The sequence below is a fragment of the Erpetoichthys calabaricus genome, chromosome 12, assembly GCF_900747795.2.
Source record: "Erpetoichthys calabaricus chromosome 12, fErpCal1.3, whole genome shotgun sequence".
Classification (NCBI taxonomy): Eukaryota; Metazoa; Chordata; class Cladistia; order Polypteriformes; family Polypteridae; genus Erpetoichthys; species Erpetoichthys calabaricus.
In genome coordinates, this window is record NC_041405.2 from 24,060,528 (window position 1) to 24,163,607 (window position 103,080).

The 103,080-nt window shown below is 40.5% G+C and overlaps 1 protein-coding gene across 1 annotated transcript; it reads left to right on the forward strand.

Moving 5' to 3' along the window:
* Positions 1-11,791: 11,791 nt before the first annotated feature.
* Positions 11,792-75,216, forward strand: fam83fa (family with sequence similarity 83 member Fa). Its single transcript, XM_028815236.2, has 5 exons — positions 11,792-12,304; positions 52,476-52,643; positions 64,795-64,916; positions 69,609-70,372; positions 73,340-75,216. The coding sequence occupies exons 1-5, from the start codon at positions 11,837-11,839 to the stop codon at positions 73,408-73,410; spliced, it is 1,593 nt and encodes a 530-aa protein (XP_028671069.1). The 5' UTR covers positions 11,792-11,836; the 3' UTR covers positions 73,411-75,216.
* Positions 75,217-103,080: the final 27,864 nt, after the last annotated feature.

Sequence of the window (103,080 nt, forward strand, 5' to 3'; positions counted from 1 at the left end):
AGCAAGAATTGTGAGACTCATCCTCGGGTAATGGTTTGTTCATAATCAAATGAAAAAGACTTGTGAGACTCATCCTCGGGTAATGGCTTGTTCATGAATCAAATGAACAAGAACTGTGAGACTCATTCTCAGGTAATGGTTCATTCTTCAATCAAATGAATGAGAATCATGGGACATATTCAGTTTGAACTTAAAAAAAAATCAGTGAATGACACATTCTAGTGCAGTCAATGACCTGCAAAAAATGTGTGTTAAAGTGAAGTTGAGAGCAAATAAATGTTTGAAATTTAAATTATATTTTTGTGAGGTTTCTTTTTTTCTGATTGATTTATAAAAAGGGACAAAAATGTATCATTTCAACTTAATAATGGCTTCTTATTTGGCTGACACCTCCCCTTTATTCATGGTGAGTTACAACATTCGAGATACAGTTGGTTCCATTTCTTTTGCGTTTCCAGCTGGAGCACAGTCAGTTGAAGTGACGTGTTCATGGCCACACAGTATCAATAGAAGGATTTCAAACCACAACGTCAGAGTTTGAGGTCCAAAGCCTTAACCACTACACCACACTGCCTTCTGTTTAGGAGAATTCCAATAACCAAATGTACAAAGAAACAGCTGATACATTCTAACGTGTTGTTGCTATGTTGTACTTGTATGATGAATGACAGATTCATCACTGAGAGTTTTCATTTGCTGGTGATGATTAAGAATCATAAGTGTAGTGAACAAGAGTCATAAATCAGACGGGCAGCACTTGCACACACATTTTAATCATCTGCGGTACCTGCGAAACAAAAGATGCCGATGACATGAGGAGCTTCGCTGAGTTGATTTGTTTTGAGGTCGCAAATCAAATCGTGTGACTCTCTGAAAGAGTTGTTCAAAAACAATGAGGTCATACAGAATGATTCTCTGTTTGTTTAAAGTGTAGATGACATACAAGAAAGAGTTGCTTGGGGTAGGATGGATTTAATTATTGTGCTCATTGATTGTTTCTGGAAAGTTGTGTAAATATGTTAATAATCTTTTGAGGTTGTGGCCTGTAGGGTGTTTGGCAGAACCCCAAAAAAAATTTCACCAACTCAGTCCCAGGTTCAGATATGCACTTCTTTATATGCACTTCCTGATTCTGAGGAGGACAGCAGCATTCACTTCCAGGAAGCACTTATGGGTCAAGTGGAACCTCCCTAAAATAAGAGATTATTCTCCTTGCAAGTCCCACTGGCAGCTCCAATGAAACCCAGCAGGGCCATCCAGTGTGACTACATCTCCCATGTTGCCCTGCAGGTGTGTACATGGGAGGGCCACCAGTGAGATACTGCCGCCCATCTGGATGGAGGTGTAAATGACTCCGAGAAGCAGTTGTCTTCCATTCATTTGTTAGTACAGTGTAATATTGTAATGTGTATATGTTATATGAATGTTGTTACAATATTGAGATTAATTGTCACTTTATCTGTTTAAACTGTATAAATTCATTTCTTTTCTGTAAGCATGCAGAGCTGAGCCAGATTTAGCACAGAGTGTCAGTATTCAGAATTGCTGGGCCAAGCATTAGGATAAGACAAACAGGGACAGCTGGAGGACTGTCGTCAGCCTGAAGGAGAACTGTGTGTTATAAAAACTTACTGTCTGATGTCAGCTAAAAGTTTGTACCCTTGTTTGGAAATGGGCTCTGTGCCATCTGGGGGCTTGCATGTGGAGAAATACTATAAAGCATCTAGGAGGATTGCCAGCCATTGGGAGACTTGACGCCCGGACTACAGGAGACTATGTCGATTCGGTCCGAGAAATCCTTCCAAACGCTGTGACGATGACTGCAAACTCCATACGCAAGGTCCCCAACCTTGGACTGAGTACTGCGGTGTGTCTTCCCCGTTAATTATGCAGCGTAAGCCATTATTAAAGAGCTAGAATTATCCTAACTTGTTGTGTAAGCTTGTAACCGCCATTGCATGCTGAGTGGGGTAATACCATTTTAATTTATAATAATTTATAATTCAGGTTAATTAAAACGCCGCAATATAAAAGAACACATTTCCAGAGAGCTAATACCTCTCTTCAGGAAACAGTATATTGTAAGAATGATTGTGCAGTAGTAACTGCTTTACCACTGTGAGAAAAGCATCCCAAGTTCAAAATGTGAGCCTGCTTGTAGTCTGTGTGGAATGTGTGCATTCTCCCCACGTCCGCTTGGATTTATTAATTTAGTTTTTTTGGCCTTTTCTCCCAATTCCTCAAAGAATCTATTGATTTGACTGATTGATAAAATGTTGGCCCTGCAATGAATTCTCAGCCCATCAACTGCTGGGATCAGATTCTGCTCTCCTCACAACCTCGAATTATTTGAATCAGGTTTGAGGACGTTGTTATCATTTTACATGCTGATTGTATTTTAAAAGGTCCGTCCATACAGTGTACACTTTTAATCCCATCACTTTTTGTATTCAGCACTGTGTGATTTTTGTGTTTCATTTTAGTAGTGTACAGGATGGTGACATGTATTTAAAAAAATTAATTGAATGGAACAAAAAATGCAAAACATCCTCCCACCCACACACTCACTTATCAGGAAACAGAAGTTGAATGCAAACCCATTTGCATGGTCGTCCAAACAATCAGATGAATTTTCTCAATGAAACATTGTGTGCAGATTTCTGAAAAGGTTTTCATATTTAATTAAACAAAAAAAAAAGAAAACTACAGCATCCATTTTCTTTATCCTGCTTTATAATGGTCAGGGTCTTGAGGGTATAAAGGCTGTCTCAGCAACATTCAACACAAAACAGTACCTGACCATGGAGGAATCTGCTTGCAAGTGACAAGGCTGACTCACACAAGCAGTCACAATGCACCAAACAGTCCAATTGAACTATGGGATCTCCTGAGGGGGCTTCCCACAAACACAGGTAGAACATGCAGACATCAGAAATCGAGAGTACACCTTATGAGAAGGATTGAGGAGTCATAGTGGACTCTAAGCTATCAACTTCCCGACAGCGTTCAGAAGCCATTAAGAAGGCTAACAGAATGTCAGGTTATATAGCGCCTTGATGTGTGGAGTACAAGTCACAGGAAGTTCTGCTGAAGATTTATAATGCATGGGTGAGGCCTCATCTGGAGTCCTGTGTGCAGTTTTGGTCTCCAGGCTACAAAAAGAACATAGCAGCACAAGAAAAAGTCCAGAGAAGAGCAACTAGGCTGATTCCAGGGCTGCAGGGGATGAATTATGAGGAAAGATTAAAAGAGCTGAGCCTTTACAGTTTAAGCAAAAGAAGATTAAGAGGTGACATGACTGAAGTGTTTACAATTATGAAGTGAATCGATCCAGTGGATTGAGACTGTCACAGTATTTTAAAATGAGTTCATCAAGAACACGGGGACACATTTGGAAACTTGTTAAGGGTAAATTTCGCACAAACATTATTCTTTACAAAAAGAATGATAGGCAGTTTGAATAAGCTACCAAGTAGTGTGGTAGACAGTAAAACTTTAGGGACTTTCAAAATTCGACTTGAAGTTTTTTTGGAAGAAATAAGTGGCTAGGTCTGGCGAGCTTTGTTGGGCTTGAATGGCCTGTTCTCATCCAGACTGTTCTAATGTTCAATGTGTCCTCCCGACAGAAACCTCCAGCTACAGCGTGCAGTGGGCATCCTAGAGCACAAGTTCCCCAAGAATCCCCTCCCAGTGCACCACAAGAACAATATGAGCAAAAAGTACAATTAACACAAGTGGAAATGCAAGCACATTTTTGCTCCACATACAACAGAAATGAAAAAAGAATCATGCAGGGCAGTTACAGCAGTTTGGTAAGCCATAGGAGGACTGGTGGTCAGCCATGACTGTGATAAGGAGAGGCCTTAGTTGTGCACATTTTTATAAAACAGTGAATTTATGTTCGGGGTGTGGTGTAGTCGAGGGCAGTGTGGCGGAGGGGCTGCAAGATGCAGGTGATGTATTGGCTAAGCATTCACAGCCAATTGCCTCATTAGTGCCCCCTGGCATTCATGATTGTGCCACCTGTGCCCACAAATTTAGCTTCAGACACTTTGAAAGGGAAACCTAATGAGGCAAGATCGGGAGAGCAAGTGTGTAGGGAAGTGAGGAGGCAGTGTGGTTAGGTGCGTGTATGAGAGCGATCTAAGGGCATTCTGAAGGGTGTCCCCACCAATTAGTGACGTTGGACCAGAGATTTATAAATGAGGCATGAACTATCAAGGGATGATGGAGGTCTGGCTCCGTCCTTGTGGGCTGATGCCTGAAAAGGCAGACAGGATGGGAGTCGGGAGAAAGGGTCCATAGCTGTTGGTGACTCCACCGGCTCAGAAGATCCACGTGGTAAGCTGGAGAGACACAGACGCTCTGACCTGATAGGTGAATGCCTCCGGAGACCTGGCTTCCGATTTGGATTGTAAATTATTTATGGATGTGAGCTCTATGTTTTTTCAGGGGGGGGGGGTATTTATTGACTTTGGGATTATTGGGATTATTCATTGCAATTTTTTCATTGTTTGAAATAAAAGTTTTTTTCACAAGTTTGTACCATCACTCTTGTTCAAGTGTCATCATTATAGTGGCTTATCGACAGTTCCTGGTTCAGTAGCTGCCAGGAATCATGGAGCTAATCTGGGCCATCATAACAACACACCTGTGCAGCTTTAAAAAGTGAGCAGGACAGCCATAGCGGCGTTAGTAAAGTCGACCTACCATATCCTTCATGATTATTTCAGGGCAGGGTGGTGCGTCAACTTCTTTTCACTTTTTCTTGTGGTTCAAGACAGCAGTCCTGTCGTATAGCAGCTTAATATTTTAGTGGCCCATTTTTAAATAAATAAATAAGTTACTAGCCGTCTTAATCTCCAGGGGTGTGTGTGCTCGCACAGCTACGGGAGGTTGGTGAGGTAATTAAGATGAGAAGCACCTGCATGTGAGGGTATGTCTCGATTTCTTCTCCTGCTTTCCACTGTGCGATTGAGGCTTTGCGCCCATTGGGGCATATAAGGGGTAGCCGGAAGGAAAAAAGTGGAGAAACGAAAGGAGAAAAATGAAAGAAAAAAGTAAAAGAACCAAAGGGTGAATAGAAAAGAAGTTTGTTGGCCAGCACACTGGAGTGACGACAAGTGATCAGGGTCCCATGGAGGAACATGTGATTGGTGGTAGAGGGGTGGATTGGTTCTCTACTGAACAGAAAATGGGTAGCAGGGAATGTTAGAGAGAAGACCCCCTAGAGATTCGGTAGGCGCCATGTTTCAGTGTCGAGGAAGACGGGAGAAGTTGGCTTGTAGCGGCATGGCAGGCACTCTGACAAATGGTAGATGACGTCTCCACCAGCTCTGAGACCTGATAGGGGTGAGTCACTGGGACAATGCGGGAATTTGTGCTGGACTGAAGGAGAGAGTTAATAGAAGGAGACGGAGGTAAAACAGAGTGAGAAAGGCAGGACGGCGATAAGCAGGAGAATGGATGCTGCGGTAGATGAGAGAGAATCAGCACAGATGCCTTGCATCTGGGGGAATTTACAAAAAAATCCTAACTTTGTTTTACCTTTAACTTATTCATTAAATTTTATCTTTCATCATGGACACCTGTTTGGTTTTATTTATTGGATTATTTATTTATTTATATGAAGATGCACTGTTTTGAACACTTTGATTTGGACTGTTTCATAAACGCACCAAGGCACTTTTGCACCTATCCCTTGCTATGTTTGTGTGTTGTGTCCTCTGGTTCATCCTTTAGGTACGTTATTGGCGGTAGCGGGTTCAAAGGGCTCCCCGGAAGGGACCCAGTAGCGTAGGGCCAACCTGCACTGTCATAGGTCCATTTCCATTGTGACTATAGGCCAGCAGCCCTGGGGCATTGTGCTGAATCGAGTAACACAAGGGAGTCACTGAGGAAACTGACAGCCATTGCTCTTTGTATGGACCGTAATATATTTTGGAAACTGATGAAGTGGCACACTTTAAAAGGGTAAGTTGGGCATGCCTGCCTGATTTGCTATGTTGCTTGATTATTAGTTATTTTAATATTTTGCTGCATGTTGTGGTTCCTGGAAGTTTACTGTTTTCACAGTCTGCAGCTTTACCAAAAATCTGAAACTGAAATGTTATTCATAGAAATGCTCAGAACTTTTACTCTATGTTTCCTTTAATTGTTCTCAAATTGTTGGCATAGACTCCAGCTCTCCCAAGACCCTGCTCAGCATAAGCAGGTATGGAAATGGATTGATGGATGCATCTAAAACTGGAAAGGAGCCCACCTGTGGCAAACAGAATTGATTGGACATCATTTAGAAAGGCACAGACCTGTGTATTGAAGGTCCCACAATTCACACTGCATGTCAAGACAAAAAACCAAGCCATAAAGATCCAAGGAACTTGTAGTAGACCACCACAATACAACCGTGGTGATTGACGTGTAGATCAGGGCAAAGGGATAAAACCATTTCAGAGGCTTTGAGTGTTCCCAGGAGCACAGTGGGCTCAAAACTTGGGAAATGGAAGACGTTTGGAACCACCGGGATTCTTCCTAGTGTTGACCAAACTGTGTAACCGGATAAGAAGAACCTTGGTTAGGGGGGTGACTGAGAACCCAGTGGTTACTCTGACAAAGCTTAAGAAGACCTCTGCTGAGATAGGAGAACCTGTTGGAAGGGCAACCATCTCAGCAGCATCCAAAAATTAGACATTTATGCTAGTCGAAGTAGACGGAAGCTAATCTCGAGTAAAAGGCAAATGACATCCCACTTAGGCTCTGAGAGCTTGAATAAAAAAGATTTGGTGTTGTGATGAGACAAAAATTAAAATCTTTGGGCATAACTCCAAGCACCATGCCTGGAGATGACCAGACACTGCTCTTTGCCCGTCTGATACCATCCCTACAATGAAGCATGGTGGAATCAGCATGATGCTAGGAGGTGCTACTCAATGGCAGGGGTTTAGAGACTGGTCAGAACTGAGGGAGGGATGAATGCAGCCAAATACAGAAAGCCTCTTGAAAAAAATGAGACTTCAGCTTGGGGCGATGGTTCAATGAACTGAAGAATACTGCAAAGACAACACTGGAGGGACTTCAGGACGAGCCCCTGACCATCTTCAAATGGTCAAGGCAAAGGCCAGAATTAAACCCCTTAGAACATCTGTGGAGAGACGTAAAGATGGCAGTTTACAGACGCTTCCCATCCAGTCTAAATGAGCTTGAAAGTATCTGCCAGGAAGAATGAGATAAACTGCCCAAATCCTGGCGTGCAGAGCTTGTAGAGACTAACCCAGGAAGACTCAAAACTGGAATTCCTACCAAGTGGGCTGCTACAAAGTACTGAATAAAGGGTCTGAATACTGATATGAATGAGAGATTACACTTTTTGTTTTTTATTAAATCTGTAAACCTTTGTTAAAGCATGCTTTCACTTTGTCATTGGGAGTTATTAAATGTAATTTGATGTGCAAACCTGACAAATATATCAATTTAATATTAAATCTACAACACAATGAAATGTGCAGAAAGTGAAGGGATCTGAGTGCTTGCTGAATACACTGCCAAATTTCAATCTGCTTTATTTTTAGTTAAATATTTCACATGAAGTAGTTTATATAATGTTTTTTCAATTTAAGGAACATACAGTATTTAATAGTGATAAAGGTACCCGGCAAAAAGCACTGAAAAATGTGAATGTGGGTAGAAAGTTATTTTGAAGAATTCTTTCTTTCGTTGTTGTAACTTAATAAAGTGAGGTTTATTCAACATAAAATCACACTGGTTTATTTACTTTGAACAAAAAAGAAATTTCCAAGTTAACATTCCCCTTCATCATAAATATTTTATTAATGTCATTGCCAGGTGTGGCTCTCTAGAGACATTGTAAATCCCCACCATTTTATTACAAAAATCCAGAAGAAAGCATAGCACTACAAAAAAACATGATATTATATATAATATCTTTGTGTGTAGAAATTGTTAATAAATGAATTATTAGGACAAATGGACCTCTTTGTACCACTGTGTTATTGTAGTTTTTTGTCTCATTTTGTTATAAGTTGGCAAGTTGTAAAATATAGATACATTTTGGTCGTGCTGAACAAGCTTTCATAAACTAATATGGATATGAAAACAATGTGTGCTTGTGACTGCTTTTTTTATATCAACGTAATTTTGTACTTTTCAAATACAGCAGTTGAATGTTAACACTTGAAATGCAGCAGTTGGGAAAATCTAGTTAAGAACTTCAGAATGGATATGCTTAGAATGTTTGGGTGGCAGTTAAGCGGAAATAGATCAACTGTTGCATCATAATGGCAATTTAATTTGAATTTAAAAATAAATTAGATTAGAGCAAACTTAAACAATCCTTTTGTAAACCTTTACATTTCTTGGTATTTCAGCTCTGTTCTATTAACTTTAATGAAATATTTTCTTTGACTTGAATAAACCCAGTTAGATTACTTGTTACCACATGAAGTATATTTGTTGGGTTAGTCTGACTAAACATTTACTTCAATGGAGTAGCATGGTAGACAGCATGATGGAGAATACACTGTGCCCTCTCTGATACGATTCTTGAAATGATTCTTTTGTTATCCAGTCTCTCTGTTTTACCACTTGCTATTTTATGCAATATTCCATGTTCGTTTGCTACGAAATCCATACTATAAACGCCTAAAGAAGATACTGATGAATAAAAATGTGACACTCAAAAAATAAAAATAAACCAACAGGGTGGTTCACTTTAAGTAACTGATTTAAGTTAGTGTAATTTAAAATAGTCATGTTTGTTGATATTCCATAGCTTTCTCTAGTTATGTCAACATAATTATCTTAGATGTGATAATAACACAATAAAATCATGTTGAAACAAATCCTTTTAATTATTTTCTTTTAGCAGAAGTATAACAGCTTGGGAATTATTGTCTTTACTTTTAGTAAACTGGTTCATTCTGAATGCTGTAGATTTTGTGTGACTGAGGAAGCTGATTTATATATACAGGTATACATATACTATATATAAATATATATATATATATATATGGCTGAAATAGTTTACTGTCAAATAATGCAAAGAGTACACGACACGTGTTTCGCCCTAATTCTGGGCTCATCAGGCGTACACACTCACTGCACCCCCTCCCGGGAATCATACCTCGGACATCAGCGTCAGAGGCGAAGCCTCTCACGTTGCGCCACGTCGATTCACTTGAACATTCAAGTTGATTTTGTGACTTCTCTCATTGTGCTAAGTATCATAGTTCGCTTGCAGTTCCGATTTATTTGAGCGAATCTGAAAGAGACACAGCAGGCCTTGGCGGTGGGGCCCTACTCACTCACATGCCAGCCTCGGGGCGTACCTTGCATCTGCTTAGCTAGCGGATAATTCATGCATTTATCTCTAGTAGGATTGACTACTGCAATGTGGTGTTCACTGGATGTTCAAACTGTTCTTTATACAGCCTCCAGTTAATCCAAAATGGGCTGCAAGAATTATTACCAGAACAAGAAAATATGAACACATAACTCTGGTTCTTAAATCCTTACACTGGCTCCCGGTTAATTTTAGGGCAGATTTCAAAATCCTCCTTTTAATATATAAAGCATTAAATGGCCAAGGTCCGGCTTACTTGTTGGAACTTATCATGACTTACAAACCAGAGCGCACATTAAGATCTCAAGATACCGGTCTGCTTATGATTCCAAGGATTAATAAAATAACAGTGGGAGGTCGAGCTTTTAGTTACAGGGCCCCTAAACTGTGGAATGGTCTGCCTGCTACTATAAGAGATGCCCCTTCGGTCTCAGCTCCCGGCTGAAGACTCACTACTTCAGTTTAGCATATCCTGACTAGAGCTGCTGATTAACTGTACAGACTGCATCTCTGTTGTTAGTCATTAGCACTAAAACATAAGTAACATGTTAGTTAAATGTGTTACTAACCCTCACCTATTCTATTTCTCTTCTCTGTACTCAAATGTGGCACTTGGTGCCATGGCCCATCTGTTAAGTTGTTTTGCCTGCCTAAGGAAAAGTCATCCCAGATGGAGTATTGCAGGGATCATGGGAAGGAGGGGTCCTTTCATCGGATTGGCTGGCCCAGCGCTGTTTCAGCTGTGGAATGGCCAAATGAGGGAGGCAGCTTGATGGATGAGGTCTCCAGGACTCTAAAAATATCCAAATCTTCTTATGTGATATCATCTACTGTTAAATTCTGCTCTGTACTTCTAAAATTTTTATTTTTATACTGTATTGAGGATTTGTTCTGTTCTGTGTATTGTACTGTATTGTATTGACCCCCTTCTTTTTGACACCCACTGCACACCCAACCTACCTGGAAAGGGGTCTCTCTTTGAACTGCCTTTCCCAAGGTTTCTCCCATTTTTCCCTAAATGTTTTTTTTGGGAGTTTTTCCTTATCTTCTTAGAGAGTCAAGGCTTGGGGGGCTGTCATGAGGCAGAGCCTGTTAAAGCCCATTGTGGTACTTCTTGTATGATTTTGGGCTATACAAAAATAAATTGTATTGTATTGTATTGTATTGTATTGTATAGCAGCTGGTCTGGGTATATATGTATATTCAGTGCCAGTGCTTGCTTATTTTGTGTCCTAGGCAAAACTTATTAATGGGCCACCCATTTGGTAGTAGCTGGGTCCCATTCCCCCCACCCCCTTATAATATGTGCCTTAGGCGAATGCCTAGTTTGCCTTAATAGATAGATAGATAGATAGATAGATAGATAGATAGATAGATAGATAGATAGATAGATAGATAGATAGATAGATAGATAGATAGATAGATAGATAGATAGATAGATAGATAGACTTTTTACAGAAGGTCTTTAAAAATAAATGAATAAATATATGTGTATATTGGTTTTCCAGGTTATGAAGATAGACAGCAGGAAGGGGCGGGTCTAGCAGGACACCAGAGATGACATCAGTGATGGAAGGGCTGTCAATCACTCAGTCTGTGGAGGGAGGAAGAGAGAAAGGGTCAAAAAACAGCAGTAACCCATGGCCCAGCAGGTAACTACATTCACCATTTGCTAGAGCCCATATATATATATATATATATATATATATATATATATATATATATATATATTCACAAAAGCATCTTTTTCTTTGCCTCGTATACAGCAGAACAAGTAATGATAAGATTGCTATTTGTGTTGATGAAATATAAACAACCATTGAAATATATCTCTGGATATCTTTAATAAATCCCTATGAATTGTTTTGAAAGTAAATCTTTTCTAAGGAAATAAAATGAGTGGAAATGTGGTTGAATAAACAATCGTACTTTATGTTGACTTAAGCCTTCTGTATATGTTAAATCAACATTATTTGTTGAATGGAAATGTGTGGCATAATTCATAAAAGTTCATTCAATGATTTATTTTTTTTTTTGGCGTGATAACTCTCCAGACCTTACATTACATTTTACTGATTTTTTTTTAGTCTTGTTTTTCCAGAAAGTGAGAAGACGGGTGCTCTTTTGGTCTTTAGAGACTGTTTAACAATGTTTTAGATGTCAGCGTATAATATGAACACACATTTTGTGTTTAATTAATAAATGGCGTAAATGTGAAAGCGACTACGCAGTTTTAAAAACTGAAAGGACTTTGGATTTCTTTTGGTTTCAAGCTGAGTGATCGCGTGTATTCATTGCAGCTTTCACATAAAAACTTCAGTCTCGCTGGAGAATTCTGTCCCGCTCTGCTATTGGTGAACGAGAGCCTGGCCCCGCCCACACGCCCTGCACTCGTACGTCTCACCTGCAGTGACGTCACACAGGTAAGTAAGTTTCCTTACAGGGCACTTTATTTCCTTAAAGCTGCAGGGTTTTGTAATGGCTCAGTCTCAAGTGGTGTGTTTGGAGGACAATCATGTCAACGAGAAAATTCCCGAGACAAAACCCGAGTTTTACTACAGTGAGGAGCAACGGATAGCCCTCGAGCAGCTGCTGCAACATGGAGAAACGGGTTACCTGAACAGCACGAAACAAGACAAGATCCGGCACTTTGTTTCAGCCAAGGAGAGAGAGAAACTTCTTCAAACTTTCCAAAAATATGATCTGGACAAGGAGGAAAGTCCGATCCAAACGAAAGGCTCGAAGAAAGCCAAAAGTGACTCGGAGGCGCACTCAACTTACTGGCCGGCGCAGTCCGACACAAAAATACCTGAACTGGATATCGGCTGGCCAGAGGCGCTTTATTACAAGGGGGCGACACGGGTGACAGTTCATACCCACCCACCTAAGGACGACGGGCCGCACATCAAGCAAGTGGTCCGACAGATGATTCAAGGGGCACAGAAGGTAGGATAAAGTTAAAAGTGATCAAAGCTAGAGACTGCAATGAATCTGTCAATTGTTGCACGCCCTAGCACCAATATGATATTTTTTAATAATTACTAAAAATTTTCTTAAATACATTCATCAGTTACTAGGCGCTTTCAAATTAAACGTTAAGGTTAATAAATGTATATTATTATTATTATTATTATTATTATTATTATTATTATTATTATTATTATTATTATTCATTTTTATTATTATTATTTCAAATCTTTTAAAGCAATGCTAACGATATATTCACATGCTTGGTGTAACTAGAAACTTAACCTCGTTCTTACTTATGCTCCACCTTTCATGCCCCGAAGCAAATGCAGTATCTGTGTGCGTCTGTTTAACCATATAGCGTGCTTCGATTCCACTCTAACAGTCAGGAAAACAACAGAGAATTATGATTGTCATGTGTCCTTAAAAAAAATAAGTACAGTAGTCTGACTGAAGTTCGGAAGACTAATGTCGTAATGTCGTGACATAATTAAAGTTTACATGTAATTTCGACAGTTCCAAATCAATACTAAAGCCCTGATAAAAAAAAACACCGGTACAGGGAGTTCAAAATGTCAGTATAAAACAAGCATTTGTGCAGACAGTGATGATGTGACACACACCTCTAAGCCACACAGTCATCGATTAATTTTCCGAAGCTGCGTTTTGAAGTTAAGATTCGTATGGCGGCGGAAAACAATCCCAGTACGGCACCGCGGATGGATAAGTCACATTGGGTGGACCTGCCAGTCCATCCACAAAAGTTCACACTTATACCTTCGGAGACGCTGATCAATGTGAAAAACTAGAATTCTGGAGCTCAGAGCGTCGCCTCCTAAAAGGTTGTGTGACAGGTTAGGGTTCGAAACGTGACGAACGTACTCCGTGTTTCTGTCAATAAATCGAATCGATTTTGAAGGAGTTTTTTTTTTTTAACTGTTCTTACTGATAATTATTTCACTTGGAGCTTGTAGAAGAAATTGATCCATTTATCTTGATTTCCGGCTCGAATTATTTTGTCATTCATCAGGATTCGGGGATATTATATTCGATCGCCTCCTAACACCCAATAATGTTAAACATAGCGTGGAGTCTACAATAATGATCATTTCGGATTTGGGAGCATGATAATAAGATATGCTTAATACTCACCAAATGCAATTCTTTACAGTGCAGGTTTCTCATTTAAAACCTTCAGCCTGTTTCTAGTGAGCCGGTCTGTTGCTGCCAGCCATTGAATGAGCTTTATCAGCTGCGATCAGCCCCTTGCGAGTAAAGCAGAAAGTGCCTGCTGTGTACAGAAGGTTCATTAACTGGCGATTTCATGTTTGACAACAGGGAGAAGTTTGCGGAAATACAGAAACTGCACTCGCATTTGGATCATTGCTTGTAAATTTCCAGCTGTAATAAACAGCTGTGACTACAGAATTACCCCAATCTCCACCCTGGCCATGACTGCTCTTAAAAAGGCATTCTTATATTTGTGCATTTTACAGACAGAAAATGATTTGTTATGTGAACTTAATTCAGTCATGTGGATTCCACACAATGTTTCGAGTATAGTTGTAAAACGAACATTCTCTTTAAGGTGATGCATTCATTTTGTGTTCAGTAAACATAACCCAGTTTAGGTAAATTAACTGAATGTCTTTGTGTAGAATGAATGTAACTGAAATCCCTTTCATCAAACTTAAACTGCATATGTTCACTAAACAAATTAATCATTTTCACTTCATATGAATGAAAATCTGTGGTGGGTTGGCACCCTGCCCGGGATTGGTTCCTGCCTTGTGCCCTGTGTTGGCTGGGATTGGCTCCAGCAGACCCCCCGTGACCCTGTGTTCGGATTGGAAAATGGATGGATGGATGGATGGATGAATGAAAATTGTGAATAGTAATTTAATAAATGCATAGAACACTAAAAGTTGGATAAGCGTATAGTGGTTCACTTTTTATTTTTAATGTCTAAACACTATATTGTTTGACCATTTTCACTTGCATTTAATTTTAGTGTGGAGCGTTTTGCATTTTGGCCACACAAGTCTGCTCTGACAGAAGATTTTTTCTTTTAATATAATTTTAAGTGCCTTGAGAAGTCAAGCAAAATGACACCTTTTGTTAGCTAACTAAAATGATTGCATCTTTTGCCCGAAGAAGGGGCCTGAGTTGCCTCAAAAGCTTGTGTATTGTAATCTTTTTAGTTAGCCGGTAAAAGGTGTCATTTTGCTTGACTTCTCACTACATTCATACAACACCCTAGTACTTTTAAGTGCCTTGAAAATGAAATAAGTTTATCCTGCTTATATGGTGGTGTTTATAGTCAACTGTACATTTATCTATTTGCATTTCTGTTAGCATCCACTCATCTCTTTATCTATTATATGACCCTCTTTTTCTTCCTCCTTTCTCTGATTGCACATTCCAAAATTCACACTTCTTCACATTTCTGCAGAAGTCTCTCAATGGTTATTCACTTATTATGTATTACTAGTAACGGCGTATTGCACGATGACATGCAGTGAATACGCTTGACTTGAGCATTCATAGTTTCATCCTCTTTCTCTGTACGTTTAGCATTCATTTGCTCAGAGGTTGATATGCTTGCTGCTTCCTGAGCAGCTCTTCTTTTCTCCATCCTAGTGATCCACTGCTTCTCTTCTTTCGTCGGCATCTTTTCACGTTAAAACTGATTAAGTTAGTTTTTGTGTTGCAATGACTTAATTTTTCACTTAAGCTGGCACTTAAGTCTTCAATCTGCCTCAAGAATGATCAGCGAAGGTGGTAGGGAATGAGAATGGCGCCCGTACGCATGCGCCGCATGGCCACCCTGCTGCGCACTGCCGAGAGTTGATTCTACAATAAAATAAAAATAAAAAGAGTAATAAAATCATCACCCCGAAAGCCGATAGTATAGACGTCATGTAGTATATGTGTACCAAATTTCAAGTCAATAGGTAAAACGGTTTGCGAGCTACAGGTGATTTAAAATCCTGGACAGACAAACGAACAGCCACGATAGAGTATTATAGAAGAAGACAGTTCATTCCTCTCTCACCACAAATTTTTTTGTATTACGAGTGGGAGTCAAGCTAAAGTTAGAAAATGGGATTTATCAGAAAATGAAACAAACCTTGGGCAGCATGGTGGCGCAGTGGGTAGCACTGCTGCCTCGCAGTTGGGAGACCTGGGGACCCGGGTTCACTTCCCGGGTCCTCCCTGCGTGGAGTTTGCATGTTCTCAACGTGTCTGCGTGGGTTTCCTCCGGGCGCTCCGGTTTCCTCCCACAGTCCAAAGACATGCTGGTTAGGTGGATTGGTGATTCTAAATTGGCCCTAGTGTGTGTTTGGTGTGTGGGTGTGTTTGTGTGGTGGGTTGGCACCCCGCCTGGGATTGGTTCTTGCCTTGTGCCCTGTGTTGGCTGGGATTGGCTCCAGCAGACCCTGTGTTTGGATTCAGCGGGTTGGAAAATGGATGGATGGATGGAACAAACCTTAACATACTGTAACTGATCATGTAATTTCTCATTGTAGTCTCCACCCTTCTCAATGCACTTGTGCCACCCTGCCTAGAAGTGCCAGCAGAATAAAAGGTTTGGTCTTGTCCTCGCCACCATTCGTGCACCCGAGTTATTGTCAAACACTACAAGCCGAGGGGTACTACAGTCACTAGTGCAAGTTACTGTGACTTGCTGGAGACCAATGTGAAGCCTGCTATTCAATCCAAGTGGTGGGGACTGCTGTCTCAAGGGGTCCTTTTGCGGCAAGACAATGACACACACTGCTAAGAACACCAAGGATTGTCTGGAGAAACTGAAGTTTGAGGTATTGCCACCTCCTCCTTATTCGCCAGATTTGGCACCATGAGATTTCCACCTTTTCGGACCGCTATAAAACATCTGGGTGGTCGTTGATTTAAGACAGATGACGACAATGTGAAGAAAGCGGTGCACGAGTGGTTACGAGTACAAGACAAAACCTTTTATTCTGCTGGAATCTCGGCACTTCCATGCAGGTGGCGCAAGTGCATTGAGAAGGGTGGAGACCCCATTGAGAAATGACATGATTAGTTTTGTTAAGGTGCATTCCATTTCCTAATAAATCTAATTTTCTAACTTTAGCATCACCCCCTCCACGTACATTCAAGTTGTTGCTTGATTTTACCGTATAATTTCCGGTATTTTATAATGTCGATCGTATAAGTCGAATGTGGAAAACTCACGCTATTGGTCGAAGAGATTATGATATGCTAATGTCCACCTGAGAGAGTAACCACGGAGAACACTGCCTTTTTATCCTATGTATTGTGCCTACATGACCACATGGTAATAACTATTCCAAAGCGACGTTTGTACTGTTTTGTGTTTTTTTGTATGTCACACCCTCATACACCTTTATCGTAAGAGCATCCCTTATCTACGATGGAGCGTTCGATCAGAAGAAAATATGAAGCTAGTTTTAGATTAAAATTCGTTGAAGCGGCGAAAGAAATTGGTAACTGCGCTGCTGCAACAAAATTCAATGTGTCTCAGAAACTGATGCGAGATTGGAGGAGGCAAGAAGATGTAAAAAAACAAAAAATTAAGTGTCGCATTTTTGAACGGCCATATAAGTCGGGGTCTGATTTTATGATCGATTTTTCGGATTTCAAGACCCGACTTATACACAAGTATATACGGCACTTTCTATACTTAAAAGTTATTACTTCTCTATGGTAAACTTACATAGGCTTCACTTTAGTATGTCAGTACGCTCAGTATGTTCAATACGGTGTGGTGGACGGCCAGAGCCCTTACCCGGCCACGACGCCCTGAGTATGGAAGGACCAGGGGAGAGAGTATTTTCCAGACTGTTTTTCACCAGGACCAACAGAGGGAAGCCCCCTTGGTTTACCGCGGGGCCACGGGTTATGAGCATGGAAACTCAACCCTGCTGGGGCCCGTTGCTGCTGCCAGGGGGCGCCTAGTCATTTACAGGGCCCTATTTGGCCACTCCTGGAAGTGCTGCCAGAAAAAACTCATTGGGCACCTGGACTCCTTCTGGGTGTCCTATAAAAGCAACCAGTCATCACTCTTGAGGAGGAGTGGAGACGGAAGGACTGGACGCAAAAGGGACTGTGATATGGGCTTGTGCTGTTTAAACAAATAAACCATATGCTGTATGGAAAAGTTGTGTCTTGCCAGTCTGTGTCGGGGTTAGGGTGGCTGTACGTGCCCTGGGCGTCACTACGGTTTAAAACGCTTTGCCCTCAATGACTTACGAAATGCAAGGAAGATCATAAACTGAACTAGTCTGTAGTCAGAATGACAAGAAACAGAATATTAAATTTACAATTTAGCTTGTAGGGGTTGTAACAGAACTTTCCATTGACTATGCACTAATATACAGGCAAACATTTTAGCATAACCAAGAAAATACTTCTATCAACTTACCATAACCGAACTAACTAACTAACGAATGGCTCTTACGACACACTTCTTTTAGACATTACTGCCTGAGTTGGCGGCACTTCATGTACCGTGAGCCACCCGATATCCTTCTGTTTATCTCTCAAGTCTTTGTCTGCCTTCTGCTTCCACACATTCCTTAATTGTTCCTCTGGAGTTAATCTTGACTACCTTGATATTCTGATATGGAAAGAACCCTTCCTAGAACAAAATGTTTTTTTGTCAAGAAACAGAACCACACAACCACTACTGTTAAGAGCATAGATCCGCAGGAGTCGAGCATATCTGTCATTTTTAAGCTGAATAGAAAAAGAAGCACATTTCTACGTTTTTCATAATTGAATTGTTTTGCAAAAATAAGGAATGCACACTAGGTAGAAACGAGCAAAATATATCAATAAATAAACAGAAAATTTCAGAATTGATCGAAAGATGGGTTTAGCCATGCTCACTTGCCTGATTTTTAGTGCGGTGCAGGTGTGTCCAATTCTGATCCTGGAGGGCCGTAATAGCCGCAGTTTTTAATTCTAGCCGTTTTCTCAATTAGTGACCAGTGTTTTGCTGTTATTTAACTTCTTTCTGCTATTTTGCTGTTTAAGACCCCGACTCTTAATTAGCAGCCATATCTCAATAATGAGATACAAAATGAGTCATCTAACCTGTGTCCTTCATCCAATATTATCATGTACAGAATGGTGAACATCTAGATATCTGCTCAGGTCCACAAAACATTTTGACAGTGCTCTTAAAAAAGAAAATAAAATAAACAGTTTTGGAAATGTCTGCTGTGGCAGAATGGCAGCACCAACAAGTCACAGAATTAAAAATTGTGTTTCTAATTATGAAATTTGTTGGAGTGAAATCATTTGGAGTTTCAGTCCCTGAATTAGTTGGAAAAACTGTTGGCTCACTTCACGTCTCATTTTTCGTTGATTTTTATTCGATATACCTTAATCCCCGAAGGATATTGTTTGGCTGCCTGTTATAGGAAAAAGAAGCAATACAGAGCACTGAATCTTAAAAACCAAAGTGGAATTAACAGAAGAGAAGGCAATTATGAGCCGAAATTGGTCACTGATTAAGAAAGTGGCAGGAAGGAAAACCTGCAGCCACTGTGGCCCTCCTGGATCGGAGTCGGACCCTCCTGGTATAGTGCTTTGCGTTACAAAACTGCAATTAAAAAGCAATGCAAAGAGCTACAATATCAAATAAAGGTTAGAGAAACGCCATTCATAAACCCCATGTTCATTTAAATGTATCGATTCGACAAACTAACGCCAGTAAAATGATCAACCACAATCAGCCCCTGGAAAGCTGACAGTAAAGCATTCAAATGTGTTTTCTTCATGGATGCCAGTCAGGACCAGCAGTGAGACAATCCACATTAGAAGGTTTGATTCCTCAACAGGTTAAAACTCCTACTGGGAAAATAGGAGCAGAGTGTGAGGTTTAACACCTTCATTTGCTTTCCAGTTTCATTTTACGCCAAGTAAATAGGATTACCCATAATAATTTCACAGGTGTACATTGCAATTTGCCAAAACTCATTACATTCGATGCTGCAGCTTTGCAAAATGCCCCTATTTTTATGCAATCAATTGCAAAAGGCAATCTGAACAAGAAACATCCACAGCTTGGAACTGTGCACGTGTATGGCCTGGTGTGTTTCATGCAGATAGAGGAGTCATGTTTCAAGGAGCGTGTCTGTTTTTGATTCTTTATTTAGGTAGAAATGACTGTGGTTCTGATTTCTCCAGCAAGTTTCTCTGCTCCTGATGGGTCGCGCTCGGTCCAAATCGGACTTTTGAATAATAACGGTGATGGCATTTTTCTAACATAAAGAGTACTTGGACGTCGTCCACAAACAATCTTGTTGTTTATTTTGTGATTTTCTTCTCTCCCAACGCTTATGTAGTGCAATTTAATGTCACTCTGGAGGAGTGATTTTTTTTTTCATTTCTATATTGGAGCTGTCATTGCATCTTGCATTGTAAAGCTGAAGCTTGTCTAGTCAGTACGGCTTCATGAAACGCCTACTTGAAGTTTCAGTTTTAGGATGTAATTCATTAATACATGCATAAATATATATAAATAAATATATATCTATATATATATATATATATATATATATATATATATATATATATATATATATCTAAAATATACATATCTATCTATCTATCTATCTATCTATAAAGACATTTTTTTTGCGCAAAACGCTTCCTGTGAACTTATTTCTGTGAAAGTTGCATTCATGTTTATCATACTGTATAAAAAATTAACCCATGCAACTCCATCCTACTTGTGCATCAGGGTGCACTTACACCAGAATGCAGTCTACATGGTGTCCCATATTTATCTATTTAATTGAAAAGGCATTATGGTCAGGAAACTACTAATACTATTATCAAGTAACATAATGAAACATTAACATTAAGAACCTTAAATGTTTTTTCATCCCCTATTCTCCATGGCATGGTCTACCAATGCGCCATCCAGATCGATACATGTGTGAAGACGAAGAGCAATGTTGTCACAGGTGGCTTGGCACATCTGTACTGGTATCCTCTGAAATTCTTCTGCGATAGCTGAACGTAGCTCAGTCACATTGTAGATGTGATGCTGATACATCTTGTCTTTGAGGTAACCCCACAGGAAAAAGTCTGGTGGGGTCAAATCGGGAGACCGCGCTGGCCATTCCACAGGCCCTCGTCGGCTGATCCAGCATTGTGGGAATGTTTCGTTCAACCACTGTCGCACTGGTACAGTGTAGTGTCACCGTCATTCTGTATTCGAACACAGCAGGGGTTGCCCTGTCCAGCACATCATTACTCCCAATCTCAGGCTACACGGTGATGCCATTTTTGATACTTTTTGCACAGTAGTTTAAATTCTGAAGCCTGTGAAATGTCATATACATAAATATGGGCCATTCTGTATATACTGTGCATATATACTTTCTCGTGCGCATGAGATTTTAACTCATGTCCCTTTTGCTGCTCTGAAAAATTTGGTAATGTTATAGAGGTTGGGAGTCTGTGCTGATAGCCACTTGGATTGGGACCTGAGTGCAGTGGGTGACAGCTCAGCAGCACACTGGACCAGTGTGAAAGTTTTTTATAGTGGCTGGAGTGGCAACCCCCAAGTTTTCCCAGTAAAGGGGAGGACCTGCTTACATACTGTACCCAGGATGGAACAATTGCATGTTAAGGGCCTTGCTCAAGCAGAGCAGAGATCTTCTACTTCTACTTCTTCTACTTCTGGCATTTATGGAATGCAGATTCCTAGCCTCAGAGCCACCACTCCACAGTAATGCTATAAGAAAACAAAAAAAAATTAGCTGAACTGTAGTATTTTTTTTTTTGCTTGATAAACTTTTTAATTTATTTGTCAATGTTTATTACTATTATACTAACTTATATGCTCTGCACAGCACTGAGATGTGCTTTATGCAAATGAAGGATGGAGCAGAAGCGATTTACTGGCCAAGCCCACAGCAACACTAACCAATAGGGTGTATAGATGACTGAAGAAGGGGTGGTGTACTGGACAGGAAAAAAGAGACATGATCACATTTGGTTTGTACAATGAGGTGTAAAATGGAAAGATGAAGCTCAATGAAAACACAAAGCTCAGTAGTTAACAAGTGCTATAAGCCTCAAGTGAGAGTGGCTGTCAGCGCAGGAATTGCTTTACTAGAAGCAAAACAGGAGGGAGAGAGAAGTAGAGGTAGAAGAGATTGTGGAAGAGCCGGTCCACGGTTTAACAATCAGCACCCCATTTTAATAAATAAATAAATAAATAATGTGAGAACTGGTGGATTTCTGAGGTGTGCGATTGAGGCACTGAACCCACGGAGGCATATAAGGGAGAGCCGGCACGGGAAAAGGGGGAACAAGACAGAAAGAAAGGGATGTTGAAAGAGAGGATTGAAAGGAGGGCAGGAGAGAGCGAGTGAGAGCCAATGCAAGATGGGAAGAAGCAGGTGGACGGGATTGAAGCCCCAGGGATGGAGTGAATGGCCGGCGCTCAAGATGGGGCTGAAGGTTGCTACTGCTGAGCTTGGGTGCCGGAGTAATCAGAGAACTCCAGAGGGACTTCCCTTCAGGGCCAGAGATGGCAGAGGGAGGGTAATAATAATAATAATAATAAATTTTATTTATATTGCACTTTATATTATCCTTCAATAAGGGCGCGCATAAAAAGGCGAGCTTCAAAAGGGCGACCTCAATTGAGCGAATGTTTTAATATTCTTGCTTGTGCCTTTTTATATGTTCAATCATTGCCTTTATCTAATAAATTTTCTGTAATAATTTTGTTGCGTTTGCCTTTATTCGCTGCGCCCAATTGAGGTCCAAATATTTATGGGACTAACTGTATGTAATTGAACAAATATATTTAAATGAGAGTCTGCTTTTACATTGTCATTCATTAAACATTAAATTAATATAGAAAACTTATTTCAATCATTTCACAGAAACTGATAGTCACATGCAAAAACAGAATTGCAAACTAATATTTTTTTGCTGTATTAAAGGTGATAAGTGATACCAACTCAGATGTTCGTGTCAGCAGTACAGTCTGCATTCTTGAGTTGTTAGTAGCAAAAACAGAATATTTTCACTTTTACTTTTGCTATGGCTGGTTGTTTCATAAGCAAGCAGTTCAGTCCAGTAACTGATAATAATTTAAGTTTCAAGTTCAAGTTTATTGCCATATGTAGTACATAGTGAACATTCTTACTTGCATGTCTCTTCAGAAAAGTAATAATAATAATACAATACCAACAAAAAATGCATAAAAATGTATACACAGAATATAACATGGCTGTATTTAAACATATACATACACAATTGTATACAATTTGTGCAAACACTAAGGTCTCTGTGTCCAGTCCCTCGAAGCAATTGATTGGTCAGTTTGGCTTTGCTGATGCAAAAAAAGAGGAGGAGTAAAGGAGCATGCTGAGAGAGTTGCCTTCAAAGACAGAAAGTTTAAAACCGAACAGGAGGCAAGAACGGTACTGTGAAAATAATAGCAGAGTCGGAGAAGCAGTCTTTACGGGAATGTGCTTGAGAGAGGGAGTGGCAGTGATGAGAGGTTTACACACACACAAATACTGAGGAAAGGCGCTGATGGTACACGTTGGGCAAGTGAAAGCAAATCATTTTAAAGTATTTTATTATGGGTTCCATTTCTAGTATCTGTGGACTTTCCCAGGCCTTCTCCAAGTCCAACCAGAGATTCTGAATTTGATCGAGACCTGGACTTTAGCTTGGCTACTCTAGGGCATTCACATTGGTGTTTTGGAGCCATTCCTGTGTATGTTTTGGCTTTATGCTTGGGGTTGTTGTCTTTTCCTAGAAAACAAGTCTTCTCCAAAGGTTCAGGTTTCTTGCAGACTGCATCAGGGTTTCCTCCAGGATTTACCCTGGACTTTGCTGCATTCGTTTTACTCTTTACTCTTACAAGCCTTCCAGGGCCTGCTGCAGATAAACATCCTCAAAACATTCTGCCGCGATCACCATACTGATATTAAATATGGCAATTAGTCTGATGGCCAAAAAGCTGAAATTTTAGACTCACTAAACCATAGAACCTTCTTCCAGTTGACGTCAGAGTCTTCCATGTCACATGTTTTTTAAACAGTAGCTTTCTCTTTAACTCTTTTAGGGCGGATGTCGACTTTTGTTGACTCCAGATGGTCGAGGGAGGAGGGTGACTAAAAAGTCAAGATTCGGGGGCAGAGGATGGAAAAAAAAGTTGTAAACGTCAATAAAGCTCACCATTACATTATAGGTAGACCCTCTTTGCTGGGAGGACTGTTAGACTCGTTGACTTGACATCAAATCACTGTGTGAGTAGCGTAGAGTAAACAACATCTAGAATGGCATCGACATCGGGCGACACAGAAAACCGAATGCGCAAAGCAAAATACTCTTTCCGTATTATTTATTTATTTTTTTGTGTATTACTGAATCAGACTCTGACTTATCAAAGTCCAATTTTAATGCAAGTGATCTGGAATAATAAGTGAATACTTATGAGACCAATGATTTTGTGCTTTACATTTGTAATTAATTTAGACCAGTTTGCATAGATCTGTTTTCACTGTTACATAAAGGTATCTTTTTTTGTTGATCAGAGTCAAAAAAAGCCAAATTAGATCCGCTGTGATTCAATGTTGCCATGTCATTTTTAACCCCCTTAATCCAGACTGGGATTGTGGGGAATGCTGGAGCCTATCCCAAGCAGCATAGAACACAAGACTGGAACAAACCCTGGAGAGAGCATCAGTTCATTGCACACACACAAACGCACACGTACGCTCACACACACACACACATACACCAGACACACACCAAGGCCAGTTTAGCATCACCAATTCACCTAACCTGCATGTCTTTGGCCAGTGGGAGGAAACACAGAGCACCTGGAGACATGGGGAGAACATGCAAACTCCATGCAAGGAGAATCCTCACTGTAAAGCAGCAGCGCTACCACTGCGCCACCATGCCGCCTGATTTAATGTTGTATAACAAGTAATATGTCAAGGGTTTGGAGCTTTGATGTGCCCAGTACTGGCCACATTTATCAATTGTGATGGAAACAGGGCATCAGAGAGCCCCAAATCCCCAAACATAATCACACAAAGAGTCCCGGGTTCAAATAAAGATGTGTTTATTCAATACGCTACCTCCACAAAGCATAAGTAAACTTTCTCTCCACAATATCTCTCTTCTTTTCTCACGAACGCACTACCCTCCTCCAGTTGAATGTTCCTCTATGTCATCCCAGCCCTGATTCACCTGGGGAAGGGTGTGTGGCCCCTTTTAGGACTTCCTGTGCCAGGGCTACTACCCAAAGTCCCATACATTGAGGAGTGCATGTCCCTACATGCCCCCTTTTGACACCCATGGTCCCCAGCAGGGATTTGTTGCTGGACTACATCTCCCAGCATTCCCTGCTGATTCTCAAATGGGCATCAATATGGAGGTCTGCTGCCATCTCATGTCCTGCGAGAATAATGTATCCCCTGCGGCATCTTTTATATCTGATGGGCTGTCCATCCATCTCTTCTGGCCATCTCTTCTGGGTCTGGCTCCTTCCTCTCTACCTATCTGCCTGCTTGGAGACTACCATCCAGGTAAGGAACCATCCCGACCAACCCATGTGGCATTTACACTATCTATCTATCTATCTATCTATCTATCTATCTATCTATCTATCTATCTATCTATCTATCTATCTATCTATCTATCTATCTATCTATCTATCTATCTATCTATCTATCTATCTATCTATCTATCTATCTATCTATCTGGCCTAAGTCAAGAACAAACCCCAAGGTACTAGTCCATCAAACATAACCAAATTAAGCATTTACTACTACATTTTTATGCCTTCTTCTTTGGGCAATGATAATGGTGACTTAGCAAAATGTTTTACTTGTGTCCCATAACCTTTTTTGAATATTTACTTCAGGTCAGGTCATTGTGGGGAGCATGCATTGGTACAGTGCATTGCTGTACCCACTACATGACAAAACAACCTGAGATCCCGGTTGGCAACCCCCCAGGCAGACACACGGTCCAGTCCCACCCTCTATCTGCCATAGCCAGGTGTTACATGGGCTTTTATTACTTGCTATTACTTCAATAATTAAATATAGTATTTGACAGACAAGCAGGCGGAATCACATTCTTCAAATCTTTTACATTATTCCTCATGTTTGCTGATTTTACAAGCACTGGCAGTGTTGCCTGGTTAGTCACTTGGATTCACAAAGGTCCAGGGCCTGTCCCAGTACTGACACTATGGGACCCTGCTTGAGTCTCTTTACCTGCAAGGGCTCAAATACTTATAATATTGTTATAATATGTTTATAAAACATTATAAAAGTTGTTATACAGTTAAAAAGCAGTGAAAGAATAGAGTACTAAAAACCAACAAAGCAGGATTTAGTAAGAATAGAGAAACAACAGCTTCAGGGGGAGCTAATCACTGCAGTGGTCAGCATGTCTGCTTTTCTGCTTTTTGCTATTTAAAGCCTTTGGATGATGGTTTCCCATGTAATATTGCTACTTAGTTGTACCTCATCGTGCTTTTATTTTCTGGCCAGTCTTGATGTGCACACCCAGGTTGTGTTCTCCACCAATCACACTAAAAGGGTGGCACGCTGACAAGCAGCTTGGCTTTTTCTGTGGAGAAGGCAACACTGAGTTGCTTTGCTGCACGCGTTGTGGCCTTCCTCATGCTCCTGATAACTCTTATATGTGCGGTGAATGTTACAGATGTAAGTTCTTCAGAGGTTAAAAATAGTAAGAAGCAGGCATTAATTTTCCAAGAAAGTAACAGCAGATGAACCCAACAAAGAAGGATTGTGTTCTGCTTCTTTTTGCAGAGTTATTATGATAAATGAATCTTTAATATTAAAGAGACTACCAAGGGAAACCAGGAACCACTGGAAGACAGAAAGGTCTGTTATCCTAATAGTTTATAAGCCATCACCTGATTCAAAAGTGAAATGTATAGGTAATTAATTACTATTACCTGTGATTAGATGCTACAGCTGGCTGGACATGTTTTCATAAGGCTGCTTTTTTTGCATTGCTTTTTGCTGTGTTTCATCCTGATGGTGAACTTTCACTGTTCCAGGATCCAAGATGTCCATGACAGAGTGTTTGGGTCCATTGTAACGAGTCGGGAATGTCTACATCTTTCTTGTTTGTCTGTTAGTGTAACACTGTCTTTTTATGAATAGCTAAGAATTCATGGTTAAAAGAGTCTGAATGGAAATGGTCAAGAAAAGGAAGGAGAAGAGTTTACCTGGGACACTCTCTTCTAAAAGAATGAGTCGGATGAAGAAAGGAAGAGTGGTAATTTAAAGGAAGAAGAGCAAGGGGCATGGAACGTAACTTTGATGACCTCCTCCAGGACACTCTGGCGAACCTAAAACTGTAAACGTTCTGGAGGATGACAGTGCTAGCAGTCTTAGATGGTGCCTGAAGACAGTAGATTAGATTAGATTAGATTAGATTAGATTAGATTAGATTAGATTAGATTAGACTTTATTTGTCCCCAGGGAGAAATTAATTTTTTACAGAAGATTCTCACCCCACCAAAATAAATGTAATATAAGCAAACAATAATGCCCCCATACCCCTCAATGAACATACACACTTCTGGCTTGGATAAGAGAGAACTGCTACCGTCAATAGCAAGCGTGTAGGTGACAGTCAGAAGAGGTCAGACCTGCTGAGATTCTACTACAGGTTAATGTTTAATATTTGGGTAGAGCAGGTGCAGATTGTAGAGTCCATGAAGGGAACATCTACTGATAGACAACTCAAGCTGTGCTTAACCATTTGTAGTCCGCTCTGCCATCCATGCTATCATCCATTTTTCATAATTCAGACTACCTTCCTGTGGTGATATTGATAAGGAATATATCCATTTAAAACACCTTGCTGTTGCCAGACTTCCAGGTATGTGCAGTTATTATCATCTTTGTTTGCTTTTTATTATACATAAGGATAATATTCACAGTTCTGTTTGGGAAGGGTTCTGGGTAAGTTTGTAAATATGGATTTCAGCTTGTATTTTTTTTTCCTGTATTTAATTTTTTTTTTTCAAATATATTTTCATATATATATATATATATATATATATATATATATATATACAGTATATATATTCATACTTTTCATTTATAATGATTTTTGTCATTTTTTTTTCTGTACACTGATGTGAGATCATTAGAGAAGTAATGTTGGTCATCCATTTTTCCAGTTTTTGTTGCTCCTGCTTTAGGGGCAGTAACATATAATCGTTGTGCCTTCGGTTTAGTTGTTTGAATGGAGCATTACAACATTGTTGTCACGATTAGGGCTGAATTTTCAGGTTTTATAGTCTTTTCATGTTATGGAAGCCATTTTTGCATACCGTTGTCCCGCATTTCTAGTGACATGGTCACTGGGGTTGTGACATCAGATTAATCAGCAGATGGGGTGAAAGGTCAATCTTTACACTGAGCTTTATCTGATTGTTGGATAAATCCTTCAAAACCTTTATTATATTCTCTTTGTGATTTCTTTTCACATCTTACCTGGTTTTCGACCTCTTCCCTGAATTTCTAGCCTCTTGATTTTGCCTCTCGTCTAAGTTTCGGTCACTTTATTTTATTTTATTTGTTTTGTTTTGCCTTTTGGATGCATCTCCTGGCTTATCTCAAGAAACTAGTTATCTGTTTTCCTGCCAAGTCAGGACAATTTTAAAGCTGACGTGGTCAAGTGAGTTAACATGTGGGATCATGGTGTTCATTTTCTCACTATAATAGAAGGCTGAGTTCATCGGCTCCTCTGATAATTTTTAAAAAACCTAGATTCCATTATTTTGTGTTATGTGTTAAAAATATTTTTTGCTTATACTTTTTCACATTATAATTTAGCGGTACTACTAGTGGTTCTTGTTGTCAATAGAATCAGTCTCAACACACAAAAAAGGTTTGGGGCAGCCACCAATATATTATCCCTGGCTACAAAGGGGTATTGAAGACAGTACTGAAGTGTACTCGTTGAGTTCCAGATTGAACCAACTTGATGGGTGAAATGATGGTGCCTTTAAAAGCCAAAACCGGAAGTGATGTCATCTAAGGCTGGAATCAGAAGTGATGTTAGTCTTGGTACCGGAACCATACGTGACACCAGTCTTGATACAGGAACTGGAAGTGACATTGTTATAGGTGCCGGAACCAGAAGTGACATCAGTCTTGGCACCAGAACCAGAAGTGACGTCAGTCTTGGTGCCAGAACCAGAAGTGATATCGTTGATGTAGAATCAGATAGGTTTTCCCATATTTGGCCTGCAGAGACAACAGAAGTAGGTTTAGCGCACCCTGCCACCCCCTGGCCTGGTGAATAATTACCTCCGCTTGGTCCACTCAGCTTCCACCTAGTCACATGTGTGTGACATTGTTCTTGTTCTTCTTGCAATATAGAGTTGATTGTGCTCATTTGAGGCTAGTTGATGGTAGGCAGGTACTCACACTGACTGCACAAGAAGTCCTTGTGGGCTTTTCACACTTTTTAAGCTCCTTAGGAGAGTGCTGAAGTGTAATTTTCTAATTCGTCTTGCTGCTTTACAAACCTAAGATTACTCAGTGGCAGGTTTCATAGCTTTCACAATATGAACGTATTTTTGTTGTAAGCCACATGAATTGTGATACCCACTAGTCCTCTTTGAGTGTAGAGTTGAGACACGTATATATCTATCAGTTTTCATTGCACCCTCATCATTTTTGTTGACACCTGGTATTCAAGCCTAATTTTATATTCTTAATCTAGCTGTACAAAGAGTACAAAACCGATTCGATGGAAAGATGCCACCAATCAAATTGTTGTTACACTATCACCACTTACTTTTGTTTAACAAAAATTGCTTCTTATACCGCTGTGACCTTGACCAGATTTACTCTTAGATCTTGTTGTCACTTGTCCTCCTAGGATTGAACACTGGCCAATATGTTAGGGAGTTTCAATACAAGTAAGCACATAAGCGACCTAACCAGTTAAACTAATGAAGTTAGTGAAGAACCTTTGTAGCCCAGGAGGCTAAAATCATTAGTTTGTTTCATGCATGCAAATTTTTGCCAGAATTTATCTCTAAATTGCTAAGTTGTGGGCATGTGTGAACAAAGTTAGGCTTGATATTCCAGGGGAACCTTACTCAGCAATTTCTGAGAAATAAATAATTGTTGTTATGTGTGAATACAATCCTAAAATCTTTTCTTAAAGCACACAAACTCCCACCAGGGCTTAACCTAACATGCACTGAGTTTATTGTAAGTTACTGATTCATAAGACGCTGAAATGATGACGCATAAGGCTAAACAGTTCTCTTAAGGAAGTACTGCAGTTTATTTTCAAGTTTATTATCAGTCACATGTCATTTAGATAAACACACAGAAATAGGAATGCATGAAGTACAGGCCATAAATACTTCCACTTCTGCAAGTTGGTCACCCACAGTGTGGCATGCTTCTCCGTAAAGATGTAAGGAATATTTTACCTTTAGATCTGTCTAAACTAATCTGTCTACCCTTTAGGCAAAAATGGAGGGTTACCCCCACCCAATCCTGAAGATATCATGCAGCTCCATAAATCACAAACATATAAATCATATCTAAGTGCCAGAAAAAACTGACTATCCTAATTTAATCACAAACTATAATGAAACTGAATTATAATGATCATCTTATCCAAGCGTCTTTAAAATTATACTTTACTCTTGGGAACCAATAAAATGTAATCTAATCTAACCTAACCTAGCCTAGTCTAGTCTTTAAACATTTACTCATGATTCCTGTTCAGTCACCAACATTTGTAAATTAGGTAATATCACCATTCAATCAATGAAGAACATCAGTAGCCATTGAAGACTTTTGGTTGAACTATCTTGGATACTGGCACCACACAAGATGTTTTCTATATAGCTGGAACCCTTTGTAGGATCAGACTCATGTTGAAGATATTTGGAAAAACTATACACAGTTGTCCAGTGTATTCATTCATTACATTACAGTTAACACCATAGCCCTTACATCATAAAACATAGATGTCCACAAGAACATCCCCTGCCCATTTTCTTTGCCAGTTTTCCCTTTTCCTAGCATCATGCACAAAAAGAAGGCAACCAACCCCAGAAGGTGCGAGTTTAGGTTAAGTTAAGTAGACTTTATTGTCCCAGAGGGAACTCTGTGTGCATCAGAAGAGTATGAGTAACACAGGACATTGTTACCCAGATACAAGAACATAAGCCAAGACATAATAACTGACAACTGTTGTTACTTAGGTACACATGCTCAAGATTAGCACAACAAAGAATAATTACCTTTAATAATAATAATTCAGAAATCAGGAGCATCCTCACAGGTAACAGAATTCAATAAAAGAGAATAAAAGAGTTCTTTCATCTTTTGCTCTTTACCCTGTAGAACCTTAAATCTGTAGCCTGATGGCAACAATTGAAATATAAGGAAAAATGGATGGCAACTGCTTGATAGAACTGAGTTGTTCTTCTTTCTAACTTGTTTGTAAAATAGTTCAGTGACAAAGGTCAGCTTCAAACCAATAGTTTTATTGCTAATTTTTATGATGTTGTTAAACAGAGTTTAAACTCTTAAGGCCGAGGTTCCCAACCCTTCACATAAAAGCCAAAGTAACAACAGATTCAATAACTGACAAGTGTCATTATGCTTGAATTCCCTAAGAAAGAACAGTCACTTCTGTCCATTCCTACATAATCGTTCTGTGCTGAGATGAAAGTTTAGCCTATTATTTTCCCCAGATATTTGTAGTACTCCACCATGTCCACACTCTCCCCTTTTTAAGATTGTAGCATGAGCAGGAAGGTGGGAAACACCTAAGTCTACATCCATATCCTTTGTCTTAGATCCATTTAGCTGCCAGCACATTCCTTCACATGCCAAAAAGACAAGTCACCCAGATGCTCTTTTGCAATCACCTTCATTTAACGACAGTTCGTTTCTGTTCATTGTGCTGATTGCTTAAGCACATGTGTGTCAGAATATTTAAATATTAATTTTCAAATCAATTTATACTTGTATAACAATGTTCTCTTAGTTTAGAGTCAGTGCCTACACATGTTTACAAATATAATATGTTAATGGTAAATTACTAAACCATATGTCTATGTTCACAAAAAACATGAAATATTTTAAAAATACAGATCTCAGTAATTATCATTAATAAATAATGGCAATACAAACTCATCTAAAGATAATAATTGAGATATGGTCAATTAACGTTGGAGTAGAGGAAAGCAAACATCCCAGTTGACAACATTTTTGGAAAAAATACACCATTAGGGAAGTCAAAGTTATTTGTAACATGCAGTTCCGCTGTTCTGATGGCCGATGCCAACTGGCTCTCCTCCCTTTATGTGCATTCTATAAATCATAATTACATTTACCGTTATTTGGTTAGTAGACATTTTTATCCAAAGCGACTCACAAAAGAGGTCACATAATAATCAAGTAAACATCAAACTGGACTGTTTGGGAACAAGAATTACAGGACGAGGTTACAGAATTGATCATCACAGGTGAAGGGCTCAGGACAAAATACAAGCTATTTACACTTCTTAGGGTGCAAGCGCCTAACTGCTTATATTCATTTAGAAAGAAATTCATCAATAGAGATACTTCAAACGCTTCTTGAACGCATTGAGGAAGTCATAAATTTGAATGTAGGTGGACAGCCTGTTCCACCAGCCAAGACTTACATATGGAAAGAGATACCAAACAGGGGTGTTAACCCCATAGGCCATTCAACAGGAGACCTAAGTTGCCGAGAAGAAGCATAGATCCTCGGAAGTGCCTTCATACACAAAGATACATGACTCCGTTGACTATTCCTGTAGGTGGTCATCAAGGATTTGAACTTCATTTATGCTGCTACAGAAAGCCAGTGTAGTGACCTGAAGAGAGAAGTGACACGTGTCCACCTTGGTTGGTTAAACACCAAATGTGTGACTGCATTTTGAATCATCTGCTTGGTAATACATGCCAGTAGAGAGCTGAAGTAGTCCAGCTGTGACAAAACCAAAGCTTAGACATGGGGTTGTGCCGCATATTCTGTCAGATTCAGTCTGATGTTGCTGATAATGTACAGAGTAAATCCACAAGGCCAAGAGTCCATAGCAACACGGCCCCTGAAGGACAGCTGGTCATCAATCACCACACCAGGGTTGTGTAATGACATGGCAGGTGTTAGTGAAAGTGAGCCAAGCTGAACAGAGATGGGCTGCTGAATAGACAGATGACCTGGGATAAAAAGAAGGAGTCTTTGACAGGTTGAGCTGGACATGGTGTTCTTTTGTCCAGTTTACAACATCAGTGAGACATACTGAGATTCCAACTGGCATCATGTGGTCTTCTGGAGGGAATGACAGGTACGGCTGAGTATCAACAGCATAGCACTGACAGAACAAACCAAGAGACTAAATTATTGGTCATGTTGAAATCACATGTCCTATCACATTGAAATAAGAGGGGAGACCCTCAAAATACTCTCCGTGAGACGCAATACACTTGTCCCACCACTTTTTCCATTGTTCAAAACTGTTCCGAAACTCTTGCAAAGTGATTTAGTGTCTCCATCGTTTGCTTCTTGACCTCCTCTACATCTTGAAAACACTTTCCTTTAAAGTTCCTCTTCATTTTCAGAAATAAGAAAAAATCGTAGGATGCAAGGTCCTGGGAGTTGGGTGTGGGAAACCGTTGTCATCCTGGTTTTTTTTGTGAGAAATTGCCGCGCATTCAATGCTGTTTTTTGGTGGGAGTGTTGTCGTGATGGAGAAACCACTGGCCTGATCGCCGCAATTCGGGTCATTTTGTCTGCACTGCATCACACAATCGCTTGAGCACTTCATGGATGCCGCTTGGCCAAATGATGCAGCAGGCAGTCTAGTACACACACCTAGCATCAAACGTCGGAACTAATGCCTCTCCAGCCTCCAGAAAAAAATTGTCGTTATTTTTGGGGGCCCCCCCCCACCCGCCGTATATGTTTCAAACCCAACAACTGAAAAAACTGAAGTATAATGAGAAGTAGATTGTGTGTGCATAATTGATCATCCCTTTATTGATCTCACTTCAGAATCACAAGGCCAGAGTTCTATCTGCCAGTATAAAACAGAACCCATGCGTCAGTAACGCTCATTCAAATGAGGCCTAGTTAGATGGTCAGCTAACGTAACCTTCACATCTTTAGGAAGTGGGAGGGAAATCAATGTAACCAGAAAGGGGAGAATGTTTAAGCTGAAAGGTAGTCACACTACTCCTGGGAGACCCATAAAATTAACTATAGCAGGAAATTCTTTTCGAGGAAACAGCCCTTGATATGGATTTATATTTTTCATTGGTCTTTTAGGCCTTAAAACTTCTAGTTGTGGCTGAGATGAAGTGAGGTCCGTGGTGAGTCTGGTTTTTCAAAGAAATAGTGTGGTTTAGTTCAGGTGTATGATTGCCTGGTGGAGCCGCCCCAGGGCTGCTGAAAAGGGAATTGGCTTGCTGACATTCACATGCAGAAAAACTCTGTCCAGTTTCCTCATTATCACCCTGGGGTGCGTAATTAAGCACTTGCATCCGCCAATATTTTAAAATAGAAGTATAGTAAGGAGGTTAGGAGCACGCACTGATACAGCACATTGCCGCATCCACCATATGACCAACCAACTCTGGATCCCAGATTGGGACGCAAGTGTAGCCATGCAATGGGTGACACCTCAGCACCACACAAGTTCAGATGGAACAGAACCAATGTGAGGTTTTTTATGGTGGCCGGAGTGCCAATTCTCCCACCAATCCCCAGGTTTTTTCCTGCAGGTTTGAGGGCCTACATGCAGGGCTGGATGCACATTAATGTCATACCCAGGACGGAGTAATTGCAGGTTAATGGCCTTGCTCAAGGGCCCAATGAAGTAGAGTCACTTTTGGTGTTTACGGGATTTGAACCAGGCAACCTTCCGATTACCCGTGCAAATCCCTAGCCTCAGAGCCACCACTCCCCAGTAGTGAAGAAGACTGGAGGATAAAGTAAGGGAACCTCAGGGAAATATCAGGAGAGCAAGTAGGCATGAATGAGTTTGGGGAGGCAGGGCGGTCAGGCCTCTGTGAGGGAGCGAAGGCATTGGCACTCCGAGGGGTGTCCCTACTGAGCTTTTGTGTAAGAGCGGGGACTTGGATTGATCCTCCCGAGATACAGGTTGGGCGATACAGTGTATGGGATAATGAAGGGCTGGCTCGGCTGAAGCTGAAGTGGGCAGGAAGGATGGGAGTCGATTGATGTTGAGCAGACCCACCAGGGTGTGCGGGAGAGACAGAGAAAGAGAGATGAGAGGAGTTTCTTATCAGATGCCTAAAAGTATTTCACTTTCGGATTTTAACGCATTTATTGTTCAATTCTTAATTGCAGATGAGCACTTACTTTTAGTTGGATTATTTAATCTTATTTATTACTTTCTGCACTGCACCTTATTAGTCTGACTTTGTTTTAAGAAGCTTTCACCATGCACTTTGACTATTCAAAACTGGCTGTTGTCTCATCTCAGTTACAAACTATTAGAGGGTCATGTGGGTGGTTTAATGACCGGTATGCCATCCAAACATTTACCCCTGGCAGGCGTCATACCAGAACTTTCCAATATGTGTGCAGACTTCCCCAACATAAACATTAACTTACCCAACTAATAATGTTTGCCTCATATTTGAAAAGGACTAGTGAAACATGCAAGTTCACACACCATTCACATCACAAAACGTCAATTAGTTTTTGGGATTCTGGTGCCTGGTCTATCTCAATTGGCATCAGATCTTTAATATCATTAGCATCTGACAAAAGACAGCATTATAGACTTCAACATTCAGTAAAGTGAGTAACTCACAACCACCCATTGCTCAGGAAAATCCACTGGTGATGAATTACCTAAATTGAAATGGCAATACCTGAAGTTTAGAATTGATTGGAGGTGGAAAAGGGCAAGCCACGATAACATGGAAAAACATACACAACTCAAACTAGATAGATAGATAGATAGATAGATAGATAGATAGATAGATAGATAGATAAATAGATAGATAGATAGATAGATAGATAGATAGATAGATAGATAGATAGATAGATAGATAGATAGATAGATAGATAGATAGATAGATAGATACTTTATTAATTTAACGCTAAGTACCCCACAGTCAGGGGCTTCTGCAAGGCCAGCAAACTATTGAATTATCATTTGTCACATACCTGCCTGTTGTTTCTGCACCAGGATTTTGTGCCTCTTTGAAACAGGAGCAGACATAGGCCTTCTTGGTGGCTTTTTCAAATTTAGGGTGGTCCTTCTCAGTTGTTGGGGGAAATCAAGATGCAGCATAATATCAATGATGCATTCCTGATACTGATCTCTTTTTCTGTGGCTACCTTTAAGTGATACAAAAAAAGTCTGCTAGATTTTTTGCACCTCCTTGTTGGTATGTGGTGCATGGTCTTGAGTGGGAAAAGCATGAACTACAAGTGCAAGCCTGCAATAAAAAAAAAATAACAACAGATGGTCCTCGTTTTAATATGAGTGATGACCCTTGTGACCTGTACAGGGTGCCACTGATCACCCAAATCCTCAAACACACCAACATCAACATAAGTCCATCCAACCATCCATTTTCCAACCCGCTGAATCCGAACACAGGGTCACGGGGGTCTGCTGGAGCCAATCCCAGCCAACACAGGGCACAAGGCAGGAACCAATCCCGGGCAGGGTGACAACCCACCGCAGGACACACACAAACACACTCACACACCAAGCACACACTAGGGCCAATTTAGAATCGCCAATCCACCTAACCTGCATGTCTTTGGACTGTGGGAGGAAACCGGAGCGCCCGGAGGAAACCCACGCAGACACGGGGAGAACATGCAAACTCCACGCAGGGAGGACCCGGGAAGCGAACCCAGGTCCCCAGATCTCCCAACTGCGAGGCAGCAGCGCTACCCACTGCGTCACCGTGCCGCTGTCAACATAAGTCTTGGGTTCATTTTTACAATACCTTTTACAAAAATTTTTCTTATCGTAATAGAATCACCCAAGTACAATTCCCTCTCTCTCTTCTTCTTCTCCTTCTACTCCTTCAGGTGAGCTTTGTCCTCCCGACTCCCTAATTCCCTCTGGCAAGGTGTTGGAGTCGTTTTATGTGTGACCCGAGAGTACTTCTGCTCTTACAGCACTACTTGTTGGAAGCTCTTCCGGGTCAGGCGGAAGTTCCTTAAAGTAGCGATGATCAGTCCCTGAAGCTCCCCCTGGTGGCACCCATGGAACTTAGCAATTTCTAGCCTTCATGCAAGTACTATAGCCCAGGGAGACTGCCATCTTTTATATTGGGCAAGCAAATAATCCAGGTGAGTGGTCTCCCCCTGTCCTTCTGTAAAACTGGCTTTCCAGGCATGCAAGGAACTTTGACCCATCTTGACTAGAACATCAGACCATACCTGGTGTCCATGATGCCCTGAAGTCAAGTTCAGGCTACACATGTGCACACACACCTGAAGGTACAGGGAACTCTGCAGGGCTAATCAGCCCAGACATTCAGACTTGCAGCACCCAGCAGGAAGACAATTTCACATTCTAAAAGAAGAATATTTTTCAAGATAAGCAATTACATTGAGCATTTCATAGAAATTTGAAAAAAATGCATAAAAAGACAAAGCTGATGGTTGTTATTAACATTTTAATAGTAAGCGAAATTACTGAGGGGAGCGTATTACTTATTTTGAACGCATCGGGTGTGGCTGAGCACCGCAGGAACACCACTGATATCAGTAGATTTCAACTTAGCATGAATGTTTATGTGTGGAAGAGGACTTTTAATTCACAAACAACAAGCTTAAAGCTACCAGCATGTGTCATTTTATGCCCTTTTAAATTAATGGCATAGTTTTGTTATTTGAATTTCCATACATTTTAAAATTTCATTTCATTTAAGGGTGGCTATTTAGGCTCTGGTCCTATATAACATTATAATAGGATTTACTGGAGTTGGAAGTTGGATGAACAGGATAATTTCATGATTTGGATGATCTATCTATCTATCTATCTATCTATCTATCTATCTATCTATCTATCTATCTATCTATCTATCTATCTATCTATCTATCTATCTATCTATCTATCTATCTATCTATCTATCTATCTATCTATCTATCTATCTATCTATCTATCTATCTATCTATCTATCTAAGATGATGGATTCAGCCCTTCTCAGACATCTGGTGGAGTAGCTGGTATACATAGTAGCTGTGGAAGGTCGACCCCAATGATTTTAGAACAATCAGGCGCCCAATTTCCTTTGGAGGAGTCTGTGATTCTGGCAAGTCATGCTACCCAATTGCACTGTGATGCATCTGGATACTTACAATAGTGCATTGGTAGAAGTTCACCAATATTTTGGTTCCCATCACAAAGCTCTTTACTATTCTCAGAAAAAAGAGTCTTTCCTGAGTTTTTTTGAGGATGTAAGTGGTTATGACAGACCACCAAAGGCAATCAGTGATCTGGACAACCTGAAACATGAAGCTGCTAACTGTCTGGACAGTGGAGCCTGATGTGGAGTGGAGCGTGACTGCCCTTATTCTTGCTGAAGTCAGTGGCTCCCTTTGTTTTCTTAACATTCAGGGAGAGGTTGTTGTTATGGAACCATACAGTCAGGTTTTTCATTTTCGTGTTGTAGGCAGACTCATCGCCATTGTTCACAAAACCAATCAAGGTGGAGTCGTCTGTGAACTTCATGCTGCTGTTTCCCTCATGATTTGCTGCACAGTCATAGGTGAATAAACTGTATAGCAGTGTAAAGACCTTGTGGAACATTAGTGTTGGTGAACAGCATGGAGGAGATCTTGTTACCAATTCACACTGACTGGGGCCTATTTGTTGGGAAGTCATAGCACCAAGCCATATATGGAGCAGTTCAGACCAAGGTCTCTAAGCTTCAACACCAGTAATAGTTTTTACTTGAGAGTGGCTTCTGTCTGATTGTTGGACTGCTGCTGAGATGATCGTCCTTCTAGAAGAGTCTTAGTAGAGGACTGTGTCAAAATGACCATCAGGTTCTTGGTCCCATCTCTGATCAAGTCAGTCAGTCAGTCAGTCAGTCAGTCAGTCAGTCAGTCAGTCAGTCTGTCAGTCAGTCAGTCAGTCAGTCAGTCAGTCAGTCAGTCAGTCAGTCAGTCAGTCAGTCTGTCTGTCAGTCTGTCTGTCTGTCTGTCTGTCTGTCTATCTATCTATCTATCTATCTATCTATCTATCTATCTATCTATCTATCTATCTATCTATCTATCTATCTATCTATCTATCTATCTATCTATCATTGTATACAATGTCCACTTATGTATTACTTCATATTTAGGTTTTATCAGCTTATTTTTATCTACTTTTTATCTGTCTTTTTTTACTTATTTAAAGACACACATGTGTCTCAAGATTTCTATGAGATCGACAAGGTCAGGTCAAGTCAGGTTGAGGAGCATGCACAACAAAACAGCTCGGGATTCTGGTTGGCAAAGAGGCAGATATGCTGCCCATCTCAGCCTCCGGAAATGACCCTCTATCTGCCACAGCCAGGTGTTATGTGGGCATCCCCTTGGCTTAGTCCAGCCATTCGAGTCCTCAAAAATGAAGACCCTGCAAGCCGGTTCACCCTTGGGGAATTGCGGCACATGGCCGTAGTGCTGTAACTGATGCTTCCTTCACAATGGAGGTAATGTGCCTCATTCGGGACTCCGTGAGCAACCCCTCATTCGACACAAAGTCAAATCAATGGTACCCAGGGATTCTCTGTAGAGACACAGTACCAAAGGAGTCCTGTCTTCATCTCAGGTTACTGGATAGCATCCATGCCTCACAACCATATAGCAAGAATACACAAGGACCAGGAGATACCAGGCAGAGATTTTCAAGAAGTTCCCATTCTCCCTCTGCCTATCTTCTGAACCTCCCTTCTCTTGCCAAATGTGCCAAAACTGAACAGTGCTTCTCCATTCTTGCTCCAAAGCCATGGAACGGACTCCCATTATCTATTCAAACTGCACCCAATTTACTTGTGTATAGACATCTTTTGAAAACACACATTTTCATTGAATATTTTGGACTTGCTTTTCTTCCATCCTACAGAATAGCTGGTGTGCTAACAAAGAGTTTAGGATGCTGATGTTTGTCTTTTGGTCTTAGTCTAGTTGTAGGTATAATTATGTAGCAGTTACTCCATGTAATCACTTTTATATATTCTGATGCTTGCAATTTCATTCTTGCTTGCAGAATAACTTGCTTTGTAAGTTGCCTTGGATAAAGCTATCTGCTAAATCAATAAATAATTAATAAACACAGCCATAATTATACTGTACTTAGGACAAGCAGAGAGTCAGAGCCAGGAGATCATAAATGAAAAGCAACCAAAAACAAGAAGACAAAATCAGAATCGAATGAGGGAGCCAAAGAGATACTTGGAGCCAAAAACAAAAGTTAACACCAAGGTCTACTTGGAAATAAAGCTAATTACGCTAGAGATATCAATATGTTGTTTACTCAAGGAGGGATAACGTAAGCTGAACCTGCCGCCATTTTTATATTTTACCATTTTGATCTCAGTCATGAGACGCTTCTAAACATGAAGAATAATAAGAAAGAACTAAAAAAGAACTTTGTTTAAACGTCATCCAAATTAAAGAGAAGCAGATATAATGACTTGGGGACCTAAGGCAAAAACAGCAGTGGGCCCCTCAATAAATCTCATGCTTATTAACATAAAGCAGGGGTGGACAATCTTTTCTACAAGTGTGACAAATTGTTAATAATGACTCATGCAGTATGTCTGGGTGTGTCTATGAGCCCTGGCCAACTAGCATATGTGTTAATCTCAAACAATAATTTTAAACATAGTTTTAATTATAAAAGCTTTTTTAAGCTATTAAGGGCAATGGTAAAACACTTAAAAATAATTTCATGCTGCTGTTCTGGTCATGAACGTGAAGCTGCTTCCGTTGGCACAAATGGTTACTATCAAACGAAATGTTGGTTTTTGTGATCATTTATTACAAAGATGGGTATCTGTTAGTACATTTCTATACCTGCTTTTAAGTAATTTCATTTGTTAAGTGACCTGCACACAATTGAAATCGATGCCTCGTAATGATGGCATGCTAGTATGAAAAAAAACAACCAAATCCTAAGCAATGTGCAGTCTGTAGAAATCAGGAGAAGAAACTTTGGTAAACTTATTTTGAATTTGCTCCTTTGCCCAGGAGTTACTTTCAGCTGCAAAACGTTTGGCATGTTGTCCACATTAACAGCAAAAGGAGCTCGAAAAAAAATTGAAAAAACTCATCTTGCAGCCCAAGATGTCCTGAGATCAAAAATTCAAATTCACGATGAGGGATGGCAATCTGAGTTGCATGTCTGGCAAGTGCAGGAATAATCCATTTCTATAGATCAGCTTCTAACCCGCACACATTTACATTTGTGCTCAGTTATGTACAGAGTTACAGTGACACTCGAAAGTTCCGATTTCAGGGTGCTGCAACCGATTAAATCCGACTTTGATAAAATCACCCTGCACAAAATAATACTCTTTAAAAATGAGCATGCAAGACAATGGCAAGCAACCCAGATAAAAACATTGATATTTATCCATGTGCAGACTTCCTATGGTAAACGCTTGGTTTCTTTGGATTACACTGCTTGGCAACTTATTACGCTTACCCCAGCAAACTGCAGCAACATTTTGTTAATAACACACCCCTCTCAAACGTACACAGTTTTTAATATCTGGAAATATCTATTTAATATCTTCGCATTCTACGAACAATTACACTCCAAATTGAACTTTCTAGCAACACATTTCTTTCACTACCTCCAAATTAGAAACTTTGTTAAACAGAACCTGCCCAAATTTCCTCACCTCACTCCTAAATATCTATCTATCTACCTCTATGCCGGAAAAATATTGATCAGTCTTGAGGACTCAGACAGCATCTCTGTAATATGTAAAAACATTTTTCAGTCCCTCCCTTTCAAAGATCCCAGAGTACAATGGGAAAAGGATCTCTTATTCAATATTTCAAAAAAGGAGTGGAAGGCAGCGATGCACAGAATTCACTCGAGCTCCATATGCACAAAGCATTCAATTTTTCAACTTAAAATCATCTATCGAGTGCATCTGTCTTGTTTAAAATTGTCCAAAATGTTTCCAGGGCAAGATTCAACCTGTAAACGTTGCGATCAAGCTCCAGCATCATTGGCCACGTGTTTAACATCATCTTGGACCAAAATCTTTGAATGCCTTTCAGACAGCCATGGGGTCACAATCCCTCCTAATCCACTAACAACTGTGTTTGGTTGACTTCCAGATGGGCTTAAAGTGGAGAAGGACAAACAAACTGTGATTGTCTTCACTACACTATTGGCACACAGACTTACCTTGCTCAACTGGAAGAATCCTAACTCACCTCTTTTAAGTCAATGGGTAACCGATGTTAGATATTATCTAAAATTGGAAAAAATCAAATTCTCACTTAGAGAATTTGTACAAAACTTTTTCAAAACCTGGCAGGATCTATTCAGTAACATTTTTGAATAAGCATTTAAACTGAGGAAATGGATTCTCTCTCTATTCATTTATTAATGTATCTGTTTACTTATTTTTACTAGTTTAGAGTTTTACTCTGTTGGCCTATCTCTCTTTCTCATGGGTGAGGTTTGATTTGTTTCAAACCTAGTTTTGTTAAACTTGACTCGCTTCCATGAAACGTTATTTCATTTTAATAAAATCAATAAAATGCTTAAAAAAAAGAACACATCATGAGGTACGGAATATTAGGATATGTCTACATGGCAGCTGGCAGGCTGTTTGCACCTGCACCATAGGTCATCCTTTGCCCACCACTAAATGTAGGCGGCCGTGCTTTCAATATTACCCTCAGAAGTGGATGACGTGGTGATGGTGGGTGTTTGACACACTGACTGTGGCAGCGCAGTGGTTATTGCATTTGTTGCAACATCTTGTAAAGGTCCTCTAAATATATATATATATATATATATATATATATAGATAGATAGATAGATAGATAGATAGATAGATAGATAGATAGATAGATAGATAGATAGATAGATAGATAGATAGATAGATAGATAGATAGATAGATAGATAGATAGATAGATAGATAGATAGATAGATATGTACAGTGTAACCTCGGTTTGCGAGCATAATTTATTGCTCTCAGTCCAAAGTACTCGTATATCAAAGTGAATTTCCCCATAAGAAATAATGGAAACTCAGATGATTTGATCTACAACCCAAAACTATTCATACAAAAATGATTAATACAAAATATAAAGTAAAAATACATAAAACAAAGTAACTTGCACTTTACCTTTGAAAAGAATCATGGCTGGTGTGAGTGAGTTTCTAAACTCTTGTGGGATTCCACCCGACAGGACGACATGCGGAAGAGCGTCCCAAAGCAATCGCAGTCTCCCAGCGCTGTAGCAGTTCTCCGTAAAAGCGAATCTGAAAAGATCACGGACATGCTATAAGCACCTGCCATCAATGAGTGATACAAGGAACAAGGAACATTATAAATGTGCAGGGCCCTGCCTGACTGCTGTGTCTTTGTGTATAAATAACCACGCTGTTTCAAGCTGAATAAAGCTTGTGTTGCTAAAGTACTGAGACTCAGCTTCGTGTTTTAGGGTGCAAGACGGGGACTCGCACGTCACAGCACACACGCGCGCGCGAGCACACACACGCACGAGCGCGCACGCGCGCACAGTCACAATGCTAATGCTGTAGTAAACACTATACGCTCATACGGATGTTGACTATTTGAGTGAGGCACGCTGACTCAGACGGAGAATAGGAGACAATTGCCCACAATCCCGCAGTGAGAGAGAGAGAGAAGAACCATCAGCTCAGTTGTGATCACATGACGCTCAGCAGACAAACTACTCGTACTGCAAGACCTCGCTCGTTTATCAAGTGAAAATTTATTAAAAATATTTGCTCGTCTTGCAAAACACTCGTAAACCAAGTTACTCGCAAACCGAGGTTCCACTGTATATATATATATATATCTAGTATCAAGCTGCATGTTATTTGAAAAGGAGAGAGAGTGGTTAGGAGCATGCGCTAATTACAGCTCGTTGCCACACCAACCACATGGTTAACCACCCGGATTGAGATCCCAGTGCAACCATGCAACAGGTGACACTTCAGCACCACACTGAATAGTGTGAGGTTTTTTATGGTGGCTGGAGGGCCAGATACAGATTAATGTCATACACAGGATGGAGCAATTGCAGGTTAAGGGGCTTGCTCAGGAGTCCAGGAATAGAGTCACTTATGGTGTTCATAGGATTCAAACTGGCAACCTTTTGATTACCTCAGAGCCACCACTCCGCCCCCTCAGAGCTACCACTCTGCCCTTCTGGGCCACAACTCCCCGCCCCCCCCCCCCCCCCCGAGCCACCACTCCGCCACCTTATAGCTACCACTCTGCCCTTCTGGGCCACAACTAACCCCGAGCCACCACTCCGCCCCCTCTGAGCCACCACTCCGCCCCCTCAGGGCCACCACTTACTTATTTAAATTACTTTTGGGAACTTTGTACCTTTTTTTTTTGGCTTTCTTCCTTGTTTTAATTTTTCTGCTCCACTTGTGTAACTTTGTTCCATTTTCTAGTCATTACCTTGTTTTTTTGTAGAACATACTGGTACGTCATTGACCCTGCTACACTTACAAGCCTCTGTTCTTAGCCATGTTGTACGTTTACTCTTTCAGGCTTCCCTTCCAACTGTGCAGTACTGTGGCCTTAACATGGATAGTCCATTGTAGTCTGGTCTGAACGAGGGGAGCCCCAAATTGACAGAAGGCCATAGAAAATAACAGCCATAACCGCAAGTTTAATAAAGTATTTTTAATATTACAGAAAGAAAAAGTACATAAATGCATTTCTATCATGGGGTCCTGAGCTACTTTGGGGCCCTAGGCATTTGCTGACTTTTGCCTAATGGTTAAGTTCACCCCTGAAATTACAGAGAGTAAGTCCTGATGATGAAAAACCTAAAAACAATTAAAATACAAAAACATGTTACTTATCACATTACTAACCTCTTGCTGCTTATGTTTGTCATTCCATCTGTACGTCTTCTTTTGTCTGGTGATGGCGTTAAGACCATCGCAATTTGGTAGCAAATGCTTTTATGTGATCAATGTCTATCTGTTGGATTAAGCAGGTTAAATAACAGAAGGATGGGTAAATAATGTGAATAGTCAGTGCTCCTTTCATTTGATGGGTGCTTCCAAAATAAGCACAGAATGGGATGGGGACTCACATCAAAAGTCTAAATCATCTCCTACTTCCATCCACGGAGAAGCTGAAAGTGTGCAGGCTATTAAATCCCACTGACTAACCACTCCTAGGTCCAGCCATTAATGTCAGCTGGGCAATAACAATACCAGTTAGAGGTTGGGAGCCTGCGTTGATTAAAGCACATTGCCGCACCCACCACACACCAAACCATCCGGATTGGGACCCGAGTGCAGCCGTACAACGGGTGACACCCCAGCACCACATTGTAAACTGTGAGGTTTTTCTTTACGGGGTGGCTGTAGTGCCAATCCTGCCACCAACCACTAGGTTTTCCCCTGCAGGTTGGAGGGCCTGCATGTAGGGCTGGATGCACATTAACATCATACTCAGGATGGAGCAATTGCAGGTTAAGGGCCTTGCTCAGGGGCTCAACAGAGTAGAGTCACTTCTTGCATTTTACGGAATTCGAACCATGCAAATCCCTAGCCTCAGAGTCACCACCCCGCCAATGCCAGTTAGATGACCCAAAATACAGGGGGTCAGGGGAAGAATCCCTGAGATTGACGTTACAAATTATAGAGAGTCAAAAAGGGAAAAGAGAAAGATAAACACTCACAAGCACACTCATATGGAGAACACGTGTTTTGATCCATCACAGGGCGCACCCACCCACACACCCACACTCCCTCAGACAGTGCCAGTTTAGAGTTGCTAAGAAAACCTGACCTGCTTGTCTTTGGTTTATGGGAGGAAAACCAAAGCAGAACAAACAGACACCACAGAGACAGGGATCAGGTCTGGAATTCAAACCCAGTGGTCAGTGCACTGACCACTGCAGCAATCACCTCATGTTTACTGTTCAATACTGTTTTTGTAAAATGGTGACCATTCAGCTTGTGCTCCCTGACAGAGTGCTGGTGCCGTCAAGGTTGGTTGAGACATTTTAAACTCTCACCTACCAGATTTATTTCTGCAAGCCAATATATACAATGGATTTTTTTTTTGTTTTTAGATATTCCCTTTAGGTATCTTAGAAGGGCAGGGTGTGGTAGGCGGGGCTCCTTAAAAAATGAAGGGTGGTGGTGATGAGATGTCGCTACTGATAAGCGCCACTGTGATGATTTGTGCTTTCACGGTTTCCTTCTCCAGGAAATGCAAACATTTTGCTTCTTTTTGCTAACAAATGAACAAAGAATTGCAGAAGGAAACAATGAATTGCCTTTTGGCATTTTCTGAAATCTAAGATCAGTGAGACGAAGGGGACCTGTCATTCCAGTTAGGTGACATTAACTAGTTCAGGGCTTGTGAAATCTAAACATTTGAGCACGAAACAGCAAGACCGTAAAGAATGACCTGACAAAGGAGTACCAGCACTGACCAGCCACTTTCTTCACATGGGGTGATGACATTTATTTGAAGCAATGCCAACACAATCTAACTGGATTTTAATATATGCTCTTTTATGTATAAATCAGACATGACTTGTAGTGTCTGTGAAGAGATTAAATGCTCTCCCTATGCCCGTGTCAGTTTTCCCCAGGACTTCAGTCTAACTTCCTAATTCCAAAAACAGGCACGTTTGGTTACTTAGGGACTCTGATCTGGCCAAGTATGAGCCAAGGATTACCTGAGCATTGATTAGTCTTGGACTGTAAGATGTGCTCCTGGGAAAGGTTTCAACTGCACTGGGTTCCAAAGTGAATTATTTTTCATTTCATTTTCTGAAACCACTTTTCCTTGCGAGGGCTGCTGTGGTAGCAGGCCAAACAGGTTAGCGTTAACTTCCCTGTCCAGTTCTTCCTGGGGAATTTCCAGACATTTGCAAGCCAGCCGAGAGATATAATCCTTCCAGCATGTCCTGAGCCTGCCGCAGGGTCAATGCACAGTGGGCTGTGCCTGTAACAGCCCAAGGGGGAGATGGCCAAGGGGTATCCTTACGACGTGCCCAAACTGACTCTTCTCGATCTGGACTCTATTCTAAGGCTTCCCCCAGTCACTGAGCTTCTTACTCTATCATGGAGTGTCAGCCCAGCCACCCTGCAAAGAAACCTTGTACTCACAATCTCCTTCTTTCAGTCATTACCTACAGCTTATGTCTATAAATGAGGGCAAGAAGGTATATCAGCTGGTAAACCAAGAGTTATGTTCTTAGACTCAGCTCCCGCTTTACCACTAGAGACCAGTGCAGCGCCTGCAGGACAGCTACAACCACTCCAATCCACTTGTTGATCTTACGCTTCCTTTGATCGTCACATAGTGTTGTGATGTGAGATTTTGCATATACAGCGCATCCGGAAAGTATTCACAGCGCATCACTTTTTCCACATTTTGTTATGTTACAGCCTTATTCCAAAATGGATTAAATTCATTTTTTTCCTCAGAATTCTACACACAACACCCATAATGACAACGTGAAAAAAGTTTACTTGAGGTTTTTGCAAATTTATTAAAAATAAAAAAAACTGAGAAATCCCATGTACATAAGCATTCACAGCCTTTGCTCAATACTTAGTCGATGCACCTTTGGCAGCAATTACAGCCTCAAGTCTTTTTGAATATGATGCCACAAGCTTGGCACACCTATCCTTGGCCAGTTTCGCCCATTCCTCTTTGCAGCACCTCTCAAGCTCCATGAGGTTGGATGGGAAGCGTCGGTGCACATTCATTTTAAGATCTCTCCAGAGATGTTCAATCGGATTCAAGTCTAGGCTCTGGCTGGGCCACTCAAGGACATTCACAGAGTTGTCCTGAAGCCACTCCTTTGATATCTTGGCTGTGTGCTTAGGGTCGTTGTCCTGCTGAAAGATGAACCGAGGTCAAGAGCGCTCTGAAGAAGGTTTTCATCCAGGATGTCTCTGTACATTGCTGCAGTCATCTTTCTCCTTATCCTGACTAGTCTTCCAGTCTCTGCCACTGAAAAACATCCCCACAGCATGATGCTGCCACCACCATGCTTCACTGTAGGGAATGGTATTGGCCTGGTGATGAGCGGTGCCAGGTTTCCTCCAAACGTGACACCTGGCATTCACACCAAAGAGTTCAATCTTTGTCTCATCAGACCAGAGAATTTTCTTTCTCATGGTCTGAGAGTCCTTCAGGTACCTTTTGGCAAACTCCAGGCAGGCTGCCATGTGCTTTTACTAAGGAGTGGCCTCCATCTGGCCACTCTACCATACAGGCCTGATTAGTGGATTACTGCAGAGATGGTTGTCGTTCTGGAAGGTTCTCCTCTCTCCACAGAGGACCTCTGGAGCTCTGACAGAGTGACCATTGGTTTCTTGGTCACCTCCCTGACTAAGGTCCTTCTCCCCTGATCACTCAGTTTAGATGGCCGGCCAGCTCTAGGAAGAGTCCTGGTGGTTTTGAACTTCTCCCACTTACGGATGATGGAGGCCACTGTGTTCATTGGGACCTTCAAAGCAGCAGAAATGTTTTCTGTAACCTTCCCCAGATTTGTGCCTCGTGACAATCCTGTCTCAGAGGTCAACAGACAATTCCTTTGACTTCATGCTTGGTTTGTGCTCTGACATGAACTGTCCACTGTGGGACCTTATATAGACAGGTGTGTGCCTTTCCAAATCATGTCCAATCAACTGAATTTACCACAGGTGGACTCCAATGAAGCTGCAGAAACATCTCAAGGATGATCAGGGGAAACAGGATGCACCTGAGCTCAATTATGAGCTTCATGGCAAAGGCTGTGAATACTTTCCGGATGCACTGTAACTTGATAAATATTTTGTATGTCATTATTTGTAATTTAGTCAAAACAATGTAATTTAGTGTTACTTTGGTGAGAGGCATTCGTGTTTGCCCCCCTTTGAATTTTACGACAGAGTTGGGGGAAGGAGGTGCTTGACATGGGTGTTTCTCTGCTTGAGTCTTTCAAGAAAGGAAGCCAGGTTGCCTAACTGGCAAACTTTAGCTCAACAAATGATTTTGGGGGATGGCAGGTATTAAGATGTTCTATTTCTCCATTGGTCTGAGGTATGCTTGTTTGGAATTGGCTTGTCTCAGAGGCCTTTAAGTACTATGATTCCCTATTGGCTGTAGGGGTTGGACAGAGAATCTATAAATCTGCTTGTTCAACCACATTCTCTCTCTCTTACTAACATCTGAAAGAAGCATCTCTTACTAACCTCTGATGATGAAGACAACACAATGGAAACCACAGCTTGGCAGCCATATTGGAACAGGCATACGGCCTGTTCTGAAGAAAGCTGAGCACCAATGATGCCTTAACTAGAGACATTTTAAATAACTACAAGTCTGTGTGCCACCTGAAACTACACATCACCATTTAATCAGGTTGTATGGTTGCCAATATTCATATGTACTTTGCATATTGTTATTATTTATGATTATTATAAATAATACATTGTTTTATGTGTAACTTAACTCCTGCTTGTCTTTTTACTACACCTAATTGCCTGAGGTTATAGATATAGAAGGGAAGGTGGGGATAAGTTATATACTATAATACCTTAAAAACAGTGGTAAATCTGTGAGATTAGGCATTTTGACAAAGGCTACTTATTAATAATATAATAGGGGAAAGTAGAGCAACATATATTACTCTACCAAGACAAAACACTTGTCAACAAGAACCCGAAATGCTAATACTCCCCCTCTAGGGGCAGTTGTTCCCTCGCACCCGGAGAGAGCAATCCACTCTTTCCCAAGAGAGAATCATGACCTCAGACTTGGAAGTGCTGATCCTTATCCAAGTCACTTCACACTCAGCTGAAAATTATTTGAGTGCGATCCAAAGATCGCAGTCAGTTGAGGCAAAGAGGACAACATCACCTGCTACCTCTAGCGTCTCCACACTCACATACTTGGCTGGACCTTAATATCTTATCCATGAAAGCCAGAAATGGATTCATTAATCTGTGCTAATATATCGTGGAGCACCAGATGGGCACCGCCACCCCAACCCGACACAGACTAGTGTGGAACACAAGTTCTAGTCACACACTGTTTTTTTTATTTTTCTTTTTACCCCGTGGGAATCGCCTTCCCCTGTTTCCCACAAGTCTAGCACAGTCACCAAGTGCAAAACAACACAATTTCTTCCTTTTCTCTTTCTCCTTTCTTCTACACTCCTCCTGGAAAGCTTCGTCCACCTACTCCCGACTCTGGCTCCTGGAGTAGTGGCTGCTGGCTCCTTTTATGAGGCACCCGAAAGTGCTCCAGGTGCTTGGTGTTCTGCTTCCGACAGCACTTCTGGGTGTGGCGGAAGAACTGCCCATGAGGGCTCAGCAGCAGCTGCAGCACCCTCTGGTGGTGTGCACAGATCTCAACAGGGCTGTATCCAACTCCAACTCCTATGGAGTCCTGCTGGAGTCTGAGGCACAGCTGCAACCCAGGGAGACTGCCACCTAGCACCCCGGGGGAGGTAATGCTCTGGATATGCTCTCTCCCCTGGTCCTTCCACCATGGAAAGTTTAAGATTTGATGCTAAGCTTTCCATAAGTTCAGTTCCACCAAAGCCTTTATATGCCAGGCATTGCATGTTTGCAGCTGGCCACTGGACTGTTAGCATAGTGCAAATGTCTAAAATGATATGGATCATGCTGTGATTCCAGGACAAATCACTTGCTGTAGTTGTCAGGATTTACACTGTGGATGGGTGGAGTGTAGTAGCAGTGCTTCACACAAAGTGTGAAGTCGGCAGAGTAAGAAAGTACTCACCTGATATCACCAGGAAGCACTCCACATACAGTGCTTAAAGGAAGTCCCTGTGTGCATGAGTACACATGATCTCCTATTGAGCTGCTTCTGGGGGTCTTTGTAGTACAAACATCCTGGATTTGAGGCCAGGCACCAGCAGTTACCACAGTGCACATGTCCGAAATGGGAAGGATTGTGGTGTGTTCTGTGCCAAAACAAAAATAGACCCCTGTGATAGTTAAGTCTACCATTTAAAGTGATATGAAGATTCATCCATCCACTTTCAGCACAGACATTCCAGCATAGAGGAGAGGGGAACGGGAGTCTAACCCCACATACATTGGGTTTCCAGTTTAATAGTCTTTGCCAGTAAGGAATGTAATAAATTCTGGTGGACTTTTGTTGTTCCTGGAAGTGCATTCAAGGACAGTCATTTGTATTCAACCAATCAACTGTAAAGTTAGGCACTGATTCATGCAACAGGTAGAGTATGAACATCACATATTTACATAATGTTCTAAAAACTCCTTACCTTAGAAATTTAAATGAGAGCAGACATTTTTTTTTTATATACCAAGCACATTTTAATGAAAAAAAGGTTTTTTGGTTCTTCTTCCAGCAAGAATGTTGAGTGTCTCCTACAACAAAACACTTGGTGTAGTTGGCAGGATTTACACAGTGGAAGGGTGGAGTGTAGTTTCAGTGTTGCATGTAAAGGGCGGGTAGAGTAAGAGAGTGCTCAGCTGATATCACCAGGAAGCACTCCACATGCAGTGCTTACAGGATGTCCCGGTGTGCATGAGTGTACGTGAACTCCTATTGCTTACCGTGTAGAAAAGTGGGCTGCTTTTACTCCACTACTGTATCTGTGACCAGCCCTAGTATATTACTAGGATTAGCATGAGCAATGAGAATGCTGGAATGCTTTATGATGTGACTTTGGCAGCCATGATGTGAACTAGACTCTGTAGAGTGGGTAATCCTTTGCATGTGTGGAGTGTTTAAACCCATCTGGGTACATATGCCCTTGCTGTAAATGTATAAGGAACAACAGATATTATAGTTTGCTGCTCAGAATTCTGCTATCTGGTGATCTCTTGCTATTCCTACAGCACAATTTCATAATGTACATCTTCCAGCTATAACAGTTGTGCATGAAAACCTGCATTAATTAATCAGCACATGCTGGAGCCTGCCACCTTGTCCTATATGTAGGGTGTCACTCTTTGTTATTGCCAAGTTTTTAGGTATTTGTCATGCAGCTGCCTCAGATACCCTGTGTACACCTTATTTTGCCTGAAGAATAATAAACTGCAAATTACCAGCTATTCCTAGTAATATATATTTGCTTAATTTTAATGTATATGCATATATTTGTTTTTACTGTATTTCATTGTAACTCTTTACAGTGTTAAGGCAGAGAAGTCATAAGTTGTTTTGCAGGTAATGCTAGCAAACACACATCAACTGACTAGGCTCCCCCCTGCTGTTTTACGTTGTCCCTTATGTCAGTTTATGTTTACCGCAGGAATGGGTGAAGCTAATCCATTCAACGCGTCTATTCAGATCCACTCTACAGCCCCAAAAGCCTAATGCTAACATAAACACAAACTAGTTTGACGTCTTTACATTTCACATGTTCCCTATAGAACCTCATGCATGCTGTCAGTCCTGGGAAACTGGTGTCATCCCCGCCTCTTCCTCATCGTTTGATGCCTTAAGAGCATTTATCCTGGCTTTGTGTCAGAAGACTGCTTACCTGACATTTACTTGGTCAATCCAGTACTTGTCACAGTGAGTAATACATAAATAAAGGCCTGCCGTCAAGCCATTCAGTTCACAGCAAGGGAGCAGTTCACTGTATGGTGTGGAGGGTGTCATTATCTAAATTCAAAAATAAAAATGGTCCGATCACAGTGGAGCCATGGCAGCAGTTTTCTACAGATGGGCCTTCTAACTGCTCTGTTTTTCACATCCTTGAGAGATGTAAAGATTACTGCTCTGTTTCATATAGCAGCATCACAAGAATATTTAGCAAGGCCCTTCTGAGGACAAAATCAACATTTAACATCAGAATTAAATGTGATTGTTCTGTCTCTTCTAGGTGGTGGCCATAGTAATGGATGAATTTACAGACATTCACATCTTGAAGGACCTTGTGGATGCCAGTTATAAAAGAAAAGTGCCAGTCTACATCCTCCTTGACATAGAACATGTCTCATCTTTCATCCAGACATGTCGGCAACTTGAGTTGGGCGAAATACATCTGAGAGTAAGTCCTCCTGTCGGGATGTGGGGTATGAGGTGTAAGAGCGGGCCTTGTTAAGTTCAAGCTGGGCATGTTCCTGGGGCATCCAGCACTGAGATATTGCCATCTTATCCATGTGTTTTGTTTGCTGTTGCTCATAAATAAAGGCCATGACCTTTCTAACTCTCCCAACAGAGTCCCGAAAGCTAGTGTTAGTTAACAATCCTCTGAAATCAGCCACCTTTTAGATAAAAGCTCATGGGAGTAATGTGTTGTCATTCCTTTAAAGATTCTGTAGCAGGAATGTGAAATTATGAATTGATGAGGGGTGGCACTGGTGGCATGATACATGTTAATCAGACACACAAGAATTTCTCTGTACAGAATTTCTCGTAAATGAACTTAAGTTAAACTCAAGCCATAGCCACATAGCTCCAAGAACCCTGGGTTAATTCCTATCCTGGCCACTTTCCATATGGAATTTCTGGAGTATTATGCTTTTCTGGCAAATTTCAAAAATACATGCAGGTTAATGTGACTGGGAACTCTAAATTATTATAACTGAGGGACTTTAAACCACAAAGTTTCTGTTTTGTCATCCTGAGCTAATCACTTACAATGTGGTGAAAAAGTAAATACACTCCATGGAAACTATTGACCTTTTCAACATATCTGAACAACCAAACAGTAGATCTGCAAACAGGTCCCACAGATAAAGGAGATGTATGTGAATAAAAACACAAGGAAATTGTAACTTTAACAATGATTAACAAGAATATGAATAGATATAATGGTTTGCAGGGGAAGAAGTAAGCCCACCCTTGGCCTCAGAAGATGGTATTGCCCCACTTAGCAGAAATGACTTCTTGTATGATCCATTCAGTGCTCCATTCAGTGCACCCTCATCCTAGTTAGGGTGCCAGTCCATCCATATATATATATTACACTGGAAATGACATCAGTGGTGGAAAAGACGTCAGTCTTATGGTAAGCAGAGGGAGGAAAACAGAAGGTGGTGATTACACAACACCAAGCTATGGAATGGCGGAGAATTACCATCACTGGAGCTCTTACACTGTCCCCTATGTGCATGCGCGTAACAATGTGTATATATATTGTGGACCACCCAGGCTGGCACTGCCAGCTGAATTCAACACAGACAAGCATGGGACACAAGTTCAAAGCACACACGTTTTAATTTTTCTCTTTTTCCTTGTGGCAAATGCCTTCCCCATTTCCCACAGGCACAACACAGTCCAAAGCACAGCACAAACACAATACTTTGTTTTCTGTTTCTCTTTCTCTTCTCCTTTCCACCACTCCAGTCAAGCTTCATCCTCCTCCGCCCGACTCTGGCTCTCCAAGTAATGGCTGCTGGCTCCTTTTATAAGGCACCCGGAAGTGCTCCAGGTGCTTGACTACTCATTTCCCATAAGGGCTCAGCAGCTCCTGCTGCAGCACCCCCTGGCGGCGCCTGCGGATCCCAACAGGGCTGAACCAAACTCCAACTCCTATGAAGCCCTGCGGGAGTCTGAGGCACTAGTGCAACTCAGGGGGGTTGCCATCTAGCATCCCAGGGGAGGTAACGCTCTGGCCATGCTTGCCTCCCCGGTCCTCCCAGCAAAGCCCCCGGCCGCACGCTACAATATATATGAATAAGCGCCCGACCTGGCGCAGATTCACACTGAGGCACGTGTAAATGGAACAGAAATCTTTTATTTTTCTTCACCTGTGGGGCACGTCGTCCCCATGAACCCTACAGGCAATACACAGTCCCAAGCACTTAAACACAGCCCAAACACTCTTCCCCTGTGGGGCACATCTTCCTTGTGAACCCCACAGGTATAACACAGTTCCAAAGCACCTTACTATCAACACAGCAATCCTTCCGCTGGCACCACCACTCCTCTCAGGCAACCTCGTCCTCTTCCTCCTGATTCTGGCTCATTAGTGGTGGATGCTGGGCCTTTTATAGCCCACCCGGAAGTGCTCCAGGTGCTTAATCACCTGTGGCTAATTGCACCTCCGGGCGGGGCTGTAGAGATGTCCAGGTGGGCTCCGGAATCCATGCAGCACCTCCTGGCGGACATCCCAGATCCCCACAGGGTTGTGGAGAAATCCATCTCCCAGGAAACCCTGCGGGAAACTGAGGCACCATCGTCAGCCAGGGAGGCTGCCACCAAGCGTCCCAGGGGAGGTAGTGAGGAGCCCATGGCTGCTCCCCCGGACCATATACAGCATGGGACCCAGCCGTCCATTACATTGCCCCTCTTCCAGATGAGTCTCGTGGGACTCAGTGGCCCGTCCCGTGAGGGCTGGTCTTCTCCATAATGTGGAGTCGGTGTCCTCAGCACTACGGCTCTGCCCTGTGGAAACAAAAGCAAATGGTCTGGGGGTGTTGCCCCGACGTCCCTGCCACTTGGATGTCCTCACAGGACAACACCACCAGATGTGGCCAGAGCGGCCGCAGTTGTAGCACACTCGGCTCCCTTCGGCTCGACCCTTGCAGGAGTGGAAGCAAGCAGGAAACTCCTGCCCCTTCACCCGCTCAGTTGAGGGCTCCAAACGTCCCAGGTGAAGGTACTGAGGAGTCTTTGGTGGCTCCCCCTGAACATGAGCAGAAGGGGTGTCCCGGCTGTCCACTACAATATATACATATATATAGTGGTAGACCACCTGGGCCATTACCCAGCCTGGACGTCTTGATCATGGACCTGGGGAGAGAGCTTATTCTGGACACTATCTACCCTGGACTGCTAGAGGGCAGCCCCCTGGCTTGCAGCTATCTAGTAGCACTTCCGCCACACCTGGAAATGCAGCCGGAAGAAGCTCATCACACACCTGGAATCCTTCCGGATGTCCTATGAAAGGAACCAGCCACCACTACTTGGAGAGCCAGAGTTGCAAAGAGGTGGATGAAGCTTGCCAGAAGAGGAGTGGAGGTAGAGAAAGAAGAAGGAAATGCTATTGTATTGGACTGTGCATTTGCTATGTGTACTGTGCTGTGGGGAGCAGGGAAAAAGCGTTTCCTGACGTGAATAAACGTGTGCTGTGTGGCAAACTTGTGTCTCTGCCTGCCTGTGTTGAGTTAGGGCAGCTGTATGTGCCCCAGGGTTCCAAATATATATATATATATATATATATATATATATATATATATATATATATATATATATATATATATATGGAGTGTACATGCACTTTCCACATACAAAACAAACAGGTGAAGAATTGGAGTCTCGGCTACAGGACTATTGGGTAGCATTGGGTAGCATCACTAAACACTGAGCTACCATATATACTTATTGTAGGATCATCTTCTTATATAATTCACTACCGTGGCTGTTCATTTGTCTGTCCAGGATTTTAAATCACCTGTAGCTCGCAAACCGTTTCACCAATTGACTTGAAATTTGGTACACATATAGTACATTACGTCTATTATCCGCTTTCTGGGTGATGATTTGTATTACTCTTTTTATTTTTATTGTATTTTATTGTTGAATCAACTCTCGGCACCACGCAGCAGGGCAGCCGTGTGGTGCATGCGTATGGGCGCCGTTCTCATTCCCCACCACCTTCGCTAATCATTCTTGAGGCAGATTGGCACTTAAGTGAAAAATTTAAGAAAACGTACTAAGTGATTGCAACACAAAAACTAACTTAATCAGTTTTAACGCGAAAAGATGCCAATGAAAAAAGAGAAGCAGCGGGCCGCTAGGGTGGAGTAAGAAGAGCTGCTCAGGAAGCAGCAAGCGCATCAACCTCTGAGCAAACAAATGCTAAACAAAGACGGAGAAAGAGTATGAAAACTAGAAGTCAAGTGTATTCACTGCACGTTATCGTGCAGTACGCCGTTACTGGTATTCGATAATTGTGAATTATTTTTGGCACCAGACTTTATTTGACTTTATTCTTCAAGGCTTTATATTTTGGGAATGTGATGTTAAAATCCAGGATGATACTCACTCAGTTTGTCTCTTTGGATGACAGCCTTCAAAGGAATTGCACTGCAAAAAAAAAAAAAATGAAATACTGTATAAGCAAGTGAAAAGTCATTACATCTTGGTTTCCTTGCCATAAGATTTATTGACTTTTCAAAAAATTTGTATCTAAAATTTTTTAGCTTATTTTAAGAAATTCCATTTTGCTCAACTCATAGTCAGATTTATTTTTCCTAAATTAAAGTAACACAACTCCTGCTTAATTTTTTTTCTAGCTTTTGCAAATGCATTTTTTGTTTTTTCACCATGTGGACCCCCCCTTGAGATTCTACCTTTCCATCCACCCAGTTCCAAACATGCTTAATCAAAATATAGTGCCTTAGTAGACTTGAACTTAAACTAGCAGCTATGGGTGCAACATAGAAATCATCATTAGATTTCATGCTGCACAACCAAACTAACTCACACATGGCCAGTTTAGTTGCCAGTAAAAATAAACTTGCACATTTTTGAAGTGTAGTTTTTTTGAAATAAAAACAGGGAAAAACAAAATCTCCACAGGCATTGCAGAGATATAAGCGCAGTCTCCCAGAGGCAATATTGCTGCTGCCTCCCCTTGTGTATACCATCTTAAAAAAAAAAAAAACATAATGACTGCACAGCCAACTCCATTCTAGAATTATTATTCTACCACATTCTTTACTAGTTCAGATCGTGATGCTTTTTTTTTTTTTAATTTTGGTCCCACTGTGTGAGCTGAGTGAGAAATCAGCTTCACCTTTTGAAAACTGGGTGAATCACTGCTCTTCTGCATCACTTGATTTCGGCTCCATGGCTTCCTGAGCAGAATAATCATGCAACCGGTTTGGGTACCATTAACCTCATTCAAATGCCAGAGTGTGCTTTTTTATAGAGCAGTGTGTGTCTTTCTTTACTGACTAAATGAAGCAAGCCATGCTGCCCTCTTTTTATTATTATTATTATTATTACTACCATCACAACTAAGTATTCAGTTCCGGGTATTGGGATTATCATAATCTAACAAAAAAATAACATTCTGATACCCACAAAATGCAATTTAAAGTGGCATAATAATAATAATAATTATTATTATTATTAGTATTATTATTTATTAACAACAACAACAACAACAACAATAATAATAATAATAATAATAATTATTATTATTATTATTATTATTATTAATTAACATTTCTTTACTTGATCCTTGTAACGTTAAGCTGTTATGACAGATCACATAATAGTTTAATCTTTTTTTTTACCGCTGCAAATTAAACAAGCTGCTTTAATTAATGAGGTACTAAGCTGAGTGGCAATTTGAATCCTTGCCCACTTAACACTTCTCTTTCCACATGTAGTTCTCAGTCCTGCTGGTCTCTGCTGTTCCTAAATTTGGATTTCACTTACAGGTGTCTGAACATGAGAATGTTCTTTACTAATAGATAGGCATGCCCAAGTACAAAGCTTATGAGAATAAAAGAACTACTCTTTATTATAAATTTTAATTTAATTTGTAGGTGTTCACATTGTGTATGAATTTGTTTACATTTCAGTCAAAAGAAATTGGCTGAAAAGTTCACAGCTGCACATTTCCTTGTGAATTTCCCCTTGGAATTAATAAAGTATCATCTATCTATCTATCTATCTATCTAGTTTTAATGATTCATTTTTGCCCTTTCTGACATTTTTCACATAATTCTATCTAGTTTATCCTACCTACTAAAATCTATCTATCTATCTATCTATCTATCTATCTATCTATCTATCTATCTATCTATCTATCTATCTATCTATCTATCTATCTATTTCCTTGTTCATGCTTGCTCGCTATGGAGTTTTCCTATAGCAGTATGACCACTGGCTCACAGAATTTTGTTCTAAATATATGTTGAACTCACAGCCTGATTCATACCTATGCATATGCAAAGATGCGCATTAGCACATGTATTTTCCATGTGTTTTTTGTGAATTGATTGTGTTTTAAACATGCATTAATGCACGTATGTTTATGTGTTTTCATGCTCTAATTCCACATATTTCGGCCTGTCATTTTCTGTTTGAATAAAGTTCTACGGGTGGCACGGTGGCGCAGTGGGAGTGGGAGTGTCTCACAGTTAGGAGACCCAGGTTCGCTTCCCAGGTCCTCCCTGCATGGAGTTTGCATGTTCTCCCCATGTTTGCGTGGGTTTCCTCCGGGTACTCTGGCTTCCTCCCAAAGTCCAAAGACATGCAGGTTATGTGCATTGGCGATTCTAAATTGTCCTTAGTGTGTGCTTGGTGTGTGGGTGTGTGTGTATGTGTGTGTGGCGCCCTGCCCAGGGTTTGTTTCCTGCCTTGCACCCTGTGTTGGCTGGGATTGGCTCCGGCAGACCCCTGTGACCCTGTAGTTAGGATATAGCAGGTTGGATAATGGATGGATGGATGGATAAAGTTCTATAAAGATAAAAGAAAAAAAAATCACTGGAATCATTTCCTTTCACATGCAGAAACTCTGATGAGATGTATGTTCATTTAGTATGATGGCCACTTTGCCAATTATTACAGCCATCCTAGAGATATTTTGGAAAGAAAAAGACACTACTGTGCACATTCCCTCATGGCTCTTGGAGTGTGCATGTGCTCAGCGTCATCTGTACAAAACAGGAACGAACTCACAGAATTTTTATTTTTGTGTATATTTTGAACTCATGGCCTGATACATGCATATGCAGAGACTTGTGTTTTCAATGTATTTTTTGTGGTTTGATGTGCATTTAGAACATGCATGACTGGATATGAGGGAGACGATATTGGGCACATTCCCTCAAGGCATTTGGTGTGTGCATGTGCTCGGCAGCTTCTGTACGAAACAGGAAAGGCCAATTCGTAGGGAATGGCAAGCAAAGAATATTATGACTGATACTGTACTATTTCCTGCATTATTGAACATGTCGTTTGTGTTTTATTTTGTTTTGTTATAGATTATTGCTATTATTTCCATTTATTTGGGGAATCGTTTGCTGTCGTGTTGTGCTTCCAATGCAGTGGCACGTTGCTAGTTGCTGGGGTTGTGTCTTCTAAAGTCACATCGGGTGGCATCATTAGTGTGATGGTTTATAAACCAGCAGTGGGAGGCAGTCATTGTCCAGTTACTAGGGTTTACTAGCCAATTTTCTAATGGTTTCATGCTTTGAATTATGGATGTAATAGTATTTTGTATGATTTTGGATGGGCGCACAGCAGTTACAGCTCTGAGCACAAAAGAAGGATGAGAAAATGGTGCATGCTTACATGCTTCTATGTATACTGCGAAGAGAAAACAAAAAGAATTCCCCCATTTAATAATGGTGTTTGGAGTCAAAAAGGAGGAGCACAATCATGGTTAACAAGTAATACGTCTAGGAGCCATGGCTGTGACAGCTTCAACCGATGGAGATTAGCCCTAGACTGAAGCCGGTACGAGAGTCAACACTGACTACTGGTTGCTGCTTTGTTTAAATAGTAGCTGGACCAGAAGGGGTGAGACAGGAAGCAATTTGACATAAATGCTTGTTGTATATATGTTTATATACTTGTGTAACTTCTTATTGTATTAAACAACATATTTAAGTAGAAAATACTACCTTATAGACAATATTTTGAGTAAACACTTGCTTTTCTGTGTCAAGAACATTAACCTTAAATTTTGCTCTCGCTAATGGTTCTGACCAAATAACATGTGTTTAGTTTGCTGTGGAATAAAGATGGAGAAAATGGCCCACATTTATAGAGTACGACAATAAAAGCAGTAGTAATCTTTTAAGCACACATATCTGCATCAGCTTTCAAATTTGTATTCTGTATGTGGGATGTCCAAATGGGAGTTTCTGGTTTGTTTATTACTTTCTGCGTACTCACTGCATTCCTTGCCTGATACGCTGTTGTTTTACGATAAACCACGTTTAGGAATATATGCACGAGATTTAAAATTTGTGAAATTTAAAGTGGCACCCATGAGTCAGAGCAGTGTTTCTCAACCTTCCTTGTGTTGTGTTCCATTTTCTCCCGTTGTCTGTTTTGTCAGAGCAGAGGTGGGGGTTCAGCACGACTGTCAAAACAGCAATCTTGTGACCCACTTTGACTGACCCTGACCCACCAACATTATTTATTCATTCATTCTTTATATTTATATGGAAGTTTTCTCACTACTCAAAGCACTTTACATGGTAGGCAGGAAGCCACTTCAACTGACACTAATGTGCAGCATCCACCTGGATGATGCGATGGCAGCCATTTTTGTGCCAGTATGCTCACCACACGAGCTGCTAGTGGTGAAAGGGGTAAGACAGAGATAGCCGATTAGACACAGAGAGCCAGAGTGACTAGGCTGTGGTAGTCAATTTAGCCAAGACATCGGGATACACCCTTCTCTTTACAAAGGATACCCAGGAATCTGTAATGACCACAGAGAGTTAGGACCTCGATTTTACGTCTCATCTGAAGGATGATGTCATTTTTACAGCACAGTGTCCTCATCGCTGTACTGTGGAATTGGGATCCACATTCAGACCACAGGGTAAGTGCCCTCTGCTGCCGTCAGCAACACCTTATCCAGCAGCATCACATGCTTTTCCTAGATGGTCTCCCATCCAAGGGAGCATACTCACCTTCAGCTGGATGGCTTTTTCTGAAGTTCATGTTGTATGGCTCCTATTATAATCAACTGCAACAGGTGACCCACCAGCATCACCCCACGACTCACTTTTAAGTTGCAGTGGTTGAGAAACTCTGAGCCATACATAAACATAAAGATAACATTCACTCATAATCTAATCTTATTAATTGGAAAAATACTACTGAAACATTATAACACAGCAGGAAAGAAATGTTCTACTCCAGCGGTTCCCAACGTAGTAACAAAAAAGAGGGTGCGAAGATGTGAAAAAAAGAAAACACAACAAAAATAACACAAAGGGGCCTCTCCTCTCCAGCTACTTCGGTTCTCGTGAATCCAAAATTTAAATACTCTTCAGAATATTTTCCAGGTTTAACCTTCGAAACGACGTTCTTCTCCGCACTTGTTGATGCTTCACAATTGACCGATGCTCGTTTGTGCCCAATTAAAAATTTATCCATGGTGATGAGCTTAAAAATGTTTGGTTTTTACAACGTATATGAGAGTTGCTACGAACACAATCGAGTACTTAAGTCAAACAACCAGCCTGAAATATGGCCTCGCCGAGATGAAGTTCACATTCATACTAGCAGGTGATTTTTTGGAAATTCGGCAAAGATTGAAACTTTCCGTGAAAGTGCGAGAAATAAGAAGAGGTAGGCAGTGCTGCCATATGTGACGTAATTTCACTATTCGTAGGGAAATTTAAAAACTTGTAGCGGTGTATCGGCAGCAAAAACTATAGGAATAAATTTTATTAGGGTTTCAAAAAAACGTTAGGGGGGCGTGATTAATACTGTTATGAAAACTCGGGTCGCAAATACTTAAAGGTTGAGAAACGCTGTCCTACTCTATTGAAAATTAGGAAAAAATTTAATTTCCCAGATGAGGGCCCAAACAACGCTTGCTTAGAACTGGGCTGGAATTTCTGAATGTTGTTCTTAAGTAGGTACGCTAGGCCTCTGCTGAGGGTTATCTGAAAATAGGTTAGGGAAAGTTTCAAATTTGAAGTTGATATGAAATAGTATATTACTTATTGTACAATCAATTGTACCGTCATTTTGTAATGTAATATTCTGAAATGAATAAAGGAGAAGGCAAAAAGTATTTGGATATTTTAAAGTGAGAATAAATTATAAGAACCAAAAGGTAACTCAAAGAAAATAAGAAAATGAATGCTAGGCTGAGTTCATGATATAAATTGCCTACCTTTGTTTTGTTTCCATACACCATTTCCAGATGAGAAGCTGAAATCACAAATTCAAAATTATGAATTTATCCAAAAGTGACTAAATGGATTGGAATTTATTGTAATATATTAATATGGCACAAGCAGCAGTGGTGTAATGGAGTCACTGTCTTCATGGAGTGTCTACAGGGTCCCTCAATGGGTTCTTAGGTTTCCTTTTTGTTGTGTGCATTAGGTGAATTCATACAAATCTTATCCACTACCAGCCCCAACCTCCCCACAAAGAAAGAATATGACACTAGAGCAGGTCCCCTTTATTGAGAACAGGCAGCTCCTCCAGGTATTAACTGTGAAAGAAATAAAAACCACAATATTTTAATTTAACAAAAGGAGGTCTTTATTAACATAAATGTTAAATCAGAGCTGAAACATTAAAGTCCTGAATACCCAATTAACACCGTTCACACTTTATATACTTCTCTGGGAATCGCTACCTCATAGTGGTGGAGAGGTTTGTGTGATGCTATGAGCTATGTTGTCTGGAGCAGAAACAAATTAGCCCCTGCTGAGGGGTCAGACAAAGAGTGATTCGCAGCCCCTAAGGAAGCTAAGGCACAACGTTAAACAAGAGAACTTTGCACAGTATGGGGTTTCCAGGGCCTCCTACTGAAGCCAGGCCTGGAGGATTACCTGTAGGTGAGCACCTGGTATCCTGGCCTGCCACAGGGCCTGGTCGGGTACAACCTAATATTGCATCTTGGGACTTTCCTCCTGTGGGCCTACCACCTGCAGAAGAAACATTGGCCAAGTGTAATGTGACCTGGGTAGCAGTCAAATGCAAAGGACTTGGGTTTGAACCTGATATAGATGCCTCCCAGACGCCTCCCTGTTGAGGTTTTCCAGGCACAATTGGCTGTAAGGAGACCATGGGAAAGACCCAGGGCTCGCACAGATGATTATATTTACCAGATGGCCTGGGAACACAATACGATTTGACAAAGTTGGCTATGAAAAGGGCAGTTGTTGTTCAGCAACTTTTGCTTTCACTTTGTGATACCCCAGCAGTAGTTTAAAATGCATGGACTGGAGGAATTGGGGGGCAAATGTTTTAGGAACTGCGGTGGGTTGGCACCCTGCCCGGGATTGGTTCCTGCCTTGTGCCCTGTGTTAGCTGGGATTGGCTCCAGCAGACCCCCCGTTACCCTGTGTTCGGATTCAGCGGGTTGGAACATGGATGGATGGATGGATGGATGGATGGATGTTTTAGGAAGAAGCCCTGTGTTTGGAGCCTTTGCAGTGCAGGATTTCACTGCTATTCATGACACACTTTTTAACGGGTTGTCCCCAGACGTGTATTCTCATGTGGGAATCATGTCTGGCCCCATGAGACTAGGCTCCTAGCAAAGTTTGTTAGGCAGCACTTGACCATTTGCTTCCTAGCCTTTGTGATAGTCAGTACCTAGAGCTCTCTTTGTGTAACTAAGAGTTTTTTTGTTTATTACTATGTGTGTGTGTGTTTTGAATTGATTTTTCAATTTAGGGTGTTTTTTTGGATTAGTAATTATGTCATTCGTGTGTTTTGATCTTCTATATCTTTTCAGAGACTTTCTTTGGATTTGCATTTTGACAGTTTTTGCCAAATTCCTACTGATTTATTGTGTATCCCCTTCTGGGTAATACTTTTGCACATCAATTGACATTGTCAAGCGGCTTAATTTGCCACATCGCCACGTCTGTGTCTCAGTAGCGTCACCCTGATTCCCACTGCTTTATATTAGGTAGAGTGTTTCACAAGAATCACCAGGAAACATCAAAACGTTTGGGGCAGCCACCCATTTATTATGCCCTGGCTGCAAATGGGTAGGTTTGTGGAAATGTTATTTGGTCAGAGTCCAAAACAGAACTGACTGAGAGGTGTAAAGATGGCGGCTTTAAAGGCCGAGACTGGAAGTGACATTGCCAGGACCGGAAGTGACGTCATCACTGGCGCCGGAACCAGAAGTGACATCATCATTGGCGCCAGAAACATGTGGGATTTCCCATAGATGGTCTGCAGAGGAGCGAGAGAGAAAGTCAATGCACCTCACCACTCCCTGGTCTTTAGCTGCCTCACATGCACACGTGTGTGACAAGTGACATGATGTGGTCCGGCAGTATGGCTTTTTCGGAAGAAGAACTGTCACTGAGTGAACATGTCGTGTGTGCCATGAGCTGACACATGCCTAACATCAGTGCTAATGAAAGGATTTGAACAGCTGTGAGCTCCCCATAAGACATTTACTTCTAAGACCTGCATCTCAGACTGCATTACCTGATTCTTGTCTAAAGTAAATACTTTATTGTCTTTATGTTCCATTTTATTAGTTTCTCATTCTCTTTCCTCTGCAGAACATCCGGGTCAGGAAAGTTGAAGGTTTTGGGATGTACCTCTCCTCTGGGAAAGTACCAGGAAAAATATCAAGCAAATTCATGCTGGTGGACTGTGACAAGGTCATGACTGGAACATACAGGTAATGACCGGACTCCATTATCTCCACCGCTGCTTTGTTATTCTTTCATTTCTTTACTCATCCCTGTAATGTACTATCTTGATGAGTTTTTCAGTGATCACAAAGGATTTTTATGAAAAGGGAAAACAAAACGGCAGAAACAAAGGTAAAGAAATGTCACCCTGAAATTAAATTGTAGCTATTTACACAACACCTTTTTGGTCATTTACTTTTTTTCTTTCCCCCCTGTGAGAAAGTGCTTTTGAACAGCCTGTTCATGAAATCCTCTCTTATTATCTTTCACTTCCCTTTTCATTACTACACACTGTAATAAACAGAGTCAGTGGCACAACTAGAATTTGAAGGACCTTGGAGCAAAAAAAATACATTAGAACCCCTCCCTCCTAAAGTGTAATGAAATTAAATCCAGTTAAAAAAATTCCCACAATCAATGAGATACATCAAACATATAACGTACACAAGGAGCTTGGGCTTGATACAATGCCTATATAAAGTACCCCCACTTTGAATGTTTTCATAAAGTGGTCTAAGGTCAGGTCAGGTCAGGTTGGGGAGCATGCACTGGTACAGCGTGTTGCCGTACCCACAGTACGACGAAACAGCTCGGAATCCTGGTTGGCAACCCCCTGGCAGATACACGGTCCTGTCCCACCCTCCAGAAATGACCCTCTATCTGCCACAACCAGGTGTTACGTGGGTATCCCCTTGGCCTGGTCCAGCCACTCAGGTCCTCAACAATGAGGATCCAGCGAGCCGGACCACCCTTAGGGAATCGCATCACATGGCCATAGTGTCGAAATGGATGCTTCCTCACAATGTATGTAATGTGCCTCATTCGGAATTCCATGAGCAACCAGCAGTACCCAAGGATTCTCTGATGAGACACAGTACCAAAGGAGTCCAGCCTTCATCTCAGGTCACTAGATAGTGTCCACGTCTTACAGCCATATAGCAAAACAGGAAGCACCAGGACTCTAAAGACTTGGACATTCGTCCTTTTGCAAAGATATCGGGAGTGCCACATAATCTTTTCCAGTGACATCATGGCCCCCCATGCTCTCCCAATCTGTCTACTGACTTGATAGGAAGAGTCGCCAGAGACATGAATGTCACTGCTGAGGTAAGTGAACCTCTCGACGAGGTCGACACTCTCTCCGAAGACAAATACACTGTTGATGGCTGTGCCCAGGAGGTCATTAAAGGCTCGGATCTTGGTTACTCGCAAGCCCAGACACTCAGACTCCTCCCCAATCAAAGCCTCCAATGACTCTAATTATTGATTATTATTAATCTTTATTATATTATATACTAGCTGTCCCCCGTGGCTACACCCGCATAGTAGTGAAACAGGACAAAGTTTAAAAATCAATAAGCAAGCAGGTATTGCTAGCTAAGCGGAGGCAAGGTCCGTTCCAAAACGTAGCCAAAGGTAGAGTGATTCGTATAGAGACTGGTGTGTGAGTGAGGTGGACTCCGACCGGCTCCCCACTCCTGACATCACACTCCCCCACCCCGGCCCACAGCCTCTGTCTCAAATTCACACGAATAAATTCCTTCTGCGATCGAACTATAATACTTAGCGCAATGAGAGTGGTCGCAAAATCAACCAGAATGTTCAACCAAATTATAGAAAAAAACCCGATCTGACTCCTTTAAGTAGTTCTCTCATGAAAAGCAGACAGACATTCAGATAGACAGATGTTGAATTATATATAGAGAGAGATTATATATATATTGTATTATTAATCATTGACTACTTATAAATATAAAGCACAAAATAACTTGTTGCATAAGTATTCACACCGTTTCCTCAGCATTTAGTGGAGGCACCCCTGGCCACCATGACAGCCTTGAGCCAATCTCATTTCACATCTGCACCCTGCCATTTTTGGGTTTTCAAGCGCTGTCAGGTTGCATGGGAATCAGGAGTGAACAGCCTTTCTCAAGTCCAGCAACAAATTCTTGGTTGGATTGACATCTGGGCTCTGATATGGCCACTCCAGGACATTAACATTGTTCTTCTGAAGCCTTTCCTGTGTAGCTTTGGCTTTATGCTTGGGCTTGTTGTGTGGTGGGAAAACAAATCTTCTCCCAAGGTGCAGGTTTTGTGTAGACAGCATTACGTTTTCCACTATGATTTACCTGTTTTATACAATACAATACAATACAATTTATTTTTGTATAGCCCAAAATCACAAGTGCCGCAATGAGCTTTAACAGGCCCTGCCTCTTGACAGCCCCCCAGCCTTGACTCACTAAGAAGATAAGTAAAAAAACCCAAAGAAACCCTTATAGGGAAAAACAAAGTGGAAGAAACCTTGGGAAAGGCAGTTCAAAGAGAGACCCCTTTCCAGGTAGGTTGGGTGTGCAGTGAGTGTCAAAAAGAAGGGGGTCAGTATAATGCAGTATAATACACAGAACAGAACACAAGTAATCCTCAATACAGTATTAAAATATAAATATTACAAGTATGGAGCAGAATTTAACATTAGATGATATCACATAATATGTTTTGGATTTGTTTAGAGTCCTGGAGACCTCAGCCATTAAGCTGTCTCCCTCAATTGGCCATTTAACAGCTGAGACTGCACTGAGCCAGCCAGACCCCTCTACCCGACAATTCCTGCGATGCTCCACCAGGGATGACTTTACGTTAGGCAGGCAAAACAACTTGGTAGGTGGGCCGTGGCACCAAGTGCCATATTTGAGTACCGAGAAGAGAAACAGAATAGGTGAGAGTTAGTAACAAACTATCTTGTTACTTATGTTTTAGTGCTAATGTCTAACAACAGTAAATCAGCAGCTCTAGACAGGGTGTGCTAAACTGAAGTAGTGAGTCTTCAGCCAGGAATTGAAAGCTGAGACTGAAGGGGCATCTCTTATAGTAGCAGGCAGATCATTCCACAGTTTAGGGGCCCTGTAACTAAAAGCACGACCTCAGACTGTTATATTATTAATCCTTGGAATCATAAGCAGACCGGCATATTGAGATCTTAATGTGCGCTCTTGTTTGTAAGTCATGATAAGTTCAGACAAGTAAGCTGGACCTCAGCCATTTAATGCTTTATATGTGAAAAGGAGGATTTTGAAATCTGCCCTAAACTTAACCGGGAGCCATTGTAAGGATTGAAGAACTGGAGTTATTGTTCGTATTTTCTTGTTCTTGTAATAATTCTTGCAGCAGCATTTTGGATTAACTGGAGGCTGTATATTATCCCTAGTGTGTGCTTGGTGTATGGGTGTGTGTCCACCCTGTGGTGGGCTGGCGCCCTGCCCAGGGTTTGTTTCCTGCCTTGCGCCCTGTGTTGGCTGGGATTGGCTCCAGCAGACCCCCGTGACCCTGTAGTTAGGATACAGCGTGTTGGATAATGGATGGACTGATTCCAACTGAGTTAAATGTTGACAAAATATTTTTGTGATCAGCGTCATTCCCTCCAACAATTAACATCTCTGTTTTATCGGTGTTTAAAGATAGGTGGTTCTCATCCATCCACTATTATCCTACATTCATTTTACCCTGACAAACTTTCAAGGCCATGCTGAAGAGATTCATGTGCAGTGGTGTCTCGTACTTCGAACAATTCTAACTTTGAACGTTCTAGTGTCAGTCAGTCAGTCATTGTCCAACCCGCTATATCCTAACACAGGGTCACGGGGGGTGAGCCAATCCCAGCCAACACAAGGCGCAAAGCAGGAACAAATCCCTGGCAGGGCACCAGCCCACCACAGATGTTCTAGTGTTCAAAAGCTAAATTTGGGAGAAATATGATCCAGAGTTTGAACGATGCTCTTAGGTTCGAACTGTGCATGCAGTGAAAAAAATTCAGCGACGGATGACGCTTATGCAGTGAGCGAAAATGTCATCTGTGGTGTTCAGTGTTAGTTCAACAGCTGTTATTGACATTCAGGTATAATCCATCCTGTTCTGCCAGAGTACTGTGTGGCCTGCTAACTCGATGGCTGTATTCAGAATGTCCTTAACCTTCCTGTTATGTTTCGGGTCAAATTGACCCATTTTAAAGTTAAAAAATCAAACAAAAAATGGTTAAAAGTATTTTTTCAGTATAACAATTCTTCTGCTTGGCTTAATAAGTGTAAACAACATATAAAATGAAAACGGTCCATTTCACATATTTGTATTACATAGATACTGTTTGGGAGATTAAAGGGGTCAGAAGTGTCAAATATTATTTGTTTCTTTGCAACTGTGAGACATATTTCGCCCCAATCACACACACACACACACACACTCATACACTCTCCCTATTCAATTGACCTCATCTGTAAAGTGCGAGAATGCAGGTGTTGCTATGACTTGTGACTGGATCCTTTTCTGTTCCCGTGGCCAAACATTGAGTGGACACTCAGCAGGGGAGGAGCAAAACATATAAAGATTCTCTGCAAGGGAGTCCTACCAACATTTCACTCTGCAGCTACATGTGACATCCTCTCTGTCAGAGCTTTACAAAATGAGCAGCAGAAGTAAACAGGTGGACAACCCTGTAGGCTCTGGAACTCATCTTTGACCATGACAGTGAAATAGAGGAATTAAGAAAAGGGTTAGAATGAAAACCTAGAGCCACTCCAAAACTCACTTTGCAGACCCTCTTGGTCTACAGTATCACCATATTGGAATATGCAGGTCTGAAATTGAATGAATGAATTAATGAAATGTTCTCGTTTTTATTTCAGTTTCACATGGATGGCTTCTCGTATTGACCGGAACGTCATTACTGTAATGAATGGACAAATTGCCGATGTATTTAACCGGGATTTCCGGGAACTGTATGCTGTTTCAAAGACTGTGCATATATTTAATGAATTAGGAATCCCTGTTCCACCCAAACCAGTAAAAACAGAGTCCAAGGCGGATGTTAAGCCCACAACAAAAGTCACATCTCGCTTTGAGACAGCGGCAGCCAACAATGGCTTTTTAAATGTTGCTGCCCCGGCATACAAATTCAACAACCCAAAGTACAACTTGGTCACTGGGAATCCCTTACGCAACTCTTACCAGAATCTGGCCAAGGTGGGAGGATCGGTTGGAAACGCTGACTCTCCTGGCATCATGCGCCGCTTCCTGCAAGACAGCAAAACAACTACTGCCAGTCTTTGTGAAGCAGACATTAAGAAGGTCCCCGAAATTGCACAGCCTAGTGAGGCTGAGACCAAGAAGAATTCTGCAAATGTACCACCCTCACCAGCCACACCAGGTCCAGAAACGGGAAGGAGGGACAGCTCAGTAAAGAAGAGGTCTATCATTTATAAAATATTCAGTGGCAAACAAAGCATAAAGAACAACCAAAACACTCCCACTATCAACATCAGCCAGGCCAGTGGAAGCCAAAAAAGTCTTGATGTGTTGAAGGAAGAGGTTCCAAAATCAGATGGCAAAGAGAAACCTGGAAAGACATTAGAGGGCTCAGTGCAAACTTTGACCTCTTTGGTTGAAGATGGTAAGGACTGTATCCATTATACAATAACACAAAGTTAAGAGTAGTTAAAATAGGATGAAAAATTACTTTTTGATGCCTCTCACACTCATTCAGTTACCATTTATCTATTCTGTCATCTACACTCACCCAGGTTCTGCCCTAAAGTCCCACACATGTATTTTCTGTTCAAGAACTTCTGATCATGTTCTTTCACTCATACATGATGAGATTATTTTATTACTGTCACACACCCTGGTTTTGCTTCTGTTGTATCACTCGCAGATATTCTGTTTCTTTGTTATCCTCCATCCAGACGTGGGCAACTCACATCATACGAGTAGCGATAGACATTAATCTAAATGACATTCCCTTTGTTATCTATGCCTGTTTTGTTGCTATCAACAGTGGATTTTTGCATTTTTATGTGGATGGAGATTTTTTTTTTAAAAATGGTGCGCGTGTGAACGGGACGTTTTTTTAAAAAATACCCGGCTACGTGTGGACAGGCTATAGTCTTCATTTACATAATCTTAGAGAGTTAAAGGTGCCAACCTGTGAAGCCCAGTCACGTACTTTGATATACCCAGCAACTTACTGAAACTACTGGCTTGATTTTTGTCTTTAGTTGTAGGGGTGGGCTCTGAGTGCATGAGAGCTGACAACTAATGAATGCCCATCCATGAGTACAATGCATAGAATACAGTGATAAGGAATAAGAAACGTGGGTGAGTGTTTTGGACTTTGTAACAGAAGAGCAGTTTGTCTTTGTGATGTCTCACAAAACAAAATAGAAAAAAGAAAAAAAAAAGGGCAGAGACGTCAGGCTGCTGAACTCACCGTACCCGTTAACAATAGAATTACCAAAGCCTACGAAAAAACTCTTAATCCTGGCCCACCTTAAATCCCTTTGCACCTCTCTATCAGCGTCTTTTGTGTTGTAAATGTGTCAATCAGCACAACCAGCAAGCAGCCTGCTGTCCCATCCACCCACCAACGCAGAAAGGGTAGAAAGTTCTCTCAGCTCAAGTCTGTTTACCTGCTTGTGAGTTGCCCAGAGTTCTATAAAGGAAATAATATATAATTATTTGGAACACATTCATTTCATGTGTGTTCTGTGTCTACAACAATCTTTGTAAACACATTGTTAAAACAGAAACTTTTTTCATGTTTTAGTAATAATTGACAAAATGTTGACATGAAGTGTATAATGTGTGAAGCCTGAAGTCCAAATATCAAATAAACACTATCACAAAAGATACAAGTATAACAAAACAAATGTGCTTTTATTCAAGAATATAGCTGCAGAAAAAGAACCTGCGTTAGGGTGCGACATTGACACAACCTTAATACAACCGCTTTGGTGGCGCAGCGGTAAGAACTTCTGACTGGTGATCAAAAAGTCACAGGTTTGACCCTCGATGCCTCTGTTTTGAGAACTGAGCTGCTGTTATTCTTACTATTATAGAATAAAAACATACATTTGATTTGAGTCTGTAACCGCCGGTGTAACTTTATGGTACTTGTAAAGGTTAGTGTTTTTTTTTTTATTCAGTTTTATTCTCCCAGTCACGTTCACACTCCCCCCGATCTGACACTGCTGTTTTCACATAAAGATGTGCTATAGCAGAGGTGAACTCAGATGGGGACGAGGGTTCTATATTGGAGAAAGAATGCACATTGCACTTTTACCATCTCTGTACTTTGTATAAAAAAGCCAGATCGAATGTTATTTACCGATTTAAGTACAGAGATGGCAAAAGTGCGACATGCATTCTTTCTCCGATGTAGAACCCTCATGATCATCTGAGTTCACCTCTGTGATAGCATGACTTTATGTGATAACAGTAGTGTCAGATCAGGGAGAGTGTGAACATGACTGGGAGAATAAAACTGAATAAAAACATTTAAAAAAAACGCTAACCTTTACAAGTACCATAAATTTACACCAGCGTTTACAGACTCAAATCAAATGTATGTTTATATTCTAGAACAGTAAGAATAAGAGTAGCTCACTTCTCAAAAAGGAGGTGTCTGGATCGAACCGATGACCTTTTGATTACCAATCAGCAGTTCTTACCGCTGTACCACCAAAGCGGTCATATTAAGGGTGTGTCAATATTGCACCCAAACACGGGTTCTTTTTCTGCAGTTATATTTTTGAATAAAAGCGCACTTGTTTTGTTGTACTTTTACCTTTTGTGAAAGTGTTTATTTGATATTTGGATTTCAGGCTTCACACATTATACACTTCATGTCTACATTTTGTCAATTACTAAAACATGAAAAACATTTCAGTTTTAACAATGTGTTTACATAGATTTATGTAGACATGGAACACACATGAAATGAATGTTTTCTAAATAACGATCTATTATTTACCCTCTACAACTCTAGGCAACTCACACGCAAGTAAACAGACTTGAGCTGAGAGAACTTTCTACCCTTTCTGCGTTGGTGGGTGGATGGGATAGCAGGCTGCTTGCTGCTTGTGCTGATCGACACATTTACAACACAAAAGATGCTGATGGAGAGGTGCGAAGGGATTTAAAGTGGGCTGGGATTACAAGTTTTTCATAGGCTTTGGTAATTCTAGTGTTAATCCTTCATACAGTGCTGGCTCCACTACATGTATTTGCCTTGTTTTTCAGAGACCATGTCCTGGTTTCTCTAATGGTAATAAGAATCTTTTCTGTGATTGGGATGTTTTCCTCATTTCAACTTTTGCCTTTTAGTAAAACCACAATCTGTCTCCTTATTCCATTCTTATTGAAATACATCTCAGTCAGTGCACAAACATTGCTTCTTGCAAAAAAAAATAATAAATAAATAAAAACAAGATGGAATGTTAGATGTGTTACTGATATAAAATTGATCAATTTATCCCCTAGTGATAAGTTGCGAGTTATTTGTAGGTGTGGATGACATGTGGTCACTGCTGTTGAATCTTCATTTCAGACATTCATCCATCTTTTTTCTCTTATTCTACAGGAAAGGAAAGTCCAAGTCCAAGCAGATCCAAGGACCGCAAGAAGGGAAAGAAGGATTGCATCATGTCTTGAGACAAGTGAAAAAAAAAGTAATAATAATGACAAAAATGTAAAAAACATGCAAGAAAAAATGAAGCAATGTGCTTGTGGTTTGGAATGTCCCAGAAAACACATTCAGCTGTTGCCAATTCTTCAAGGAAAAGTAGATTTTTTGGTCATTTTTAAAATGTGGTCATTAACTGGATATGTTTAATGGCCAGTTGTTTATTACTTATGATGAATAAGTGTGGTGGGAAGAGTTCAGTATTCTTTTCTCGTAAAGAAAGCAATACAGACGAAAAGAACATTGCCACAAACAAACAGTCCATTCCAGAGTGATGACATTCTTGTGGCTGAGGTAATGAAACTGAGTTAATAATGAGTTATTAAAAATAACCCCAATTCCCAAAAGACGATCTTCTAAGACACCTGGAACTTCAGGAAACTAACATGGAAAAGCCGACCAGGTGTGGAAGACTTAACTGACTGGAATGACTTTGGGAATGTTGGGATCATTCTAGAGAGCACCATTACCTGATAGTGGAATGAAAAATGTTGGGGTGATGGGATTAACTCTGTGTCAGTGTCATACTTGAAAAATAGTTTGTAAATAGAAGATTAGGAAATTAAAAATTCTGCTAGAACTTTGCTGTTCTAATCACTCTCTCTTTGTCAGAATGAGGCTTATGAGGCGACCCACCATACATCTGTCACTAGTATGGATAGGCATGATGGACTTCCCCAGAAGGTCTAACACTTCTATCACAGTACCTCAATGGAGAAAAAAATGACAAAGGACAGTCATTCCTTTTGCTTCAATGATGATCTCGCTCACTGTATACACAACCATAACTGAATTGAAGAATGGGGAGAAATGCTTTCTTTCCTAGGTGGATTTCGTTGGCCATTTGAATTTATGGGACAATAACTTTCTAACCATCAGGAGGATGCGCTCTGAGGATCACACCCTTACAATTCTGGACACTTTACCCATTCAATCGGTGGTTCAGTTGTAAGTCAACCAATCTGCAATTCTATTCTTGTGCCTTAAACACAAATCTTTAGACTTGTATTGCAATCGTGTTTACATTCAGTAATTGAAGATGTGAGTTCCAAAACCTGCTAATTACACCTTTTGGTAAAATTTAGTGAACACGTGATTGTGACTTTTCATGCAGTTGGTCATGCGCCGAAAATATGTTTGAGCTTCAAAACCTGCTAACTGCAACAGTGTAGCGCTATAGTTTTAGGGATTTAGTTTCAAAATTTGCTTACGGACCCAGATTTTCCTATTTATCTCCAAAATGTATGTTTTGTACTTAGCTGATTTTGGAACTGAGCTCTTCAATTTTTCTAGTAATAATGGATAATCTAAGCTTGAATGAATGGGTGGATTTTGACATTTTAGAAGCTCCTTTTACCTCTGGGATATTTCACAGCGTCAGGCTCTAAGGGCTGTCATGTTTATTTTTTTATGGCTTAATGTAAAGGATGGTACACGTTCATCTGATGTCATTGGATTGTGAGACGGTGCTGAAGAAGACACGACGCATCATAGCGGTGGACCTTTTATAAACTGATTTCAGTTTAACTATGAATCATGACATCCAACCAACCAAAATTCAATGGACTCCCATTTGTGGGCGACAGAGGGAAACTTCGGAAGGCTGTTATATTTCTAAGGGGTAGCTAATGTTGTCTACAGACATCTTTGAAGTCAACATTCCTGAATGCGTCTCTCACAGGAAAACTGAGTGTCTCACTTTAGCGGAGTCATTTTGTTATATAACATTCTTAGGGCATCTGAAAATGTTTCAAGTGAATAGAAGGTACTTGTCATGTCAACAGGGAAAAAAGGTTCTGTAAAAATCAAAGTAAGGGCAAAAATATGTTTGTAAAAAATATAATTTTTTTATAAGCAAAACATCTGAGCTTGATTGTAGTTTTTGTAAATATTGTAGTCAGCACGTGAAATGTTATACTGTATATCTCTGCTTCACAAAACATTAATGTTAAAGAAAAGGAGTGCTATTGGCCTGTATCCATACCATCATCTTTATTTATATAATAATCATGCACTCAAACTTCAGTGTAAGCTAAGCTTAAATGAGTTTAATCATCGTTAAAAAATCATTGCTTTTGCAGCCGTGTCCTATGATGGCATTTCATGCAGGGCTGGCTTCCACCTCGAGATTAGCATTACTGGGTTAAAAAATCAGTCCCCCGTGCTTCTACACTTAGTACACAGGCTAACACATGAATGGATGGATATTTATCATCATAATCATGGACATGCAGCATAGCATTGCTTTACTGGACTTGTTTAATTCAGTTTTAGGTTGTTTGGAACCAAACTCTGTCATAGAGTTAAGGGACTCACTGAAACCTGGCCTGTTTAGGGTCACCACTTGAACGAACAGACATACAATCAAATGCCTTAACAAATGTAAAACTTTGGACTCCAGGAGGAAACCAGAATATCCACTTGGTCACTGAAAGAACATGCATAATCCACACAGACATGGACTAGGCTGGTAACTGAACTCAGGTCCCTAGAGTTATGAAGCATTACCGCTAACTGCTGCACCACTGTGTGTCTCAGCTTGTGTGCACTTCCACATACTTCAAACCTCCCAGCAAGTGTATCATGTACTGTAAGATAAAGAGATGGCATTTATGGATCACCTTTCAACCTTGAGGTGTTCCCAAGACACATTGTCAAGAACTGAACATTGGTACAGTGTCCAATGAGCTCAGAAACAGAAAACACAACTATCTTTCACTCTTTTATTTTTTATTCTTATTCCAAAGCACCATATTAGTAATTTCAACTCATCTTTGAACTGACCTTCCTACTCATAATTTACTAATGGAAGGTGAAAGCAAACAATGAAAAACTGCCCCTTCAGAAACTTACTGTACATAAAGCCATAGGGCTCTAGAAGTATCCATTACCCAGATTCTGCCCCCACATCGACTCGATTCCAAGCAGCTGAGGGTCTCCTAAATTACATTTCAGTTTTTAAGGTTTTTATTTTGTTTTTCTTGCTTTCTATATCATCAAACAATCAAACTGTTTAAGGTTGTGTTCTTGGCCCAGGAATGTCTGGCAAGGTGCCACCTACAAATGCAATTGGGTTTAAGTTGGAGTTGTGTTCTTCCGCACAGTAAATCTGCCAACTTGATAATCCAATACTGCAAGAAAGGTTTGTAACAAAAGGTGACCACTTGAAAAAAATAAATAAATCAAAAGAATAATGTGGCACCCACCGTACACACACTAGTGTGCAAATAGGAGGTGTTACATATATATATATATATATATATATATATATATATATATATATATATATATATATATATATTGTCACAAAAATGAGACTCAGATAAAGATTTGGGGCGTTTTTATGAAATATATAGCACTGATGTGCATACAATTGAGTCCAAGACAAGACTGAGGAATTAGGAAAAAGGGCAGAGTTTTAAAGGGGAAGACAGGAAGTGAGGTCATAAGGATCAGGGTCGTGTTCGTTTTCCATTGGTTCGAGCCCGGACGTGACGTCAGAGGGGCCGGAGCCAGTAAGGTCTCCTTCCATTGGCTCGGTCCTGGAAATGATGTCACGAGAGCCAGGTGGAATCTCCCGGGAATGGTCTGCAGGCAAGAAAGAAAAAGAGTCAGTGCACTCTGCCACCTCCCGGCATGTCTCAGAACTGCCGTCACTCAAGCCCTTTAGCTGCCTCCCATGCGCATGTGTGTGACAATATATATATATATATATATATATATATATATATATATATATATATATATATATATATATATATATATATATCTCAACAGGCTTGAGTCATTTATAGAAATAACAAGAACCAGAGGAATCATTTAGGCTAATGTTATCACAATGCTGTCATTTGCACAAGTGTTAGAGACCCTCACCCCTCTGCACCGTCCACCATGTCAAGAAGTGAAGAAGCAGACCTCATCAGCTGTTTAAAAGGCTACATATAACATTTTTATTTCAGGCCTTTATTTTTTCTAAACTCTGCCTTCACTTGCACTAAATAAGTTTAAATAAATTCTGTCTGTTGGCAGAGTCATTAAAATGAGGACACATGAATTTGTTCCAGCGAACTGAGTAGTGGGCCCTTTCAATAGATAGATAGATAGAAAATGCACTATATAATAGATAGATAGATAGATAAATAGATAGATAGATAGATAGATAGATAGATAGATAGATAGATAGATAGATAGATAGATAGATAGATAGATAGATAGATAGATAGATAGATAGTATTACACTCCTAGTTCTGAATTGCAATCTGATTTTTTAGGTGGTTTTCTACCAGGTAACACTTGCGGTTGGTCGGTTATTTGTGTACTCTTTGTATTATTTGGCAGATTCTGTATCACATATCTATGATTCACTTTTCATAACTGAAAGGACATGGCGGATGTTTACTGACTGGAAGACCAATCACAAATGTTACCTGGTAGGTAACCACCTAAATAATCAGATTGCGATTACGAACTATGAACATAATACTGTACTCTGATAGAATTACAAGAAAATAACAAGAAACCCAATAGAAGGACATCCTACATTAGCAATGCCTGTTCCTATAAGAACGAGCTGGAGGTCAGTGCTGCAGGAACCTCACAGGCCTGAAGGTGGTGCTCTAAGAGGTAGTGCACCGGGTGACACCATTAGAGGTGGGGGTGACACCCAAATGACTGCCTATAAAATGTCTGGGCAGTGTTTCAGGGGGAAATCATCGAGGGGACCCCTCCCCTTGCTTGATGAAACAAAATCAAGTGTCTATACATCACTAATACTAGGAATTACTGTGCTGCATTAAATGTCTGGGTGACCGTGTGCTACATTGCTTACAGTATGATCTACTCTCTGTTAAGGTGCTGTGTTCATCAAGTCACCCAGGGGCCTGTGGGGGTCCTAATCTGATCTTGGTTACCACACTTGTGATGCTGTTGCTCAGATGATGGACCCAGGAGTTCCAGAAGACATTTCGAACCCCAAAAGTAATCAGTAGTTTCTACCTGGATGAGATCCCAGGCTTGGCTTTATTCAGAAATCTCAGTTTGTAAAATGTATTTCCCTTCCCTCTTCCCAAAACATGTGTTGTGTACTCTTTGTATTATTTGGCACATCCTGTTTCAGATAGATAGATAGATAGATAGATAGATAGATAGATAGATAGATAGATAGATAGATAGATAGATAGATAGATAGATAGATAGATAGATAGATAGATAGATAGATAGCAGTTTTAGTATAGTAGGCAGGATAGATAGATAGATAGATAGATAGATAGATAGATAGATAGATAGATAGATAGATAGATAGATAGATAGATAGATAGATAGATAGATAGATAGATGTAGAGACAATGTAATTGCTGCTTAAATGTATGAGTAGCAGGAGTTTTGAATTAGGAAGAGGCTGTGCAGCCTTTTATTTCAAAGACATTCTACAGAGTGCACATGTACACTAAATATAGGCTCAGTCTTTGCCTGAATAAAAATATTGGGAGTCATTATTAATTATTCCAGTATTGACATATGGTTGGGCTTCTGACTGAATCATCCAAGATAATTTGTACAACCTGGTCTTTTTACAAAGGGGCTTATTTATCGCGTTCAACAAACGTTCTGCAGGCCTGGTTTGCTAAAACCACATCAGAACCTTAGCTAGCGTGTGACGTTCCTTCCTGCGTTGAGATGGTGTAAGTAAATTCAAATTCTTCTGTTGTGCTTACATCTTTTTTTTTCTTTTTTCTGCAGTTTTGGGTGTGATCTTCGTTGCATTTTGTGGTGGCTGCAACAAAAGAGGAAGTGAAAAGTCTTTTTGGCAAGGCAATCGTCTTTCTTAAACTGGTGCACATAAAAAATGCAAGCACAGAGATATGTTTGGGCTGTTTTGTGGTCTGTTTGTCAGGACTGGGTTAACGCCATTAGGGAGCAGAGTGCTTTGATGCTGAGAAACTTGCCCATTGTACTGGTTTCACTGGAGAGGAATGTAGCTTCTACTCCCGAGCACAGGCTGAAGCATTAATTAATATAACGTCAGCTCAATCTGTAGAATGAATGCATGTTTGTGATCTTCATAATGATATGTTAAAAATTAGGTCAGTTTATCTTCAGTATATCCCAAAAGCCTTTAAACCAGGGGTCCCCAACTCTGGTCCTAGAGGGCCCCAGTGGCTGCCGGTTTTCATTCTAACCCTTTTCTTAATTAGTGTCATGTTTTTACTGCTAATTAACTTCTTTTGAATTAATTTTAATTGACTTTCTTTTTGGGATTTGTTCCCCTGAATGTCTTCATCGTTCCTCTGAATTGCTTCATTTCTTTCCTTAAATGGCACAAAAACAGAATATGAAATGTGAGGTGAGTGAGCCAACAGAAGACCAACTAAGTCAGGGCCTCAAACTCCAACCAATTTCACTACAACCAGTTGCTGATTCTTGTTGTTAATTAAACTCATTCTTTAATTCCATGGCTTGTTGCTGCTCTCATTGTGCAATAGCAGACATTTCAGAAATTGTTGATTTTCGCTTTTCTAAGAGCTTTGTTAAAATGTTTTGCGGACCTGAGCAGATCAGCATTCCCGAGACCTTCACCTTTCTTTACTTTCAGATATTGTATGATGGACACAGTTTGCTCCTCATGTTTTGGCTCATTTTGTATCTCCTTATTATATGATAGCTAATTAAAGAAAAAGAAACAATTAAGGGGCCTGTGTCTTCAAGAATGAGTCAAATAAAATGGATTCAAAAGAAGCTAATTACCAGCAAAAACAGGTCACTAATTAAGAAGAGGATTAGAATGAAAACCTGCAGCCATGCGGCCCTCCAGGACAGCAGTTGGGGGCCCCTGCTTTAAACAAACACAAGAAAATGTATTGTTCAAACTTGCTTTCTTGCAATGGAAGCACAGGTGGAGCAAGAGATACAGAATAAGTCAGAAGTGGATTTCAGTCCTCATTCATCCATGAGTAGCTAAAATGGATCCAGGAAGTATTCAGACCCATTTATTTTATTTGTTTTGATTTATTAAAAAATCAAAAACTGAAATCTTTCATTCACATAAATATCCAAACCCTTAATTCAGTACTTTGTATAAGCCCCTTTGGCAGCAATTACAGCTCTGAGTACAGCTAACACTAACACTACTCCTAACCCTAACCCTGTCTCCCTCCAATAACCCTAACCTAATTCCTCTTGGAAGATTCTCTCAAGCATCAACAGATTAGATGGGATGTATCTGTAACCTGCCATCTTCAGGTCTCTCCACAGAAGTTCTATGAGGTTTCCATATGGCCTTTGGCTGGACCACTCAAGGATAGTCAGAGATTAACCGTGAAGCTATTCCAGTGTTGTCATTTCTGTATGTTTTGGGTCTTTGTCTTGTTGAACTGAGAACTGTCACCATAGCCTGAGGTGGTGTGCACTTTGGTGCAGGTTATTATTTTTCCCAGGCCCTTTTTGAATTTCCTTCCTTGACAACTCTGATGAGTCTCCCTGTCTTTACCACTGTCTCACCGTAGGGATGGTGTTAGGCAAAGGATAAGCATAGTGCAGACATAGTTCTACCTATCAGACTAGAGAATCTTACAAGTGGGAGTTAGCCACTTGACCATACATGTCTAATTGATGGAGAGCTGCTGAGATGGTCATCCTTCTGACAGGTTTTACCATCTCAGCAGAGGACCTCTGAAACTCTGTTAGAGTGACCATTGGGTTCTTGGTCACATCCCTGACCAAGTTCTTCTTACCCAGTTAATCCGTTTGACTAGATGTCTAACTTTAGGAAGATTCCTAGTGGCTCCAAACGTCTTCCATTTCACAATTATTGAGGCCATGGTGCTCCTGGGAACACTCAAAGCTTCATAAATGGTTTAATACCCTTGTCCTGATCTATGCCTCACCACAATTTGATCAAAGAGGTCTACAAAAGAGTTCCTTGGACTTCATGGCTTGTTTTTTTTTCCTGACATGCAGTGTGAATTGTAGGATCTTATATACCCAGGTGTGCGCCTTTCTAAATGATGTCCAATGAGTTCAGTTTGCCACAGGTGGGCTCCAGTCAAGTTGTAGACACATCTCAAGGAGAATAAAAGCAAAACAGGATGCACCTGCCCACAATCAGCAAAGGATCTGAACATGAATGAGAGATTTCAGTTTTTGAATTTTATTAAATTTGCAAACCTTTCTGAAAACATGGTTTTAGCTTGTCACTATGGACTGTTGATTATTGATTGATGGAAAAAAATGACCAAAGAATCCATTTAAAATAAAATCTACTATACAATGATGTGTGCAGGAAGTGAAGGAGTCTGAATACTTTCTGAATCCACTGATCGTTAGGCCAAGTTACTATAGGGCTCTGTTCTCAGACAATAAATGTTGTATTCATCAATTTACAGGAACCTCAATCATTACGCCTGGGTTACGGTATAACTTGTTCATTTATTACTAGCCGTGCCCCGCAGCTCCACCCACGTGGAAGTAAAATGGGACAGTGAGGTGGGTTCAGCCTGGCTCCCCACTCCTGACATCACAATTCCCCCTCCCCTCGCCCCACAGCCTCTGTCTCAGATTAGCGAGAATATATCACTCCTGAAAGCCAACTATGACACTTAGCGTGATGACAGAAGTTGCAAAATCAACCGGAATGCTCAAGCAAATTCTAGAAAAAAAGCAGAGCTAAATCCATCAAGTAGTTCTCTTGTTCGTTAGCTAAATGGAGGTAAGGTACAAGCCCCAAGGCTGGGGTGTGAATGAGAAGGGCCTCGCCCCCCTCGGCCCGCTGTGAGTTTCTCAGATTCTTGCAAATAAATCGGTACTGCAAGCGAACTATGATACTTAGCGCAATAAGAGAAGTCGCAAAATCAACTGGAATGTTCACGCAAATTCTAGAAAAAAAACCCGATCTAAATACGTTAAGTAGTTCTCTCGTGAAAAGTGGACAGACAGACACACAGACAGACAGACGTTGGATTTTATTTATATAGAGATGTCTGATACTCAGTTATGTGATGCTTAAGCTGCACTTTAGTTTCCAAGTAGAACCGGTAAAGGGCTTCACTTTTAGTTTTGTATCATATGATTGTTTCATTCCAAACGAATGAGCTCTTACAATCCAAAGCTTTTAATTACAATTTATGCAGTGCTGTTGATTGGCAACACTTTTACAACAATGTTATAGTTAAAAAACAATTCTCTATAAGGTGTAAGTTGACTACAGCTGCCTACAGGTTTCTCTGCAGGAAAAGACGAGCTGCAAAGCTGTAGCACAATGTGGAACCTTGCAAAGTCTGGCAGGCAGCACAAGCTGGACAAGACAAGTTCAAAAGAGGTGTGATGATAACGTAAATCAGAATAGTTCATTAGAACATTTGTATGTAAAGATAACAAGGTGATGCCCTTTCTCTTCCTCCCTCGAAAGAACGGAGGTGTAACTGCCATTCCACCACTGACATCATTTCTGATTTCCGCCCTCCTGGACCCGCCCCTTCCTGCCCAGGAACTCATAAGACCGGAACACAGCCATCTTTAATTCAGTTCTGTTGTGGATTCGTGTCTAAAAAGATGTTTTTTCAGTTTCTGTTAAAAGTTGGCTGTCTTTACAAAGTATAGGGAAAGTATTGTAATCGTCCAAAGTTTCGATGTCAAGATTTTAATGAATCTCGACGTTTTAGACCTCCCTGACTTTCTCGTATATAAAGTTTTGAGAATGAATTGGAATCCTCCAAAAATTCCTTTTCGAGTATTTGATGAATCTTGACGTTTTAGACCTTCCTGAGTCTGAAAATAGCACTTTTGGAATTATGTCTGTGTATCTGTCTGTGTGTGTGTGTGTGTGTGTGTGTATGTAAACACGATAACTTGAGTACGCTTTCACTTCGGTCAGCCAAATTTTGCATACAAGTGTTAGGAACAAAACGTAGATTTCTATCAACTTTTGGGCTACTTCCGTTAACTGGAAGTGATACTTTACCTTTTATTCATGCAGCTGCAACTTTGCTGTTAGAATAATTGTTCAATATATTATTAATTTGATTTGATTTGTTTTTGATGGTTCTTTAATGCACATAATATAAAAATATAATCATTGTCTTGCGGTTTACTCCTCTAATATCCATCTCCATATCTGAGTATATGAGAAAGTCTAGGGGAGACCCCTCCTGATTTTTAATTCTGCAATTACACAGGGTCACCGGGTGGTGTCCCCAACTCTTTATCATTGTCGTGTGTTCTGATTACATTCTTCTTCCACAGGATCTATTTACAAATGTAGCCTTCTATAATATTGTTCTGAGAAGCACACAACTGTTTTTTTTTGTTGTTTTCTTTTTCTTATTTATTTTCCAAGCACTTCTGTCAACCTATGCCTTTTCTCCCTCTTCCTTTCATTTTCTAGATTGGTACTACATTATTTTTAATATCTTTCTGTCTTTATACCATACTTTCCTACTTTTTTTCTTCAAGAGCCACATACATCTCTGCACTCCAAAAATTTTGAAATGAGACATTTCTGTGTGGTCAGGATCCAAACATTGCCTGCAGATGATTTCAAAATTAAACTGCCTCATTAAAACAAGAAAAGAAGAAAATTATTTGATTGAGAATCATTTCAATGTATGTGGCCTGGATAATTGTTTCACTCAAAAGGAACACACTGTACATTTTCACGATTATATCCCTCAGCCTCTCCAGCTATATGCTTACAAGAAGCTGGCTGCACTGTGAAATCAGCTCCTCTTCTTGATATTAAAGTGCCCCCTTGTGGTGTCAAAGTGTAAGGACACATTGACCTTTCTTTATAATACATTCTCCACTTACCAGGTTGTTCTTGTACATCCTAAATTTACATGGCAGGGAAGACAAACCTTGTTCTAGAAAAGAGGGCTTTTTTTTTCTTAATATGTCCAGTGTCAAGGTCCATCTGAGAAAGCCACAATTTAAAATAAAAAAAATAGAATATGTAACCACAAAGTAGCTACTATGGGAGAAATGAGGAGATGATGGCAAACAGGAATGCTTTATTAGCATCTCAAACAAGCAATTGACTCTGCAGTTGGGCCACAAGCTTTACAACCGTGAATTGGGAGAAGAGAAAGGGAATGCCTAGGTTTTTAGGCTGTACTACAGAAGAGTTAAAAAAAAAGAAAAGAAAGACATGTGATCTTCTTGGTACATGTATTGTTTTGTAAATGGAATGATCTGATTGGTCGAAATGTATTAGAGTTATGTTTCACCCCAAAACTGGTTTATAAGGTGGCACGTGATGTCCATATCCTGCACAGAAGGTGGTTGAGTACCAGTAGAACTCTTTCGAAATTCACCACACTCCACACTGCTTTGAGGTCCTGAGCTGACATAGCTGGTGTGACAGATAGGGGGAACCAGTGAGCCCCAATCCCTGGACAACAATAAATACAATCACGGGTTCAAAACAGAGGTATTTTATTATAAAACACCTCACAAAGATTTCTCCAAAAAGTTACACAAGCAATTTTGTGGATTTTGGGTGTCTACAGAGCATTCCTTGGACTTCATGGGTTGTTTTTTGTCTTAATATAGAGTGTGAATTGTGGGACTTATATATAAAGTCACACATGTGCCTTTCTAATCAATGTGCATAAGAACATAAGAAATTTGACAAATGAGAGGAGGCCATTCAATCCATCAAGCCCGTTTATTTAGCTAATATTTAAGCTGTCCTAATATCTCATTTACCCCATGACCCTGTGTTCGGATTCAGTTAGATAATGAATGGATAATTTCTCATTTAGATTCTTTAAAAAGGTTGCCAAGGTTTCTGTTCTTCAGCTCCATGTCTCGGTAGTTTGTTTCAGAGTCCCATAACTCTTCCTGGCTTCAGTCCTAATTGCACTTCCCCTTAATTTCCATAGGTGTCCTTGAGTACGAGATTCACTGTTAAGATGAAAGGATGTTGCTGGATCAGTTCAATGGACTCCAATCAAGTTCTAGACACATCTCAATCAAGTTATAAACACACAGGCACAAGTGTCAAACTTACCTCTCTCTATATATATTCAAGTTCCACTTGAGCCTTCTTTGCCTCGGGAAGACGATAGGGGCGCTCTTGGACTATAACCCCGGGTGCGGTTGCAATGTCGTGGGCGATTAGAGAAGTCCTTCCGGGTTTTTCGTCTACCACCTCCGGGACAGATGAGATAACTGCTTCGAGCTCTCGTCTTTGTCGAGTGTTTAAGTTAGAGCCAAAGTTAAGGGTGTTGGTCTGAGCAAAGAATGAGCGGGGCTGGCCGGAGGAGGGATCGGGATCCCTTTCCTTCCATTGTTTTCAGCATATTTACATGATATATCCGCTCGCTTGGATGACGATTGGGCTGTTTCACCAAATAGTCAACAAGCTCTTTCCTCTCCTTAACCTTGTATGGTCCCTGCCAATGAGCAAGTAGTTTATAATGGGTGGTGGGAACCAACACCATGACCCGATCCCCCGGTTGGAACTCTCAGAGCGTCGTGCAACGGTCATAATAGTGTGCCTGTGCTGCTTGAGCCTCCTCCATGAGACTTTTTAGGATAGGTCGAAATTTTCCCAAATTTATCATGTAACTGCGTGATATATTCTATAATTTTAGTTGAGGGAAGAGCCTCTCCTTCCCAACCTTCTTTCAAAATGTCCCATGTAGTATTAAAACAGAACAGTGAGGAGAGCCCTGCCTGGCTCCCCACTCCTGATGTCACTCTTCCCCCACCCATCGGCCCACAACCTCTGTCTTGGATTAGCATGAATATATCACTCCTGCCGTTGAACTATGATTCTTAGCGTGTTGAGAGAATGTTGCAAAATGTTCCAGCAAATCTAGAAAAAAACAATCTTAATCGTTAAGTAGTTCACTCATTCACTAGCTAAGCGGAGGTAAGCAATGCTCCGAGGCTGGTTCGTGAGTGAGGAGGGCCTCGCCCCCCTCCCCTCCTCCCATTGCATGTCTCTCAGATTCGCTCAAATAAACCGGTACCGCAAGTGAACTATGATACATAGGTCACAAATTCAACCAGAATGTTCAAGCAAATTATCGGAAAAAACCCGCTCTAAATCCATAAAGGAGTTCTCATGTGAAAAGCGGACAGACAAACAGACAGATGTTGGATTTTATATATAGAGAGATGTGCTGACCTGTTTCGTCTTTTTATTTTGCATTTCAAAAAGTGTAGCTGTGTCAGAATTACACTTACAGAAAATTAAGATATATTCGAATGGATTCGGTATCTTTAAATGCTTATTTTGTTTATTTTTTTAATTCATGTTTGTTTTCTTAATCATATCTGAATACAGACAACTGATGTCAAGCAGAGCAGACACCAGCAGAAATGACTTTGAAAGGAGCAGCTACCTCAGTGTCACCCACTTGTGTGCTCACTACTTGTCTAAAGAACCAGAATATTAACAAAATGGGAAAAAATACTGAAAGCAAAAAGAATGAATTCTTATACATCAAACACATCTAAATATCTTCTTCTTCTTCTTCTTCTTCTTCTTCTCCCATAACGGGTGGCCACAGCGGATCATCTTTTTCCATATAACACATCTAAATTTTTGCTTACAACAGCAAAATTATAACATAACCAGTTTGTAACTTCCTGATAGTTTTAAAAAAACACAGAAATAAAGACTTACTTAATGGAGGTAAGGGTCCAATGGGAGGGACAAAAACCTGCAGTCACAGGGGGCTACCAAGACTGAACATTGAGAACCACTGAATTAAAACATACACAAAATTTATATTCAAGAACAACAGAACCAGAAAAAAGGATAATAAAACAAAATTGAATTATTTCTTGCTAAACAAAGATACAAAATCACACAGTAATTTATGTCTGATGAGAAATTGTGTGGAATGAAAACAAGTAGCCACAAGGGGGCATCAGGCAAAAAACTGTGGATATTGTAATATTATGTTTGATATCTGGTGCCCTCTAATGGATAAGGAAAGTCACATCAATGCTTACAAATACAAAACTTAAGAACAAATTTGTATCAGTAAGTACAGATTCATATTTATTTTTTGGACAGCACATCCATTCATCCATCCATTGAAAAATATGTAAATCTATATTGAACTGGGCAGATATAAAATTTTAGAGGATTAGAAAGCCATGGAATGCAACCTATAACTATTTATGCTGATAGATAGATAGATAGATAGATAGATAGATAGATAGATAGATAGATAGATAGATAGATAGATAGATAGTATTACACACCTAGTTCTGAATTGGAATCTGATTTTTTAGTTGGTTTCCTACCAAGGTAACACTTGTGGTTGGTCAGCTGTTTGTGTACTCTTTACATTATTTTGCAGATTCTGTATCACATATCTATAAGAGTCAGTAGCGGGGTGCACCGGGTGACACCATCAGAGGGGGAGTGGCACCCAAATGACTGCCTATAAAATGTCTGGGCAGTGTTTCAGGGGGAAATCACTGAAGGGACCCCTCCCCTCACTTGATAAAACAATCGAGTGTCTATGCATCACTAATAGTAGGAATTACCGTGCTGCATTAAATGGCTGGGTGTCCGTGTGTTACATTGCTTAAACTATGATCTACTCTCTGTTAAGGTGCTGTGTTCATCAAGTCACCCAGGGGCCTGTGGGGGTCCTAATCTGATCTTGGTTACCACACTTGTGATGCTATTGCTCAGATGATGGACCCAGGAGTTCCAGAAGACATTTCGAACCCCAAAAGTAATCAGTAGTTTCTACCTGGAGGATATCCCTGGCTTAGCTTTATTCAGAAATCTCAGTTTGTAAAATGTATTACCCTTCCCTCTTCCCTCTGTTTGTGAGGAATAATATTTTTCCTTAATAAGTTTATCTGTTTGTTTTCTGTAATTTTTATTTGTCACTTGGGAAGAGTTTATTTTTATTGCTATTATTTATTTACCGTTTTTTGCCTTTCCCAGTTGCGGGAGACATGGCCCTGTGCCGTTTTACACGTTATATCATTTGTGCAACTCTGTAAACACCACCAACAGTTCATGATTGCATTCAATTAAAAAGACAAAAAAATTAAACCTTTCATCATTTCTCATTCTTCGGTTGTTCTTAATATTTCTCCATTTTCGATGGCGAGTTTGATTTATGTTTTGGCTAAAACCAATCAGTTCTGCTTGTCTCCCAGATTATGACTTTGATTCTTTCCCCGTTCCCCTTCTCCTTTCTCGCTGTGTGAGCTTCAGTTAGTACAGCCTTAAAGATTCTCTTCTGGGCAAAGCCTCGATTTCAGGGTGTGAATCAAATCAGGGGGAAGTAAGTTGAGAAGATCAAAGAAATGAATATGGAAGATAAGAGTGGGAATGTGTTGCTTTTGTGCAGACATGAGAAGCAGGCCATCCTGTCCACCTTATAGAAATGGCAACTAAAATGAGTGAGGACATGAGGGTTATCACTTCCTTTTTTTTTTTCACCTTGTCTTTTCTTCTTTCTTCTAGGGTGGAGTGGTGGCTGTGAGGCACACTAACCGGTTTGAATCCCGTAAATGGTAGAAGTGACTCTGCTACATTGGGTCCTTTAGCAAGGCCCTAACCTGCAATTGCTCCATCCTGGCTATGATGTTAACCTGCAAGAAGGTCCTCCAACTTGCAGGGAAAACTTGGGGGTTGGTGGCAGGATTGGAACTCCAGCTACCAAAAAGAACCTCCCACTGTTCCATTCCATTCGAACAAGTGTGGTGCGCTCGGGTCCTAATTTGGGATCCTGAAGTGGTTCGTCGTGTGGTGGGTGTGGAAACACCTTGTATCAGTGCCAGCTCCTTACGTCACTGTCTCTTTTCTTCTGTTTATCCCATTCCTAATGTGCTTTATTTTCAATAGACACCTTTTTTATTACTTGGACCACTTTGATTTTTAATTCTAGGTTTGGGTATATGTCAAGAACGCTATCCCTTGTTTATAATTTGGAAGCAAAATATCATTTTCAAGATAATGTTACAATGGTGGTGCCACTGGATGCCAATAACGTTCACGAACCAACCAAAATTCCATAAGAAACTCATGAGCAAAAAAAGTGATAAAGAGTAAAATGAAGTTGCAAGCATCAGTCACACCAACACTGAATAGAATATCATGTTACTTATGTTTTAGTGCTAATGACTAACAACAGAGAAGCAGTATGTACAGTTAATCAGCAGCTCTAGTCAGGATATGCTAAACTGAAGTGGTGAGTCTTCAGCCGGGATTTAAATGCTGAGACCGAAGGGGCATCTCTTATAGTAGCAGGCAGACCATTCCACAGTTTAGGGGCCCTGTAACTAAAAGCTCGACCTCCCATTGTTATTTTATGAATCCTTGGAACCATAAGCAGACCAGCATCTTGAGATCTTAATGTGCGCTCTGGTTTGTAAGTCATGATAAGTTCAGACAAGTAAGCCGGACCTTGGCCATTTAATGCTTTATATGTTAAAAGGAGGATTTTGAAATCTGCCCTAAACTTAACCGGGAGCCAGTGTAAGGATTTAAGAACTGGAGTTATGTGTTCGTATTTTCTTGTTCTTGTAATAATTCTTGCAGCCGCATTTTGTATTAACTGGAGGCTGTATAAAGAACAGTTTGAACATCCAGTGAACACCGCATTGCAGTAGTCAATCCTACTAGAGATAAATGCATGAATTAATTTCTCAGAATCCTGTTTATTTAGAAAGCGCCTTAATTTCCTAACATTTTTAAGATGGAAGAAGCATGTTTTGGACAACTTTGTAATATGCGCCTTAAATGACATGCTAGAGTCAAAGATAACTCCTAGATTGTGGGCTGATTCAGTAAAATTAATTGGGATTCCAACTGAGTTAAATGATGACAAAATATTGTTATGATCAGCGTCATTCCCTCCAACAATTAACATCTCTGTTTAATCTGTATTTAAAGACAAGTAGTTCTCATTCATCCACTCCTTTAATTCGCTTACACAACTAATTAAAGACAACATCGGAGAAACTTCATCTGATTTAAATGAAAGGTATAACTGGGTGCCATCTGCATACGAGTGAAAATTAACATGTTTCCTAATGAGAGATCCCAGTGGAAGCATGTAAAGTGAAAACAGTAAAGGTCCCAGTACTGAGCCCTGTGGGACACCATATTGAACTTCTGTGTATAATGATGGAGTACTGTCAGCACATTTCTGTACATATTGGAGTCGATTTGATAAATAAGAACTAAACCAAGCGAGAACGGTGCCTGTAAGCCCAACATCATTTTCTATCCTGTGCAGTAAAATAGAATGGTCGATGGTGTCAAATGCTACACTTAAGTCCAACAACATAATTACAGTGGAGTTTCCTTCATCAGAGGATATCAGAATGTCGTTTGCACCCCGTGTTAGTGCCGTTTCTGTACTATGACCAGTGCGAAAACCAGACTGGAATTTCTCAAATAAATTGTAATGCGTAAGGTATGACTGAAGCTGATTGTCGACTACTTTTTCTAGTATTTTAGAGAGAAACGGTAGATTTGAAATAGGTCTATAATTATTTAGTATGTGTGGGTCTAGGTCTGACTTTTTAAGTAATGGTTTAATGACTGACACTTTTAGTGCATCAGGTACTGTGCCATGCAATAATGAACTACTGATAATATTTAGAATAGGTGCTGCAAGAACATTCATTGCACTTTTTACTAGTTTTGTTGGCACTGGATCTAGGGAACAAGTAGTGGGCTTCATTTTAGAAATTAAAATTAAGACTTCCTGCTCAGTTACAGGATTAAAATTACTAAAATGCTGAGTGCAATGAGAGGCAGGGTCTGCTAAGCTAGTATTTGGTTTGTACTGTGATGCACAGATCTGGGATCTTATATTTTTAATTTTCTCATTGAAGAAGTTCATAAAGTCTGTACTGCTAATATCTGTTGGTATTTTGCACTGTTGATCTGAATTTCCATTTGTTAATTTAGCCACTGTTCTAAACAGTACCCGAGGATTTTTATTATTGTTATCTATTAATGTAGAATAGTATTCTGAGCGAGCTTTAAAGAGGGCTTTTTTATATTTATTAACACTCTCTGTCCATGCAATTTGAAAGACATGTAGCTTTGTTGTTCTCCATCTGCGCTCCAGTTTTCGACACTCTAATTTAAGAGCTTGAGTGTTTTCATTAAACCAGGGAGAGTTTCTATGTGCTTTGATCACTTTTGTTTTAAGGGGAACCACTGTGTGCAGAGCATCTCCCACGGTCACATTATAATGTAACGTTAGCTGATCTAAATTGTTTTCCACAATTACACTTGACTTACTCAAAGTATCTATACATTTTGAAGCAGAGTTACAATCTAGATGTCGCACTGTCTTTGTTTTAATCTGGGAGTGTGTTGACAAGGGCAGGACTAAATCAAATGTAATTAAGTAGTGATCGGAAATAACAATTTAATGGAGTGATATTTAAATTTTGAATTTCAACTTTGTAAATTATAATTAAATCTAATGTTGCTGCGTCTACTTTAGTTGAACTCTCTATGGATTTTCAAAAGGATTCGCAAAACCATCCACACTGGATAAACATCAGTGAAAAGATTTGAATGGTTCACAGTGAATTCCTAAAGTTCCAAGTTCTCTTCACCTCAAACCAGTCTGAAGGAGGCACTAGACAGCCTTCACACCAAGATTTACTTTTTTAACTTGGCTTTTTAATTGGCTCTGTATAGACTAAGTTTTTCCATAACCCAATTTTAAATTTGAGAATATTTTCCACCACAGAGGAAATAAAGTAAATCAGAAATTTTATAAAGTTTTTCAGTTTGCCACTTGTTCTAACTTATTTTTGATCAGCGTCCACTGAGTTGTCATCCTGTGTGATAAAGCGTGCTTGATAACAGACCACATCTTACCAATTCATTACTACTGCACCATTATTTATAGCACAAATGAAAGTATTCAGTTACATTATTCAGAATGTGCAGGCCTGAGCTTTAAGTTATTTTCAACATAACTCATATTCGGTCCTAGTAATGAATTCTCTATTCACTTTAGTTAGCCGGGATGTAGGAAATCTTCACTTCTTAGTATGTTCGTGCAGAAGAAAAAGATATTTTGATATTTGTGCATCAACAATGGCATTTTAATGGCAAAATTAATTAGGTGATGTTTGTGACCAAAAAAAAAACTCTTTTATAACTTAGCAACAATTGAATGTGAGTGTTAAATAGGCAAATACATTTATAATCTTCTTCTTCTTCTTTCGGCTGCTCCCATTAGGGGTTGCCACAGCAGATAATCTTCTTCCATATCTTTCTATCCTCTGCATCTTGTTCTGCTATCTGTATCTTGTTCTGTTATATTATTATTATTTATAAGGCTGGCGTCCTTCAACATCTGCAATAAGATGCTGCAGATGTTCTATCAGACAGTTGTGGCAAGCGCCCTCTTCTACGCAGTGGTGTGCTGGGGAGGAAGCATTAAGAGGAAAGACGCCTCACGTATGGACAAACTGGTGAGGAAGGCAAGCTCTATTGTTGGCATGGAGCTGGACAGTTTAACATCTGTGGCAGAGCGAAGGGCGCTCAGCAGGCTCCTATCAATTATGGAGAATCCACTGCATCCACTTAATAGTATCATCTCCAGACAGAAGAGCAGCTTCAGCGACAGACTGCTGTCACTGTCCTGCTCCACTGACAGATTGAGGAGATTGTTCCTCCCCCAAACTATACGACTCTTTAATTCCATCCGGGGGGTAAACGTTAACATTTAACATTATACATAGTTATTGTCTGTTTTTCACCTGCATTATTATCATTCTTTAATTTAATATTATTTATTGTAACAGTATGCTGCTGCTGAAGAATGTGAATTTCCCATTGGGATTAATAAAGTATCTATCTATCTATCTATCTATCTACTAAATTGTAATAGTAGTTGTAGTAGTAATAGTTGCCCATAGGAATGAAAAATCAAAAAGGATCTCAATAATGAGATCAGAAAAAAATAAAATGGAGACGTTGTCTTTTTGTCTCAGGCTTTTCAAATTTTTCTCCAGCAGGACAGTTGATTAAGAAAGTATAGTCCTTGCTTCTGAATAATGACAAGAGTTGCTCTAATTTATATTGCTGTGCTCAAATTAGATCATACTTATGATGGAAGGAAAGGGAGGCAGCGTGGGGTAGTGGTTAACACTTTGGACTTCAAACCCTAATGTTGTGGGTTCAAATCCCCCTACTGCCACCATGTGACCACAAGCAAGTCATGTCACCTGCCTATGCTCCAATTGGAAAGATGGAAGAAGTAGTACCTCATGTTGTACAGTATGTCAACCTTAGATAAAGGCATCCATCCAATAATAAGTAAAAATATAAAGTATTGAAAGAGATTTAAGCAAGACTAGAAAGAGGTCTCACAATACAGAGTATTCTCCTCAAACCAAATTCTCAATTTTTACTCCTTTCACTTCAGTTGTATCTCAAGTCTCCTTTTGTCTGAAGGCATTTTAGCAGAAACAACTATGACAAAATTGATTCTTAAAAGAAGCATCAATGAGAATCTCTTTTAAGTCCCAAGATCCAAATTCGAGCAGTAAAATTTTCCTGTGGGTTGTAGTTGTAGCAGTAGTAGTATTGTGATGTGCACTGACACTTTTGGCATCAAATTGAGCTGGGACCATACCAGAATTTTCCTGGCCTGTGTGCACAGACTTCCCTAATGATAACATCAACTTCAACAATCAACCTTTAAAAGGAGCAACTGCTACACTTCCTCACCTATTATGAAGGAGGATGTTGTTCTGAAAGATACCAACATCAAGCAACAGTATGGGATGTCCCATTGTAATTCACAGATCTGCTTATTCACGGGTTTGTCATCAATAATTAAATGGAAATTATTTTGTGAGTTTTGCAATCTATTGTGGAGTTGGCGCTGTAGCAGTGCTAATTACTGTAGCTGGACTACAAATCCCAGCAACCCCGGAAGTACTCCATCACTGGGCAGGTTTAATGGTTGCCGAAAGGACTACTGTGTGAAACAAGATTAGGGTGCTAGTTTAAAAATGAGCCATAAGAAAGAAAGAAAGAAAGAAAGAAAGAAAGAAAGAAAGAAAGAAAGAAAGAAAGAAAGAAAGAAAGAAATCCTTTTGTAGGTTGGTTACTCACAAAGAATATGAATTACAGAATTAACACTGTATATAACACTATGTCACCCATAAAGGTACTTAACCATTTTATTTGTTATCCAAACAAATCTGTTGGGTGTGGCAACACACTGTAATCAGCACATGCCCCTCAACCACCACCATCGCCACACAAAACTTTCTTGTTATTTTTGAATAAACTCAACTAAATCTATTCAGTTCTATTTTTTTTTTTTCATTTTTATTACAAGTTTAAGCATAAGGCATCAACAATTGAGGGGGTGAAACTGTGAAAACAAAGTGAATTAGAATGAGCTGTGCTTGAATAGCACACGGAGAACCTGACATACACACACACACACTCTCCATACATCTGAAAGTGGATTGCCCATCTGTCTCCTTATATCACATCACCTTTGTGTTTCTCTGGCATTATAGAAAGTCTGAAAATTCAAGGACCCAACTGCAGAAGGGAAATGAATCTTTCTCTATTTATGAGTGTTCTGGGGTGCTGCTACTAATTTCACCTTTAAGACTGAAAATCAAGGGCCCACTCTGTGACCTGGAATACATCTTACTGTATAATCTTCCTGAAACCAATTTGTATGAAAATGTATGTCTATAAAAATATGCAAGATTATACATGTAGCTTCTCATTGAGCCCGTTTAGTTCAGTTCAACTTATTCGTATTATGCACAATTCCACATATAATCTCAGCAGGCTATGCAATAATTACAAATGTAGTATAAAAAAGGAAATGCCTAAATACAAAATGTGATGTTTTATCATTAGAGAAACACTGGGAAACACCTGAACACAGAGAAACACATAAAATATATAGTAAAATATATATATTATACCTATATGAATAAAAAAAAAATTATATATATATATATATATATATATATATATATATTGCGACAAAACCATTAGGGGGCGTGCCAGCCATTAAACCCAACACAGACAGACACAAGAGACACAGTTATAAAAGCACAAGTCATTTTTACTTCTTTTCTTCGCCTGTGGGCAACGCCTTCCCCATTTCCCACAGGCACAACACAGTCCTACAAGCACAGTACTACACAATACTTTCTCTTTGTCTTTTCCTCCTCCACTCCTCCTCCTCAGCAAGCTTTGTCCTCCTCCTCCTGACTCTGGCTCACCAAGTGGTGTCTGCTGGTCCCTTATATAAGGCACTCGGACCTGCTTCAGGTGCTCGTTGCCCCACTTCTGTCAGCACTTCCGGGTGTGGTGGAAGAACCGCCCATACGAGCTCAGGACCAGCTACAGCGGCCCCTGGCGGTGCCTGCAGATTCCAACAGGGCTGTACCAAACTCCAACTCCCATAAAGCCGTGCGGGAATCCAAGGCAAGCTACAACCCATGGGGGTTGCCATCTAGTGTGTCGGGGGAGGTAACGCTGTGGCCTTGCTCCCCTAGTCCCCCCAGTGTGGAGAAGTCCTGAGTCTCTTGCCCGGCCGCACACTACAATATATATATACTGCATATACACACGCATACACACACACATACACACACATATATATATATATGAAAAATCACAGATAAGGATAAAGTGTTACCGCACCCGCACCTGCAGGCAAACCCCATATAATTGAAAAAGAAAATGCAGTTCTTCCGGTAATAAGAACTTCAGGCAGGAAGGGGCACATCAACATGGATGGACACCAGATGTAATAATAATAATTCTTTTCATTTATATAGCGCTTTTCTCACTACTCAAAGCGCTTAGCAATTGCAGGTTAAGGGCCTTGCTCTAGGGCCCAACAGAGCAGAGTCCCTTTTTGGCATTTTACGGGATTCGAACCGGCAAACTTCTGATTGCCAGTGCAGATCCCCAGCCTCAGAACCACAACTCCGCCTATGTAATACTCACATTTCCCTGTTCATTTATGCATTCATTTAAATAGATAGTTAGATATGAAACGCACTATATGATAGGTTGAATAATGTGAAAGGCATGATAGATAGATAGATAGATAGATAGATAGATAGATAGATAGATAGATAGATAGATAGATAGATAGATAGATAGATAGATAGATAGATAGATAGATAGATAGATTTTAGTATAGTAGGTAGGATAAACTAGATAGAATTATGTGAAAAATGTCAGAAAGGGCAAAAATGAATCATTAAAACTAACATAAATTGATTACTTTTATATATGTGTACTTTTAATACAGCGAATGCACAAATACCTTAATAAACTGGCCTGAAATGAATTCTGTTGACAATAGGTTTTTTCCCCCTAGTCTTGGTGAAATGAATTTAATTTAAAAGAGGTGCTTGGATGTCTAATTTAAACAAAAGCCCTAACGGCCAAAAAGCAGTAGCCTGGCTAGCTAATTGACCAACGACTCTCTGCTTTCTGCAGTGCCCTTTGCATTAATGAATTGACGATTTTTAGCTGGCTTAGAGAAAACAAAGAAAAGTCAGCAAGTCTTTCTGTTCTTGGATGCCGCTGAGCTTTCTGAGCCTCAGCTGCTACCACAGCGGTGTGTAAAGTGGTGCATTACTAGAGAAGATTGCCTTTGGAAGAAAAGGAGAGGACTGTGTCAACGGTTGTAACTGACAAGTCGCAGGTGTTTATTGGCTGCTATTAAGAAATTACAGCATTATGATTTATATTGTTTGAGACAAGCTAAGTTGATTCATCTGTCAGTGAGGGGGAAAAAAGAAAATTATCTCTTTTCTGAGGTCACCTTTATACAGAGGGTATGCCACAGTCTTGTCCCTGAATATTCATCTGCTTTCACACAAGTTTGGACTACGCTGTTCTGTTCATAGTCACTCCTTTATTTTGAATGTATTTCAGTTGTCATCTTTTACTCATGTTAAGTCCCATAGTCTTAATATCAGCAGCTTTTTCCAAAAGATCAAGGACAATGACGATGTCTGTTAAAAAAAGGTAGGAAATATACAGACAAAATGATATTCTTGCTATGAATATAATAGAATAAAAAATGACTGTAGGAGTAAACCCTTTAAACCATTATGGTTTCAGGTCACTTGGCAATCTTACTTCTGTGTAATCGGTGTTAAACTAGGCATGCAAATGGGATCAGTTTATCCCTGCAGGCCTTTTCCTTCAGCAGGAGGGCCAGAGATGCATAGCGAGGCTCAAAGATGGATGAGAAAAAACGTGGGGGCAGCAAAAAGTGGAAACAGCAGAAAGAGGCGAGTGCAGGTGGATGTGAATCGGCCCGAGTGATTGCTTATAATCGGGCTCAGCCACTGAGGGAACCAAGCACCAAAGTACCAAAATAAAATTACTATATACATGGATAGATGAACTCTTTGAAATGAATTATCTTAAGTGTAAGTCTGAAATAATTAAGAAAAATGCCTGCAGTCTATGAATGTTATTATTTCAATACTGATAAACTTCATGTACTATAAACATAATGCCTGACCAGGGTTCATGCCAGTAGCATTATGAGTTGGTAGTGCTTATAGTGTCATGGTTGTTACAGTATGTGGACTCAGTACAGTGAAATTTTGGCTGCATGTGTTAATTAACATTCAACCAGTCGCCACTCTGTGAGTATTACTGCCTTTCCTCAAATAGGAGCTAGAAGGAAGGAAGACCCCAGCAAGCTGGCATCGGTCAGAGTATTTCAAGGAGGCACATGACTTGTTGACATGCCTCTGCCCAAGTAAGGGTGGTCTCCAAACCTTCATGCTTGACTGTTGTCACATGTGCGATTAGCGGGCTGCTGAGGGGTCCAATTCAGGGTGTGGAAAAACCGGAAAAACGGTTAGTAGAAGAGCACTAATGCTTTCTCTCTTTCTTCCTACAGAACTTTGGAGGATCAACTCTTTTAGGGCTAATTTTTTTTTGTTTCTTTTCTCCCAGCGCTGAATATTTTTCCAAAAAGTAACTTTTTTAAAAAAAAGAACACAAAACAATTGAAATCAACAAAAAATATTTACTTTTGACAAATGTTACTGTCTTGCATGTTGTATGAGCCTGCATACTCTATGATTTCACATACATAGTGTTTTCTTTTCTGCACTCGCTTCGCTCCCTTGTGAGATGTCGATGCCATCTTTTATTTACATTTCGCAACTCACGCACACACAAGGATTAGTTGCCGAGTCAACGAGTCTAGCATTCCTCCAAGCACAGCGGGAATGCCTGCGACGTGACAGTGAGTTTTGTCGCCATTAACAGCTGATTGTCTCCCTCTATCCCTGGATGTCGACTTTTGTCGACATTCACCCTCAACCCCTCCTGTCGACAAAAGTCAACATCCGCCCTAAAAGAGTTAAGTAAATTTCTCTCACTTCTGTCCCTTTCCAGATGACCTCACTAACGTCCTAACCTGATGACCTCACTTGCTAATGATGTCACTTGCATCACGCATTAATGACTTCTCGTCTGTCCTACCCTGATGACCTCACTTCCTGATGAGGTCACTTCCAACCCTCCTTGATGACCTCACATCCGTCGTGCCTTGATGACCTCTCTTCTGTCCCGTCTGGATGACCTCACCCTACTTCTTGCCACCATAATATAAAAATTAGATTCATTCATTGGCATTTGTTCTGTTATAGCTTATCATAACGGTATTAGTCCGTTGTGGCTACTCAGCTCTACAATATATGGAGTGATTCCCCAAACTCTTTGTTTTTGTGAAACGTATCTTCTTTCTACACTATTTATACCTATAACATACAGATAACTAATGGTGCCCTGTGGCACATCCTAAGAATTTTAGTTTGCATAGCAGAAAGTCAGACTAACATGGCTACTGATGTCATGTAGGCATTCCCATGCATTGTTGGAAAATGACACCGGGCAAAACCTGCACAACAGATTACATAATGGATGGCAGGATTTCTTTGACATACTGTTACATGTTTAATCTGCCCCTTCAGACAGCAGAGATGGTGACATTACATTTGTGAACAGTCAAGATTTTGAGAAACGAAACCAGAAAATGGGACAAAGCCAAGAGATCGATAACAAAAAGAGTCTAAACCAAAATGCAAGACAAAAAATTGGGCTTGGAAAAACTAGAGCAACAGTTTAAAATTAACCAGGAAGCAAAGGAAGAAATGTAAGCAAAAGCAATGAAGATCTGAGTTTTGAATAGAGATAGAACTTGGATGTGAAAGTGTTTTCATGGCTGACCTTTTATGCCATTGCGTTATGATCAAAGGTTATGACTTTTATGGAAGCAACCCTAACAATCGGTGCGTTAGCCCTAAAAACAGAAACTGAAAATGGCAGTGAGTGTAAGATAACAAAATGCTGGAAGAAATAATCCAAAAAATATTTTGTAATTAAAGTGAAAAGGAAATGGGAAATTTGAACACTAGAATTAGATTTAGTGACCTAAAAAAACAAAAATATACAAATTCATACAGGAACTCGTATAAAATTAGGAAAAACGAACAAACTCTTGACATTTATAACAATAATAATACTTCATTTTATTTGTAGTTGTCTACATACTAAAAGTGGTGCCCAATAAAATAATAATACATTTTATTTATCCGTAGGCACTTTTCTAAACACTCAAGAACACCGAACAATCGATGAAACACACATTATAAACAAAACTAAAACACAAAATTTTAAATCGGACAGAGCAAATGTAGTCAAAGAGAAAAAGCCGTCTTAAGCAAATGAGTTTTAAGTTTAGATTTGAAAAGTGAGAATGAATCAATATTTCTAAGCTCAGATGGTAGTGAGTTCCAGAGCTGGGGAGCAGATCAACTGAATGATGGTGGTAAGATGATCGAAGGGGACAGTCGAGTGAATGGAGGGTGAGGATCTAAGGGTGCGGGAGGCAATGGCAACATGGAGGAGATCATACAGAAGTGACATCTTCTGAGAAGAATGTTTGGTCTTTTGGCCTTGGTAGTCCTAAGTTTTCTCCAACTCTTGCTAGCTGGAGTTTTTATTTTCCTCTCGTACCTATCCAACCATAGAGTTTATGATTAATCTGGGTTCTTTACATATGAAGTTGGTTCTTTGTGCTTTGAAAACCTTTCTAATATGTAGGAAAAACCTGACATCTTTAATGCATGGCAGGCTACCTAGCAGGACGCTAACAGATTAGGAAAGCCTGGACTTTTGAGATTATGAACAATTGATATTTCACAAACCTGTTACCGTCTATTTATGGCTATTTACTCTATGGAGCCTGTTATGGAGCCAAATAAATAAATGTTTTTTTCTAGAACCTTCATGTCGATGGGTCTTTTGGGACACCAAAAAACGTTTTTCCCTATGGCATGGCTCTGAAGAACCGCTCTGGCACCTTTCTTTTTAAAATTGTATGGTATAAAAAGCAGTGCACGGCCTTTGAGCAGACTGCAATTCCTTTCTTTTTCTTTTTTTTTTTTTTATTCTTTTTGAGTTACAACATTTACGGATTATAGATTTTCCTTGGCAAAAGTCACACAATCTATTTCCCAGTGACAGATCTTGCGATTTTTAAACAGGTCAACCCCACGGTCAGAGCCGAGTGATATGTCAGTTTTGATGGATTGTAAATAGGTGACATTTCGTGACTTATGTTGCAAAATAGAGTCTCCATCAGTTACCCCAGCTTTGGTAAACATGTTCTGTTTGGACAGTTCTTCTTTTCACGTTGTTATTTACAGAGAAAAGCAGTGGATCCCTAAGGAAAAAAAAAACACGCAAACAAATAAAAAAATATAAAGTGGGTATTAAAAATGGCATCTTATTTTACAAGCGGCATCTCTGTCTCTTACAAATAGGCACAGATGTCTGGAGTGGTGTGCTCATCTTCTGAAAAGAATGTAATTATCTTTCCTAAAGAGCTTTGGGAACAGGAAATGGAGAAAAGGGCCTGACAGGACGGTGCAGAGTGGGCATCTGGTGCCCACAGAGAAGTGGTCTGAGATTGTTTAAGATATACATTTAACACTACATGACCACACCGATACATCCTGGGGGCAATGAACCTTTACCCAAAAGCAGCTTTCAGAGATCTCAAGGTGATACATAAGATTTCTGATTTAAAGGATAAGTTGGGTGTTTTGAGGTCAAAGTTATTTTGTCACAGTCATGTTAAATATTATTATAATTAATTATTATATATATTATTATTATAAATTGTGTTCTAAATGTTTGGGATCATTATGTTGTTGTAGGAGGAAGTGCCGTCCAATGAGTTTGGAGGCATTTACTGGAACTTGAGGAGATCAGATGTTTCTCTATATCTCAGAATTCATTGTGTGACTGCAGTCAGCAGTTCCATCATCAGTGAAGAGAAGTGTGGCAGGACCTGTCTGCAGCCACATATGCCTAAGCTGTAACACCCCCAGCACCATGTTTAACAGATGAGGTGGTCTGCTTTGGATATTGGGACGATCCTTTTGGTCCCCACAAGTTGCTCTTGCCATCACTCTCATGCAGGTTCATTTTTGTCTCATCTGTCGACTGTGGAAGCGTAAAAGGCGCCGAAGATTCTCACCTTGAAAGAAGACTCTAGGAGTCGGCAAGGATCGGCAAACAGAGTGTGGAACGAGCCCCGGACACAGACAGGTAGACATGTTTAAATCACCCACAATATGTTTATTTATAACTACTATTTCCAAGGTGCACACACAACCCCCAAAACTCCCCAAAAGTCCAGGCCTCTCTCAGTCTGCCTCTTTTCTGGTCCGCCTCCACTCCTCTCCTCCTGAGCTCTGTCCTCTTCCACCCGACTCCAGCCATCGAATGGAGGGAGGCGGCCCCTTTTATAATTACCCGGATGTGCTCCAGGTGCCTCCCAACAATCTTCCGCTGAATACCCAGAAGCACTCCAGGTGTCCCTGGTCTTCTTCCCCCCAGCACTCCCGGGAAGTGCTGAGGGCCAGGGCTCCAAAAGCATTGGTGCGCCCCCTGGCTGTGACCATGGGCCCCTACAGGGTTGAGCTTCAAAACTCTGTACTAGTGGTCCCCAAAGCCACCAGGGTGGTCGCCCCCTCGTGATCTGGAGGAGGCGTAAGCCATCCTCCAGTCCTCTTGGGCGTCCCGGCTGGGTACCACCCCATCCACGTGCCACAAGAGTAATTAACTTTATTGCAATAAACAATCAGGCAGACTCAACCCAATTAGGCCAAACTGAGCTGAGCCCCGAACAAGCCAAAAACCACAGTTTATATAATCATTTCTTATCATCTTGACCTCACTCGTAACAGTGCCTTTGCTGTCTGTTCTGACTCCTTACTCCAGCTGGCTTCTCGCGAGCCTTTTCTTGGCCACCAATATTGTTCTCAGCTTATCACTCGTCTTCAATCTTAGCTTCCCTTATTTCCTAACTGGCCTTCAGACAACAGGTGTTCCCCCTTCTCTTACCTCGGGACGTTTCTGTTCATCATTCTTCCTTTTCTCTGTCTTTCTGAATTACTAAATATTGGTGGTTTCTCTCTGAGCTTAACTGAAAAAGAAATGTGGCAAATGCCTTTATTTAACTATTTAGATAGATAGATAGATAGATAGATAGATAGATAGATAGATAGATAGATAGATAGATAGATAGATAGATAGATAGATAGATAGATAGATACTTTATTATTTACTTGACATA

Bases quoted from the DNA above. Each gene is read 5' to 3' on its own strand.
- fam83fa (XM_028815236.2), top strand. From the start codon at position 11,837: ATGGCTCAGTCTCAAGTGGTGTGTTTGGAGGACAATCATGTCAACGAG. The intron at 52,644-64,794 runs GTAAGTCCTCCT...TTTCCTCTGCAG, and splicing joins TGGGCGAAATACATCTGAGA to AACATCCGGGTCAGGAAAGT. The intron at 64,917-69,608 runs GTAATGACCGGA...TTTTTATTTCAG, and splicing joins GTCATGACTGGAACATACAG to TTTCACATGGATGGCTTCTC.